This window comes from Hypanus sabinus, chromosome 7, assembly GCF_030144855.1.
Source record: "Hypanus sabinus isolate sHypSab1 chromosome 7, sHypSab1.hap1, whole genome shotgun sequence".
In the NCBI taxonomy this organism is placed as follows: Eukaryota; Metazoa; Chordata; class Chondrichthyes; order Myliobatiformes; family Dasyatidae; genus Hypanus; species Hypanus sabinus.
The window spans coordinates 67,138,054-67,282,232 of NC_082712.1; positions in this window are offsets into that span (position 1 = coordinate 67,138,054).

Sequence of the window (144,179 nt, forward strand, 5' to 3'; positions counted from 1 at the left end):
CCTTCTTCTCATCTTCAAAAGTTGAGTGCTCATTAAGGACCTGCCCTCTTCTCATTACTACCAACAGGGAGGAGATATAAGAGAGACACACTCTCAACATTTTAGGATCAGTTTCTTCCCTTTTTCCAAACTGTCCATGACCCCATTCACATTTCTCTTTCACACTATTTATTTATTCATTCATTTATTTATGATTGTAACTTGTAGTCATTTATTCTACCTGCACTCAAATGCTTCCACAAAACAATAAATTTCAAAGTTAATATCAGTGTGATTTTGATTCTGATTCTGATTTTGACTCTGATTCTGAAGGGTACAGATGAAACCCAGGTGCTTTTCAGGCGCAGGCCAAGAATGCATCATTTTAGTCATTCTCCAGAACTGGAAAGGTTGGCATTGACTGCCCTTCCATTATTACTGTTGAGATAGTTGAGTACACCACCTTCTTGAACATCTGAGCTGTAGGTGAAGGCCATCTTACAGTGTTGCTGGACACTATCAATATTCATGGCAGTAGTATTGACCATAACAATGGTGATGCATTCAATTATTCCTGTGTGGTCTCAGCAGGGTGAATGTGGAAAGGGCGTTTCCTCTTGTGGCATCATGAAAGTATATCTTTCTCTGTGGCTTGACACTTTGAAATTCTGTTTTGCAAAGAATGTAGGATGAAGAATCTGAATATCTTTGAGGTTGCTAAAACCTCATTTAAGGTTAATACTTGATAAACAAGAGAGGAAAAGACAAGAATGGCTAGTTCTTGTTGCAGCCTGAGAAGCAATCAACTTACTCAATATCAGAGCAAATTTGAGTGACCTGGTCATTAATCCTTGTCCTTAATTTGTATGTTTATGTGTATATTTCTATATCTTTTCATAAGGAAAACGCTACCCTTACCCGGACAAGAGAAAACATGATTCTGGACACAATGCAGATAGGTAATTCTCAACAGTTCTCTGAAATGGCTCAGCAAGTCACTCAGTTCTGCACCAATTAAAATGGCAACAGGCCTTGGGATTGTCAACAGATGTCTCCTCCCATGAACAAATAAAGCAATAGAATTCCAAAGATCTCTACTTTGGTTGCCCCTATTTCATACCTTTTTTTAATGAACTGAACTTCAGTTTGCTCAGTCTTTCCCAATGGGCATGTTCCCTTTGATGGTATCCTAAGGTACAACAGACTATGTGACTTCCTGTAGATCAACCCATTAATTCCATTATAATCATTCTGTTCTTTTAAATCTAAATTCTATGTCCCTAAGAAGTACAAATAATGTTTTTTATATCTTCTTACAGGTCTGCTGATCTTCTGACTTCCAAAAGCTGAACTACCCATGCACGCCACGGACACCTCGATGAAACCATCCAGTGAAGCCTAGGACCGGCCTATCCATGCCAGCAAACCTCACCTTCAAGACCTGATTCTCAGATGAAGAGATGAAGAGACCAAAGGATCTACAGAAGTGAAGACACGACCAGTAGAATATCCGATGCCGACCTCGATGAGTATGTCACATTCCAGCCTCGATGTGTATGTCACATTCATCACAGACTTTATCAGCAAAAGGTCTGGGGAATGCTGTGGTAGGGCTTGAGTGCTTTCACTTCCTACAAGTGAAACCAAGCGACAGAGGTGACAACATGGCTTCACTTTCAAATGAACTCAATGCTCGCTTTGACTGTCAAAACACAGAGGCACCATCACAAACTCCCACAGTTCCCGAAGACCCTGTGACTTCATTCTTTGAGGCTGACATGAGCGTATCCTACAAGGCAGTGGATCCATAGAAAGCATCTTTCTATGGATGAATACGAAGGACCTATACTGATTAACTGATTGGAGGATTCACCAATATCTTTATACTCTCACTTCAGCAATCTGAAGTACCCACCTGCTTCAAACAGGCTTCATTTATACAGGTGCATAAGAAGAATGTAGTAATCAGTCTAATGACTATTATCCATTACCCTTTCATCCACTGTGATGAAGTGTTTTATATTAACAGAAGATTTAAGAGCAGAGTTAGGTCATTTGGCCAATCAAGTCTGCTCCACCATTTCATCATGGCTGATCCATTTTCCCTCTCAGCTCCAGTCTCCTGTCTTCTCCCCATATCCCTTATGCCCTGACCAATCAAAAATCGATCAACCTCTGCCTTAAATATACCCAAGGATTTGTCCTCCACAGCTGCCTGTGGCAACAAGTTCCACAGATTCTCCACTCTCTGGCAAAAGTTATTCCTCCTAATCATTCTAAAAGGATGCCACTCTATTCTGAGACTGTGTACTTTGTCCTTAGACTATCCCACCATAGGAAGCATCTTCTCCGCATCCATTCTATTGAGGCCTTCCAACTTTTAATAGGTTTCAATGAGGTCATCCCTCATTCTTCTGGATTCCAGAGACTACAGGCCCAGAGCCTTTAAATGTTCTTCATATGACAAGTCTTTCAAACTTAGAATCATTTTCGTGAACCACCCTTGAGCCCTCTCCAGTGTAAGCACATCCTTTCTAGGATGAGGGGCCCAAACTTCTCACAATACCTCAAGTGAGGCCTCAGGAGTGCATTATAAAGCCTCAACATACATTCTTGCTTTTATATTCTAGTCATCTTGAAATGAATACTTACATCACATTTGCTGTCCTCACCACTGACTCAACCTGCAAATTAACTTTCAGGAAATCTGTACAAGGACTCCTAAGTCTCTTTGCACCTCAGGTTTTTGATTTTTCTCTCAATTTTGAAAATAGTCTACTCTTTTATTTCTTCTGTACCAGAACATGACCATCAGCTACTGCTTTGTCAATTCTCCTAATCTGTCTAAGTCCTTTTGTAGCATCTCAACTTCCTCAAAATTACCTGCCCCTCCCCCATCTTCATATTGTCCACAAACTTGACCACAAAGTCATCAATTCTGTCAACCAAGTCATTGTCATATAACGTAAAAATAAATGATCCTAACACAGAACCCTGAGGAACACCGCTAGTCACTGGAAGCCAACCAGGAAAGATTCCATTTACTCCCACTCTTTGCCTCCTGCCAATCAGTCATTGCTTTATGCATGCTAGTATCTTTCCTGTAACACCATGGGCTCTTAACTTGTTAAGCAATCTCACGTGTGTAACATGGCCAAAGGCCTTCTGAAAATCCTTGTACACAACCTTCACCAATTCTCCTTTGTCTATCCTGCTTATTATTTCTTCAAAGATTTCCCATAGATTTGTCAGGCAAGATTTTCCTTTGAGGACACTATGCTGGTTGCAGCCTATTTTATCATGTGCCTCCAAGTATTCTGAAATTACATCCTTAACAATCACTCCAAATTCTTCCCAACCACTGAGGTCAATTTAACCGGCCAATAATTTCCTTTCTTCTGAGTTCATCCTTTCTTTAAGAGTAGAGTGACATTTGCAACTTCCAGTCTTCCAGAACCATTCCAGAATCTAGTGATTCTTGAAAGATCATTACAAATGTCTCCACAATATCTTCAGCCACCTCTTTCAGAACCCTGGGGTGTACATCTGGTCCAGGTGACTTATCCACCTTCAGACATTTCAGTTTCTCAAGAACCTTCTCCCCAGTAATGCCAACGTCACACACATTCTTACAATCCTGAACGTCTGACATACTGCTAGTATCTTCTACAGTGAACACTAATATTAAATACTTAATCAGTTTTCACACTATTTCATTGTCCCCATTACTGCCTGCCCTGCATCATTTTCCAGCAATTTGATATCCATTCCCACCTCTCTTTTACACTTTATGTATCTGAATAAACTTTTGGTATCCTCTTTAATATTATTGGTTGGCTTATCTTTGTGTTTTATCTTTTCTTTCTTAATAGCTTTTTTAGTTGCCTTCTGTTGCTTTTTAAAAGCATCCCAATTAACTAACTTCCCACAAATTTTTGTTCTATTATATGTCCCTTCTTTGGCATTTATGTTTTTTTAACCTCTTGTTAGCCACAGTTGTGTCATTTTGCCTTTAGAATACCTCATCTCTGAGATGTATATATCCTGTGCCTTCCGAATTATTTCCAGAAATTCCAGATATTGCTGTTCTGCTATCATCCCTTCCAGTGTTCTTTTCCAATCAATTTTTGCCAGCTCCTCTCTCATACATCTGTAACTCATATTACCCCACTGTAATACTGAGACATCTGACATAAGCTTCTCCTTCTCAGATTGCAGGGTGAACTCTATCATGTTATGATCATTTGCCACTGATGGTTGCCTCATAGTCATTCCAGAAAACCCCCATCTTAGGATCCAGCTCCAACCTGATTTTCCCAATCTACCTGCATACTGAAATCTGCCAAGACTATCATAATATTGTCCTTTTTGCAAGCATTTTCTTTTTTTTTTGTAATTTATTTTTTTATTGAAGTTCATCAAACAAACATTTCCATAAGATGTATTTCAGACATTGTACATATACATCATATAATCATATATATCACAAAATCTCCACAAAGTATTTATCTGGGGTATATACTTATAGAAAAGAGTGGAAAGAAAAAACAAGCAAAAGGAAAGAACTATGTACAAGTAGGGAGTGATCTTTTTTTTACAACAGATTCATTGATTTGTGAGAATAAATTCGGGCCTATGAGGTGTTATCTAATTAAACCATTTTTCCCAGTATGAATCAAATTGTTCCAGCTTATGATTAACAGCTGCTGTTATCTTCTCCATTTTGCAAATGTCCATTATAATTTCCATCCATGTATTTAAAGTTGGGCTCTCCTGTGATAACCATTTCCTAGTAAGAGTCTTTTTACCAGCCACCAACAGTATATTCATTAAATATTTATCTCTTTTCAACCATTCTTGAGGTATATATCCAAAATATATGGTCTTACTCTCCAAAGGTATTTCACATTTAAAGATGTCCTGTAGGGCATTGTGTATCCCCCTCCAATAGTTTTTGATAACAGGGCAGTCCCAAAAAATATAATGATTTGCATTTTGATTTCCACAATTTCTCCACCAAACAGGGAGGTTACTATCATAATGGGATTTCTAAGAGGGTGTAATAAAATATCTTATCAAGTTTTTCCATCCAAGCTCCCTCCATTTCTGTGAACTGGTACACTTCCATTGATACCTCCATATTGTTGTCCATTCTTCCTCAGATATAATTATCCCTTCTTCCTTCTCCCATTTTGTTTTAATGTATGAAGTTGAATGTGTTTTAAGATTTGACAACCCCTTATACATGCTTGAAATGATTCTACTACCATTATTTGAATTATATGCTTTTCTAAAGAGCTCTATCAAGCATGTATTTGCCTTGGTTACATTTTTAAGCATCTTATTAACATATTGTCGCATCTGTAAATACCAATAAAAATCTTGTTTTTCTAATAAGTGTTTCTCTTTAAGTATTTCAAAACTGAACAGTGTTCCTTCTTTCATTATGTTTCATTCTCCCATTGTTATTTGTAGACCACATCCGTACTATTACTAGAGGTCTATATATAACTCTCATTAGGCTCTTTTTACCCTTGCAGTTCCTAAGCTCTACATAAAACAATTCAACACCTTCTGACCCAATGTTACCTGTTCCTAATAATTTGATTTCATTTTTTACCATCATCCCATGCCGCCCCTTCTGCCTTCCTGCCTCATCTTTCGATACATATCCTTGGACATTAAGCTCTCAGGAAAACATTCTTTCAGCTGTGATTCAGTGATGTCAACATCGTACATGCCTATCTGTAACTGTGCGACGTTCATCTCCCTTATTCTGTGTACTGTGCACATTCAATACAACACCTTCAGTCCTATATTCACCCTTTTTGATTTTGTCAGCCTCTCCTTGCTAGCAATCTCACCACACACTGCCTCTGTTTGTAAACCAACTACCTCTTCCTCAGCACTATCACTCCGGATCCCATCCCCCTGCAAAGTTAGTTTAAACACTCCTGAACAACTCCAACAAGCCTGCTCCTAATAGTATTGGTCTCTCTTTCTCACTAGGTGGGGACAAGGGTGCTGGGAGAGGACCCACAAGCAGGAGACAAACATGTCTTTCTCAGGTACAATAAAATAGCGTTTATTACTCGCTACACAGAAGATAGGGAAATCTAGGAGGACAAAGAGGAACACGAACCTCGGACTAGGAGACCGGGGAGCATGGACCGCCGCCGACCTTGGACTTGGACAGGGGGAACATGGACAGCTGCGGCCATGGCTGGGACCCTGGGGACTGGGACCGCCATGGCCCTTAGACTTGGAGACTGGGGCCTTGATTCACCACCGCCAGACACTTGGATGCCATGGATCGTTGCAGCCAGAAATGTGGACACCAAAACACAGGACAAGGAATCTTGAACCAGGACTCCGCCTCCAGATCAGGCACCGAGCCGGGACTCTTCTTCGGGGGTAGACACAGAGACTGGGCATGACATAGAGCTGGAACTCCACCTTCAACTTAGGCACTGAGCCAGGACTCTTCTTCAGGGGGTAGGCATGGACAAGGAGCATGAACGTCAAGTCAGGACTCCGCTTTCAACTCACCCCTGGTAGATTGACCTTGCCTGGACCCACTCTGGCGACGGAAGGAGAATTGATGGTACTCTGATGCGAGCCGGATCACTCTGGCTTGTCGTAGCAGTGGCGACGACTTCTGAAGGCTTCTTAACACTCTCGCCCTAAACAGCTAAAGCCAGGGGATTATAACCTGCCGGTTCAGGTCAAAGGTAGATTACCTTGATTGCTAAGCTCAAGGGACGCGTGAAATGGAATTAGAAGGGAACAAAGAGTCAATGGTCAGGATCGCAACCTAACTAAATTTAAAGGGGAAGCGATCCGGACCATGACACTCCTGGGTTCAGATGTAACCCATCCCTTTTGTGCAATTTGTACCTTCCCCAGAAGAGGTGCCAATGGTTCATAAATCTGAGCCCCTGCCCCTGCACCAGTTCCTCATCCATGCATTCACCTGCCAAATCATCCTGTTCATACACTCACTGGCACGTGACATGGACTGAAGATTCTGTTTTTCAGCTTTCTACCTAGCTGCCTAAAATGTCACTTTAGGACCTCTTCACCTTTTCCATCTATGTCATTGGTGCCAATATGTACCAAAGAATTCTGGATGCTCATCCCCCTCCTTTAGAATTCCATGCACTCAATCGAACCATCACTGCCCCTAGCACCTGGGAGAAAACATATCATCCAGATGTCACTATTGCACTTCGAGAGGTTGGTGGGGGGACATATCGACTCCTGCTTGAGAAGCGACTTGGATCAATTCCGACCTGCCTACTGTCAGAACAGGTCAACAGCAGATACCATTTCATTGACTCCTCATTCAACCCTGGAAAATTTGGATAGTGAAGGTGCAGAGGTCAGAATGTTCTACATTGAATACAGCTTGGCATTCGATACTCTCATTCCTTCAAAACTGATCAATAAGCTTAAGTCCTAGGCTTTAGTATCTCCTTGTGCAACTGTATTCTTGATTTTCTGATTTGCAAACCCGAGTTAGTTTGAATTGGTAACAACATCTCCTTCAAAATCATCCTCAGCACAGGTGTACCACTAGGCTGTTAGCACTCAGCTGTAATTGCTTTATACTTATGACTGCGAGGCTAAGCTCAGCTCCAACGTCATATGTAAGTTTGCTGGTGACACCACTGTTACTGGCCAAATCAAGGGTGGTGATGAATCAGCCTGTAAGAGAGAGATTGGGAATCTGGCTGAGTGGTGCCACAACAACAGCATCTTACTCAGTGTCAGCAAAACCAAGAAGTTTATTGAAGCAACACACACAAACTGCTGGTGGAGAAGTTTATTGACTTCAGGAGGAAGAAACCAGGGATCCATGAGCCTGTCCTCATCGGGAGATCAGAAGTGGAGAAAGTCGGCAAGTTTAAATCCCTTGTAATATAATTTCAGAGAATCTTGATATAATAATCGCTTCTTGTAATAATGATCAGGGAGGCACAGAGAGAATCTGTAATTACTAACAAAACCTTTATTGTCTCAATGGAAAAATACATGAATGGACACAAACAAATAGCTGTGTGCACACCTAATAAGTTTCTGATACCCTCCATGAACAGGCAAAGAACAGAAAATATCATGCCATTTAAAAAGGAGTTTCTGCTGCTGACCACATGCTCCTCATAGACCCATTTCAAATCTCCACCTTGGAGGGGCCCTTCTCATCTGCATTGGTTGTTCTCCTACAGTTACCACTGCCAGCACACTTGAAGCATTTGCTTTTATATTCATTCCTTACCAATTCAAATACTACATTCCAGTTTCATTGACTATAGGTCATGTATCTGAACTTTAATGCCTTTTTATTCGCTCTGCTCCAGGCCAGCATTCATTTATTGCCTTCTTCCCAGCAAGCGACAATTGGTGAATTATGGCTTTGTTCTCAATCAGCAACCAGCTTGAATCACTCAGCAAAGATACAGATCCCAACAATCAAAAACCTGCATATTATATCCAACCAAAGAACACCTCACAAATAATTTCCTATTTGGAAATGATCTCCGTTCCTGCAGATTACCTGGAGCATCATTCTGTCGATTGTAAAACTCTTTAACTCATAAAATAGAGAACACATTCCTTCATAAATGGCAGCCTCCATCTCCTCCATCATGGCAAGAACAAAGGTAATTGGTCTGTCTGCTTCCACTGTCCCTGAGTTTCAAATGCACTAATTTGTAGAGTGTAGTTCTTTCTGATGAACAATCTGTCCTGGGTCCAGGATGTACATATATGCCATTATTCAAGGTACATTTATTATCAAAGAATGCATAACTTACACAAACTTAAGATTTGTTTGCTTACAGGCAGTTGCAAAACAAAGAACAGGAAATGATCCAATAAAAATAAATAAAGACCAACCCCCAATGCACACAGAGGAAAGGAGAGAAAAAAACAAATTACGCAAACACTTGAAGTAAGCAACATCAGCATTCCAAAGCATATCGAGTTCTTGAATCCAAATCCTGGAGCAACCTGGAGTAGGCCCAAAGTCTTGGTGTTCAGTTCATCCTATTAGCAAAGCAAATCCCTGCACGGAGCACAGCAGCCAGTGGCAGTCTCGTGGCCTCAGCATTATGGAAAGAGGATCCCCCAGTGTATCTCCTCAGTGCAGACCTAGGCCACAACACGGCGAATTGCTCTGGCACTAGATTTTGCTGCCGAAGAAGCCATTCTAGACCAAATCCGCTCGGCGTCCAATGTGATCCACCCTCTCCTGACTCTTGACAGCCTGCCCTTCCAGTCTGTATGGGCCAGTGTTTAGATTACCCAATCAGAGGATTGTACCTCGCATTAGGACCCGAGCCTTGCTGTGGAGAATTGTTCCGGGTCTAGAACACGCCACCCAGCAATTTGCTTCGAACCTGGATTTGGCAACCAAAGAAGATGTTCTCAACCTCTCCAAATCAACTCAGTACTTGGAGCGATCCCCCCTCACACCTGGAACTCCTCTTCTCTTCATCTTCTCTCCTCCACTCCAACCAGCACAGCTCCAAGTCTAAGTGTTATTGTCACAAGTGCGGAGCAAGGGTGGACCCAAATGCAGGACCCAAAAACGCATTTTGTAGGGTTAACTAAATGGAGTTTATTAATCATTACAAGGAAAGCCATCACGCAAGGATAGAACAGAGAGAAATTAAGAAGAAAGCAAAGCAGAAACGGGAATAAACATAATAGACTAGGAACAGGACTAGGAGTGTCAAGAAAGCAAGGGAAGAGGGGAAGAAATGAAGCTGGACAAGATACAGGCCCTGGACGAGACCGCAATAAAGGGCCTGGGCAAGGACTAGACTAGGAAAGCAGGACCTGGACGAGGAACTAGGAACTTGGAACCTAGACTAGGACTCCAAGCCAGAGACTGGACAGGGACTCGGAACCTGGACTAGGACTCCGAGCCAGAGACTGGACAGGGACCCGGAACCTGGGTCTTGGAACCTGGACTAGGACTCCAAGCCAGAGACAGGATAGGGACCCGGAACCTAGGTCTTGGAACCTGGACTAGGACTCCGAGCCAGAGACTGGACAGGGAGCCGGAACCTGTGTCTTGGAACCTGGACTAGGACTCCGAGCCAGAGAGTGGACAGGGACCCGGAACCTGGGTCTTGGAACCTGGACTAGGACTCCGAGCCGGAACCTGCGTCTTGGAACCTGGACTAGGACTCCGAGCCAGAGACTGGACAGGGAGCCGGAACCTGGGTCTTGGAACCTGGACTAGGACTCCGAGCCAGAGAGTGGACAGGGACCCGGAACCTGGGTCTTGGAACCTGGACTAGGACTCCGAGCCAGAGACTGGACAGGGACCCGGAACCTGGGTCTTGGAACCTGGACTAGGACTCCGAGCCAGAGACTGGATAGGGAGCCGGAACCTGGGTCTTGGAACCTGGACAAGGACTCCGAGCCAGAGACTGGATAGGGACCCGGAACCTGGGTCTTGGAAGCTGGACTCGGACTCCGAGCCAGAGACTGGACAGGGAGCCGGAACCTGGGTCTTGGAACCTGGACTAGGACTCCGAGCCAGAGACTGGACAGGGAGCCGGAACCTCGGTCTTGGAACCTGGACTAGGACTCCGAGCCAGAGAGTGGACAGGGACCCGGAACCTGGGTCTTGGAACCTGGACAAGGACTCCGAGCCAGAGAATGGACAGGGAGCCGGAACCTGGGTCTTGGAAACTGGACTAGGACTCCGAGCCAGAGAGTGGACAGGGACCCGGAACCTGGGTCTTGGAACCTGGACTAGGACTCCGAGCCAGAGACTGGATAGGGACCCGGAACCTGGGTCTTGGAACCTGGACAGGGACTCCGAGCCAGAGACTGGACAGGGACCTGGAACCTGGGTCTTGGAACCTGGACTAGGACTCCAAGCCAGAGACTGGACAGGGACCCGGAACCTGGGTCTTGGAACCTGGACTAGGACTCCAAGCCAGAGACTGGACAGGGAGCCGGAACCTGGGTCTTGGAACCTGGACTCGGACTCCGAGCCAGAGACTGGACAGGGACCCGGAACCTGGGTCTTGGAACCTGGACTAGGACTCCGAGCCAGAGACTGGACAGGGAGCCGGAACCTGGGTCTTGGAACCTGGACTAGGACTCCGAGCCAGAGACTGGACAGGGAGCCGGAACCTGGGTCTTGGAACCTGGACTCGGACTCCGAGCCAGAGAGTGGACAGGGAGCCGGTACCTGGGTCTTGGAACCTGGACTAGGACTCCGAGCCAGAGAGTGGACAGGGACCCGGAACCTGGGTCTTGGAACCTGGACTAGGACTCCGAGCGAGAGAGTGGATAGGGACCCGGAACCTGGGTCTTGGAACCTGGACAAGGACTCCGAGCCAGAGACTGGACAGGGAGCCGGAACCTGGGTCTTGGAACCTGGACTAGGACTCCGAGCCAGAGAGTGGACAGGGAGCCGGAACCTGGGTTTTGGAACCTGGACTAGGACTCTGAGCCAGAGAGTGGACAGGGAGCCGGAACCTGGGTCTTGGAACCTGGACTAGGACTCCGAGCCAGAGACTGGACAGGGACCCGGAACCTGGGTCTTGGAACCTGGACTAGGACTCCGAGCCAGAGACTGGACAGGGACCCGGAACCTGGGTCTTGGAACCTGGACTCGGACTCCGAGCCAGAGACTGGACAGGGAGCTGGAACCTGGGTCTTGGAACCTGGACTAGGACTCTGAGCCAGAGACTGGACAGGGAGCCGGAACCTGGGTCTTGGAACCTGGACTAGGACTCCGGAACCTGGGTCTTGGAACCAGGACTAGGTCTCCGAGCCAGAGAGTGGACAGGGAGCCGGAACCTGGGTCTTGGAACCTGGACTAGGACTCCGAGCCAGAGACTGGACAGGGACCCGGAACCTGGGTCTTGGAACCTGGTCTAGGACTCCGAGCCAGAGACTGGACAGGGAGCCGGAACCTGGGTCTTGGAACCTGGACTAGGACTCCGAGCCAGAGAGTGGACAGGGACCCGGAACCTGGGTCTTGGAACCTGGACTAGGACTCCGAGCCAGAGAGTGGATAGGGACCCGGAACCTGGGTCTTGGAACCTGGACAAGGACTCCGAGCCAGAGAGTGGACAGGGAGCCGGAACCTGGGTCTTGGAACCTGGACTAGGACTCTGAGCCAGAGAGTGGACAGGGAGCCGGAACCTGGGTCTTGGAACCTGGACTAGGACTCCGAGCCAGAGACTGGACAGGGACCCGGAACCTGGGTCTTGGAACATGGACTAGGACTCCGAGCCAGAGACTGGACAGGGACCCGGAACCTGGGTCTTGGAACCTGGACTCGGACTCCGAGCCAGAGACTGGACAGGGAGCCGGAACCTGGGTCTTGGAACCTGGACTAGGTCTCCGAGCCAGAGAGTGGACAGGGAGCCGGAACCTGGGTCTTGGAACCTGGACTAGGTCTCCGAGCCAGAGAGTGGACAGGGAGCCGGAACCTGGGTCTTGGAAGCTGGACTAGGACTCCAAGCCAGAGAGTGGACAGGGAGCCGGAACCTGGGTCTTGGAACCTGGACTCGGACTCCGAGCCAGAGACTGGACAGGGAGCCGGAACCTGTGTCTTGGAACCTGGACTAGGACTCCGGAACCTGGGTCTTGGAACCAGGACTAGGACTCCGAGCCAGAGACTGGACAGGGAGCCGGAACCTGGGTCTTGGAACCTGGACTCGGACTCCGAGCCAGAGACTGGACAGGGAGCCGGAACCTGGGTCTTGGAACCTGGACTAGGACTCCGAGCCTGAGACTGGACAGGGACCCGGAACCTGGGTCTTGGAACCTGGACTCGGACTCCGAGCCAGAGACTGGACAGGGAGCCGGAACCTGGGTCTTGGAACCTGGACTCGGACTCCGAGCCAGAGAGTGGACAGGGAGCCGGAACCTGGGTCTTGGAACCTGGACTAGGACTCCGAGCCAGAGAGTGGATAGGGAGCCGGAACCTGGGTCTTGGAACCTGGACTAGGACTCCGAGCCAGAGAGTGGACAGGGAGCCGGAACCTGGGTCTTGGAACCTGGACTAGGACTCCGAGCCATAGAGTGGACTGGGAGCCGGAACCTGGGTCTTGGAACCTGGACTAGGACTCCGAGCCAGAGAGTGGACAGGGAGCCGGAACCTGGGTCTTGGAACCTGGACTAGGACTCCGAGCCAGAGAGTGGACAGGGACCCGGAACCTGGGTCTTGGAACCTGGACTAGGACTCCGAGCCAGAGACTGGACAGGGAGCCGGAACCTGGGTCTTGGAACCTGGACTAGGACTCCGAGCCAGAGACTGGACAGGGAGCCGGAACCTGGGTCTTGGAACCTGGACTAGGACTCCGAGCCAGAGACTGGACAGGGAGCCGGAACCTGGGTCTTGGAACCTGGACTAGGACTCCGAGCCAGAGACTGGACAGGGAGCCGGAACCTGGGTCTTGGAACCTGGACTCGGACTCCGAGCCAGAGACTGGACAGGGAGCCGGAACCTGGGTCTTGGAACCTGGACTCGGACTCCGAGCCAGAGAGTGGACAGGGAGCCGGAACCTGGGTCTTGGAACCTGGACTAGGACTCCGAGCCAGAGACTGGACAGGGACCCGGAATCTGCGTCTTGGAAGCTGGACTAGGACTCCGAGCCAGAGACTGGACAGGGACCCGGAACCTGGGTCTTGGAAGCTGGACTAGGACTCCGAGCCAGAGAGTGGACAGGGACCCGGAACCTGGGTCTTGGAACCTGGACTAGGACTCCGAGCCAGAGACTGGACAGGGAGCCGGAACCTGGGTCTTGGAACCTGGACTAGGACTCCGAGCCAGAGACTGGACAGGGAGCCGGAACCTGGGTCTTGGAACCTGGACTAGGACTCCGAGCCAGAGACTGGACAGGGAGCCGGAACCTGGGTCTTGGAACCTGGACTCGGACTCCGAGCCAGAGACTGGACAGGGAGCCGGAACCTGGGTCTTGGAACCTGGACTCGGACTCCGAGCCAGAGAGTGGACAGGGAGCCGGAACCTGGGTCTTGGAACCTGGACTAGGATTCCGAGCCAGAGAGTGGACAGGGACCCGAAACCTGGGTCTTGGAACCTGGACTAGGACTCCGAGCCAGAGAGTGGACAGGGACCCGGAACCTGGGTCTTGGAACCTGGACTAGGACTCCAAGCCAGAGACTGGACAGGGAGCCGGAACCTGGGTCTTGGAACCTGGACTAGGACTCCGAGCCAGAGACTGGACAGGGAGCCGGAACCTGGGTCTTGGAACCTGGACTCGGACTCCGAGCCAGAGACTGGACAGGGAGCCGGAACCTGGGTCTTGGAACCTGGACTCGGACTCCGAGCCAGAGAGTGGACAGGGAGCCGGAACCTGGGTCTTGGAACCTGGACTAGGACTCCGAGCCAGAGACTGGACAGGGACCCGGAATCTGCGTCTTGGAAGCTGGACTAGGACTCCGAGCCAGAGACTGGACAGGGACCCGGAACCTGGGTCTTGGAAGCTGGACTAGGACTCCGAGCCAGAGAGTGGACAGGGACCCGGAACCTGGGTCTTGGAACCTGGACTAGGACTCCGAGCCAGAGACTGGACAGGGAGCCGGAACCTGGGTCTTGGAACCTGGACTAGGACTCCGAGCCAGAGACTGGACAGGGAGCCGGAACCTGGGTCTTGGAACCTGGACTAGGACTCCGAGCCAGAGACTGGACAGGGAGCCGGAACCTGGGTCTTGGAACCTGGACTCGGACTCCGAGCCAGAGACTGGACAGGGAGCCGGAACCTGGGTCTTGGAACCTGGACTCGGACTCCGAGCCAGAGAGTGGACAGGGAGCCGGGACCTGGGTCTTGGAACCTGGACTAGGATTCCGAGCCAGAGAGTGGACAGGGACCCGAAACCTGGGTCTTGGAACCTGGACTAGGACTCCGAGCCAGAGAGTGGACAGGGACCCGGAACCTGGGTCTTGGAACCTGGACTAGGACTCCGAGCCAGAGACTGGACAGGGAGCCGGAACCTGGGTCTTGGAACCTGGACTAGGACTCCGAGCCAGAGACTGGACAGGGAGCCGGAACCTGGGTCTTGGAACCTGGACTCGGACTCCGAGCCAGAGAGTGGACAGGGACACGGAACCTGGGTCTTGGAACCTGGACTCGGACTCCGAGCCGGAGAGTGGACAGGGAGCCGGAACCTGGGTCTTGGAACCTGGACTAGGATTCCGAGCCAGAGAGTGGACAGGGACCCGAAACCTGGGTCTTGGAACCTGGACTAGGACTCCGAGCCAGAGAGTGGACAGGGACCCGGAACCTGGGTCTTGGAACCTGGACTAGGACTCCAAGCCAGAGACTGGACAGGGAGCCGGAACCTGGGTCTTGGAACCTGGACTCGGACTCCGAGCCAGAGACTGGACAGGGAGCCGGAACCTGGGTCTTGGAACCTGGACTCGGACTCCGAGCCAGAGAGTGGACAGGGAGCCGGAACCTGGGTCTTGGAACCTGGACTAGGACTCCGAGCCAGAGAGTGGACAGGGAGCCGGAACCTGGGTCTTGGAACCTGGACTAGGACTCCAAGCCAGAGACTGGACAGGGAGCCGGAACCTGGGTCTTGGAATCTGGACTAGGACTCCGAGCCAGAGACTGGACAGGGACCCGGAACCTGGGTCTTGGAACCTGGACAAGGACTCCGAGCCAGAGACTGGACAGGGACCCAGAACCTGGGTCTTGGAACCTGGACTAGGACTCCGAGCCAGAGAGTGGACAGGGACCCGGAACCTGGGTCTTGGAACCTGGACAAGGACTCCAAGCCAGAGACTGGACAGGGACCCGGAACCTGGGTCTTGGAACCTGGACAAGGACTCCGAGCCAGAGACTGGACAGGGACCCAGAACCTGGGTCTTGGAACCTGGACTAGGACTCCGAGCCAGAGAGTGGATAGGGACCCGGAACCTGGGTCTTGGAACCTGGACAAGGACTCCGAGCCAGAGACTGGACAGGGAGCCGGAACCTGGGTCTTGGAACCTGGACTAGGACTCTGAGCCAGAGAGTGGACAGGGAGCCGGAACCTGGGTCTTGGAACCTGGACTAGGACTCCGAGCCAGAGACTGGACAGGGACCCGGAACCTGGGTCTTGGAACCTGGACTAGGACTCCGAGCCAGAGACTGGACAGGGACCCGGAACCTGGGTCTTGGAACCTGGACTCGGACTCCGAGCCAGAGACTGGACAGGGAGCCGGAACCTGGGTCTTGGAACCTGGACTAGGACTCCGAGCCAGAGACTGGACAGGGAGCCGGAACCTGGGTCTTGGAACCTGGACTAGGACTCCGGAACCTGGGTCTTGGAACCAGGACTAGGTCTCCGAGCCAGAGAGTGGACAGGGAGCCGGAACCTGGGTCTTGGAACCTGGACTAGGACTCCGAGCCAGAGAGTGGACAGGGAGCCGGAACCTGGGTCTTGGAACCTGGACTAGGACTCCGAGCCAGAGAGTGGACAGGGAGCCGGAACCTGGGTCTTGGAACCTGGACTAGGACTCCGAGCCAGAGAGTGGACAGGGAGCCGGAACCTGGGTCTTGGAACCTGGACTAGGACTCCGAGCCAGAGAGTGGACAGGGAGCCGGAACCTGGGTCTTGGAACCTGGACTAGGACTCCGAGCCAGAGAGTGGACAGGGAGCCGGAACCTGGGTCTTGGAACCTGGACTAGGACTCCGAGCCAGAGACTGGACAGGGACCCGGAATCTGCGTCTTGGAAGCTGGACTAGGACTCCGAGCCAGAGACTGGACAGGGACCCGGAACCTGGGTCTTGGAAGCTGGACTAGGACTCCGAGCCAGAGACTGGATAGGGAGCCGGAACCTGGGTCTTGGAATCTGGACTAGGACTCCGAGCCAGAGAATGGACAGGGACCCGGAACCTGGGTCTTGGAACCTGGACTAGGACTCCGAGCCAGAGACTGGACAGGGAGCCGGAACCTGGGTCTTGGAACCTGGACTAGGACTCCGAGCCAGAGACTGGACAGGGAGCCGGAACCTGGGTCTTGGAACCTGGACTAGGACTCCGAGCCAGAGACTGGACAGGGAGCCGGAACCTGGGTCTTGGAACCTGGACTAGGACTCCGAGCCAGAGACTGGACAGGGAGCCGGAACCTGGGTCTTGGAACCTGGACTCGGACTCCGAGCCAGAGACTGGACAGGGAGCCGGAACCTGGGTCTTGGAACCTGGACTCGGACTCCGAGCCAGAGAGTGGACAGGGAGCCGGAACCTGGGTCTTGGAACCTGGACTAGGACTCCGAGCCAGAGACTGGACAGGGACCCGGAATCTGCGTCTTGGAAGCTGGACTAGGACTCCGAGCCAGAGACTGGACAGGGACCCGGAACCTGGGTCTTGGAAGCTGGACTAGGACTCCGAGCCAGAGAGTGGACAGGGACCCGGAACCTGGGTCTTGGAACCTGGACTAGGACTCCGAGCCAGAGACTGGACAGGGAGCCGGAACCTGGGTCTTGGAACCTGGACTAGGACTCCGAGCCAGAGACTGGACAGGGAGCCGGAACCTGGGTCTTGGAACCTGGACTAGGACTCCGAGCCAGAGACTGGACAGGGAGCCGGAACCTGGGTCTTGGAACCTGGACTCGGACTCCGAGCCAGAGACTGGACAGGGAGCCGGAACCTTGGTCTTGGAACCTGGACAAGGACTCCGAGCCAGAGACTGGACAGGGAGCCGGAACCTGGGTCTTGGAACCTGGACTAGGACTCCGAGCCAGAGAGTGGACAGGGAGCCGGAACCTGGGTTTTGGAACCTGGACTAGGACTCTGAGCCAGAGAGTGGACAGGGAGCCGGAACCTGGGTCTTGGAACCTGGACTAGGACTCCGAGCCAGAGACTGGACAGGGACCCGGAACCTGGGTCTTGGAACCTGGACTAGGACTCCGAGCCAGAGACTGGACAGGGACCCGGAACCTGGGTCTTGGAACCTGGACTCGGACTCCGAGCCAGAGACTGGACAGGGAGCTGGAACCTGGGTCTTGGAACCTGGACTAGGACTCCGAGCCAGAGACTGGACAGGGAGCCGGAACCTGGGTCTTGGAACCTGGACTAGGACTCCGGAACCTGGGTCTTGGAACCAGGACTAGGTCTCCGAGCCAGAGAGTGGACAGGGAGCCGGAACCTGGGTCTTGGAACCTGGACTAGGACTCCGAGCCAGAGACTGGACAGGGACCCGGAACCTGGGTCTTGGAACCTGGTCTAGGACTCCGAGCCAGAGACTGGACAGGGAGCCGGAACCTGGGTCTTGGAAGCTGGACTCGGACTCCGAGCCAGAGAGTGGACAGGGAGCCGGAACCTGGGTCTTGGAACCTGGACTAGGACTCCGAGCCAGAGAGTGGACAGGGACCCGGAACCTGGGTCTTGGAACCTGGACTAGGACTCCGAGCCAGAGAGTGGATAGGGACCCGGAACCTGGGTCTTGGAACCTGGACAAGGACTCCGAGCCAGAGAGTGGACAGGGAGCCGGAACCTGGGTCTTGGAACCTGGACTAGGACTCCGAGCCAGAGAGTGGACAGGGAGCCGGAACCTGGGTCTTGGAACCTGGACTAGGACTCTGAGCCAGAGAGTGGACAGGGAGCCGGAACCTGGGTCTTGGAACCTGGACTAGGACTCCGAGCCAGAGACTGGACAGGGACCCGGAACCTGGGTCTTGGAACATGGACTAGGACTCCGAGCCAGAGACTGGACAGGGACCCGGAACCTGGGTCTTGGAACCTGGACTCGGACTCCGAGCCAGAGACTGGACAGGGAGCCGGAACCTGGGTCTTGGAACCTGGACTAGGTCTCCGAGCCAGAGAGTGGACAGGGAGCCGGAACCTGGGTCTTGGAACCTGGACTAGGTCTCCGAGCCAGAGAGTGGACAGGGAGCCGGAACCTGGGTCTTGGAACCAGGACTAGGTCTCCGAGCCAGAGAGTGGACAGGGAGCCGGAACCTGGGTCTTGGAACCTGGACTAGGACTCCGAGCCAGAGACTGGACAGGGACCCGGAACCTGGGTCTTGGAACCTGGACTAGGACTCCGAGCCAGAGACAGGACAGGGAGCCGGAACCTGGGTCTTGGAACCTGGACTCGGACTCCGAGCCAGAGACTGGACAGGGACCCGGAACCTGGGTCTTGGAACCTGGACTAGGACTCCGAGCCAGAGACTGGACAGGGACCCGGAACCTGGGTCTTGGAACCTGGACTAGGACTCCGAGCCAGAGAGTGGACAGGGAGCCGGAACCTGGGTCTTGGAACCTGGACTAGGACTCCGAGCCAGAGAGTGGACAGGGAGCCGGAACCTGGGTCTTGGAAGCTGGACTAGGATTCCAAGCCAGAGAGTGGACAGGGAGCCGGAACCTGGGTCTTGGAAGCTGGACTAGGACTCCAAGCCAGAGAGTGGACAGGGAGCCGGAACCTGGGTCTTGGAACCTGGACTCGGACTCCGAGCCAGAGACTGGACAGGGAGCCGGAACCTGTGTCTTGGAACCTGGACTAGGACTCCGGAACCTGGGTCTTGGAACCAGGACTAGGACTCCGAGCCAGAGACTGGACAGGGAGCCGGAACCTGGGTCTTGGAACCTGGACTCGGACTCCGAGCCAGAGACTGGACAGGGAGCCGGAACCTGGGTCTTGGAACCTGGACTAGGACTCCGAGCCAGAGACTGGACAGGGACCCGGAACCTGGGTCTTGGAACCTGGACTCGGACTCCGAGCCAGAGACTGGACAGGGAGCCGGAACCTGGGTCTTGGAACCTGGACTCGGACTCCGAGCCAGAGAGTGGACAGGGAGCCGGAACCTGGGTCTTGGAACCTGGACTAGGACTCCGAGCCAGAGAGTGGATAGGGAGCCGGAACCTGGGTCTTGGAACCTGGACTAGGACTCCGAGCCAGAGAGTGGACAGGGAGCCGGAACCTGGGTCTTGGAACCTGGACTAGGACTCCGAGCCATAGAGTGGACTGGGAGCCGGAACCTGGGTCTTGGAACCTGGACTAGGACTCCGAGCCAGAGAGTGGACAGGGAGCCGGAACCTGGGTCTTGGAACCTGGACTAGGACTCCGAGCCAGAGAGTGGACAGGGACCCGGAACCTGGGTCTTGGAACCTGGACTAGGACTCCGAGCCAGAGACTGGACAGGGAGCCGGAACCTGGGTCTTGGAACCTGGACTAGGACTCCGAGCCAGAGACTGGACAGGGAGCCGGAACCTGGGTCTTGGAACCTGGACTAGGACTCCGAGCCAGAGACTGGACAGGGAGCCGGAACCTGGGTCTTGGAACCTGGACTAGGACTCCGAGCCAGAGAATGGACAGGGACCCGGAACCTGGGTCTTGGAACCTGGACTAGGACTCCGAGCCAGAGAGTGGATAGGGACCCGGAACCTGGGTCTTGGAACCTGGACAAGGACTCCGAGCCAGAGAGTGGACAGGGAGCCGGAACCTGGGTCTTGGAACCTGGACTAGGACTCCGAGCCAGAGAGTGGACAGGGAGCCGGAACCTGGGTCTTGGAACCTGGACTAGGACTCTGAGCCAGAGAGTGGACAGGGAGCCGGAACCTGGGTCTTGGAACCTGGACTAGGACTCCGAGCCAGAGACTGGACAGGGACCCGGAACCTGGGTCTTGGAACATGGACTAGGACTCCGAGCCAGAGACTGGACAGGGACCCGGAACCTGGGTCTTGGAACCTGGACTCGGACTCCGAGCCAGAGACTGGACAGGGAGCCGGAACCTGGGTCTTGGAACCTGGACTAGGTCTCCGAGCCAGAGAGTGGACAGGGAGCCGGAACCTGGGTCTTGGAACCTGGACTAGGTCTCCGAGCCAGAGAGTGGACAGGGAGCCGGAACCTGGGTCTTGGAACCAGGACTAGGTCTCCGAGCCAGAGAGTGGACAGGGAGCCGGAACCTGGGTCTTGGAACCTGGACTAGGACTCCGAGCCAGAGACTGGACAGGGACCCGGAACCTGGGTCTTGGAACCTGGACTAGGACTCCGAGCCAGAGACTGGACAGGGAGCCGGAACCTGGGTCTTGGAACCTGGACTCGGACTCCGAGCCAGAGACTGGACAGGGACCCGGAACCTGGGTCTTGGAACCTGGACTAGGACTCCGAGCCAGAGACTGGACAGGGACCCGGAACCTGGGTCTTGGAACCTGGACTAGGACTCCGAGCCAGAGAGTGGACAGGGAGCCGGAACCTGGGTCTTGGAACCTGGACTAGGACTCCGAGCCAGAGAGTGGACAGGGAGCCGGAACCTGGGTCTTGGAAGCTGGACTAGGATTCCAAGCCAGAGAGTGGACAGGGAGCCGGAACCTGGGTCTTGGAAGCTGGACTAGGACTCCAAGCCAGAGAGTGGACAGGGAGCCGGAACCTGGGTCTTGGAACCTGGACTCGGACTCCGAGCCAGAGACTGGACAGGGAGCCGGAACCTGTGTCTTGGAACCTGGACTAGGACTCCGGAACCTGGGTCTTGGAACCAGGACTAGGACTCCGAGCCAGAGACTGGACAGGGAGCCGGAACCTGGGTCTTGGAACCTGGACTCGGACTCCGAGCCAGAGACTGGACAGGGAGCCGGAACCTGGGTCTTGGAACCTGGACTAGGACTCCGAGCCAGAGACTGGACAGGGACCCGGAACCTGGGTCTTGGAACCTGGACTCGGACTCCGAGCCAGAGACTGGACAGGGAGCCGGAACCTGGGTCTTGGAACCTGGACTCGGACTCCGAGCCAGAGAGTGGACAGGGAGCCGGAACCTGGGTCTTGGAACCTGGACTAGGACTCCGAGCCAGAGAGTGGATAGGGAGCCGGAACCTGGGTCTTGGAACCTGGACTAGGACTCCGAGCCAGAGAGTGGACAGGGAGCCGGAACCTGGGTCTTGGAACCTGGACTAGGACTCCGAGCCATAGAGTGGACTGGGAGCCGGAACCTGGGTCTTGGAACCTGGACTAGGACTCCGAGCCAGAGAGTGGACAGGGAGCCGGAACCTGGGTCTTGGAACCTGGACTAGGACTCCGAGCCAGAGAGTGGACAGGGACCCGGAACCTGGGTCTTGGAACCTGGACTAGGACTCCGAGCCAGAGACTGGACAGGGAGCCGGAACCTGGGTCTTGGAACCTGGACTAGGACTCCGAGCCAGAGACTGGACAGGGAGCCGGAACCTGGGTCTTGGAACCTGGACTAGGACTCCGAGCCAGAGACTGGACAGGGAGCCGGAACCTGGGTCTTGGAACCTGGACTAGGACTCCGAGCCAGAGACTGGACAGGGAACCGGAACCTGGGTCTTGGAACCTGGACTCGGACTCCGAGCCAGAGACTGGACAGGGAGCCGGAACCTGGGTCTTGGAACCTGGACTCGGACTCCGAGCCAGAGACTGGACAGGGAGCCGGAACCTGGGTCTTGGAACCTGGACTAGGACTCCGAGCCAGAGACTGGACAGGGACCCGGAATCTGCGTCTTGGAAGCTGGACTAGGACTCCGAGCCAGAGACTGGACAGGGACCCGGAACCTGGGTCTTGGAAGCTGGACTAGGACTCCGAGCCAGAGAGTGGACAGGGACCCGGAACCTGGGTCTTGGAACCTGGACTAGGACTCCGAGCCAGAGACTGGACAGGGAGCCGGAACCTGGGTCTTGGAACCTGGACTAGGACTCCGAGCCAGAGACTGGACAGGGAGCCGGAACCTGGGTCTTGGAACCTGGACTAGGACTCCGAGCCAGAGACTGGACAGGGAGCCGGAACCTGGGTCTTGGAACCTGGACTCGGACTCCGAGCCAGAGACTGGACAGGGAGCCGGAACCTGGGTCTTGGAACCTGGACTCGGACTCCGAGCCAGAGAGTGGACAGGGAGCCGGAACCTGGGTCTTGGAACCTGGACTAGGATTCCGAGCCAGAGAGTGGACAGGGACCCGAAACCTGGGTCTTGGAACCTGGACTAGGACTCCGAGCCAGAGAGTGGACAGGGACCCGGAACCTGGGTCTTGGAACCTGGACTAGGACTCCAAGCCAGAGACTGGACAGGGAGCCGGAACCTGGGTCTTGGAACCTGGACTAGGACTCCGAGCCAGAGACTGGACAGGGAGCCGGAACCTGGGTCTTGGAACCTGGACTCGGACTCCGAGCCAGAGACTGGACAGGGAGCCGGAACCTGGGTCTTGGAACCTGGACTCGGACTCCGAGCCAGAGAGTGGACAGGGAGCCGGAACCTGGGTCTTGGAACCTGGACTAGGACTCCGAGCCAGAGACTGGACAGGGACCCGGAATCTGCGTCTTGGAAGCTGGACTAGGACTCCGAGCCAGAGACTGGACAGGGACCCGGAACCTGGGTCTTGGAAGCTGGACTAGGACTCCGAGCCAGAGAGTGGACAGGGACCCGGAACCTGGGTCTTGGAACCTGGACTAGGACTCCGAGCCAGAGACTGGACAGGGAGCCGGAACCTGGGTCTTGGAACCTGGACTAGGACTCCGAGCCAGAGACTGGACAGGGAGCCGGAACCTGGGTCTTGGAACCTGGACTAGGACTCCGAGCCAGAGACTGGACAGGGAGCCGGAACCTGGGTCTTGGAACCTGGACTCGGACTCCGAGCCAGAGACTGGACAGGGAGCCGGAACCTGGGTCTTGGAACCTGGACTCGGACTCCGAGCCAGAGAGTGGACAGGGAGCCGGGACCTGGGTCTTGGAACCTGGACTAGGATTCCGAGCCAGAGAGTGGACAGGGACCCGAAACCTGGGTCTTGGAACCTGGACTAGGACTCCGAGCCAGAGAGTGGACAGGGACCCGGAACCTGGGTCTTGGAACCTGGACTAGGACTCCGAGCCAGAGACTGGACAGGGAGCCGGAACCTGGGTCTTGGAACCTGGACTAGGACTCCGAGCCAGAGACTGGACAGGCAGCCGGAACCTGGGTCTTGGAACCTGGACTCGGACTCCGAGCCAGAGAGTGGACAGGGACCCGGAACCTGGGTCTTGGAACCTGGACTCGGACTCCGAGCCGGAGAGTGGACAGGGAGCCGGAACCTGGGTCTTGGAACCTGGACTAGGATTCCGAGCCAGAGAGTGGACAGGGACCCGAAACCTGGGTCTTGGAACCTGGACTAGGACTCCGAGCCAGAGAGTGGACAGTGACCCGGAACCTGGGTCTTGGAACCTGGACTAGGACTCCAAGCCAGAGACTGGACAGGGAGCCGGAACCTGGGTCTTGGAACCTGGACTCGGACTCCGAGCCAGAGACTGGACAGGGAGCCGGAACCTGGGTCTTGGAACCTGGACTCGGACTCCGAGCCAGAGAGTGGACAGGGAGCCGGAACCTGGGTCTTGGAACCTGGACTAGGACTCCGAGCCAGAGAGTGGACAGGGAGCCGGAACCTGGGTCTTGGAACCTGGACTAGGACTCCAAGCCAGAGACTGGACAGGGAGCCGGAACCTGGGTCTTGGAATCTGGACTAGGACTCCGAGCCAGAGACTGGACAGGGACCCGGAACCTGGGTCTTGGAACCTGGACAAGGACTCCGAGCCAGAGACTGGACAGGGACCCAGAACCTGGGTCTTGGAACCTGGACTAGGACTCCGAGCCAGAGAGTGGACAGGGACCCGGAACCTGGGTCTTGGAACCTGGACAAGGACTCCAAGCCAGAGACTGGACAGGGACCCGGAACCTGGGTCTTGGAACCTGGACAAGGACTCCGAGCCAGAGACTGGACAGGGACCCAGAACCTGGGTCTTGGGACCTGGACTAGGACTCCGAGCCAGAGAGTGGATAGGGACCCGGAACCTGGGTCTTGGAACCTGGACAAGGACTCCGAGCCAGAGACTGGACAGGGAGCCGGAACCTGGGTCTTGGAACCTGGACTAGGACTCTGAGCCAGAGAGTGGACAGGGAGCCGGAACCTGGGTCTTGGAACCTGGACTAGGACTCCGAGCCAGAGACTGGACAGGGACCCGGAACCTGGGTCTTGGAACCTGGACTAGGACTCCGAGCCAGAGACTGGACAGGGACCCGGAACCTGGGTCTTGGAACCTGGACTCGGACTCCGAGCCAGAGACTGGACAGGGAGCCGGAACCTGGGTCTTGGAACCTGGACTAGGACTCCGAGCCAGAGACTGGACAGGGAGCCGGAACCTGGGTCTTGGAACCTGGACTAGGACTCCGGAACCTGGGTCTTGGAACCAGGACTAGGTCTCCGAGCCAGAGAGTGGACAGGGAGCCGGAACCTGGGTCTTGGAACCTGGACTAGGACTCCGAGCCAGAGAGTGGACAGGGAGCCGGAACCTGGGTCTTGGAACCTGGACTAGGACTCCGAGCCAGAGAGTGGATAGGGAGCCGGAACCTGGGTCTTGGAACCTGGACTAGGACTCCGAGCCAGAGAGTGGACAGGGAGCCGGAACCTGGGTCTTGGAACCTGGACTAGGACTCCGAGCCAGAGAGTGGACAGGGAGCCGGAACCTGGGTCTTGGAACCTGGACTAGGACTCCGAGCCAGAGAGTGGACAGGGAGCCGGAACCTGGGTCTTGGAACCTGGACTAGGACTCCGAGCCAGAGACTGGACAGGGACCCGGAATCTGCGTCTTGGAAGCTGGACTAGGACTCCGAGCCAGAGACTGGACAGGGACCCGGAACCTGGGTCTTGGAAGCTGGACTAGGACTCCGAGCCAGAGACTGGATAGGGAGCCGGAACCTGGGTCTTGGAATCTGGACTAGGACTCCGAGCCAGAGAATGGACAGGGACCCGGAACCTGGGTCTTGGAACCTGGACTAGGACTCCGAACCAGAGACTGGACAGGGAGCCGGAACCTGGGTCTTGGAACCTGGACTAGGACTCCGAGCCAGAGACTGGACAGGGAGCCGGAACCTGGGTCTTGGAACCTGGACTAGGACTCCGAGCCAGAGACTGGACAGGGAGCCGGAACCTGGGTCTTGGAACCTGGACTAGGACTCCGAGCCAGAGACTGGACAGGGAGCCGGAACCTGGGTCTTGGAACCTGGACTCGGACTCCGAGCCAGAGACTGGACAGGGAGCCGGAACCTGGGTCTTGGAACCTGGACTCGGACTCCGAGCCAGAGAGTGGACAGGGAGCCGGAACCTGGGTCTTGGAACCTGGACTAGGACTCCGAGCCAGAGACTGGACAGGGACCCGGAATCTGCGTCTTGGAAGCTGGACTAGGACTCCGAGCCAGAGACTGGACAGGGACCCGGAACCTGGGTCTTGGAAGCTGGACTAGGACTCCGAGCCAGAGAGTGGACAGGGACCCGGAACCTGGGTCTTGGAACCTGGACTAGGACTCCGAGCCAGAGACTGGACAGGGAGCCGGAACCTGGGTCTTGGAACCTGGACTAGGACTCCGAGCCAGAGACTGGACAGGGAGCCGGAACCTGGGTCTTGGAACCTGGACTAGGACTCCGAGCCAGAGACTGGACAGGGAGCCGGAACCTGGGTCTTGGAACCTGGACTCGGACTCCGAGCCAGAGACTGGACAGGGAGCCGGAACCTGGGTCTTGGAACCTGGACTCGGACTCCGAGCCAGAGAGTGGACAGGGAGCCGGAACCTGGGTCTTGGAACCTGGACTAGGATTCCGAGCCAGAGAGTGGACAGGGACCCGAAACCTGGGTCTTGGAACCTGGACTAGGACTCCGAGCCAGAGAGTGGACAGGGACCCGGAACCTGGGTCTTGGAACCTGGACTAGGACTCCGAGCCAGAGACTGGACAGGGAGCCGGAACCTGGGTCTTGGAACCTGGACTAGGACTCCGAGCCAGAGACTGGACAGGGAGCCGGAACCTGGGTCTTGGAACCTGGACTCGGACTCCGAGCCAGAGACTGGACAGGGAGCCGGAACCTGGGTCTTGGAACCTGGACTCGGACTCCGAGCCAGAGAGTGGACAGGGACCCGAAACCTGGGTCTTGGAACCTGGACTAGGACTCCGAGCCAGAGAGTGGACAGGGACCCGGAACCTGGGTCTTGGAACCTGGACTAGGACTCCAAGCCAGAGACTGGACAGGGAGCCGGAACCTGGGTCTTGGAACCTGGACTCGGACTCCGAGCCAGAGACTGGACAGGGAGCCGGAACCTGGGTCTTGGAACCTGGACTCGGACTCCGAGCCAGAGAGTGGACAGGGAGCCGGAACCTGGGTCTTGGAACCTGGACTAGGACTCCGAGCCAGAGAGTGGACAGGGAGCCGGAACCTGGGTCTTGGAACCTGGACTAGGACTCCAAGCCAGAGACTGGACAGGGAGCCGGAACCTGGGTCTTGGAATCTGGACTAGGACTCCGAGCCAGAGACTGGACAGGGACCCGTTACCTGGGTCTTGGAACCTGGACTCGGACTCCGAGCCAGAGAGTGGACAGGGACCCAGAACCTGGGTCTTGGAACCTGGACTAGGACTCCGAGCCAGAGAGTGGACAGGGACCCGGAACCTGGGTCTTGGAACCTGGACAAGGACTCCAAGCCAGAGACTGGACAGGGACCCGGAACCTGGGTCTTGGAACCTGGACAAGGACTCCGAGCCAGAGACTGGACAGGGACCCAGAACCTGGGTCTTGGAACCTGGACTAGGACTCCGAGCCAGAGACTGGACAGGGACCCGGAACCTGGGTCTTGGAACCTGGACTAGGACTCCGAGCCAGAGACTGGACAGGGAGCCGGAACCTGGGTCTTGGAACCTGGACAAGGACTCCGAGCCAGAGACTGGACAGGGACCCGGAACCTGGGTCTTGGAACCTGGACTAGGACTCCGAGCCAGAGACTGGACAGGGACCCGGAACCTGGGTCTTGGAACCTGGACAAGGACTCCGAGCCAGAGACTGGACAGGGACCCGGAACCTGGGTCTTGGAACCTGGACTAGGACTCCGAGCCAGAGACTGGACAGGGACCCAGAACCTGGGTCTTGGAACCTGGACTAGGACTCCGAGCCAGAGACTGGACAGGGACCCGGAACCTGGGTCTTGGAACCTGGACAAGGACTCCGAGCCAGAGAGTGGACAGGGAGCCGGAACCTGGGTCTTGGAACCTGGACTCGGACTCCGAGCCAGAGAGTGGATAGGGACCCGGAACCTGGGTCTTGGAACCTGGACAAGGACTCCGAGCCAGAGACTGGACAGGGAGCCGGAACCTGGGTCTTGGAACCTGGACTAGGACTCCAGAACCTGGGTCTTGGAACCTGGACTAGGACTCCGAGCCAGAGACTGGACAGGGACCCGGAACCTGGGTCTTGACTCGGGCTCGGACTCTGGATTTAGGCACGGACAATGCAAAGCAAGGCAACAGGACTGGATGAGGAATTGTTGCGCAGGATGAGAGCACAAAACTTTGACTTGGACTTGGACTTGGAACTGGATCCTGGAACTCAGGACCCAGACATGGACTTGGTACTTGAACCACAAAGCCTGGACTGGATACTTGAGCTTGGATTTGGACTTGGACACGAAGAGACAGTTCCCAACTCAGTGTAGTGGCACACAGAACGGCCTACCCTGTGAAGGTGAGGACAAAAAACACTGAACCAAGGCTCCTCCTTGAACACAGTACGGAGTCGGGACTCTTTTTGACATAGGGTCAGGACCCTTCTAGGGCACCGAGCTGGGACCCCTTTTTCAACACAGGACATGGAGATGGAGACCACACAAAACAGACAGGTCTTTATCTGGGCACAAGTTTGCTCCAAGCAGCGGGGAGCTCTTGACTCACCCCGCATGTTAACTTTGACGGACCCACTCTGGCGAGGGAAGGTGGCTTGCTGGCACTTGCTTCTGAGAGGAGACTTGGCTTACTCTGGCAAGAAACTTAGTTGGCTCCAGCAAGATGACTTTGGCTTGCACTAGCTTTGGTGACTTTGTTAACGCTCTCGCACCAAATGGCTGAAAGCTGGAGACTTAAAAACTGCCAGTTCAGTCAATTGCCTTTAATCACTAAGCCCGAGGGACACAGGAAACCAGGAAATTAAAGGGAAACAAGGAGTCAACGGTCCCGATTGTAACACAAAGGAAATTTAAAGGAAACCCAATCTGGACAATGACATTATTAGTAATGCTTTTAATCAAACTCCTTTCTTTTGAACTACCAATAAACTGTTACATGCTTTTGGTAGTGCCATCTTAATCCGAAAGTTTGAAGAATGCACTACAGTGCCTCTATTTCCTTCAAAGTTCATGAAGATTTGGCATGACATCTAAAACTTCGATAAACTTCTATGGATGTGTGATGGAGAGTACATTTCTTGCTTGCATCACCGCCTGGTCTGGAAACACCAATGCTTTTGAAAGGAAAACCCTACAAAAAGTGGTGGATACAGCCCAGTCCAAGATGGGTAATTCCTTCCCCACCATTGAGCACATCTACACACAGCATCTGTCATCAAGGGCTTTCACCATCCAGTCCATGCTTTTGTCTCACTGCTAACATTAATAATGAGGTACAGGAGCCTCAGGAACTTCACCACCAGGTTCAGGAACAGTCATTACCCATCGATCATCGGTCTCTAGAACAGGAGGGGATAATTTCACTTAGTTTCACTCACCCAACACTGAACTGGACTCACTTTCAAGAACTCTTCATTTCATGTTCTCCATGCTTATTGCTTCTTTATTTAGGTATGTGTGCATTTATTTCTTTGATTATTTTCTCTTTCTTTTTGTAATTGCACAGTCTGTTGTTTTATTTTGACAATGCTGTTGTCTGTCCTGTTCTATACAGTCTTTCATGAACTCTGCCGTGTTTCTTGCATTTACGGTGATTGCTCATAAGAAAATGAATCTCAGGGCTGTATATGGTGACAGATATGTACTTTGATAATAAATTTACCTTGAAGTTTGATCTTTGAACTGTGACTGCATACCAGCGAGGACAATCCAGGTGTTTCCAAACTAGAAATCATGGATGAACCAGGAGATTCACTTTCTTCTCAATTCTGTTCCTGCATCATTCAAATCAGCTGGCCCTGACATATCAGAAGTGAAGATATGATCTCTTTAAAATGTTATGTACCCCTCAGGTTCATATTTTCTGTGGACAGTCACTTTAAAATGTCAGTAGAATGAGGCTGGCTTTTCGACGTTGACCCCCCCCCCCCCCCATGAACTGGTGCTGCTAAAGAGAGAGAGAGATGAAGAACAGAGGGCAAGGGAGAGTCATGCAACACAGGTCGGAGAGAGAGAGAGAAGGATTAAAATGGATGATTTAGTATTATGGCTTCTTCGGTAATTGTTGACTTTAATGCCAAGGACATTTGGCCTGTCTGTGTGGATCCCTGCTGACACAACAGAGTGATGCCAGGTGCCTGTTGAGGTGGGAGGGAGTGGCCAGTTTGATGGACATGGACATGATCAGTTGATGGATGGCTGATGCCCCGTCAGGGGAGATAAAAGACAGGTTTGCTGAGACACCGGCAGACATGCCATGAGACACTGCAAGAGTGTTGTGCACCCACAGGAAGGTGAGGGCTTGGAGGACCGAATCGGGAGATCGGTCGCAAAGCTCACAGTGTGAGGGCAGGACCGGTGGGGGCTTGTGTGTGTGTCCATTCATGCCAGGGTGACGAGTCCACCACAGAAGAATGGTCTAGCTGAGAACGGAGGGGTCATAACCGAATGACCACATCAGTACAACGGAACAAGAAGACAACGGGAGGTTTGCCTGCTGCAGCTGCTCATGTCTCGCTCACACTCTCTCTCTCTCTCTCTCTCTCCAACGTTACTCCAGCAACTACTTTGGCCTAAGCTAAACTGAACTGAACTGAACTGAAGTGAACTTTCATCATCTCTTAAGTATTCATTTACCCCTAGACTTTGGAAGAGCTTGTTTTTTGATTACTTTTACCACACTTCTGTGTATGTATAATTGCTAACCTGTAATATATACATATTTGCATTTTATTTTTGTACTGTATTACCTGGTTTGCTAATAAACTTTATTAGTTACTAGTAATTACAGACTCCAACATGTATTCCATTTCTGCTGGTTTGTTAACCCAGTTACGGCAACGTAACAAAAGCTATCAAAGATAGCAGGAGACAGTATCAGTCCAAAATTGGGTCTCAATCCAGCTACTGGGTTAGAAAATGAAACCAGGCAGCATCATTGCCAACCCCATATCCCCTCCTAATGAGCAGAACATATTCTATACATGTTTTAAACCGAATGGAATGGCTAAGTCATCACATACCCTGACAGACTCCAAGTGCATCTGAATCTACAGTCACCATCCCAGACATAAGATCCATCTTCTGGAGGGTGAACCACAAAACAGATTGGGTCTAAATGTGAGCCTGATGATGTCCTTAGATCCTTTGCAGATCAATTAGCAGAGGTACTGGCAGACATTTTTAACCCCTCCCTGCTTCAGGCTCCCTCCTGCTTTGAGAAGACCACTACCATCCCAGTACCCAAGAAAAGCAAGACAACTTGCTTTAACAATTACCACCCATGGCTTTAACATCTACGATCATCAAACGCTTCAAGAGGCTGGTCACATGGCATGTATCAACACCAGCTTTCCCAACAACTGCAACTCACTGCAATTTTCCTACACCCAAAACAGAACGATGCACCCGTTCTGACCCTACTCTCATCTTTGGAGCACGTGAATAGTATCGACACCTATGTCAGACTATTGCTTATTGACTACAGTTCTGCCTTCTATACTATTATTGAACATTGCCATACTCTAGACTCTGGAAGTTAATGCCTCCTTCTGCAACTTTCTTAATGGACAAACCACAATCAGTAAGACTAGGCAGCAACACCTCTGCCACGATTATTCTGAACACTGGTACCTCAACAAGTTGCAGACTCAGTCCCCTGCTGTACTCTGTACACTTATGACTGCGTGGCAGGATTCTGCTCCAACTCATCTACAAGTTTCCAGATAATACCACTGAATGAGCCGCATCTCAAATAATGATGAATCAGAGTACAGGAAGCAGAGACAGAGAGAGAGCTGAGTGACATGGTGTTGTTCCCTCAATGTCAATACAACAAAAGAATTGGTTATTGACCTCAGAAAGGTGGGGGAGGGGTGCAGTATAAGCTCCTATCTACATAAACAGTCCTGAGGCTGAAAGTTTGCGAGCTTCAAGTTCCTAGATGTGAACATCACCAATAGTCTGGTCCAACCACTTAGAGACTATGGCCAAAAAAGTACACCAATGTCTCTGCTTTCTCAGAAAGCTAAATAAATTTGATACTGTACGTCCCCTTTTAAAAATTTTATCAATGGTTCATAGAAAGTATTCTATTTGGATGCATAACAGCTTGGGAGAGTAACTGCATTGAAAAGACCAGAAGGAATTATAGAGATTTGGAGTCATATTTCAGCACAACACAGGAAGCAGCCTCCTTTCTCTGGACTCCAGATTCACAGGCATTTTCTTTTAAACTGCAAAGGTTCTTTTCCATCCATTTCTCAGTGATGTACCCACTGAAATGTGTTGATTCGGTAAATTATCTGCAAAATCCAGTCAGCAGTACACATTTTATTCTCATTGAAATGTGTGTCTTTTATTAATTTCTGCCAAGCACTATTGCTACAGACTTGTCATGCACTCCTAACTTATCAAACTGTACCGCAGAACTGTTCTGTAATGATGTGCTTATAGTTTAAGCTGCAAATGTGGTGTTGAGGAGACACAAAGTTGCTGATGTAGAATAAAGAACTTCTGTTAGACTATGAACACATAAAATGCCTTTGCATTAAATCTATTCGTTTCAGAATTTAAAAAAAAAGAAAATCAAGATAAATTGATATTTTCTAGCTTAATTCAACACAAATAATTTGCTGCAGTATTGATTAATAAAACACCCAAGGAAGTGCAACTAACTTGGAAGGCTCTGATTTCATTAGCTGCTTGGTTTAATTTATTTTTCTCAACATGGGTGCTCTCCAGGGTTTCCAGTTCAAAATGAAATAATCTTTTTTAAAAAATTCATCACAGTTGTGCTGAGAGGAAGAATAAAATGAATTATTTGATGATGGAAAACAAGGGAAGCAGTATGGATGTAAGGGTCTGCTTCTGTCTCTGAACCAGAGCTTATGTCCTTGTAGGAGGAACATCATTCTTGTACTTACTTCACAATATTTCCTTCCATGTAGGGGGTTACCATGCAAAGGTTGGGGTGAGCAATGATAATCACAAGCAATCAGCAGTGAAATTCTATTCTTCATGAAAAAGAAACCTCTTTTGAAGCTTGGCTAGTAGAGTGGGATTCTCATCTGCTTTCGACAGATTATTTGAAGATTTGATGAGAGCTATATTTTTAAGGGTCTTTGTCCTGTCTCTGCACAAAAACATAACCATAGCATTACAAAAATGCAGAACACATTCAACTTAACTAGATACACTGAACTGAAATAAGTATATGTAAAATGATGTGAAGTTTTAAAGCATTAATATGATTTCATCTCCAAGTAAAATTTTTAAGTGAAAGGCTTTATGGCAAAGGCTAATGCAATAACATTCTACCCAGAGTTTGGTTTTAAAAATATCTGTGAGCTAAATGACCATCTGAGTATCAATCATCTTGCTTTCCTCTAAATCAGGAGTTCCCAACCTGAGTGTCCATGGACCCTTTGCTTAATAGTATTGGTCCATGGCATAAAAAGGGTTGGGAACCTCTGCTCTAGATGATGCAATGGCATCCTATACCTCAATAGGCAGGTAAGAATACAAAAGTGTTATCAAAGTAAATTTGATACCGCCAAGTCACATAATATGCCAAACATGTCAGGACCTTTTATTTTAAGGAGTTTTGTAAAGGAAAATTAGAAGAGTGGAAAAGTTAAGGAAGAAATTTTCAGAGATTAGAGCCCATGTAATTGAAGCCATGGCCACCACAAATGCTGCAATGAAAAATGGAAATGGAAATCAGCAGTAGATGTGTCAAGAGACAGTGCTTGAGGTGGTTTCTGAGGTAAACATTTGAAGTTGTTTGTTTTTCTTCTGGCTTTCTATGATGCACATGTTCACCTTATTATTTATTACTTCTCACTTTTTTTAGAGGTACAGAGCTGAACAGGCCCTTCCGGCCCAACAAGTCACCCCGATCAGCAGCCCAGCTATTTAACTCCACCCTAATCACAGGGCAATTGACAATGACCAATTTAACTACTAACCAGTGTGTGTTTATGGACTGTGGGAGGAAACCAGAGCACCTGGAGGAAACTCACATCCTCATGGGAAGGACATACAAACTCTTTACAGAGGACACTGGAATTGAACTCCAAACACAGATGCCCCTGTTTGTAATAGCATGGTGCTAACTGCTACACTACCATGGCACCCCATGGTCTTTTGCTAAATCACCTTAAATTTATGAAGATTCAACTGGAATTCATATTTTAAAAATTAGACTCTATTAATGGTTTTCTTAACATGGCTCTTTAATATTGTTAACTTAAAGCTTAAAAGATCTTCAGCTAACATATGTCATTGTGAGGTGCATATTTGTGACGCATGCAATTTGGGATCATAAGTTTACACAAAAGCTTCCTGCATCATGAGAATCTATTCAATCTACAGGTCTCTGCCAGCACCCAGCAGAATAATCCTATTATCCTGTTAGGCTGCACTTTGGCTTGAGATCCTTCATTAGAACTGCAAAGAAAGAGGGCAGATGTCCAGTATAAAAGGGTGGGGCTGGTGAGGTAGCGCTTGAGTTGGCAGGTTCTAGAGTATCCAGGTGAGTGGGTTCATAGGAAATTGAGGCAGAGAGGACAGTGGGAACAATGTAAGAAGCTAGGAGGCGATAGATAGAAATTATAAAGGGATAAGGAAGATGGAATCTGATCAGAGAAGATGGTGGAACATGGAATGAAAAGAGGGAGGGGCTAGACAGAACTGGTGAGAGGTATGTGGGTGAGGGGCAGATGGAAAGGCTGGGGAAGAAGAAAGAGATAAGGTGATGGGACAGAGCAAACAGGGGAGAAAAAGGGAAGGGAAGATGAAGGTGTTTGATGATGGGACCCCCTATCAGCGTCGGGTCTCACTGAGGTAGAAGAAGCTGTTTAGGGAGCAGCAGGTGTAATAAATGACCCCAAAGGATATCCATATGAAGGACTACCTCACCTGGAAGGACTGCTTTGGGCACTGAGTGGTGGGGAGTGAGGAGATGTAGCAGCAGGTATAGCACATCACAGTTACTAGGATAAGTGCCTGGACAAGGTTGGTGCAAAGAGATGAATGGACTTGGGATTCACAGACAGAGTAATCCATCTGGAAGGCTGAGAGGAAGAGGAAGATGTGGCTGGTGGTAGAATCCCATTGGAGCTGGTGGAATTGGAAGAAAATGATATCTTGGATAGAGAGGCTTATGGGGTGGTAAGTAAGGTAAGAATTTTATCCCTGTTTTGTCTGGGGGGCATGGGGTGAGGGTAGAAATGCCGGAAATAGAAGAGAAGCAGGTTAGGGCTCTATTAATAGCAATTGATGGAGCCATTGGATGTCCTGGAATGGAAAGCATATTCAAGAGCAGGTGCAATGGAGACAGAGGAACTGAGAGAAAGGAAAGGTATCCTCACAAGTAGCAGGATAGGACAAGGTGTAGTGGATGGAACTGAGAGAATCAGTGGACTTGCAAAAGATGTTGGTAGATAATCTGTCTCCAGAGAAGAAGAATAGAAGATCAAGAAAGGGGCTAAAGGTGTCGGAACTAGATCAAGTGAATTTGAGATGAGGTGAAGTTAATAAAATTGACAAGCTCCATAAGGGTGCTCATTGTAATGGAGAAAAGAATTGTAGAGCACTACTCAAGCAGATTTGGAACTGGCATCACTCCCCAACAGAGAGCACTGCACCATCATGATAATCAACGGGCTGGATTACACTTGACTGTAATTAGCATTTGTATTGAGAATCACTGGCCAAATCCTCTCACTGATCAACTCATCTCAGAGCCTTGTGCAATGAAACTCGACAGTTGGCTTTGAGTTGGAAAAGAAGCATTAAATCACCCGATCCTCTGCTACACCTCAGCAGCCATGATTAGTCCAGTGGTGGAGGAATAGTGTACAGGGTAGGGAGGGGCAACTATCCAGGAATGGCTAACCTAAAAGCTATAACTCCTAGAGGGTCACCAATCCAGTGTGAAAATGTGAATGCAATTTTTATTTTCTATTATCATAATGTTTCTTCATTCATCTTTCAAACTTTAAGGTGATCTCATAATACTTGTTTTACTTTTTATATGCTTTTTGAATTTAGTTTTGGCAGAACTATGTACAGTTTGTAGCTTCACAGTAACAGAGATCCATTCTTTAAGGAGTTTGCGTGTTCTTCCTGTGAATGCCTCAATGTCCTCCAAGTGCTCTGGCTTCCTCAAACGTTCCAAATATGTGCTGCTTGGGAAGTTGACTGGCTACTATAATTTGCCCTTCAGATGTAGATGGGCAGTAGAATTTGGAAGGTGTTATTGGGCATTTGCAGAACATAAAAGATGGGATTACTTCTGGGTTAGTGTAAATGTTCAGTGTTAACAGGTGGGACAAAGGGTCAGTCTCTCTCTGTGACTCCTTAACAATTAAATTTTTAAAAACATTTCCTTAAATGAATTAAGTTTATTTGAACCATTTTTAGAACCTGCTAGTAAATTAAATTTGACAGAATAAGTTTAAGGTGTAATATATTGATATGGATTGAGGAGAGGTTAATGAATAGAAGGCAGAGAGCAGGAATAAATAGGTAATTTTTGGGATGGGAGATGGTGACTTGCAGCTTATTGCAGAGATTAATGCTGGATCTCCAGTTGTTCACGTAGGTTTTAGTTAGATGCAAGGCAGTGCAGTTTGAGAGTGGAACACTTTAGCTGCAATTTTAAAAGAATACGTTAGTTGACTGGAGAAATAGATTGAGAAATATGCAAGAAACCATTAATACATTCAATTCACAGTCATTAAAACACACGGTAGTGTAGTGGCTAGTACAATGTTTCACAGCACAGGTGACTGGGGTTCAATTCCCACTGCTGCATGTAAGGAGTGTATACATTCTTCCTATGACCATCTGGATTTCCTTCAGATGCTCCGGTTTCCTCCCACAGTCTGAAGACATACCTATTGGTCCGCAAGGGTATCCAGAAAGCAAGGCAGAGGTAGAGGGAACAGCGTAAACTCCAGACAGAGTTGCAGCAACTCTTCCTTCTGCAGTTGAGGGGGGTGGACGTCAGGGAGGTATTACAGGAAGTGAAGGGTTACTAAGCCCTGCACATTGCCGCCGAATCCTCCAAGATTAAGGGTCCAAACCGTGGAGCAGGATGAGCCGTGCTCTCATTTCTTCTTCCAAAAGGTGCACAGGGGGAGCTCTGTGATCCACAATTTTAAGAAAGAGAATGGCTTAGTCGCATCCTCGCAGACAGACATACTGAGGATCTGCAGGTCCTTCTATGCCAGACTTTACGGTGAAAAGGCCACAGACTCCACAGCCTCCCACAACTTCCTGTCGTCTATCATGCAGGTCTTAAATGATGGCAAGCGGGAGAGTCTGGAGCAGCCACTGACCCTGGATGAGCTGACTGGCTCCGTCCGTTCCTTTGAGTCGGGTAAGACTCCCGGAAGCGACAGCTTACCGGTCGAGTTGTATTGGGCTCTGTGGAACCGGATGGGCCCAGACCTGCTGGAAGTGTACAATGCCATGCTTCTGGCCGGCGGCATTTCAGAATCCATGAGGAAGGGCATCATCATCCTCATCTACAAGCAGAAGGGGGAGAGGGAAGACATTAGAAATTGGAGGCCCATTTCACTCCTGAATGTGGACTATGAGATCCTGTCCAAGGCTATCGCCAAAAGGGTCAAGTCTGCTCTGGAACAGGTGATCCACCCAAACCAAACCTGTGCTGTACTGGGCAGGTAGGTCTCAGACAGCCTCACGCTGCTGAGGGACACCATCACCTACGTGCAGGACAGGGGGGTGGACACCTGCCTGGTCAGCTTGGACCAGGAAAAAGCCTTTGACAGGATATCGCACACATACATGGCGGATGTACTCTCCAAAATGGGATTTGGGGAGGAAATCCGGAACTGGATCAAACTGCTCTACACGGACATCTGTAGTGCAGTCCAGGTCAACGGGTGGGAAACAGACGGCTTCCTCATCAGGTCTGGAGTCAGGCAGGGCTGCCCTCTCCCCCCTGTCTTGTTCGTGTGCTGTATAGAAAGCTTTGCTGAAGCAATCAGGAGGGATGAGAGCATAAGAGGGGTGACGCTGCCAGGCAGTGGAGGGACCCAAGTCAAAACCTCCCTGTACATGGACAACGTCACTGTCTTCTGCTCTGACCCGAGGTTGGTTCGCAGGCTGATCAGCATCTGCGAACAGTCCAAGCTGGTGTAGGGGGCTAGGATCAACTTCACGAAGAGCAAAGCCATGCACTTTGGCAACTGGCCCAACCGCTCCAGTGTCCCCTTCACCATCAGGTCTGAGCACCTGAAGGTGTCAGGGATCTGGTTTGGAGGGACCAAGGTGTGCAACAAGAACTGGCAGGAGAGGACTGCCAAGGTGAAACAGAAACTGGGACTGTGGGGAGGGTGCTCCCTATCGATAGCGGGCAAGAACCAGGTATGAGGTGCTCTCAGGGCTGCTGTACTTGGCACAGGTGTGGTGTGGCCCATCCCTCACTCCTGCAGCTCGGAAATCACCTGAACCATCTTCAGATTCGTCTGGGGATCCAAGATGGAGCGGGTCAGATGGGCATTGCACAGGTCCCTGGACAATGGGGGCAAAAACATTCCCAATGTCACCCTCACCCAGATGGCCAGCTTCGTGTGTGGCTGTATCAGGTTGTGTGTGGAACCCAGGCACGTGGGCACCAAGTACCACTATATTCTCAGGTTCTACCTGCCACCCTGGCTACGAAGGATGGGTCTGGCCCCTTTGTTGCGCAACGCCCCAGTCAGCTGGTCATGCCGCCATTCCTGTCCTGCGTAGAAAAGTTCTTCCAGGTCAACGCCTTTGACCACAGGGCCATTAGACAGTGGTCAGCATGTAATGTCCTGCAGGCACTGCAGGAGAAGGATGTGATGGACACAGTGGCATAGTACCTTAAGCAGACTGTCCGGTTCATCTGGCAAAATGCCTCATCGCCAGACCTCACCTACAGGCACAAAAACCTCTCCTGGCTGGCGGTGAGGGGACCCTCCCAGTCCAGTCCCTCCTGTACGCCTGGGACATCATCTCCACACCCCACTGCCCACAGAAGGACTGCAGTGAGGAGGAGTCGGTGACTCACCTCTTTGCATACTGTGCGATTATGGAGAAGGTGTGGAGGAGGATGGAAGGGCTAGTGTCGCCCTTCATCCTCAGCAGCTGTGTAACAGAGGACTCTCTGATCTACGGGCTGTTCCTGGGGACGCACATGGAGACCAACATCCGGTGCTGCTGGCAGATCATCAACTTGGTGAAAGGTACTCTTTGGTCAGCCCAAAACTTGATGGTCTACCAGCACATGGAGATGTCCATGGGAGAATGCTACCGACTGGTACATTCTCGGCTGCAGGAGTAGGTGCTGAGGGACACACTGACACTTGGTACAGCCACCGCAAGAGTCCGGAAGGGAAGAACCACAGTTTAGGGTTCTTCTCCTGCAGGAGTGGGAGGGGTCAGGTCGCGGGGAGTTTACCCCTCGACAATGGTGTGTAAAGATGAACCAACAGAGTGGCTGAAAGTGTGGAAGTGTATAGAATGTAGAGGTAATGTCTGTAAAGGATTGAAAGTCATTGAATGGTTCATTGTAAATAATTTTATTTTTGAAAAAAATATATTTTGTTAAAAAAAATTGGTGATTGTAAATTGCTCCATGATTAGGCTGGTATTAAATTGAGGGATTACTGGGTGGTGTGTCTCTAAGGGCTGAAAGGACCTATTTCGTACTATATCTCAATAAATAAAAATAGGATTAAAGCTAAAAGAAAAGACTGACATCAAAAAGATCAGAAATGCTTGCAATGAAGCTATTGATTGGATATCCTTTTCTTTTTAATTATGCATAATCCAAAGAGATAAAGCATATTGTAATCTAATCTTTACCCCTGTTGACATGAATTCTTTTTGCTCAACTTAGTTAAGCAGGCAGGATAAATGGTATCATAAGAATGATGATGTATAAGGTTAGCTTTGTTGGGATGTTTGCTTGGTTGTGTAATAAATTTTCATTGATTTCATGACAGTAACCGTGATTGTCTGTCATCAGAACCATCATCAATGTCAATAAAATTACAGTTATACTGGTCAGGTAATATTTTGTAAAGCAACAACTCTACCAGATCATAAAGAGGACAGTTATTCTGCATTCATTCTTGAATTTGTAAACCTGTGCAGGTAATGCTTTTCCCTGAGAAATTAATGCAGCCCTTTGGTTGCAGTATGCTGTGACATCCTGCACCAGCTGGTTGTACAGACATTTAAACTTGCCATTTTTGACAGCTTTGGAAAAATAATTGCAATTCATGCCACTTATTATTTTAGCAATTTCAAATAGTCTGCAGGTTTCTCATCAGACGGTTCAATCTTTTTTCTTTGGTTAAGAAGATAAAATTCAATTTAGTTTTAGAAAATAGACAACTCGATTTGCTTGCCCTGCTACTCAACATACTGAATGCCTTTTCTCTCCAGAGGCAAATTTATATGAGTCTGTGTATGCCTAACATGTCAGGAATATAAGATGGAATTTTAGGTGGAATATTAGTGTTTTTCATCTTTCAAGCTCTTTCTAAAATTCAGTCTGAGCAAAATTGACCTTATCTTGTCTGCACCAAATTGCACAATTCCAAAATTCTTAATATACTTGCCTAAGAAAATATCAAGCAGATGGTGGATACTTGCAATGCGGTTGACTCTTACGCTGCAAATCACTGTGCAGTTGGCATTAGCTGTACCTACTGTTCTTCTTTCTATTCAGTTTATTGTGAAGCACCACATCACACCTGAGAACTCTAAACATCTAATTACTGCATTTTTATTCCCCATCCCAGTGATCAGTTTTGTTGATTTTCTGCAAAAAGGCACTGTGGTGGTCAGAATATCCATGACCTCAGGTTACAAACCATTAAGTCAGCATTGGCTAGCTAATGTGATGCAGTTATCTAAATAGGGTCACCAATCTTCATTAAAATAGTCAGTGAAAGTAGGTGTGTCTTCTTACAGCAATTGACCTTAGGAGTTACATAGCCTCAAAAATTATGTTAGCTGAGGAATTAGAATGGGGGATGAGCAGGTGGGGTGACAACAGTGAGGATCAAGTCATGCCTCAGTAATCCAATCCCTCGTATCATGATGAAAAACTCACTTGCATTTGTGACCGAATATTTATTATTAAGACACAACACTAAAGCTTTTGTAGGAGTTTGAATGAACACTTTGTTAATATCATTCTGCTCATAAAACGTGGCCATAACATATATCATCAATTATCTGCCCGGGCTTTATAAAGCAATTGCTTGCTTTATAAAGCAATTGCTTGCTTTATAGTAATGCCTTCAGACAGTCACCTCATAACCCATGAGTCACACGCCTCTGACCCAAGGGTTGTGAGGTGTCTGTTTACAGGCACTCTCTTTTATAACACCTGAGGACAGTCACCTCAAGTATCATGGATTCAATGATACTTCTGCTAAACTTCACAAAAACTGGGCAGGAACACTCCTGAGAAAATTTTGCTCCTGGCTATCTGGAGGTCTTAATAGGCGATCTTATTAATTCAAACCAGATAGCCAGGGGCAACAAAGATGCTTTGCTCTTGAGATAACAAGTGGGTACAAAATTTAATATTCATATCTCAGCACCATCCATGAAAACAAAACATAGCCCGCTATAATATAAGGATGCAGAAATTCAACATCTCAATCTCTGGTGCATGAATTGCTTCAGTTGTTAAAACTGATATGATAAGTATTGTAGCTATGTATCTTCAGCTCTCTCGGTGTTTAAGTGATAAATTACTACTCTTGGTAATTACCTGTGAAAAGTTGCTCTCTTCAGTTACCTGGATGCTGGGCACTGAAATAGCCTCTCTCAATAACCTTGTCTCGTTATCTTTCTTTTTTCCTTTTATGAAGTTGCTTTATGCAAGAACTTATGATCATTTATCTTGCTATCTCTGTGTGATCAAATTTAGGCCATTAATTCTGTGAGAAGCTTTGGATTATTTGACTGCATTAATAGTGCTATGTAAATGCAAATTGTTGCTGACATAGTTGTGCCCAGAGATATGAAACTTGTAATGAATATCTTTTGTGTGTGAAGTTAAATCACATGCAATATAAGTGCATATGATAGCGGGAAATCAAAGATTAGGCCTATTCTGTAAGTGGGATATAGTTTAGCAGCCTTCAGAATGATGGTAGTATTGAAGCAGTAAAAAAGGACAAACTGATAGACTAAAGACAAAAAAAAAATCTCTTGATATTGGAATGCTAAAATACAATACTTGGAAATAATCAACAGGTCAAACAACAATCATGCAGAGTAAAAGAGAATTAATATTTGACACTGGGGTTAGCATTGGCTTGAGTTAGAAACATAGCAAGGCTTTCGTCAAGCACTGAGGGAGGCCAAAGACTAAAGTGAAAGACTGTGATAGATTGGTAGGCAGGAGAGATAAATGGTAATGGTGCAAGGCAGGGAGGCTGGGAGGCAGTAATGATGCCAAAAAATGAGACAGCAGAAGATGTGTGATGACAACTAGAGAATGATCATTAGAATCTACTGCCTGAAAATGAAAGCTGTGATTACAATCTAAAATTGCAAATACAGTGTTGAGTGCGGTAAGTTGTAACATGCCAAAATGGAAGATATAATTTTCCTCAAGCTTTCATTGACCTCTGCAAGGACACCACTAGGAATCATAGATTGCGAGAGCAGTACAGGAAATTGAAAGAAATTTAAAATAAAGTGGAAGACAGGGAATTGTTGTATAAAGCTTTAGCATTAAAATAATGAAATCAGTTATTCATTTTTACCACTTCCATTTGTCTGTCTCCCCTCTCATTAGTTCTTCTTTCTGAACTTTGCTTACTCCTGTTCTCTTTGTTTATCTCCCAGTGGTTATGACGTTAGACTGTTGGTTACGCAGATTGTCAATATCTCATCTATGCTCTCTATGCACAGGCCACATTTGCAGTACCTTATAAGACCAAACCTTGAAGGCCATGGGGAGGTTTTGCCAACACGCACTAAGAGGAGACTCCAGTTCTCCAATTCCTAACACCAAATTCCAGACCAATGCTTTATGCAATGAATATAATTATAGTAATGAAATAGTTACTTATTTCGTCTGATTTTACTTTTTTGCAAACCGAATTATGCACAGAAGCACTGATCACAACAATGGGTTTAAAAATATAATTCAGCTAAAAATTTGGATGACAATGTTATTAATGTTTTACCTGTTACTGAATGAATACCTTGAAAGATTTATTACCTATTATTAATAAATGAAAAGTTTCATTTGAATGCTATAATAATGTTTACATTGTGTTTTTGATTTAAAAAATGGAGGTAAGAGCCTTTCTCAATCTACATGAAATTCTGACCATATTCCACCATGTATCTGGTCACTGTGAACTTATTCTCTCATAAGCATCAGGGTTTTAGACAAGGGGTGAGGTCCAAAGAGAAAGAACCACCTATGTGGTCCACTAATGTTATGGTTAAAAAAGGAAGATGAAAATAAGTGAAAGGAATACGGGGATGGTCTTGTGATGATAGTTTGAAGAATAGAAGAGAAAATCAAGGTTTAGACGGTGCAGAAGAGACCTCTGACTTCATAACCAAAAGAAAGGGAACATTCAACAAAAAAAATGGTCTCCAGTTTTTGAGCATGTTACTGGAGTTGCAGGTGAAGAAGACAAAAAGAATTTGAGAAGATAGGTATTAAAGTATACAAGATGTCAGGGGCATTTGTACACCTAATATTGACTGCAGGGTAATTTGATATCTGAGAATGCTAGATACAATGCCACGAGATCTGATGATGAATGGTGTAGCCACTGGATTGTTGCTGAGTTCTGCACCACAACTAAATATGTAAGCAAAATTGCAGGCCTTACTATAATGACCTATCAAGGTGGAAATGGGTGAATGTCTTACTTGGGGTGAAAGTATTTCAGACGGAGAAAGATGCAGTAATGTGATGACAAATTCTCATTGTCTTTGTCATTTTACAATATTTAATTGCAATGAGTTGAATTATTTATTAAACACACTGTTATGGTCAAATTGCATTAATATTTGTGCTGCAATCAAATAGAATTACATTGGAAAACTCTTTGTTTTAGTTCAGTCTCAAATTGAATGACGTTAGAAGATTATCAGCATGATGAACGATGCAAATAATTAGAGCAGAACCTGGCTGTGCTTGTGACTGTGAAACTAGGAGGATGAATTGCATTGGAGATAAGCTCAGCTCGATGGCCAAAGGAGATTAGGTGGATGACAATAAATCTGAAAGAGAATAGCGTTCAAATAGATTGTTTATTTAAATATCAATAACAGCAGAGAACAAAAAAAGTTCAAGCTTTAATGAATGAAATAAGTTAATCAGATTAGAACATATTTTTTATTCATTCTTGTGTAGAAATGCAGAAGATATTTGTTATTTACACACGTTAGTCGTTAATGATGAAGAATGTTCTGAGTAATTCTATTTGTTGAAGACAAATGTTTTACAACTGGGGTCCGGAGCATCAGGTGTGTAAAATATGAACAGAAGTACACAGTGATGACAAACATGACAGCATAATGTCATTAAATGCAATGTCACAGGAGCTGTGTGAACGTATTAAAGAGCTATTCTTTTAGGAAGCATTAAACATTGCTTGTTTTTACAGGATCACTGAGATTTTTCTTTGTCTTGTAATGAATTTGTCACTTTGACCTCAGAATTCTATAACATGTCCCAAACATGGATATTGTTAAACTCCCTTTCTCTATAATTGAATTCTAAAACTGATGCACCATCAATAACTCTCGGAGACGTGAGTCAAGGTAGGCTTTTATTCGCTGGAAGAAAGCACAGTCAGCAGCAAGAGACCATCGCACAACATCCTGGAGACTGAGGGAGGAGCAGTGCCTCCAATCGCCTTTATACAGGGGTCTGTGGGAGGAGCCACAGGAGCAGTCAGCGGGGGGGGGGGGGGGGGGGCTGTCCAGCAGGTATATGTACTTCACCACAAAAATCTATGAAGGCATAGGCTTAACCAATAGGAGGCTTGGTCACGGATAGTTAAGAAACATTTAAGGAACTCTCCTCAAAAGATAATTGTCCTCAAAGTAGGAGGTGATTATCTTGGAGTCAGGGCTGATGTGTTTAAAAGGTGAAGCTCAAGATTAGGAATTCAGTCATTACAAAGTTGACTACACAGAATAAATTGTGTTGTTTTGGTTTTGTGGAGTACAGGTTAAAACATATTTCAGGATTAATCTAATCAAGAAGGGCAAAAGAAGGCAATCTTTTAAAGATTTTAAGTCCTTTTAATGTTTGATAATAATTTTCTACAGGATCAAACCTTGTGTGTTGCTTACACCATTGTGAACATAACAATGTCTGCAATGTGATCCTGGTTACTGTGGAGGCTATTGAGAACCTTTGATTGACATGTATGATGGAGAGAATACAGGGCAGCACAAAAGCAAGCAAATAGAACTATTCCCTCACACACCCAGTGATCTGCAGTCAATCATCACCTCCAGTGTTGACTATTTGAAGTTTGCATGTCTCTTATTCTTATACATAGATCCTATTCCCTAAGGATTTTATTCACACAGGAAAAGGCATGTTGTTTGATAGTTTAATTGGACATTGTAAATTGCCCCTGGTTTGTAGGTGTACAGCAGAATCTGCAAGGAAACTGGGGAGAATAAAATGTGGTTAGGGTTTAATGGTAGCTTTAGTGAACTAAAGGACCTGTTTGCCTGCAGTATGATATGTCTAATATTGTTCTGAGAGTAATTGTGATCTTCTAAGTAGAGTTGACATGAACCAGTTATGACTCAGATCATTAATTAATCTTGGGACTTTCAGCAGAGCTTGAGATCATGTGAACTGTTGCTTGTGGTGGGAAGGTGCAAGGCTTTAAAAGGGAGAGGGGCCTGTTGGAGGTTGAGATCATTGGGTAATTACACATACGGCAAGAGCCAAAATAAAGAAGCCATTATGTCATCACTACCTCCTCCCATAGATGCTGTCTGGCCTGCTGAGTTCTGCCAGCATTTTGTGTTTTTATTTATTTCCAGCATCTGCAGATTCACTCGTGTAGCCATTACGGGAGTCGCCATAGTATAGGTTGGCCAAGATTAGAATGGGGAGCTGAGGCTTTGGCTCAGGAGGCTTCAACAGAAAAGGTGAAGGCTAAGGTAAGCTTCTGGTGGATTTCATTCTTTCTTTCACATTGCACAGTTAGAGCAGGGAGAATGGTGGTCAGGACAGTGGAGTGCTGCTCCTGTGGGATGTGGAAGACAATGAGATCTCCAGTATCAATGATGACTACACCTACAAGTACATCCAGCCCCAGCTTCTTACAGATGGTGTTAGGGAACTGAAGATGGAGCCAGATGAACTCTGGATTATTCATGAAGCTGAGGGATTGATCGCAGGAGATACAGGGAATTATTACATTTAAGATGCAGGACACAGGTAACTGGGTGACCATCAGGAAATGGGAAGGGCAACAAGTGGCTGGTTTACTCAGTAACAGGCATTCCATTTAGGATACTGCTTGGGGGATGATCTCGCAGGGAAAAGCCACATTGGTCATGTTCGTAGGACTGAGTCTGCCTCTGTGGCTCAGAAGGAAAGGGGGAGAAGAGCTAAGCAGTAGTAAGATGGAGTCATTGGTTAGAGGAAGGACAGGAGATTCTATGGATGAGAACAAGATTCACGGGTGGTATGTTACCTCTGAGGTGCCAGGGTTAGTGGCATCTCAGCTCAAGTACACAGCATTCTTAAGGGCGGGGGGTGGGTAATTATCCAGAGGTCATGGGCCATGTCAGTACCAATTACATAGCTACAAAGGATGATGAGGCCTGAAAAGTGAGTTCAAGGACTCAAGTTAAAGGACAGGACCTCCATGGTTGTGATATCAGGATTGCTATCTGTGCCATGTGCTGGTCAGTCTAGAAATAGAAAGCATATCATAGGTTAATAAATAAATTCATATAAAACATATTATACAACACATTTTAACATATGGCTAAGGAGATGGTGCAGGAGGGAGGGCTTCATATTTCTGAATCACTTGACTCTCTCTCAGGAAAGTGTTACCTATACAAATGGGATTGTTTGCGCTAGAACTGGAAGGGAACCCATGTTCCTGGGGGAGGATTTGATAGTACTGCCCCCAGGGGTTTTAAACTAGAATTACAGGGGAGTGAGAATCAGATTGCTAAAGAGGCCAGTGACATGATTGTGGGGAAAGTAGATGTAAAGCCTACATACAAAGACAGGAAACAAAAGGTTCAGTATGGAGGGGCTAATGCCCTGAGTTGCATTAATTTTAATGCAAGGAATGTTGTAGGTGAGGCAGATGAGCTTAGAGCATGGATCAGCATGTAGAATTATGATATTGTAGCCATTGGTGATACTTGGTTGCAGGAGGGGCAACGTTGACAGCTCAGTATTCTGTGGGTCAATTAATTTAGACATGATAGAGGGGTACTTCCATATTGTAAACAGACTGGGTGGGATACAGTTTCTTAGACTTCCCAGTTTGTTCAGGAAAGTTTACTTAATCAATATATAGAGATCCTAATTAGAAAAAGTACAAGACTGGAACTCCCATTAAGAAATGTGACAGGGCAGGTGAAAGAATTGCAGGAAAATATTTCGGATCTAGTGATCATAATTCCATTAGCTTCAAGATAATTATGGACAAGGATAGGACAGGTCCTTGGGTTGAGATTCTAAATTGGAGAAATCCAATTTTGAAAGCATCAGAAACGATGCAACAGTTGTGGATTGGGATGGGTTGTTTTCTGGCAAAGGAATGCTTGGTAAATGGGGTACCTACAAAAGTGAAATTTTCTATGTTCAAGTTAAAATAAGTGGCAAGGCTAACAGGTTTAGGGAACTTGATTTTTGAGGGGAGTTGAGGCCCTGGTTAAGAAGGATGTGCATAAAAACTTCCAGCAGCAAGGAATAAAGGAGGTGCTTGAGGAGTATAAGAAATACAAGCAAACACTTAAGAGGGAAATAAGGATGGTTAAGAAGGCTTGAATTTGCTCTGGTAGACAAGGTGAAGGAAAATCCCAAGTGCTTCCACAGCTATATTAAGAGCAAAAGTATAGCAAGGGACCAAATTAGTCCACTTGAAAAGCAGTGCACTCAGCTATGCATGCAACTAAAAGTAGTGGAGATCTAAAATGGAATATTTGCATCTGTATTTACTCAGGAGATGGACACAGAGTCTGTAGAACTGAGGAAAACACTAGTGAGGTCATAGATCATATCAAGGTTACAGAAGAGAAGGAATGCTGTCCAAGTTGCATGCCATCTTGGACAATGACTCCCGTCCACTCCATAATGTACTGGTTAGACACAGGAGTATAAGACTCATTCCACCGAGATGTAACACTAAGCATCATAGGAAGTCATTGCTACCTGTGGCCATCAAACTTTACAACTCCTCCCTCAGAGTGTCAGACACCCTGAGCCAATAGGCTGGTCCTGGACTTATTTCCACTTGGCATGATTAACTTATTATTATTTAATTATTTATGGTTTTATATTGCTATATTTCTTCACTATTCTTGGTTGGTGTGGCTGTAACAAAACCCAATTTCCCCTTGGGATCAGTAAAGTATGTCTATCTGTCCATTTACTGTTTTGAGACAAATTAGGGAGATCAAGTCCTTAGGGTCAGACAAGGTGTTCCCTCAGATTTTGTGGGGGATAGTGCAGAAATTACATCAGCCCCAGCAAATACTTAGAATGGTCTTAACCATGACTGACATGCTGGAGAGCTGAATGATAGTTAATGTTGCTCCTTAGTTAAAGAATAAGCCAGGAAGTTATAGACTGATGAGTATGACATAATAGTGGGTAAATTATTAGAATATATTCCAAGGGATGTTTCGTAATATACATGTACTTGCAGTATGATGAATATTCACTTTCCAGGGCCCGAGAGGCTTATTGCTAACCACAGCTTTCTACTACTACAACATGACCTTTTGTAAGGATCAGAGAAGTCCCTGATAGACTTAAATTCCAACAAATATTCCTTACTCAATTTTTTTGTTGTAAATTAAAATTGAAAAGCAGTGAGAGATCTGTTGAAGTCAGAAGGAAACCTGGGATGGCTACTGAGAAATGTGGTTTGCCAAGTGAAGTGACTATGAAACTTCTTATTTGTATTAGCAAGACAATGGGGCTATGTTTAATTGACCTACATTAAACCAGAGAGCTGCAACAAATTTGCACCATTGTCCTCAGAAGCTTATAGACCAACTGTGTAGATTACTTTGTCCCAGCAAAGATACTTAGAAAACATCACATGCAGATGATATCATCTAGTAGCAAGACAATATAAATATTAGGAAGCATTGGGGATTGTTAGGAATGACAAGGAAAATGACAGAAAGACAGGATGACAGACAGAAGAACCACTAGAATTAATTGTTCAGCCTTTGATTTCTGTCTTGAACGACATGTTCTGCTGCAACTCATTGGTATGTCTTTTAGATCATAATAATTGTACCTGTGATTGGAAATCCTTTGTACTTTGTAAATCTTAAACATGAGAAAATCTACATATGCTGGAGATCCAAAGCAACACACACAAAATGCTGGACAAACCCAGCAGGTCAGCCAGCATCTGTAAATAGATAGTCAACATTTTGAGCCGAGACACTTCTTTAAAACTGAGAAGGAAAGGGAAAGAAGCCGGAATAAAAAGATGGGGGTGGGGAAGGAGGCTATCTGGAAGGTGATGTGAAATCAGTTGGGGGAGAAAGTTCAAGGTCTGGAGAAGAGGAATCTAATGAGTGGAGAGAACACCATAGAAGAAAAGGAAAGTGTATGGACCCAAGAGGAAGTAATAGGCAGAAGAGGAAAAAGGTCAGAGTGGGGAATAGAGGAAATGGGGAAGAAGTTTGTTTATTTTAAGGAGAAAAGAATATTAATACCATCAGATTGGTGGCTACCCAGTCTACCTCTATTCAGGGCCCCAGGCATTCCTTCCATATGAGACAACATTTCATCTGCCCAGTGCTCCTGATACAGCCTCCTCTACATTGGTGAAATCCATTTTAAACTGGGCACCACTTTGTTGAGCACCTCCACACCAACTGCCACAAGTGGAATTTCCTTGTGGTCAAACATTTTAATTCCCATTCCAATTCCCACATGTTAGTCCATGGCCTCCTCTTGTGCCCAGATGAGGTCACCCTCAGGTTGGAGGAGCAGCATTTTATAATCCAGCTGGTTAGCCTCCAAATTGATGGCATGAATATTGATTTCTCCTTCCAGTAAGCAATTTTTGCTCCCACCCACTTCCTCTATTCACCACTCTGACCTTTTACCTCTTCTCCTGCTTATTACTTCACCTTGGGTGCCCTCCTCCTTCCCATTCCCTTCCTCTTCTCTGCTATCAGATTTCCAAAGTCCTAGCTCCCTTAATCATATTGCATACTCTCTAAACCAGGCAGCAGCCCAGTAAATCTCCTCTGTATCCTTTCCGATGCTTCCACATCCTTCCTATAGTGAGGTGTCCAGAATTGGACACAGTACTCCCAGTGTAGCCTAACCAGAGTTTTATAGAGCAGCATCATTACCTCGCAACTCTTAAACTCTATCCCTCAACTTATGAAAGCTAACACCCCATAAGCTTTCTTAACTACCCTATCTACCTGTGAGGCAACTTGCAGGGATCTGTGGACATGTACACCCAGAACCCACTGCTCCTCCACACTACCAGGTATCCTGCCATTTACTTTGTACTCTGCCTTGAAGTTTGTCCTTTCAAAGTGTACCACCTCACACTTCTCTGGGTTGAACTCCATCTGCCACTTCTCAGCCCACTTCTGCATCCTATCAATGTCTCTCTGCAATCTTTGACAATCCTCTATACTATCGACAACATCACCGACCTTTGTGTCATCTGCAAACTTGCCAACCCACCCTTCCACCACCACTTCCAGGTGGTTAATAAAAATCACGAAAAGTAGGGGTCCCAGAACAGATCCTTGTGGAATACCACTAGTCACAACCCTCCAATCCCAATGTACTCCCTCCACCACGACTCTCTGCTTTCTGCAGGCAAGCCAATTTTGAATCCCCCGGCCAAACTTCCCTAGATCCCATGCCTTCTGACTTTCTGAATAAGTCTACTGTGTGGATCCTCGTCAAATGCCTTACTAAAATCCATGGAGATCACATTAACTGCAATACCCTCATCTATATGCCTGGTCACCTCCTGAAACTATTCTAAGAGGCTTGTTAGACATGATCTGCCTTTCACAAAGCCATGCTGACTGTCCTTGATCAGACCATGATTCTCTAAATGCCCATAGATTCTATCTCCAAGAATCTTTTCCAACAGCTTTCCCACCACAGACGTAAGGCTCATTGGTCTTTAATTACCTGGACTATCCCTACTACATTTTTTGAACAAGGGGACAGCATTCACCTCCCTCCAATCCACTGGTACCATTCCTGTGGACAACAAGGACATAAAGATCCTAGCCAGAGGCTCAGCAATCTCTTCCCTCGCCTTGTGGAGCAGCCTGGGGAATATTCTGGCAGGCCCCAGGGACTAATCCATCCTAATGTATTTTAACAACTCCAACACCTCCTCTCCCTTAATATCAACATGCTCCAGAACTTCAAACTCACTCATATTCTCCTCACTGTCATCAAGTTCCCTCTCATTGGTGAATACTGAAGAGAAGTATTCATTGAGGACCTTGCTCACTTCCACAGCCTCCAGAGACATCTTCCCACCTTTATCTGTCCTACCTTCACTCCTGTCATCTTTTTGTTCTTCACATAATTGAAGAATGCCTTGGGGTTTTCCTTTACCCTACTCGTCAAGGCCTTCTCATGCCCCCTTTTTGCTCTCCTCAGCCCCTTCTTAAGCTCCTTTCTTCTTTCTTGCTACCCTATATTCCTCAATAGATCCATTTGATACTTGTTTCTCTTGTATGCTGCCTTCTTCCACCTGACTAGATTTTCCACCTCACTTGTTACCCATGGTTCCTTCATCCTACCATTCTTTATCCTCCTCGCCAGGACAAATTTATCCTTAACATTCTGCAAGAGATCCCTAAACATCAACCACATGTCCATTGGACCTTTCCCTGCAAAAACATCATCCAAATTCACACCCGCAAGTTCTAGCCTTATACCCTCATAATTTGCCCTTCCCCTATTAAAAATTTTCCTGTCCTCTGATTCTATCCTTTCCATGAGAGTGCTAAAGGCATTTCTTCTTCTCCAGCCCTTGACTTTTCCTTCCCAATCGTTTCCCACCTTTATATTCAAGCACCTTCTCCCTTCCTTCTGAGTCCTGAAGAAAGATCTCAGCCCAAAACATTGATTAAACAATTCCACAGATGTTGCCTGACCTGCTGAGTTCCTCCAACATTTTGTGTGTGTTAGACTGTAAATCTTTAAAATTCAGAAACCTGTTGAAAATCAGAAATCCAATGCAAGTAGATGTATGATAAGAAACTTCTGACTAAATTTAAACATGTATCATTAAAAATAAAATAAGCTGTGTTTAAATTTCTCCATTAGTTGGAATTGTTTCCTCCTTGGTAGGGAGGGTGGAACCCAACACTTTGTTTATTACAGTGATTATTAGCAACCAGACCTCACTGCAGAGTCTAGACAGGGAAGTAAGCTAGTCCTTGAGAAGTAAATGTACACAGGATAACCCTCCTATATTGAAAGTACCTATAGTTATCTATATAGGTTAGGGCTTAAAATCTTCTTTTGAGTTAAGGACTTTGCCGAGAAGGAACCTAATATTAATCGCAGGATAAACAGGGTTTGATTATGGGTGGTCAACAAGGGATTGTGTGTGGTAGGTTATGTCTAAGCAATCTGATAGATTTTTTCAAGAAGTTATGTTATTTTTAGTTAATGAAGGAAACGCAATGGACATGGTCTACCTAGACTTTGGCAAGATTTGACGAAGTCCTGCATGGAAGGCTGACCTAAAAGGTTCCATCACTTGGCATTCAGAATGCAGCAAATTGGATTCAGCATTGGCATAGTGGGAGAAGCTAAAGAGTGGTAGTAGATGGTTCCCTCTCTGACAGGAGGCCCATGATTTATGTTGTGTCACAGAGGTTGGTCTGTTGTTTTTATCATCTGTATTAATGATTTTGATGCTAACGCAGCAAACTGGATCAGCAAATTTGGGGATGATATTTAGGGTGCAGTGGACAGTGAGGAAGGCTATCAAAGCCTGCTGTGGCATCTGGACCAGCTGGAAAATTGGTCTGAAGGTGGCAGATGGAATTCAATGCCGAGAAGTATCTGGTGTTGCACATTAGGAGTTCAAACCAGCATAGACATACACAGAGAATAGCTAGGCAGAAATACAGAAGAACAAAGGGATCTGGAAATACAGATCCATAATTTGTTAGAAGTGGCATCACAGGTAGATAGGGTTATAAAGAGAGCTTTTGGCATATTGGCCTTCATAAATTAGATTATTGAGTATAGGAGTTGGGAAGTTATGTTGAAGTTATACAATATGTTGGTAAGGCCAAATTTGAAGTGGTCTGTGCAGTCTGTTCACTGACCTACAGGGAATATAGCAATAAGATTGAAAGGCAGTAGAAAAAATAGCCAAGGATGTTGACAGGACTTGTGGAATTGAGTACAAGAAAAGGTTGGATATGTTAGGACGATACTCCCAAGAGCTTAGAAAAATGGGGGGAGATTTAATCACGGTATTCAAAATTATGGGGGTACAGATAGTATAAATGTGTCATAAGGTGGACTTTGAGAGCAGACCCAAATGCAAAACACAGACACTGAAGTACTAGGAACAGAACTAGGTGTGTCAAGAAAGCAAGAAAACTGGGGAAGAAACGACGCTGGACAAGACTCAGGCCCTGGACGAGATTAGGATACGGGGCCTGGACTAGTTCTAGACTAGGAAAGCGAGACCTGGATGATGAACTTGGAACTTGGAACCTGGACAAGGACTCTGAGCCAGAGACTGGACAGGGACCTGGAACATGGGTCTTGACTCAGACTCGGACTGCAGATCTAGGCAAGGACAAGATGTGGTAAGGCAACAGGACTGGACGTGGGGGCAGGACGCGGGACTCCTGGACTAGATGAGGACGTGAAACTCAGACTTGTTCTTGGGAGACAGGAACACAGAACATAGAGCCAGGACCCCTCCTTGGGAACAGTATGTAGGGCCGGGACTCTTACACAGTAAGCTGAACACAATGAGACAGTTCCCAACACAAGGTAGCAGCAAACAGCCAGATCTACCTAGCAAAGGCAAGGACACAAAGAGACTGTTCCAAACAAAAAAAGACAGTTTCTTATCCAGTCACAGCAAGGCTCTGATCTAGCTCCAGTGGTAGAACTTGACAGCAAGAATAGGCAAGGACACAGGTGAGGCTTCAGGCAAAAGATTGCAGGAGGATTGTAAAGGGAAGGGGAAGGGAAGGGAACAGTCCAACCTCAGGGTAACAGCAAAGACAGGCTGGCTTACCCAACAGAGGCAAGGACAGGAAGGGACAGATCCAACCAAAGGATAACAGCAAGTCAGTCTGACTTACCCCACAGAAGCAAGAACAGGATACTGACAAATCAAACCAGCACCTACACTCAAACCCAGAGCCACTTATATTGCGAGCCCCAAGACGAGCATCAGGTGCCTATGATTAAGCCCAACTGAAACAAGGGACAGCCGGAAGACCTGGAGTCAAGTTTAAGGTCTTCTCACTCAAACAGCCGGCAAGATGTACTTCATGAAGTCCTTCAGTCAGTCACGAGTTGCAAATCAGGGAGGTCAGGTTAAATTTCTATGGGTTCCAGCTCATGTAGGGGTGAAGGGGAATGAAAGGGTGGATGAGTTAGCAAAGAGGGCATTAAAGAAAGAAAATATAGAAATGCACATGAGTATCAGTAAAGCAGAGGTTAAGTGTGTGATCTGGGAAAAAAATCAATCAAACGTGGCCAGAAAGATGGGACAGGGAGGGGAAAGGGAGGCATTTATATCAAATACAAAAAAGTGTTGCAGGTACTAGGGTAGGAAGTAGATACAGAAGAGAGGAAATTGTGTGGACTAGGTTAAGGCTGGGGCACTGTGCACTAAACCAAACTGATAGGGAAACACCAGACAGGATTGTGTGCGGAATGTCAGGAAGAGGAGTCAGTGAAACATGTAATTCTGAGTTGCAGGAAGTATGGGATACAGAGAGAGATGATTATGATTAACCTAAGGGAATTGGGGGTGCAGGAATTCACATTAAAAGGGTTGCTGGGCATGAGTGAGAGAGCACAGGTTAGGGTATTTTTAGCTTTCTTAAGGGGTACAGGGGCTTTTTTATAGGATATGATGGATAAACCGGAATAGGGTACTAGGATGGTCAAAGATGGGAGGATAAAGTGTAGGTTAGGGTATGTGTGTGTGTGTGATTGGGTGAAGGGATTTAGAATGTGAGTCTATCACATACTCCAGAGCAGAAGGTGGCTGTAATGCACCATTAAGCTGGGTGCCAACCACCATAAAACAAGACGGACAGAGAAAGAGAGAAGACCTGGAGGACTAGACCATGAACGGGAACGGGAATGGGAACGCGGAATTCACAGACCGGACCATGACAAAATGTAAGCAGGCTTTTTCCACTGAGGTTGGGTGAGACTAGAACTAGAAGCCTTGGGTTAAGGATAAGGGTGACATATTTAAAGGGAGACTGTAGGGAGCCTCAGAGAGTGTGGTGAGTGTGTCAGCAGAACTGGTAGATGTGGGTTTGTTTGCAACATTTAAGAGAACTTTGGATAAATACATGGATGGGAGGGGTATAGAGAGCTATGGTCCAAGTGTGAGTTGAAAAGAATAAACAGAATAACATTTTGGCACATAGTAGATGGGTGGAAGGGCCTGTTCCTGTTCTACTGTGCTCTATGACTTATAACCATACATTTTGTACTTAGTGCAGGCTTAAACTGAATACCAAGCAATAACAAACAATTTAACAAGATATGCCAATATGTCACAGACTCTTCCTTTCCTTTTTGTTAGATAAACCATAAGCCTCAAAAATGACTTGCTTCCACTCTGGTTTTGCAGGGCTCTTAATGGTCTGATGTGGCCACCATAGGATCTGCTAATTCTTGCACATAATTGGCACAAGATATCTGATGAGATGTGTGAATGGATAGTTTAGGAAATGATGCACACATTCCAACGTTTACTGTATGTTAGGCTTTTCTATACTCTCTTGCTCCTGAGGTGTCTTCATGACTGTGCTGTTAGTTGATTTAGATTGGTTGCTGATATTGAGTAGTCAACATGGAGTAGAACTTCGTCCTTCCTCGTATCCACAAAAGGTGTAGCATAGTACTGTGGGTTGGGGGGAGGGGTTTAGAATCTACATCTGAAATTCAGTCACCTTAAAATCATTGGAACTGAATTTGAAAAGGAGATTTCAAAGTGCATGCGTTATTACATTTGTACATATTGTGCACACAACAGAGGATAAAATTATTCTCATCTGAAATTTAAACATCTAGGAATTCATTTGCATTTGGCAATGTGAAGCCATCCAGACAATGGCAGCTCTGAAATCACTTCTAAAAGCAGTTTTCATTAAAATCGATGTATCTGAATCTTGGACATAGAACAACATGCACAGCCATTCCTTACACTGCCATCATAGATGAAGATAAATATCTAGTCATGGACTCTAAAGCAGGACTTGATTCCAAAGCCATTCACTCTGGACCCACAGAGAAATAGATTACTCATTAACATGGAGCATAACTTTCAGAACTGCCTGTCTCATCGCCAGCCAAGCTGTTGGAAATGTTTTGTATTTTGCAGCTGAGCTTATCTGTATGCAGCTGCCGTTCTTTGTCAGAGACAATGCAGACAGTGTTGATTAGCAATTGATGCATCAAAATGAAATAGGGTCGAAATTCCACTAAATTCCTTGTTGATTGATCATTTGACTGCTCTGGATATGTTGTTTACTAAAATTTCTCTAATAATTTGAAGAAGAAATTCTTTAATGTCTTCATGATGTTTCTCTATAATTAGATTGTGTATTTTGTTCCAGGTATTCTCAAAAGATCGGCAATCAAATGAAATACTGCCTCAGAAATTCCTTGGCAGGACACCTCAGAAAACGGTGCAAAGCGGTTGAAAATGGGGTGCAACAAAACTGTGTTTATTTCTAAACCCCTTAACATCTGGCTGGAAATTTGACTTCTGACTTTCAGGTGAACTACTTTTTAGTAGCAGAAATGTTTCTTTTTTCTCTGACTTAAAAATCTAAATTACTTCAATCGCACTACCCTGAAAAACAACAATTCTTACTATCACATAGAATAACCAGTGTCTTGCTAATTATGTTTGCCCTGAATTTAATTTAAGGCCACAATTAAAACGCATCATCTTCACTGAAATCTGTGTCAGAGAATAAAACACAAGCTCACATATTTGCCTGATTACTTTGCCTGTAAGATAGCTATCTAGCCATGGAATTATTCATACAACACAGAAATGGCCCCTTTGGTGAACAATGTCTGGGCTAAACTCAATGTCAAATTAAAATAAGTCTCTTCTACTTGTACATGATTCATATATCTCCATTCCCTGCATATTCATGTGTCTGACAGACTCATATCATTTCTGTTCCCACCACCACAGGCATCCACTGCTCTTTGTAAATGACTTGTCCTTTGCATCTCCTTTAAACTTTCCCATATTCACCTTAAAATCAGGACCTTTGGTATTTGATATTTCTATCATAGGAAAATTATTCTAACTATCTACCTTATCTATATCTCTTATAATTTTAGGAACTTCTATCAGGTCACTCTTCATGCTTTAATTCTCCAGAGAAAGAAACAGTCCAAGTTTATTCAGTTGGTCTCTGTCACAACCCACATATGGATGCTCACTGTTGCATATGTGGTCGATAGCTAAGAAAAGTAAACTTAACTTACTTTAGCTTCAGCCTGTTAGACCATGCAGAGTATAGCATGGGGACTTGCCTCCATTGTGGGTAAGCTCAGAGTACAGCCATTCACAGACTGTCCTCGTATACCTCTCTTTTGTTCTGGCAATTTCCCTGCTAACTCCCACTATGTGCATCTAGTTTCAGCCTTAAAAGTGCTCTATGATCCCCTTGCACTAAATTTTCATAGTTCACAGGCACAGCTCTTCATGAGTCTTTCTGCATCCTTTTAAGTCCCAGCCTTCTTACTCCCAGCAGCGACAGCAGCAGCATTCTTCAGGAATTGGAAGGATGCTGGCTGTATTAGGCTTGTATCTTATTAAGGGCTGGTCCTTACAGAAGGTGCCAGCAGCAACGGTAAATACTGGTATCTGTGCCATCTCACAATTGATCAAAACAGTCCTGTTCCAAAACTGATGCAAATAAAGAACACAGAGCAAGATTTTAGAACATGGAAGTGTACAGCACGGGAACAGGCCTGTCGGCCTACAATGGTATGCCTAACCAGATTAAATGTAGATCAAAAAACCCCAAAACTAATCCCTCCTACCTACGCAATGGCCAAGTCCCTCCATCTTCCTCATCGTCATGTGCCTATCAAAATGTCCCTTAAAAATATATCTGCCTCTATCACCATACCAGACAATGTATTCCAGGCATCCACCAATCTCTGAGTAAAAACCCATCACATCCCCCTCTTAACTTCAATGCATACCCTCTGGTATTAGTCATTTTTACCCTGGAAGAAAATACTCCCTGCCTACGCTATCTATTCCTCTCATAATCTTATATACTTCTATCAGATCTCCCCCTATCACTATAGATCTCCTACTCCTTTTCCTTCCCTCCTGTGCTGCAGAGCCACCCATGGTGCAATGAACTTGGCTGCTGCTGCCTTCCCCTGATGAGACATCTCCCCCAACAGTATCCAAAACAGTCTATCTGTTTAGGAGGGAGATGACCTCAGGGGACTCCTGCACTACCCGCCTACTGCTACGCTGTCTAGTGGCCACCCCTTCCCTTTCTGCCTGTGTAGCCTTTACCTGCAGTGTGGCCAACTCACTGAACGTGCTATTCACAACTTTCTCAGCATCGCGGATGCTCCAGTATGAATCCAATCGCAGCTCCAGATGCTCAATGCGGTCTGCCAGAAGTTGCAGTTGGACACACTTCCTGCATACGTAGACGTCAGGAACACTGGAAGTATCCCTGGTTTCCCACATGCTGAAGGATGAACAAACCACGGGGCCGATCTCAGCTGCCACGACCTACCCAATACTTGCCTCAACTTTTGAAACTTTCTCCTTTGAAAGGAACTTACCCGGCCTTAGCTCACTTGTAGTGAAGCTCGTCCTCAGCATCTTCTCGTCAAAGCCTCTCGAGTCAAAGCCTCAAATCTCCACTCCTTCACTAGCCCTCCATATCCCTTTCATCCATGTATTATCGATGGTGCATCTAAAAAAATAATGTTGGGAGTCAGAGATGGGAATGCTGAATGTCTTTGTTTCAAGAGGAAGTAAAGATGAAGCTCTAATGCAGCAAAGAAAAAATACAGAAAGCTTTCCTCTTAAAGCCCACCACTGTCAAAGAAGTAAGTCAGTGACTCATTACTCATTGGGCAAGATAGTAATTGAGGAAGATCTGGAGTAGAGGGTCATGGGCAGATGTGGCATTGGTGGGAGTGGGTGGCAGTGCGGTAAGGAATAGGATTCTACCTTAGAAATGATGGGGAATTCAGCTGTGGAGACCATTACAATGAGCTGTCTAGATAAGAGGCAGAGAGGTGGCTCAGCCTTCCAGCTCAGGTGGTTTCAGTGTTAGAGATGCACACAGGATGTGGGCTGCAAAAGTCAAATTTTCTGCTTGTGACATTAAAATGAGTCCTGCTTATTTTATGAGATCACTGCTCCTACATGACAGCTTCCTTGAGTGTGTGTATCATTTGTATTATGAACTGAATCTGATATCTCAAACTGGAAGATTATCATGATAAATACTTGTCAGCTAAATGCGTAAAAATACTAAAACTGTAGAAAAGGATTGGGAATTCTGTGAACAAAGATACAAAAATCATAACTGAGCAAATTGACTGGGCAGGGCTAATATTTATTACAAGGAACTTGCAGGAGAACTCCATGTTCTGGGAGTCATTTTTGAGCCTGGATGAGCATGCCACAGTTGTCACCGACTTCATTAAAATCTGTGCAGATGACAATGAAAACTTTCTGTATATTCCCAAATCAAACGCCGTGAATGAACCAGAGCATTTGCAATCTGCTGATGAGAAGATCTGTGGCATTTAAGTCTGGTGATCCTGGTCTATACAAGAAAATCAGATATGACTTGTGGAGGGCTATCTCAAGAGCCAAAAAACAATTCTGGGAGAGGCTGGCGGTGATATTGGATGCACAACAACTCTGGTAGGGTTTGCAGGCCATTATTTCATACAAAGCAAAATCTAACATTACCAATGGCAGCGATGCTTCACTACCAGACGAGTTCAATGCCTTTTTATGTTTGCATTGAAAGGGAAACCACAGCTATGAGGATCCCTGCAGTATCTGATGACCCTGTGGTCTTTGTCTTCGAGGCCAAAGTCAAGTTGACTTTCAGGAGGGTAAACCCTTGCAAGGCAACAGGGCCCAAAGGAGCACCTGGTAAGGCTCTGAAAACTGTGTCAACCAACTGGTGCAAGTTCAAAGACATTTTCAATTTCTCACTGCTACTGTCACAAGTTCCTACCTCCTTCAAATTACACCAGTGCCCAAGAGGACAGTGTGAACTGCCACAACAACTATCATCCAGTAGTGCTCACATCCAGGGTGATGAAATGCTTTGAGAGTTTGGACGTGGCTAGAATCATCACCTGTCTCTTGAAAGACATGGACCCCTGCAATTTTCCTATCACCACAATATATCTACAGCAGACACAATTTTAATGGCTCTCCACTCAGCCTTGGATCACCTGGACAATACAAACTCCTATCTCAGGATGTTGTTTACTGACTACAGCTCAGCATTTAACACCATACCATTCTTGCAGTGCTGATGGAAAAGCTGCAGAACCCAGGCCTCTGTATCTCCCTTCCCAACTGGATCCTCAGCTTCCTAACTGGAAAGCCACAACTTGTGCAGATTGGAAATAACATCTCCACCTCGCTGACAACAAACTTTGGTGCTCCACAGGGATGTGTGCTTAGCCCACTGCTCTACTCTCCACACCCATGACTGTGTGGCTAGGCATAACTCAATGAGCATCTATAAATTTGCTGATGATACAACCATTGCTGGCAGAATTACAGATGGTGACGAAAGGGCTTACAGGAGCAAGATTTACCAACTAGTTGAGTGGTGTCACAGCAACAGCCTTGCACTCAAACTTGTCAAAACCAAAAAGCTGATTGTGGACTTCAGGAAGGGTAAGACAAGGGAACACAAACCAATCCTCAGAGAGGGATCAGAAGTGGATAGGGTGAGCAATTTCAAGTTCAATGTCAATACCTCTGAGGACCTAACCTAGATACAACATATTGATGTAGCTATAAAGAAGGCAATACAGTGGTTATATTTCATTTTGAGCAGTTTGAGGAGATTTGGTTTGCCAAATAAAACACTCAAAAGCTTCTATAAGTGCACCATGGAGAGTATTCTAACTTGCTGCGTCACCATCTGATACTTGCACTACTGCACAAGTTTGAAATAAGTTGCAGAAACGTGCATACTTAGTCAGCTCTATCATGGGTTCCAGCCTCTGTAGTATCCAAGATATTTTCAAGAAGTGGTGGCTTCGGCAGTCAGCGTCCTTTATTAAAGATCCTTACCACCCAGGAACTGCCCTCTTCACATTGTTACCATCAGGAAGGAGGTACATGAGTGTCTCAGAAGGGAAGTGAGGAGAAGAGTAGAACAGGGGATTCCATAGTTAGAGAGGCAGACAGGAGGTTCTGTGGATGTGAAAGAGATACCCAGATGGTATGCTGCCTCCCATATGCCAGGGTCAGAGATGATCAATCAGGTCTACAACATTCTAAAGATTGAGTGTGAGCAGTCACATGTTGAGATCCATATGGGTACCAATAACATATTGTCTTTAAGAAAAGGGAGGAGATCCTGGAGAATATAGGGATTCAGGTAGAAAGCTGAAAGGCAGTACTACAGGGGTAGTATTCTCCAGACTGCTGCCTGTGCCATGTATGGGTGAGACTAAGAAGAGAATGATTTGGAAGATAAATATATAGCTGAGCAACTGGTGCAGGAGCAGGGTTTCAGATTTCTGGATCTTTGGGATCTCATTTGGAGAAGTTATGACCTGTACAAAAAAAGGATCTGTTGGGGAGGTTTTAAACTAATTTGGCTGTGGGATAGGAATCGGAATGATAAGGCAGAGGATGGGGCATTTGGTATACAAGTAGATACAAGGGTAGTTTAGAAAGGGATAAAATAATAACTTCTAGTAACATTGTGCAAAATTGAAAAGGGTGATGAGTATAGGACAGAAGATGTTATATTTGAATGCAGTCAGCATACGGAATAAGGTAAATGAACATGTAGTGTAGATAGTGATTAGCAAATATCACACGTGGGCATCACTGAGTCATAACCAAAAGAAAATTAAATTTGGAAGCTTAACATCAAAGGTACAAATTATATCAAAATGGCAAGCAAGTAGGCAGAATGGCTGGGTTGCTTTGTAGGTAAAAATAAAATCAAGTCCTTAGAAAGAGGTGACATGGGATTGGAAGATGTAAAATCTTTGTGGGTAGAGTTAAGAAACTGCAAAGGTAAAAATGACGCTGATGTGAGTTACTTACAGGCCTCTGAACAATAACCAGAATATGGGGTAAAAATTATAAGGGGAGGTAGAAAAGGCATGTAAAAAGAGCTTTGTTATGATAGTCATGACAGTCTTCAATATGCAGTTAGATTGGGAAAATCAGGTTGGTAATGAATCCCAAGAGAAGAAAGATTATAGAATCCCTACAAGATGTTTTTTTAGAGCACTTGTGGCTGAGTCCACAAGGGAAAGGTAATTCTGGATTGGGCATTGTGTAATGAACCAGATCTGTTTAGAGAGCTTAGATAAAGAAATCTTTAGCAGATGGTAATCATAATATGATAGAACTCATGCTGCAGTTTGAGCGGGAGTAGCTAACATCAGATGCAATGGTCATACGGTGGAGTAAAAGGAACTACAGAAGCAGGAGCTGCCCAAAGTTAATTGGAAGGGAATACTAGCAGGGATGAAGGCAGAACTGCAATGGCTGGAGTTTCTGGGGCAATGTGGAAAAGCACAAGATAGATACATCCCAAAGAATAAGAAGTATTATAAAGGGAGGATAAGGCAACTTTTGCTCACAATTGAAGTCAAAGATAGCATAAAGGCAGAAAAGATGGCATATAATAGAGCATAAATTAGTGGGTGAGCTAAAGAATTGTGAAGCTTATAAAAAAGCAACAGAAGGCAAATATAAAATCAATAAGGAGAGAAATGATGAAAATGAGGATAAGCTAGTCAATAATGTAAAAGAGGATACCAAAAGTCTTTTCAGAAATATAAGAGCGTTTGTAGTATAAAGATTAAAAGAGGAGTGAGAGTGATTATCGGACCACAGGAAAAGTTCACTGGGGACAAAGAAATGACGGATGAACTCTGTACATAATTTGCATTAACCTTCACTGTAGAAGACATCAGCAGTAAGCAAGAAATTTAAGAATATCGGGGGAAAAAGTGAGTGTTGTTATTACTAAGAAGTGGTCGGGAAGCTAAAAGATCTGAAGGTAGATAAGTCACCCAGGATCAGATAGACTACACCCCACAGTTCTGAAAGTTGGTAGCTGATGAGATTACAGAGGCATTAATAAAGATATTTCAATAATCAGCAGGTTCTGAAATGGTTCCAGAGGACTGGAAAATTGCAAATGTCATTCCACTCTTCAAGAAGGACAGAGGCAGAACAAAGGAAATTACTATCCATTTAGCCTCCCTTTGATGGTTGGGAAGATGTGGAGTCCATTATTAAGGATGAGTTTTTAAGGAACGTGGAGGCACACAATAAAGTAGGCCAAAATCAGCGTGGTTTCCTTAAGGGAAAGACTTGCCTGACAAACCTGTTGGAATTCTCTGAGGAAATAACAGACAAGACAGACAAAGGTGCATGTTGTGTACCTGGATTTTCCAAGGGCCTTTGACAAGGTGCTGCACACGAGACTGCTTTGCAGCATAAGCTGAAGAAATTGTGGAGGCATTAAATGTTATGTTTTGCAACTCTAGAAACTAATTGAAGGAAAAACCCAGGAGCTGGATTACTTATCTACTTTGTTTTTCATAGTGGGCGCTCACATATGATGTGATGGTGTAATTACATATGCCATTCACATACTTCTTACATATAACCTCTGAACAATTATTTAAACAAAGAATGCTTAATCAAACAATATACTTCTAATATTACTGAAGTGCTAAATACTCTACCTTCCTCCCTGCTTAGCTACAAACTCCACCTCAATATATAATGTCTCTCAACTAAAATACGTAACATACTGCCTCTAGTCATCATATATAATACAGCTGCTATATAGACAAGCACGGCATAATAAAATTTAAATTGTTCTACTCAGGTCTAGAGATTTAATCATTGTGAATCAGACACAACCCCCACTGTGTAGGAGAGATTCATTTCTGTCCTTAATCTTTTCAAGTACCTACTTTTGATCACCTCTGCAGTCCCTCACCATGACTGCTTGTCCAGGAGTGAAACATCAAAAATCATTGTTTGGGGAGCCTTCAATTTGGCTCAGCTGTAGTCTCCAGCCCCTTGGTATGAACATCGAATTCTCCAACTTCCGGTAATTCCCTCCCTCTCCCTTCCCCATCCCACTTTCACTCTGCCTCCTCTTCTAGCTGCCTATCACCTCGCTCATGATTCTGCCTTCTTCTACTACCCATAGTGCTTTCCCCTTACATTTCTTCTTCACCTGTCCGGCATATCCCCTTCCTGCTTCCCCTCCCCCACCCCTTGATCTTTCCTCTGATTGGTTTTCCACCTGCACCTTCCCCCCCCCCCCACACCTTCTTCATGTGACCACTGCCCCCTCCTTCTTCAGTCCTGACGAAGGGTCTCAGCCTGAAACGTTGACTGCTCCTTTCAACAGATGCTGCCCAACCTGCTGAGTTCATCCAGCTTGTTTGTACGTGTTGATTTGACCGCAGCATCTGCAGTGTACTTTGTGTTTAGCATCTATAGGGAGAAGCACTGTCAACATTTCGGGCTGAGACCCTTTGTCAGGGTCCTGCCGAAGGGTCTCGGCCCGAAACTTTGACAGACTAAGTGTGGTCCACTGGTTCTGTAGCTTCAGGGGTTCATCTCAGCTAACAAATCTGTTACGCAAACAGCAATGAAGGATCCTTATTTATCTATGTGCAAAGCATTTCTGAGTCTCCAGCGAGACTTGTATGGCTGATAGTAGTGTAGTAATGAGTGGAAGCTACGGGCAAAATGAAGGAAACACTGAACACCGCCAGACCAAGAACAAAATTGGCCAAGGACAGCCAAAAATGGAGGATCTTTACTGGTGTCTTAAATGTCAGTGGCATAATGGGCAGTAAGTGTAAATGGATAATTGCTGCCAGACTCAGTGGACCAAAAGGCATGGTACTGTGCTATATCTCTTTATATCGGTATAGCATTAATTACACAAATGAGTGATGTTCTACTGAGGGACTTGGGGTTAACATAAGACTGATTTTAGTAATGGATTGTTTGATGCCCTGAATGGCTTTAATGAAGAAGATTAGCAATACTTTCAGTCACTCCAAGGGCATCATTAACAAAAGTGGTTGGTATTTTTTAAATTCCACATTAATATCTGAATTTAATTACCTTGACAGTCATGGTGGGATTTGAGTTTGCAACTCAAACTAGTTAATCCAGCCTTCTGGGTTAATAACCCATTCTGGTAACTTAACCATTGCACAGCCCTGCACTCTTTTGTTTGGGAATGGCTAGCAGTTTCCCATGTTTCCAAAAGTGACCATGCTTTCAAAAACTACCTTGTTGTCTTTAAAGTAGTCAGGAATCTGGAATATGTTTACAACAATAGTTATTATCCAAGGGTCAATTTATTTTGGTGTTAACTTTAATGGGTAACAATTTATTCTGCATGTTATGGCAGAATAATTTTATTCATTTTTTATTGCTATTGTGAATAAAATCAGTGGTGCTTAAAAATAAATAATGGAAAGTAAAGTAGGTTGTATTTGATTCCACAGGACCCTCTACTCTTTAGAAAACCCAATTGAGAAAATACAAGGCTAGGTCAATGTGTGGGAAAATGACCTCTTTGCAGCTGTGAAAATGTTATTCAATACTTTAGTAATTAAAGTCTCCACAACACTGAACCTGCCATAAATACAGATTGAATAGGTTGCTATTTTAATGGCCAAGATTTTGAAATACCTTTCCACTGATGCAGAAATCAAACTATTCAGATTAAACCAGAAAGGTAGTGATTTTAATCCTGAGATGCAGTAAGTCAGGCACTCTGACGATTCCAGTACTACACCAGAAGATGCATTGTAGTTCACAATCAATGCAGCCTGTAAGAAATACAATGGAGGAATGCAAATGAAACTACCTCATTCTCTGTGAATTTGTTTGAAAGTAAAATGAATGGACAAATTGATTATCCTTTCACTGCCTTAGGCCATCTCTTGAAGCATTAGCATTACTTTTATGTAATAAATATTGTATCTCATTTTGACCTTAGTAAAGTTCCAGAGTTAGCAGGTAAGGAAATTAACCAGTTAATGTCACACACACTAAGTGCTGAAGGAACTCGGCAGGCCAGGCAGCATCTATGGAAAAGAGTAAACAGTTGACGGCTGAGATGGGTCAAATCTGCAGATTTTTGCATGATTGTAACCAGCTGATGCATTTTATGGTCCAATATAACATTTTGGAGAATTGGTATGTGTATGGATTTGGATTCACCTGATCTTCTGAGACATGCTCTATAATAAATATGGATTTGTTTATGCAAATCAAAGAAAACCATAGATGTTCGACATCTGAAATTGAACTAGAAATTGCTGAAAACACTTGGTAGATCAGGCAGCATAGGGAAAGAGAACTAGAGTTAACATTTCAGATCAGAAATTTTTGTCAAATTAATTTATGACTTGTTTTAAATCAGAGTGCAAATATTATGAAGGGGGATTTTTTTCGCCAGCAGCATTGTTAACAATGTGGAATGACCTCTCAAAGAAAGAAGTGAAATCAGATTCAACAGTCACTTTTGATAAGGAATTTTGAAAAGGAGATCTTACAGGGATGCGGGGAAAGAATAGGTCAGTTAAACTAAGTAGTATTTCTAGGAGTCGGTCTGAACATATTGAATTTATCTCTTCCGATGTTTATCACCAAAATAAAATGTCTTCCTCTGGTTCTTTTGTCTACTAGAGTGCATTATTTTATTGCAGTTATTGGAAAATGCCTCAATGTGCTTGATGCACCATCAATAACTCTCTGAGACGTGAGGCTATATATAGGCTTTTATTGGCTGGAAGAAAGAACAAGCAGCAATTGACCATACTACATCCTGGAGACTGAGGACAGGGCTCAGGCCCCAATTGCCTTTATATCAGGGTCAGTGGGAGGAGTCACAGGAGCAGTCAGCAGGGGGTGTATGTAGTTCGCCACAGTGCAGGCATCAAATAAAATATTCTACACCAGACACAAAGAGGGATAACAGGACAGGTAACCACAAGCTTAATCAAGAAATTTTAATGAACATCTTTGAAAGGAGATGAAATTATTGTGAGGCAGTTTGCAAAATTTGATGCCACAGCAGCTGAGAATAATCAGTTTTACAAAAAAAAACCTTTATTAGGCTTATAGAGTCTATAAAGCAAAGACAGAGGGAAGCCATGGAGGAATTCAGCAAGGATGTTGAAGATTTTTTTTAAGAATGGGAGCTGGAGTGCCTAAAGGAAGTGGTAGATGAATGGAGTATTTTGAGGTGTGGGCAAATTAAGGTTGGGTAAGGTTGTATGTGCTTTATCAAAGAAGAACCGTGGATATCATTAGCCTGCATAGTATATAATGCCTGTTCTGAGTGCCCAAATGCAAATGATAAGCAGCCTTCTTGATCTGCTATAAACTGATGAAGGTGCCCCCAGAGAGCTGCCAAGGAGGAAGTTTCAGGATTTAAATTTGCTGATGATAAAGAAGCAGCAACTTATTTCCATGTGCTGCAAGGATATGGGCAACTGGGATGAGCAGAAATGGTACTGTGGTTAGCATAGACCACTAAAGCCGAATGGCCTGTATTACTCCATGATCCTATTAAACATTCAGAGTGGAAGGGGTGCCAGTCACATAAAGAGCTCTGTTCCAGTTGGTGTCAAGCTTCCTAAATTTCTAAACTATTTCTTCAGATTCTCAGGTTATACCTTATAGATTTGACTGCCTTTGGCATGAATGTTTAGTCAGGCATCCAGCCTTTAATCTAATGTTGTGGCCACAGCAGGTACATTTAGGCTACTGGTCAATAATGACTACTGGGACCATTCAGAAATTGACATAACAACCAATGGATGGAACAGTTGTACATTAGATAGGGCTGCTGCCCCTAATCCTGACCTTGGGTGCTTTATGGAATTTGCATACTCTGCCAATAGCCATGTGGATTTCCTCCTGGTGCTCCAATTTCTTCCCACCTCCCATTCCCAAAGACAGTGATTGGTAGGTTAATAGTCCATCGTAAATTAGGATATAGGTGGGAGATGAGAAAATTAGTGTGTAGAGGACATTATATGAGAGAGAGTGGGTTACTGAAAAATAAGAGTTGAATGAGATTAGTCAGATTGCTCCAAGAGCTGCATAGACTTGATAGACTTAATGGCCTCCTTTTTTGTTGCAAGGAAATATGTGAAATTTAAGTAGAAGAAAGGTATCAAGATAAGCTAAAATAATGATATTTAGGTGAAGGTGAAGGATCCGATGTCAGGATCAAGCAGCACATTGGTTCAGATTACTAACAGCACAATTTTATGCCTGATGTTAAACAGAGTATACAAGAGAGAGAAATAACAGTCTATGGAGCAAGAAGCCACCAATCAATATGTTTGCATGTGAAACAAGAGATTAGATTTTAATATTAAGATAATTGTTTGGTGTACTTAAAGCAAGGGAATTCAGATTGAAACTTTGGTCTCTCTCATTGCAAAAGTGCAGCCATTTTATTTGGATGCAATGAATTACACACCTTCAGACCAGACATGACTATCTAGACTATCATGACTATCTGTTGATTTACTTTGTGTTTGTTGGTAATAGCATAATTCAGAGTATGTTGTGTGGTATCTGGTATGTTGTGTTGTGTGGTATCTGGAAGGGGCAAAATCTCAACTTTGGTCACTTGAACTGAATATAGAGAAGTGATATCAACTGAGCTCACACACAAAATGCTGGTGGAACACAGCAGGCCAGGCAGCATTTATAAGGAGAAGCACTGTTGACATTTCAGGCCGGGACCCTTCGTCAGGACAGACGAAGGTGTCACGAGCGGACATGGAATGGACTCAAATGCAGGATGCAGGCACTGACGTACTAGTGGCAGGACAGGATGGGGATGCCATAGCATGCAAGGGGTAACGCAGGCAGGACTGGATCCTGGAGGTCAGGCAGGCAGAGCAGGATCCCAGAGTTCAAGCGGGGCAGGAGGATCCCAGAGTTCGTGGCAGGGCAGGAGGATCCCAGGGTTCAGGCAGGCAGAAGAGCCCACTGGGGCAGGCCCATAATTCCTGGGCAGGGCCACCTCCCAGGCAGGAACACAGAGGCCCGGGCAAGATGCAGGACTCTGGGCAGGCGCAGGCACAACCCATGGGGAGCAATGGGTGAAAAGGGTCAGAGTCCTCAGGGCAGGCCACGTGGATCCCGGGCAGGGCTACCTCCCAGGAAGAATCACAGACACCCGGGCGTGTGTGGGCACAACCCATGGGGAGCAATGGGTGAAAAGGGTCAGAGTCTTCAGGGCAGGCCACGTGGATCCCGGGCAGGCCCACCTCCCAGGAAGAATCACAGACACCTGGGCAGGTATGGGGCACAACCCATCGGAAACAAGGGGAGGAAAGGGTAGGAGTCCTCAGGGAGGGCCGCATCATGGGCAGGACCTCCTCTCAGGCAGAGACACAGAGGCCTGGGCAAGGCGCAGACACCTGTGCAGGTGCAGAGCACAACCCACCTGAGGTGAGGGGTAGGAAGGGGACCAAGTCCCCCCACCAGGCAACAGCAGATGGCCTGGCTTCCCCGACGGAGGCAAGGGACAGAAGAGAGCTGGGTCCAGGGTGAGCAGCAGGACAACCAGGATACACCAGTAAATAGGGAGAAGCAAGCAGACAGCATGACAGCACAGACAAGGCAAATATGGCAGAACAGCAGGACCAGCACACACAAGAGAAGCAGGAAAACAAGACAAACGTGGACAGAACCAATACAGGTCGGAACCCAGGCAGAACAGGATACAGAGCAGACAAACCCAGTACAGAGCCAGTTAAACCTGGGGCGGGGCGGGGCAGGGCAGGGCACCCTCCCTCCAGCTAGGCTCCCAAGCCCCTTAGAAACACCTGAATGTTCCACCAGCATTTTGTGTGGGTTGCTTGAATTTCCAGCATCTGCAGATTTCCTCGTGTTTGCCATCAACTGAGCTCATTCAGTTCTGCGTCCTATGTAGCATAGATTTGACTGGATCTAAATATCAGCAGGTGAATTTGACCTGTGTGTGTACCGAGGAGAAATCAAACAATTTGAAGTTGGTTTCAGTCAATTAGGACATATTTTGATACCTGGTATTAGTTCTATTGTAAGGGTATTTTCCTCAGCATAGAGTTGTCATGTTAACTGACTGGTCAATGTTGTTGGTGGGAGAATTTGTCTTTAAGCAAACTCTACCTTTACTGAAGACCATTGGATGGAAACTCATGGTATGCAAATAGGAAACCCTTGGAAAATGAGGTCAAGATGTATCTTCTGCATATGATTAAATATAATGCAATAAAGCCTACAATTTGAATACCATTTCAAAAATTCAATTCCTATGACTTCACTGACAAATAAGATCGTACTTTCCACTCAAAGGATAACATATAATGCAAAAGTTCTTATTCTAACAGGGTTGCAGATCCAATCTTGGAAGGTGTAGCTTTCTGACATCATTCATTGATGGAATAGCTTTATAATGAAAATTAGGATATTACACACAATGGAGTTTCATTTCACAAATGGACTTTCCTCCCTTTACCAGACTTTCTTATCTTTGCAATACAGTATATTTCTTACATTTGTCACTGGTTGCGTACCTTGGATTTTTTTTATTTCCTAAATTTCATAGCCTGGAGTTATTTGACTTACACCATCTGATTATGTTCAACAATACAAATGTTGAATACCCTTTTCACCTGCAGATGCTGCCTGATCTGCAATATTCCTCCAGCAGTTTCTTTTTCTCTGTTTTTGTTTTTGCAAGTGACTTCCTTGGAAGCTAAGGTCCAGTGAAAGATTAAATGAAATACTGAACTCTATCTGCTTGCTTCATAATTGTCTTGTTTAATTATCTTGAAGCACCGTAACTTGACTTAACTTACAATATAATTCAAATGCCTTGCTAACTGGGAATCAGTTTACATGACAGGAAAGTGCACCAAGCTTAGATTAGAGAGCAAAGTCTGAACTTTTGGAGAAAGCCATAACTTCACCTTTAACCTCTTGAGGTTAAATACCCTGCTTCCAATCTCCATAACGATGTAAATGTTCAATGAGTTGTGACTGTAGGGCAGCATTGTAATTGTACTAAAATAGCTACTAGCTTTTCGTGACCTATCTGTGATCTGATTCAACTAGAATTCTCAATAATCAACTTCGGTCATACTAAGGGTTCTAAATTCAGATAACTTATCAAGAATGGGCTTACATACATGTGATACCAAAACAAGCTGCAATTGCTGCTTCATATCTTTCATGAAGGTTGAGATAAGGTCAATAACTTTGGTGCAAAGTGTATCTATCATCTGCTTAATATAGGTATGCTGAGTATATTGATTAAAGTCCATAATAGCTGTGATAACAATAAGGAGAAAATTCCAGATATCATTGCCTTTAAAGTCATTGGTGAATGTGACCTGACCTGATTCTAGGTACTAATTGGTGCCAGAGTTCTGCATTAGCATCACATATATGACCTATTGACATGCACAATTGTTGCAAAAGAAATATAGTTGAAGCTGGTGGCTCACCATCACCTTCTCAGGAGTAATTAGCAATGGGCAATATGTGTTTCTCTTTTATTGGAGTAGAAAGCTGAGAATGAGAGTGGGGACTTGTATAAAGACAAGTCTCATTGATTGGTTAATTGGTGGGCTTGTTAAGCAATAAAAGGAAAGCAAAATTAAAGTGGAGGACTATATGAGAGCAGGCTTGTGTAAGAGTAACAACTGGAGGCTTTAGCAAGAAAGATTTCTAAATATCTTGCACATTCTTGGCACTTAGCACTCTGTGTAGGAATGCTCCTCTTCAAGCTGTGGGTAGTCAGATCTCCCTGGTGACCAGGTTCCAGCTGCTGTTCATGTTCATGGGAGACCAGGATGAAGAACTAGAGCTGTAGATGAATATACTTAAGATTATCCTGGATTCTGAGAACATCACAGATGAGATTTTTACTGATGTTGTTTTACTTAAGGTACAGGCTTCAGATAGAAGAGTAGCACACTAGAAAAACTGAGGAGAATATGCAGACAGACAATACAGGGTTTCCCTGTGGCAACTCACCTCACAAAAAGGTGTACCTTTTGGATATTGTTGGGAGAGATTGGTGGTCAGGGACTAGCTGCAGTTGTCAAGTCTTTGGCACTGTGCCCAGGTCAGAGAGAAAAGGAGCAGGCAGGCAAGGTAATAGTTAGAGGAGTCTCCATTGTGAAGGGAGGAGCTTGGAGATCCTGCGACTACAGAAGAGATGCCATCCAGGTGTCTGGGTCAAAAATGTTTCTGAGTGGGTACAGAATATTCTCTGGGTGGGGGTGTGTGGGTGGTGAACAGCAAACGGTGGTTGTATGGGTTAGTACAAGAGATGAGGTCCTATAAGATGAGTATAGAGAGCCAGGCAAGGAGTTAAGAAACAAGACCTTGAGGGTAATGATCCCTAGATTATTCTTGGTGCCATGTGCAATCAAGGTCAGAAATAGGAAGATAAGCCAGGTGAATCCAAATGGCTGAAGAGCTGGTGCATGGAGCAGAGATTTGTGTTGTTTGACCATTGGGACCTCTTTTGGGCTAAGGATGACCTGTACAAGAGGGATGGGTTGCATTTGAACCTAAGAAGGAGCAATATCCTCACAGGGAAGTTTACTAGTGTTACACCAGAGGGTTTGTACTAGATTGGTAGGGGGTAAAAGACTCTAAGTAAAAGAATATTGTGCTGTCTTTACGACAGTTATTTAGTTTATAATATTTCCGCTTAGTAATTCATTCGATAGTATTTTCTAGTTAGAATTAGAAGTGTTTAAAGTATATTCATTGCATGTAAAATATATTGGCATGCAATGACGTTACATCCGGTTTCGCCGCGTCTTGTGGGAAAATACCGGTTTGAAATTAGCGCGAGGGTGGGGGCTCACCACGAGGCACACCTGAGCAGAAGTTGTTTTGCAGGCATGAGAAATCACAGTGAGAGCAACGCTGTAAGTTAATAGATAATCGATATATTGAACTAAGATGTTAATGCCGATCCTGTTAGAAGTAACGACGGTAGATAATGTTTATGTTTTCGTTAGTTAAAGAGTCGCGGATAGTTTGCATGGAAGTGTATTTAAAGTAGTCAATGGAGCAGGTAAACTCTCCCTGTACACTGCACCTTAGTGTAATGTAGTTATAATCACCTTTGCAAGTATTTACACTTGAAATGTGATATTAAGGAAGGAACAAATACTGTATCAATCTTCTATTGTTTTATCAACAGTTTTCACCATATGTTAATGTGAAGAGTGAACAGTAAATGGTTAATCTTACTGTGATCTGGTTCTTATTAACTGTGGTTTATCTCGATGTTAAATTCGGCGTTCGTTACACGCGAAGGAGAACGTTACAGTGAAAAAGCGGCATTATCAGGTGTTCCAAGTGCTGCAATGTCAGCTCGATCCGGGATCAAGTCGATGGCGCCCAGCGACAAGGGCAGTAGAACGACATCAAGTAAGTCCACACAGGCAAGAGCCAAGGCAGAAGCCGCCAAGGTGCAACTGCGTTACGCCAGACAAGAAGCAGTTTTGAAAATGAAACAGGCCACCAGAGAAGTCGAAATCCAGAAAGAAAGGGCTGCCAGACAAAGAGAAGAGGCTGCCAGAGAAGCCGAAATCCAGAAAGGAAGGGCCGCCAGACAAAGAGAAGAGGCTGCCAGAGAAGTCGAAATCCAGAAAGAAAGGGCCGCCAGACAAAGAGGAGGCTGCCAGAGAAGCCGAAATCCAGAAAGAAAGGGCCGCCAGACAAAGAGAAGAGGCTGCCAGAGAAGCCGAAATCCAGAAAGAAAGGGCCGCCAGACAAGGAGAAGAGGCTGCCAGAGAAGCCGAAATCCAGAGAGAAGGGGCTGCCAGAGAAGCCGAAAAGGCCGCCAGAGAAGCCGAAACCCAGTTGGAAATGGCAAAAATATCGACAGAGTTGCAAGTGCTGCAGCTAGAAAGAGAAGAAGAAGCTGCCATGACGGAAGCAGAGTACATAGAAGAACCTGAAGGGTCGCGTGATCTGACCGAAGTAAGATCTACTTTAGAAAGGACCAGACTGGAACGCACAAGCGACTATGTACAATATCAAACAGACTGGCAGGCTCGTCTCCCCTCTCCATACGTATTTGATAACTTCCCCAGCTACGAGGAACCTCAGAGAGTCACGATTGCATCACATCCATACAAGGAAGAAAATTTACCCTCGCGGCTCCGTGATGAAGTCAAGAATGAAAGAGCTGACAACCGATTTTCTTTTACACCAAACTTACAAAGTTCGATGCGAAGAGACGCGGAGGTCGAATCCAGGATGGCAAATTCCATGAGAAACGTGCGCTCTCAATCATATAGGCGTCAACGTACTTCTCCAGCCCGCATGCCGCTTACAGCCGATCCCACGCTGCAGTATTTAGCACGACGGGATCTCGTCACTTCGGGACTGTACCAGTTTGACGATAAACCCGAAAATTACCGTGCATGGTACTCCACATTCACCAACGTGATCGACGGAGTCCAGCTCAGTGCAACCCAAAGGTTGGACTTTATGGCGAAATGGCTGGGGAAAGAATCACGCGACCAGGTGAGATGCATACGTTCAGTGTACATCAACAAACCCGAGCTAGCCTTAAGCGAAGCGTGGGAGAGACTTTGGGAGAGATATGGGGCCCCCGACATTATTGAAGCGGCGCTATATCGACGTCTGGAAAACTTTCCTAAGGTGTCAGCCAAAGATCACTTTAAGTTAAGAGAATTCGGAGATTTACTCATGGAGATCCAAAGCGCCAAAGAAGATGGCTACTCAGCTGGTCTAGTATACCTAGATACTCCATCCGGGATTAGACAAATCGTGGACAAACTTCCATTTGGGCTGCAGGACAGGTGGCTGACTGTTGCCTCAGAGTACAAGGAAGACCATGGTGGTCGATTTCCTCCCTTTAAGCACCTCACTGAGTTTGTGCGCAAGGAGGCGAAGAGGCGAAACGACCCTAGCCTCGTGGGTCCAGGAAGCAGTTCGATTTACACCAAGCCAGGTAGATCCTCTTCGAATGTTTTCAACATTGATAAACCCGTGTCAGTGCTCAAGACTGAAGCCCTTACAACTAACTACGACCCTGGCAAGTATTGTCCATTGCATAACAAACCTCACCCCCTGAAAGCATGCAGAATGTTTAGGGAAAAACCCCTTGAAGAGAGGACGGCTCTTCTCAAGGAGAAAAGAATATGTTTTAGACGCTGTTCCTCAACCTCTCACCTTGCCAGAGAGTGTATGATCGCCGTGAAGTGTTCGGAATGTGATAGCCCAGATCACGTCGGGGCCATGCATCCCGACCTGTCACCGCAAACCGACAGCGCTCCTTCACCCCCACAACAGGACGGCGGGGAGGGAGAGGCTCACTCTAGGTCAACAGCTGTCAGCACGAACTGTACAGAAGTTTGCGGTCAAGCTCAGTCAAGTCGTTCTTGTTCCAAGATCTGCCTCACTAAGGTGTACCCTAAAGGAGCCAAAGACAAGGCCATCAAAGCCTATGTGATTCTGGACGATCAGAGCAATCGTTCACTAGTCAGTCCAGAGTTCTTTAAATTGTTCAACATTGAGAGTGAGCGGTTCCCATACTACCTCAAAACTTACTCAGGCAACATGGAAACCCAAGGAAGGAAGGCAGAAGGCATCCAGATCGAGTCCCTGGATGGTAAAGTCGTCATTTGTCTCCCTCCGCTCTTAGAGTGCAATGAAATCATGAATAACCGCGCTGAGATCCCGACACCAAGTGCGGTGCTACACCAGCCGCATCTCCACCACATCGCCAAACACATCCCAGAACTGGATCCGAAAGCGGAAATACTCCTGCTATTAGGAAGAGATGTTATCCAGGTACAAAAGGTTAGGCAGCAGGTCAATGGACCGCTCGACGCCCCCTTCGCGCAACGTCTGGATCTGGGCTGGGTGGTGATAGGAGAGGTGTGTCTCAGTGACGTACACAAACCGACGGTCGACACACTCAAGACCAATGTGCTAGAGAGTGGCCGCCATTCGATTTTTCAACCCTGCACAAGTTCCATGTATATCAAGGAAGCACAACAAGGCGTTAACAAGCGCGAGGCAAGCGACGAGTCGCTGGGCCAGTCAGTCTTCGCTCAAACGAAGTATGACATCAAACTTGCACAATCAGCTCAAGATACCATTTCTTTAAAAACCAAAGACACCAAGGTCTTCAGAGATGAAGCAAATAATGGGGTTGCCCCATTGCCTATCAGAGAACCACGCCAGCGCTCACCAGATAACAAAGAGCAGGCAGTCAAACGGTTCACGTCCTTACGGAAAACCCGGAAAAGGAAACCTGAGATGCAGCAACGCACCCGATTGGCCCACGAGGTACTGTGCACCCTAATGGCAGAGGTCACAGCCATTATAAACGCACAATCATTCCTACCTGTGTCTTCTGACCCAGAAAACCCCTTTATACTTTCGCCATCAACGCTCCTTACACAGAAGGCAGGAGCACCTCCTCCACCAGGAGACTTTTCAGACAAGGATTTGTACACAAAGCAATGGAGACAAGTCCAGGCTCTGGCAAATCAGTTCTGGTCCCGCTGGAGACAAAAATATCTTCCTTTGTTGCAACAGAGACAAAAGTGGACAGAACCCCACAGGAATCTTCAAGTTGGAGACTTAGTCCTGCTCAGGGACAAGCAAGCCACCCGCAACAGCTGGCCAATGGCCAGAATCACTGCTACATTCCCTAGCGAGGATGGACATGTCAGGAAGATCGAATTGAAGACTACCGACCAAGGCGATGTGAAAATTTACCAAGGGCCAGTTACAGAAGTTATTCTACTTCTACCCAATGACTGATTAAGAGACTAAGTTTTGTACTCTGCTCATTGTGACCTTACGAAGGTCAAGCGGGGAGTGTGCTGTCTTTACGACAGTTATTTAGTTTATAATATTTCCGCTTAGTAATTCATTCGATAGTATTTTCTAGTTAGAATTAGAAGTGTTTAAAGTATATTCGTTGCATGTAAAATATATCGGCATGCGATGACGTCACATCCGGTTTCGCCGCGTCTTGTGGGAAAATACCGGTTTGAAATTAGCGCGAGGGTGGGGGCTCACCACGAGACACACCTGAGCAGAAGTTGTTTTGCAGGCATGAGAAATCACAGTGAGAGCAACGCTGTAAGTTAATAGATAATCGATATATTGAACTAAGATGTTAATGCCGATCCTGTTAGAAGTAACGACGGTAGATAATGTTTATGCTTTCGTTAGTTAAAGAGTCGCGGATAGTTTGCATGGAAGTGTATTTAAAGTAGTCAATGGAGCAGGTAAACTCTCCCTGTATACTGCACCTTAGTGTAATGTAGTTATAGTCACCTTTGCAAGTATTTACACTTGAAATGTGATATTAAGGAAGGAACAAATACTGTATCAATCTTGTATTGTTTTATCAACAGTTTTCACCATATGTTAATGTGAAGAGTGAACAGTAAATGGTTAATCTTACTGCGATCTGGTTCTTATTAACTGTGGTTTATCTCGACGTTAAATTCGGCGTTCGTTACACGCGAAGGAGAACGTTACAAATATCATGGCTTAAAGAGAAGTCTGTGTGAGCACATTTAGTAGTTATAATAGCCTGGAACACAATTAAGGCTGGGAAAGGTATACTCAGTGCACTACATACATTGCAATGCTCAAGGTATAACAGATAAGGGCAGATGAACTCAGAGTGTGGATGGCCCTAGACATGGTAATGCTATAGACATAACAGAAATATCACAGAGAGTACGGCAGGACTTGCAGCTCAATGTTCCAAGAAGCAGATACTACAGAGGTACAGGTGAGTGAGGAGGGTTTATGGATTTTTGATACAGGAGGATATTGCAACAGTATTCAGAAACATCATCTCAATCAGGCCACATAGGGAGAAATTAGAACCAAGGGCAACATCACCTAGTGCGGGGGTCGGCAACCTGCGGCTCCCGAGCCATTTGTGGCTCTTTCACCTCTGTGCTGCGGCTCCCTGTGGCTTTGGGAAATAATTGGTCAGTATTTAATTAAAATGTATTTTATGTTAGTTTGTTAGCTTTTGAAATGTAATTCTAAATTTGAAGATTATGGTGATCTTGTACAATCTAAGTGTGGCGACACATTTCCTGGCACATCCGAAACGGCTCACAATTAGCCAGCATTCCGGCTACGGGGGTTTGTGAGTACGCGTCTTTTGCAGCATCTGCGTCCATGGGGGCTGGGTTGAGGGAGGCTTAAAAGCAAGGCTGTTTAGTTCGAATAAAGCTATCTTTGACTGCAGTTTACTGACACCGCTACAACGTGTTTTTATCGCTGGCTGTCCAGACGGAAGGTGCTGAAACGCTTTGTCGCGTGTCTGGAAGAAGTGAAAACTTTCCTGGGCAGCAAAGGGCTCACCTTTCCTGAGCTGGAACAGCCAGAGTGGCTGGAAAAGCTACACTTCATGGTAGACATGACAGCGCACCTGAACACGCTGAACACAGCTCTTCAGGGGTAAGGACGTACAGCCCTGCACATGTTGGAGGATGTTTTGGCATTCGAGCGCAAGTTGACAGTGCTTGCCAGAGATTTACAGAAAGGCACTTTGTCTCACTTCCCCAATTTGAGAGAGTTCAAACAAGGTCACGACATGATAATTTCGGAGTATTTACATTCTGCAATCATCGCAATGCAAACATCGTTTGGGAAACGCTTCTGTGAGTTCAGAGAGGAAAAAAACACATTATCCTTCCCGGTCACTCCCTTAAGCATCGATCCTTCCCTACTGAATACGACTGCATTGGCAGGTGTGAGTCAACCTGATCTTGAGATGGAACTGGCCGACATAGCCGACAAAGACATATGGGTGTCCAAGTTTAGACGCTTGACAGCAGACCTTGAAGCTGTTGCCCGTCAGAAGGCCGTTCTTGCTCAGAAACACAAATGGAGTGATATTGAAAACCTTCCAAAACCGGACAAACTTGTGTTCGAAACATGGAATGCTATGCCCGACATTTATGTAAACATTAAAAAGTATGCGCTTTGAGTCCTGTCGATCTTTGGATCCACATATGTAAGTGAGCAGGTGTTCTCCAACATGAACTTTATTAAAAACAAACATCGCGCACGCCTCACAGATGACAGCTTGCGATCCTGTGTAAAGATGAAGGTGACGTCATACAGCCCTGATGTGCAGACGCTGTGCGCTGAGGTCCAGGAGCAGAAATCCCATTAACCAAGTATGATAAATATTTTAATTGCCTATTATTTTATGTATATTCATATTTTTTCATTGTTCAGTGAAATAGTCCTTTTATTTTTCAGGCTGACAGCTGGCTGATGTTATTTTTGGTTTGCTGCTGGCGGAAAATTTAAGTTCGGCGTTTTTCATAAATACAAGAAGGACTCAAATAGACATTGAGTATTTTACTTAAAAGTAACTTTCAACCCAACGTCTTTTTTTCGGAGTTCAAAATGTTTTTGTTGCATGCAGAAATGTAATTTCGTTTTCTCTGCAGGAGTTCATCAATTTCATAAATGCAACACATTATAGTTTGTTTATACATAGCATAAAGGCAAAAAAAAACGTTGTATGCAGTGTTATTTCATTTTAAATGTCAAACGGGTTTTGCGGCTCCCAGTGTTTTCTTTTCTGTGGGAAACGGGTCCAAGTGGCTCTTTCAGTGGTAAAGGTTGCTGACCCCTGACCTAGTGCAACTGTATTACAGACCTCTCTCCCCAATACTAAGCAGTAAATTGAGTAGCAGGTGTGTAGAGAAATTGTTCATAGTTGTAAGAATAACAGGTTTATATAAACGGGGGAATTTAATTTCTATGATACTGATTGGGCCACCGATGTGAAGTGCCTCACCAGGTTGGAATTTGTAAAATGATGTCCAGGAAGTTTCCTGGGTTAATATATAGAAGGGCAAACACAGGAGGGTACAATACCAGTGCTCCTCTTGGCAAACGAAACAAGGTAAGTAACTAGGTGAATGACTTTAGTTCTAATAATAAGAATTCTATTGGTTTTAAGATAGTGATGGGAAAAAGATAGGACAGGTCCAGAGACCAGGGCTAATTTTAAGGGAATTAGGCAGGTTGAAGTAAATGTCAATTTTTGAGAGCTTTTTTCAAAGTTAAAAGTAAATTTTATTATCAAAATACATATTTGTAACCATATACAACTCTGAGATTCAATTTCTTGCAGGCATACTCTACACATCTATAAAATAATAACCAGAATAGAATCAATGAAAGACCATGCAGCTAGGGTGTTCATCCAAAGTGCAGTAAGTCACAAACCGTGGAAATACAAAAGGAAAAATAAGTAAATAAGCAATAAATATTGAAAACGTGAGATGAAGAGTCCTTGAAAACGAGTCCATATGTTGTGGGAACATTTCAATGATGGAGTAAGTAAAGCTGAGTGAAGTTACCTGCTTTGCTTCAAGTGCCTGATGGTTGAGAGGTAGTAACTGTTACAGAAGCCGGTGCAGTGAGTCCTGAGGCTCCTGTACTACTTTCTGATGGCAACAGTGAGAAGAGAGCCTGGGTGGTAGGGGTCCTTGATATTGGATGCTTCTAACCTGTGTCAGCATTTCATGTAGATGTGTTCAATGATTGAGAGGGCTTTACCCAAGATGGACTAGGCTGTATCCCATATTTTTGTAGGATTTTCTACTTAAAGGCATTGGTGTTTCCATACCAGGCTGTGATGCAGCCAGTCAATATACTCTCCACTACAAATCTATATAGAAGCTTGTTAAAGTTTTAATTGTCATGCCAAATCTCTACAAATTCCTAAGGAAGTGGAATTCCTAAGGAAGTGTTGTGCTTTCTTCATAATTGTACTTACATGGTGGACCCAGGATAAGTCCTCTGAAATGATAACACCAAGGAAATTAAAGTTGCTGACTGTCGCTGATCCTCTGAGGATTGGCTCACAGACCCCTGGTTTCCTTATCCTGAAGTCTATCATCATTACTTGGTCTTGCTGACATTGAGTAGGAGGTTGTTGCTATGACACTAGTCAACCAGATTTTCAGTCTCCCTCCTATATGATGATTCATCACCACTTTTAATTGGACCTAATACAATGTAGTCATCAGCAAATTTGAATATCTCATTGAAGCTGTGCTTAGCCTTACAGTTCTAAGTGTAAAGTGAGTGGAGCAGGGGTCTGATCACACAGCCTGTGCTGATGGATTTCATGAAAGAGATATTGCCAATCCAAACTGACTGGGGTCTGCAAATGAGGATTGAGGACCCAATTGCGCAATCAGATATTGAGGCCAAGGTCTTGAAGCTCACTGATTAGTTTTCAGGAGACGTTAATACTTCTGAAGTGCAAGGAACAACTAGCATGTGAGAGACTTTAAAGAATGTGGTATGGAGAATCCAGGAGCAGCATCTTCCTTTAAGGTGGAAGGATAAACCTGGCAAGTTTAGGGAATCTGTCTGACAAGTGATATTGATATTGTGGTCAAGAAAAAGAAGGAAGAATGCATTGAGTTTAGGAGGTTAGGGACCAGTGAATATTTTAAATACTCTCAAAAGATTAAAGATATACACTTTAATATGAAATCAGGAGGTCACATAGAAGGTATGCAATGGATCTAGCAGGTAAGATTAAGGAAAATGCCAGAATTGATATTACAGATATGCAAAAAGTAGTATAGAAATATTAAAAGATAGAGCCACTAGGAAGAGAGTAGAACTCTTCAAATACCAGCAGTGCTGCTTATGTCTCAAGCTGCAGGGGATAGGTGGGAGTTTTAATCAATATTTCCCTTTGGAGATTACTGAGGAGAAAATAATTGTTGCTACAGAGATAAGGGAAGAGGTCTGCAAGATTAATTCCCATGGAAACCAGGGGGAACTAGTAAGGTGAATTTAAAATTGGATCAAAGTTAGGAAGCAGCTGATGGTGGTTGAAGTTTGTTTCTTGGAATGTAGACTTCTGACTAGTGGTGTGTTGCAGGGTTGTTTTTGGGCTTCTTGTTGCTCATTAGTCATAGCAATAATTTGGATATGGGTGTGCAAGTCTAGTTCAACAAATTTGTATATGGCATAGAATTAGTAGGTGTTGTTGCCAGTGGCATGTTACTGGGGAGGATGTAGAAATACAAGTGCATGGTTCATTGAGAGTGGTGTAACAGGCAGATAAGGTGCAGTGAAAGATGCCTAGCATGCTGGCCTTCATTCAGGACATTGACTATAGGAGCTGGGACTTTTTGTTGCAGTTGAAAATCATTGTTGAGGCTTGGAATAGTGTATACAGTTTTGGTCACCCTGTTATAGAAAATATGTAGTTAAACTGGAAAGAGTGCAGATAAGATCTAACAATGTTGTCAGGTCTTGGAGAGCTTGAACTATAGGGAGATGTTGGTCAGACTATATCTTTAGGGAATGGGGGAAGGAGGGGCAGCTTGTAGAAATGTTTAAAATTAGGAGAGGCTTTGAGAAGGTGGTCAGTAAAGCAGTTCAAAACAGGGGACATAGATTTAGGATGAAAGGGGAAATTAAGAAGTATATGTTGGAGTAATTTTTTCACAGTTAATAATGATTATATGGAATGAGATGCTGGGGGAAGTGGTTGAGTCAGATAAAATAGCATTACTTAAGACAGACATGGATAGGTACCTGATGGCGATGGCCATGTGCAGTAAATCAGGACTAGTGGCTGTCATGACTCATTGATTTGAGGGGCTTGTAACTGAAGTGTATTTCTCTGATTATACTGTAAGTGCTAACCTTTTCAAAGATCCTATATATTAAATAAAAGCTGCTACTGTTGCTTGACAATAACAGCTGATTGATAGAAGGGAACATCAGGGTGTGTACTTGGATGTTCTGAAGGCCTTTGTTTAAATGCCACAAAAAGGCTAGTTCACAAGGTACAGCTGAAAGTGAGTTGGCGTGGATTTAAGGTTAGTTGTTGCACATAAGGTAGAGGGTTGTAATAAACTGGATTTTATTTTAGGTTGGAAATGTTACGAGTCAAGTGTTTTGATGATCATTTCCTGGCCCACAATAATTCACAATTTATTTGAACGACAGAGTGCAAGGTGTCCAAGTTTGCCTATGTGGAAGAGTACTTTGTAATGAGGTTATTTGGATGCTGCAATCAGAAAAGACAGATTGAATGAGTGGATGAAAACTTGGCAAATGGATTTTACTGTGCGAAGGTACAATATTTTACACTGTGGTAAGAGGAATCTAAAGTCAATCTATCAAAATGGCAAAAATATAGACATGAAGTGAAGAGGGATTAAAAAAATAGTGAAGTATTGCTACTGATGTAGAGTGTTCACGTTATAGTCTCTGTATTTGATAAAGGATATTCTGGGACTGCTAGCAATCCAAAGGAGATGTACCAGGCTAACTCCCAGGGTGAAACATTGCCTTATCATAAGCAGATAAAAAAAAAATTAGGTCTACATTTTCTAATGTTTGGCAGCTGATCTTTTTGAACATGTAAGAGGGCATAACCGGTAGCTGCTGATATTTCTACTTGTAGAAGAATCTCCCACAAAAGGATACATTTCAAACAGAATTGTAAATTCACTACCCTTTACCTCATACACTTCTGGAAATGTTTGCTAGATTGTTGTGCAGGGCAATTAACTAGGGCTATTTAAATAAAAGCAGATTCCTTTTTGAAAGATCAAGGAGGAAAGCAATAGAGAATGAAAGAGAAGATGAACAAGAGAAAATCTGCAGATGCCGGAAATTCAAGAACACACATAGAAAGATGAAGGAAATTGAGCTTACAATGAAAATAAGTAAACAGTCGGCGTTTCAGCCTGAGACCCTTCTCCAGGGCTGGTAAAATGATTGAATTGAATCAATATGTCTGTACTTCTTACATCCTTCATATACATGAGGAGTAAAAATCTTTACATTATGTCTCTATCTAAATGTGCAATGATGTGTAATTTATAGTAATGTATAATAAATCGTATATACAACAGGATAGTCAATATAACACAGAAATACAGTTGTGTCAGCATGAGTTAAGCAGTCTGATGGCCTGGTGGAAGAAGCTGTCCTGGAGCCTGTTGGTTCTGGCTTTTATGGTGTGGTACAGTTTCTTGGATAGTAGCAACAGGGGAGGAAGGGAGGAAGAAGTACAAGGTAGTAGGTGATAGGTGAGCTGGGAGAGGGGGAGTGATAAAGTAAAGAGCTGGGAAGTTGATTGGTGAAAAAGATAAAAGGCTGGAGAAGAGGGAATCTGATAGAAGAGGACAGAATACCAGGAAGAAAAGGGGAGGAGTCGTAGAGGGAAATGTTGGGCAAGCAAGGAGATAAAGTGAGAGAGGGAAATGAGAATGGTGAAGGTGGGGGGCAATTACCAGAAATTCAAGAAGTCGATGTTCATGCCATCAGGTTGGAGGCTACCCAGACGGAATACGAAGTGCTGTTCTTCCATCTCGAGTGTGGCCTCTTTGTGACAGTAATGGAGGACACTAACTGACATGGCCCAATGGGAATGGTAAGTAGAATTGAAATGGGTGCACAGGAAGATCATACTTTTTCTTGCAGACAAGAGCGTAAGTGCTTGGCAAAGTAGTTTGCTAATCTACATTGGATTTCACTGATATACAGGAGGCTACTGGATACAGTAAATGACTCACATGTGAAGTACCGCCTCACCTGGAAGGACTATTTGGAGGCCTGAATAGGAATGAAGGAGGTGGTGTAGGAGCAGGTGTGGCACTTGTTCGGCTTGCAAGGATAAGTACCAGAAGGGAGATCAGTGGGGAGGGACGAATGGATGAGGGAAGTGATCCCTGTGGGAAGGGGGAAAGTGGTGGGGTGGGGGAGGGAAAGATGTGCTTGCAGTTGGAATCCTGTTGGAGGGTGGGAATTATTGAGATTTATGTGTGGGATGCAGAGGCTGATGAACCTGTAGGTGAAAATGAGAGGAACCCTATCTCTGGTGGAGTGGCAGGAGGGTGGAGAGAGGGAACACGAATAAAGGCAGTGTTGATGGTGCAGGAGGAAAGACGAGACATGTGACAAATTGGCCAATCTTGCAACATGTTTGAGGGCTAAGTGGGCTCCTCTGATTTTTATTTTCCCTGGGCTTATTTTTAAAAATCATTACAAAGCATTGCCAATATTCACAAAGATCATGATATATTAAATGTGTAACCCCCTGGGTCACCTCAGGCTCGCTCAGCTCATTTCGTCTAGGGGGAGCAGCCTTCGGCCCCACCAAACTGGGTAATCAGCTGGTGTGGATGCTGTGTGATGTCCCCGCCTCGCCCAAAAACAGACAGTACACTATAAGCGATTAAATGAGTACAATTTATAAAGGTTACTATAACTAAGTGATTAATAACGATACAGTATATATGAAGAGAAAAAAAATAAAGAAAAGGCGCCAAACTTATCAAAGTCCAAACCACGTTGTGCATAACCGTTGGAGCTCAATTTCTGAAGTCTTCTGGCCACCATTCAATCCCGTCCGAACTCCTCGACTCGCAGCTCAGGACCCTCCGAACTCCTCGACTCTCCAAACAGCTCAGGACCCTCCGAGTGGTCAACCAAGCACATCTAGCTTCATCCCCCCCCCCTCAGAGAATCTCCCGGCCTCGGACCCCCCTTTGGGGTCCGATCCTCGCCCGGCTTAGAGCATTGCGTCCTCTCTCTCGACCCCCTCGCGCCGATCTGCCCAAAAGCCCGTCAACAAAAGCTCACAGTCTCAGAAGAAAGAACATTAATCCCCATTTGGTTTACAAAGGAATACCATTCTCGTTATCAGTAAATTAGCATTCCTGCTAGTTAACAAAAGGAAACCCTTTCCCAACAGTAACAAAGAAAAAAAAGAAACCCCCTTTACACACTTCCTCCACCAAATAAAAGTCATGTCCTCATGACTACTAAATAACTCGCCACCTTTCCTGCCAACACACCGTAACCCAAGCACAAACAGTGACATCTCCTCCCCACACAGTAACCCTCAGTAATCCTCAGGCGCTACTTAGGCCAACTATCTGGGAGTTCCCTAACCCTTCTGAGGCCTCCGTACCTCCTCACCTAAACCCTTCAGGCTCGGACACAACTGGGGATACCTTGGGCCCACTACCAACTCCTCTCTCAACCTCTCACTCATGCCCCACACTGCACACAGCTAACCCTCCCCGCTACACCTGACTCAATGGGAGAAGGGCCAAAGGTTTCTTCCTCAATCGAGGGAAAGTCAGCAAAAGGCAGCATGTACCACACATCCAGCACATCATCCATCGAATCTGTATTCTTCCTCATTCCTGTGATCGGTAGCTGCTGTTTGATCTTCTCCAAACGGAAACACGTGGCCTGCACTGCTCCCGCAGTCTCTTCAGCCTCCTGTTCAGTATTCACTGCACTTCTCTCCAGCTTTTTCTCCCTCATGACTTCTTCCAGATCAACTTTCAGGTTTTGCACTTCATTTGAACTGTCGATGGTCACCTTCAGGTTCCCTTCAAGCCTCCGCTTCTCTCTTCTGAGATTCGTCTGTAATTTCTTCACCTCCACAAACTCCCCTCTCCGGGTTCTCAGTTTGCTATTACCCTCAGTCAGACAACTTTCTTCATTCTCTCCAACTTGTAAGTCTTCCGACTGGTTCCAGATCACTTTCTCCAGTCTCTCCGTCTTCATTTCAAACTTGATTCCGTAGAGACAGTCACTCACGAGCTACGACCTTCGCCAGCCCTGGCACGTGTTCCGAAAACACTTTAACTCGGTAGTTCTCAGCTACTCCTGCAACGACCTCACTTCATATTCTCCTGAGGCAAATCCAAACACCAAGAGATCATCCACATACACCAAAACTCCAAACGCCTCCACATCCCCTATGGTCTTCCACTTGCCCAGCAGGAAGGTTGCAAGGGCTCCAGATATGCCCTGTGGCATCTTTTTGGACCCGAAGACTCCTAGGGAATTTATAACGGCCGTCTTCTCCTTGTCGGCCCCACTCATCGGGATCTGGCAACATCCACTCCTCAGATCCAGCACCTTAAACCATTTCGCACCACTCAGACAGGCCATCGCCTCTCCGGCCCTCAGGGCCATATTCTGGTCACTGACAGTGCGCCTCTTCAACGCAATACAATCCACACACACGCTGCCTACGTCTTCCACAGCTTCAGGGGCCAGTCGCCGCAACCTCTTTCTCTCCGAGGTGTCTTCAGCAGTCAACTCCGCTCCCTCGTGGTATTTCGCAGCGTCCACTAAGAGGGTCTCACCCTCAGATACTTCCCCCAGGCCGTACCGCCACTGGCTCTTGTTTGAATTCGGTATCAGCCCAATGCTGCTACACACGTCCACACAAGCAGCTCGAAACTCTGGGTGCATCGACAATGCCTCCAAACAACACTCACCCGCCTCTTCCGGGCAGGCCCCCAAGCACACCAGCAGGATATTGGTTCTCTCTAGAACAGAAACGCTGCCCGTCTCAACAGGGTCCGGACACATCAGCATTAACGATTCCTGAACCTCAGTCTCCTCCACATTTGCCTCCAAGAACTCCATTTTAACTGACCAACAACCGTCGTCTGAATAATCACCGGCACTGGTACCCCGAATCTCCAGTGTCCTCAATGTCATCAAGGGTAAATGCTTCCAATAACGGTTATGAAACAAACTGTACAGCAACTTAACCGGCGCCCCGGTGCCGAGGATGGCTTTAACTTGACTTCCATCCATCCGTAACAACACCTGTGCACGTGGCTCCTCTAAGCCTTCAGGAATAGAGTCTGTTCCTTTCGGGAGTTCCTTGGTACATTGCTGGGAACGTGCTCCCCCAGAGACCCCAAGCCGTTCCCCCACTGGGCCTCCTCTAAGTTTCCCGACACCTCTCGAATCAACGGAACAACTGATCCCCTTGGCACCACAAGCAATTTATCTGACCCCCTAGGCAAAAAGGGATACCCTAAAAACTTCCCACCAATCTCCTGCCACGGATATGATAAGCCCCCCAGCTGCGGCATTTGACTTCCAGTCGAACCACACGTATTTTCCCACACTTTCCCAGAACTGGCAGCGGTCACTTCGAAGTAATTGCGCCTGACAGTTCTAACAAAGTCACCAGCCCGCCTACTCAAACTTTCAACCCGTCCCTGTCGCTTTTCCTCAGCCAAGCACTGCCACTCACCCAATAACTGAGGGGTCTGCTCCGCCCATGCCTCCGTCCCTTTAGGGCTGGACGTTATTCCAACAACCGGGCGGAGCTCACCACTGCTGAAACATCCCAACCTGTCACTCCTCACTCTCCAAACAGTACGGACAGCCCATGGTCCCACCACCATTTCGTCAGCACTAGTCGGAACTCGAACAACGACCTCCAGGCTAGCAACAGCAGCCACCCCACCCAACACACACGTAGCGATAACCAGCAATCACACACCCACAAAGGCACACCAGCTCTTCGCCGCAGACACAATTTAAAGAGGGTGATCACACAGCTTCCCCAGAAATCAATCCCGGACGAGCACCCCACAATGTAACCCCCTGGGTTGCCTCAGGCTCGCTCAGCTCATTTTGTCTAGGGGGAGCAGCCTTCGGCCCCGCCAAACTGGGTAATCAGCTGGTGTGGATGCTGTGTGATGTCCCCGCCTCGCCCAAAAACAGACAGTACACTATAAGCGATTAAATGAGTACAATTTATAAAGGTTACTATAACTAAGTGATTAATAACGATACAGTATATATGAAGAGAAAAAAAATAAAGAAAAGGCGCCAAACTTATCAAAGTCCAAACCACTTCGTGCATAACCGTTGGAGCTCAATTTCTGAAGTCTTCTGGCCACCATTCAATCCCCTCCGAACTCCTCGACTCGCAGCTCAGGACCCTCCGAACTCCTCGACTCTCCAAACAGCTCAGGACCCTCCGAGTGGTCAACCAAGCACATCTAGCTTCATCCCCCCCCCCTCAGAGAATCTCCCGGCCTCGGACCCCCCTTTGGGGTCCGATCCTCGCCCAGCTTAGAGCATTGCGTCCTCTCTCTCGACCCCCTCGCGCCGATCTGCTCAAAAGCCCGTCAACAAAAGCCTACAGACTCAGAAGAAAGAACATTAATCCCCATTTGGTTTACAAAGGAATACCATTCTCGTTATCAGTAAATTAGCATTCCTGCTAGTTAACAAAAGGAAACCCTTTCCCAACAGTAACAAAGAAAAAAAAGAAACCCCCTTTACAAATGTGTATTATAAAGATTTTTAGTGTTATCTTAATACAGATTGAGCAAGTATAGTTACTCTGAAATGCAAAGGTTTTGAACCTACCTACAAAAAGAAAACACTTTATCCCTACCAGTACATATCTTTTCTAATAATCTACAGAAGGATTTTTATTATGTTTCTTAAGCCTTAAGATTCTGTCTGATTGTTGTAGAACTGTTTACAGCAGTGTTATGAGTTTGTTTATTTCTCAGCAGCATGTTTCTGCAATATTGCCGATGAACATTCATCCTCCACTGAGGAATTATTTCCCTTGCAGTTTGAGCACCAGTAGTGGAACAGGAACATTGAATAGTGGAACATCACCATTGCGCTTCAAAACTACAGTAAACAAGATTATTAACAATTCTGATTTAATGACAGATTTGCTATTGGAAACAGTGTAAAGAGACACATTATTGCAGGTAATATGTGTTGAGTTACATAATTTTCCTTGTGCTTGGATGTACTTTTTAAAACAAGACGAATATAATCCAGCCTGATCTGACTTAAACAGCAACAGTGATTGAAGATATTGTTCACAATACAGTCATTAAGTCATAGCTATATAACACAAAAATAAGCACCTCAATCTAACAAGTACATGCCACTCACCAACACATTTGTATTAATTTTACATGAATCCTATTTATTTTTCCCACAACATCAACAACACCCACATTCCACTACTCACTGACATATTTGAGACAGCTTACCAACCAATTCAAGTCAAGTCATGTTTATTGTCATTTAACTATATACATGTATACCACCAAACGAAATAACATTTCTCCAGACTGGGGTGTAAACCACAGTAGTACATGACACACAATAACTTATGAAGGTAAGAATTACATGCACAAGTGAATTATGCATAGATAAACAAAGTAAAATGCAAAAATTAAATATTTCAGGGTACAGTACAAATCGTCTGGACACTTTGAATGCGATGCGGCAGGGATTTCAGAAGCCTAATGGCCTGACTGTCCTTGTCTTTATGCATCGGTCTCAAAAGTCAGCAGACTCATCACTTCTGATAAATGTTCCCAGTGAATGATGGGGAGACACCCATGATTCTCCCAGCCATCCTCACAATCCTTGCAAGGACTTTGGTTCAATGCTCTCCTGCACCCATACCATACAGAGATGCAACTTGTCAGGATGCTCTCAATAGTGCTCTCGTAAAGTTCAGTTAAGATGGGTGTCTGGGGGAGCCTTGCTTCCCTCAGTCTCCTGAGGTGAAGTCATCTGTGACGTGGGCTCCCAGGAGCTGGGTGCACTTAACTCTCTATGGAGGAGTCATGTATGTACAGAGGTGGGTGGTTCATCAACTCCTTTATGACTCTGCAGTGTAACTAGAGAAAATCCACACAGTCAACATCAGAGTGCACAGGCCCTGCACAGACAGCACTACAGGCATGCACTGAGTGGTAATCTTGGAGGTGTAAGGCAGCAGCTCTTTTGGCTCTCCTGCTGTACTGTCATTCCCATAGAATTTTCTCAAACATTCAGCAGTTTTCATGCCTGTCAGCATTAAACAGCTGCAGACCTTTTAGTCTAAGTATAGATGAAAGATGTGAGTTTCAGAGATGAGATTGGTGTAACCATTCTTGACATCAAGGAAGTGTTTGACTGAACATTAAACAAATAATCCCTGACCAGAATAGTCAATGGTGTTTGGGAGGAGACATCTCTCTACTTGCAGAATTTCCCAGGGGTCTTCAGCTCAATTTTGGTATGTTCTTCAGTCCTCTGCTATCCTTCATGCAGTAAGCAGTGATGATTTTTACTGACATTTTAAGTGTTCAGTCCTTTTTGGAGTTCCTCAGATAATGAAGCACTCTGTGCCCATTTGCACCAAGACCTGGACAACATTTAGTTACAAATAATCATCAACCATAACAATGCTGGACAAGGACAATCTTAAGTGCAGGAACTTCCAACCATCCCCATAAGATATTGGACAAACTGTAGTCATTACATCCTCCAGGTAGCCCCTGGGGATTAAGACTGCCCTGAAATTTAACCATGCTTGTTTTAACATTTTGAAGAGCAGATTACAAATGACGCAGCTCCTGACATCAGTCTTTCCACAAGCTAAAAGAGACAAGTCAAGAATCTGCTGGACTGCTCTCCTCTTGCCAGAATTGGTGCTTCTCCAATGACACTCAAGTGATTCTATATAATTCATGCCCAAGCAGTCACAATCCATAACATTTGCTCCCCGATCATATCTGTCATAAGTGTGTACGCCCTATAAGACACAGCAGCAGATTTAGGCCATTTGGCCTGTCAAGTATGCTCCACCATTAAACCATGGATTTATTATATTTTGCAACCCCATTCATGAATACTTCCGCTAGTTGGTTGGCACAGGTTTTCAGAGCCTTACCAGGTACTCCATCGTGACCTTCCGCCTTGTGAGAGTTCACTTTCTTTAAAGAAATCCTAACATCAGCCTCTGAGACAAAGATCACAGGGTCATCAAGTGCAACAGGGATCTTCACAACTTTAGTTGTAATCTCCCTTTCAAAGCAGGCATAGAAGGTGTTGAGTTCATCTGGTAATGAAACACCTTTCATGCTACTGGGTTTCGCTTTGTAGGAAGTAATGTATTGCAGACCCTGCCAGAGTTGTCGTGCATCTGATATTGCCTCCATTCAAAATTCTCTTTGCCCTGGGAATAGCCCTCCGCAGATTATACCTGGTTTTCTGGTACAGACCTGGATCACCAGACTTGAATGCCACAGATCTAGCCTTCAGCAGTCAATGAACCTTCAGGTCCATCCATGGCTTTTGGTTTGGGAATGTGTAGTAAGTCTTTGTAGGTACACATTCATCCACATAGGTTTAAATGAAGCTGGTAACAACTGCAGCATACTCATCCAGGTTTGAAAATAAATCACTTTACTAATCAAAAACATTTTAAGATTTAATACCTTTTTGTTGCAATCTTGGACTGAGATTGCAACGCCTTAAGGACAACTTCAAAGAGGTTAAGAAGACCCTACGAGACAGGGGCATTGATTATTCCCTGCACTATCCAGCTAAACTTCAGATTATGCATAAGGGTTTGTTACTCCTGATGCAGTAATGGAGTTCTTAAAAGTTATCGATAATAATGACTGATAGTCCTCTTGCTCCATGCACAACAGACGGGTTACTGTAATGCTTAAGTACTCTATACAATGAGTGACCTTTACTTAAGTGATTATTGGATGTACTGCTGTGATTGATATGAGGAGACAAGTAAGTTTCACAACATGGACACTTTCCCACCTGGCTATTGTGGAAAGTGTGTCTCCATAATTTTTGACATTTCATCTCACACTTGTGCCTTGATGTTTTCGATTTCTGGTGTTCCTTTTACTAAACATTTTTATATGTTGTAGACTGAGTTCTGTTCAAGTTGCTTTGCCAGGTTTTGTGTGCATGCTCCTAGGCCTCGATTGTACTCGTTTAGAGGCTGTAGAACCTAGAACTTTTAATTAATGTGGTTTAATGCTCACTATATTTTTCTGTAACTGTTGAGAACCCTTGCATATTTAGAGAGAGTAGCCTACCCACCGGGGACCTTTAGTCTAGGGGGCATCAATGGGTGGGTCTCATATGGGGATATGGTATGGTTTTGTTTCTTAATTACTCTTATTCTTACAGTTCTCACATTATCTTTATGCTCTGAGGTATCTATTATTTTTTTTTTCTTTAAGGTATGACTAGTCAACTTATAATAATCTCCTTGAATGTAAGGTGGATTAATTCTCCAATTAAGAGGAAAAAAAATTCTTGCATGTTTAAAGAGACATTCCACTGATACAGTGTTTATACAAGAGACTCACTTTTCTGACACAGAACATATGAAGTTAAAAACGGGGGATTGGGTTGGACATGTTTACTATTCATTTACCACAAAAGCAAGGGGAGTAGCAATACTCGTCAATAAAAACGTGAGGTTTAAATTAATATCAACAGAAAAAGACAAGAATGGTAGACTTCTTTAAGATAATTGTGAACTAAATATGAATAGGGTCACGCTGATTAATGTATACGGCCCCAACCATGATGATCCTGTGTTTTTTTTTGGTTTTTTTTTAATGATTTGGTGTTAAAACTTACGACAGCTTTGGACCACTGTCTGGTTGGTGGTGACTTCAATTTGGTCTTAGACCCAGCAATGGTTCGATCCACACCAAAATCTTTTAATCGTTCAAGGGCAGTGTCAGTCCTGGATCAGGGCATGAAGGATCTGGGGTTTTATGATATTTGGCGTCAACCTAATCCAAATGTAAAGTTCTTTTCCTTTTCAAATGTCCATGGCTCCTATTCTAGAGTTGATGTTTTTAATATCCCAAAGTATGGTATCCAGGGTTATTGAATGCTCCTATCTACTAGCTATACTCTCCAACCATAATCCAATAAAGTTGACTTGGAGGATGGATATTACAGTCATCATCTTGTAGTTGGAGATTTAAAATATATATGCTTAATGATCCCAAATTTCTCAGATTTATGAACACCCACATTGATTTATTTATGGAAACTAATTCAAATTCTTCTTCCTATGCTAACATATGGGAGGCTTTAAAAGTATATATGAAAAGACAAGTCCTTTCATATAGGATACATAAGATAAGAGAAAAAAGGAGAACTCTTGTATCTTTTGTTACATACCTCGTGGGTATCTTGTGATTGTCTCATGACCATGATGTAATTGCATACCTGGTGAACATGATGTAATGGTCTTGTGATGGTGGGGTGATGTATTTTCCTGTCAGTATGAGGTCACATGAAGTAATTTTCCTGCCATTGTGAGGTCATGTGATGGCCTGTTCACAAAAGGTGTAAAACGGGGAAAGCCTGCTGTGATGCAGGAGTTTTTGTAGGGATGTCGTTTAAGTCATCCGCTACTCTGTTATGCTGTGTATTTGGCTTCATGACGCAGTTTTGTTTTAAAGTGGAGTTTTGATTCTTACTGTAAGGTACATTGTCATTGTGCAGGTAGTTTTGAAAATCACTGCCAGTTATGTTTGATGTATCTTTGATTTAATTTTAAAGTCTAATTATTGGAGAGTGAAAGTTCACCGGAATACAGAAACCTGAAGGATCAAGTAAAGTTGGTGTTGTCGGTGGTAATACAGGATCGACCCTATTGGATCTTCATTCCAGAATTAGTAACCTGCATCTGAGGTAACCCCTGCTGTAAAAGCAGGAAGGGTTGGATGCAATGCTATTCATCAAGGAAATGGTCAGTTCCTTCAAGCTGTTTTTATTTTCTTCATCGTGAATCCTTCGAGCAAGGCATATTTCGGCTGGGATCAGCAGTAACGTCATGTCATCGAGGAATTCATTACTTCAGGAAAGTCTCTCCTAGTTGACTGTATAAATCATTTGGACTTTCACATTTATCATTTTAAGAACTGTGTTTGCATTTATTGCTTTAAGAACTGTTCGAGTTACGATATAGCAGTTAACTTCCGGTTAAGTTAGTAGTTTGTTTACTTTTCATTTTTATTGAGCAGAGTTTAAATAATTATTTATTTGTTCAAAAAAATCTGTCTGTATTCTATATTCATTGTTGCCGTATTGTAACACTTTAGAGGAAGAGATTCGAAATCTTGAACGTGAACATGCTTTTACTAAAAGTGAAGAAATACTTAATATATTGACTCACTACAATGGATTCACTACAATAATTTATATACAAGTAAAGCTGAGGCAGATATGACCAGAACTAACTACCATTATTTCGAATTCAGAAACAAAACTAGTAAGTTACTTGCCTGGCAAATAAAAAAAAAAGGAAGAGACCGATAGATTTATCCAATCTGTTGTTACAGCTGACGGCAGACCCTCATTAACCCACAGGATATAAATCAAGGATTCTGAAAATTTTATGAAATGCTATACAAATCTGCCTAAGTTAGATCCTAAGGATAAAGATAGTCTGTGTCGTAATTTTAGTGCTGCGTGTAGCACACCGCTACAGGCTATCCACAAATTCCAATAGAATCCCTGTTTGAAAAGTGCTTACTTAGTGAAGCCCTGTACACTGCAAAGGATCTTACATCATCTATTTATATTATTTTAAACAGTAGCTTGCCAATCTATACTAAGAGTGATATTAAAAATAAGTGGGAATCAGATCTTGAAAGCAATTACAATGATGCTGATTGGTGTAATATCCTTCAAATGTCTCAAACTGTATTAATTTCAACTAAACATAGACAAATACAGTTTAATATCTTTAACAGGACCTACTACACCCCACATAGACTGCGCAAAATATATCATAATGCCTCTCCTAATTGTCGGAGATGTAAATCTTGTGACGGAGACTTGATATGCTTTGGAATTGCTCTTATCTGGAAGACTTTTGAAAATACATTGTTAGAATAACCTCAGATATTATAAAAAATGAAATTTCATTTGATCATAGGGTCTGAATGTGAATTACAATTAAAAAATACTTCATATTGCTTGTGGTTACAGCCGGGAAAAAGTGTATCCTACAAAACTGGAAATCTGAATTTCCTCCCTCACACAGGCAATGGTTAAACGAGTTAGTATCCTGTAGTAAACCTGAAAAGATCTTGTATAGTGTGAGGAGGAATCCAGCAACATATGAAAATATATGGGGCTCCTTTTTGGCCTTATTACCATCATTACAACTCCTCGGCTACTAAATTAGTAGGGATACCTGTCTTCCCGTGCTCCTGCTTTCTGCTTAGTGTAGTAATATACACTTTATTAATGCACATTAGGACCTCATACCTTACTTGATCAAATTATATTTTTGCTATTTTTCAATTGTGAACGAGGAAGAAATTTTTACCATACCAGGGTTGTGGGTGGGGGTGAGAGGTGTATTTTGTCTGTTTTTTTGCTTGCTTGTTCTTTTTTATGTGTATCTGTATATAAAAGGTTGTTTTGCTTCAATAAGAATATATTTAAAAAAAAGATTTACTACCTTTACTAATCAAAAACATATCAACCTCTGCTTGAAATATACCCGATGATTAGGCTTCCACAGCCATGTGTGGCAATGAATTTCACAGATTCACCAGCTTCTGCTGAAAGAAATTCCTTCTCATCTATGTTCTAAAGGTTAACCCTTGTATTCTGAGGCTAGTATCCTTGATCCTAGACTCCCTCAACATTGGAAACCTGTCTAGGCTTTTCAATATTTGATTGGTTGCAGTGAGAACCCTCTCATTCTTTTAAGCTCATATGTTAACCCATTCATTAATGGAATCATTCTTGTGTATCTCCTCTGGGCCCTCTCCTAAGCCCATACTCCTTTTCTTAGATAATGGGAGCAAAACTGTACACGATGCTCCAAATGCTATCTAACCAATACCTTTTAAAGCCTCAGCATGTGAGTGTGTTTATATTCTAGTCCTCTCAGAATGAATGCTGACATTTCATTTGCTTTCTTTACTAACGACTCAACCTGCAAGTTAACCTTTCGGGAATCCTGCACTAGGACTTCCAAGTACCTTTGCACCTCCAATTTCTGAATTTGATTTCCACTTAGAAAAGCGTACACCTTTACTCCTTGTACAAAAGAGCACGACCGTACACTTCACTGCACAGTATTCTAAGTGCCCCTTCGATATCTATTCTCCTAATCTGTCCAGATCCATGCATGCTCAAGTCTTCCTGCCCATCCAACACACACAAACTGCTGGTGGAACACAGCAGGCCAGGCAGCATCTATAAGGAGAAGCACTGTCGACGTCTCGGTCCTGACGAAAGGTCTCGGCCCAAAATGTCAACAATGCTTCTCCTTATAGATGCTGTCTGGCCTGCTGTGTTCCACCAGCACTTTGTGTGTGTTGTTTGAATTTCCAGCATCTGCAGATTTCCTCGTATTCGTTCCTGCCCATCCACCTATCTTTTTACCATACACATACTTCCATCATCCAGATCACTGACATATAACATGAAAAGAGGTTGTCCCTAAAACTGACCCCTGTGGAACACCACTAGTCACTGGCAGCTAAGCAGAATTTTCTGTACCTGCAGGTACCTTTCCTGTAATACCACGGGCTTATGTGTATCACCTTTTCAAGTGCCTTTTGAAAATCCAAGTATACAGACGCTCCTTTGTCTCTCCAACCTGTTAGTTACTCAAAGTTTTGATGACAGAAAACATTCAACATATGTTCTTCCAGCACAAGATGCAGTAACTTGTCAAGCACTTGTCAATGTTATGTATACCCACGCAATCTACCATCGAACTGAACAAGTGCAGCAGGTGCATGGAAGTTCATTACAGGCAACTTGCCCTCCACACACTGTTCCCTTTGAGTTGCGTAGGTGCGCAGCCACACAGTAACTGAAATGCCCCTGCACATATAGCCTTTGTTGCTGCAGAAGCTGGAACTTTCTTTTATGTAATGTTAATATAATCTTTAAGCGATGATGATATAATTTTGAAATCTATGCAAATCTGATTAGGTAATAAACATACCACAGCCTTTACTTTGAAACCGTTTAGAGCTTCGATGTACTTACAAGTTAAAACACTGTTGCTAATTCCAACAATAAGCACAGAATGGAAGTCGGTAGCTTGTGGTTAATAAACCACTGGCATGCTGAATGCTGTTGTAATTTCTGAGAAAGTTAAGGCTGGTTCAATTACGCTGCTCACTGATATGTGGATCTATGGGTTTAGAAATGAAGAATTTGCAGAACCGTCAATTCTTGTTGACATCATTGGAACATTTAGGGGGTTGGGGGTCAGACAAGTGATTTTGTGGACACAGGAAAGAAACTCAGATGACAGATTGCCTCCCAGGTCCCAGGGTCGGCGATATTTCAGATTGCGTCCAAGATACCCTGCAGTGGGAGAGAGAACAGCCAGAGGTCGTGACATATTGGTTCCAATGACATAGGCAGGAAAAAGGAAGAGGTACTGAAAACAGACTACAGGGAGTTAGGAAGGAAGTTGAGAAGCATGATTGTAAAGGTAGTAATCTCAGGATTACTGCCTGTGCCACGTGACAGTGAGTATAGGAATAGAATGAGGTGGAGGATATATGTGTGGCTCAGGGATTGGAGTAGGGGGCAGGGATTCAGATTTCTAGATCATTGGGACCTCTTTTGGAGCAGGTGTGACCTGTACAAAAAGGAAGAGTTGTACTTGAATCCCAGGGGGTAAAATATCCTGGCGGGGAGTTTTGCTAGGGCTATTGGGGAGAGTTTAAACTAGAATTGCTGGGGGGGTGGGAACCAAACTGAAGAGACTGGGGAAGAGACGGTTGGCTCACTAACACAGAAACCTTGGAGACAGTGCGAGAAGAAGGATAGGACGGTGATGGAGAAGGGACGGGCTCAGACCAATGGTTTGAGATGTGTCTACGCAAGGGGTATTGTGAACAAAGTGGATGAGCTTAGAGAGTGGATCAGTACTTGGAGCTATGATGTGGTGGTAATTATAGAGACTTGGATGGCTCAGGGACAGGAATAGTTACTTCAAGTGCCAGGTTTTAGATGTTTTAGAAAGGACAGCGAGGGAGACAAGAGAGGTGGGGGCATGGCACTGTTGATCAGAGATAGTGACACGGCTGCTGAAAAGGTGGACGTTATGGAGGAATTGTCCATGGAGTCTCTGTGGGTGAAGATTAGGGGCAGGAAGGTGCCAATAACTCCACAGGGTGTTTTTTATAGGCTGCCCAGAAATAACAAAGATATCGAGGAGCAGATAGGGAAACAGATCCTGGAAAGGTGTAATAATAACAGAATTGTGATGGGAGATTTACTTTACCAAATATCGATTGTCATCTCCCTAGAGCAAGGGGTTTAGATGGGATGGAGTTTGTTAGGTGTGTTCAGGAAGGTTTCTTGACACAGTATGTAGATAAGCCTACAAGAGGAGAGGCTGTACTTGATTTGGTATTGGGAAATGAACCTGGTCAGGTGTCAGATCTCTCAGTGGGAGAGCATTTTTCAGATAGTGCTCATAATTCTGTCTCCTTTACAATAGCATTGGAGAGAAATAGGAGCAGACAAGTTAGAAAAGTGTTTAATTGGAGTAAGGGGATTATGAGGCTATCAGGCAGGAACGTGGAAGCTTAAATTGGGAACAGATGTTCTCAAGGAAAGGTACAGTAGAAATGTGGCAAATGTTCAAGGGATACTTATGTGGAGTTCTGTTTAGGTATGTTCCAATGAGACAGGGAAGTTATGGTAGGGTATAGGAACTGTGGCGTACAAAGGCTGCAGTAAATCTAGTCAAGAAGAAAAGAAAACCTTAAGAAAGGTTCAGAGATCTGGGTAATGTTAGATATCTAGAAGATTATAAGGCTAACAGGAAGGAGCTTAAGAAGGAAATGAGTAGAGCCAGAAGGGGCCATGAGAAGGCCTTGATGAGCAGGACCAAGGAAAACCCCAAGGAATTCTACAAGTATGTGAAGAGCAAGAAGATAAGATGTGAGAGAATAGGACCTCTCAAGTGTGACAGTGGGAAAGTGTGTATGGAACCAAAGGAAATAGCGGAGGTACTTAATGAGTACTTTACTTCAGTATTCACTATGGAAAAGGGTCTTAGTGATTGTAGTGATGACTTGCAGTAGACTGAAAAGCTTGAGCATGTAGATTTTAAGAAAAAGGATGTGCTGGAGCTTTTGGAAAGCATCAAGTTGGATAAGTCGCGGGACCGGATGAGATGTACTCTGGTCTACTGCGGAAGGTGAGGATGGAGATTGCTGAGCCTCTGGTGATGATCTTTGCATCATTAATGGAGTTGGGAGAGGTTCCAGAGGATTGGAGGGTTGTGGATGTTGTTCTCTTATTCAATAAAGGGAGTAGAGATAGCCCAGGAAATTATAGACCAGTGAGTCATACTTCAGTGGTTGGTAAGTTGATGGACAAAATCCTGAGAGGCAAGATTTATGAACATTTGAAGAGGTATAATATGATTAGGAATAGTCAGCATGGCTTTGTCAAAGGCAAGTCATGCCTTATGAGTCTGATTGAATTTTTTGAGATGTGACTAAACACATTGATGAAGGTAGAGCAGTAGGTGTAGTGTATATGGATTTCAGTAAGGCATCTGATAAGGTACCCCATGCAAGGCTTATTGAGAAAGCAAGGAGGCATGGGATCCAAGGGGACATTGCTTTGTGGATCCAGAACTGGCTTGCCCACAGAAGGCAAATAGTGGTTTTAGACGGGTCATATTCTGCATGGAGGCCTATGACCAGTGGAGTGCATCAGGGATCTGTACTGGGAGTCTTACTCTTCGTGATTTTTATAAATAACCTGAATGAGGAAGTTGAGGGATGGGTTAGTAAGTTTGTTGATGACACAAAGGTTGGAGTTGTTGTGGATAGTGTGGAGGGCTGTCAGAGTTTTCAGCAGGACATTGATAGGATGCAAAACTGGGCTGAGAAGTGACAGATGGAGTTCAACCCAGATAAGTGTGAGGTAATTCATTTTGGTAGGACAAACATGATGGTAGAATATAGTATAAATGGTAAGACTCTTGGCAGTGTGGAAGATCAGTGGGATCTTGTGGTCCAAGTCCATAGGATACTCAACGCAGCTGCACAGGTTGACTCTGTGGTTAAGACAGCGTATGGTGTATTAGCCTTCATCAATCATGGAATTGAATTTAGGAGCCGAGAGGTAATGTTGCAGCTATATAGGGGCTTATTCAGACCCCACTTAGAGTACTGTGCTCAGTAGTGGTCACCTCACTACAGGAAGGATGTGGAAACCATAGAAAGGGTGCAGAGGAGATTTACAAGGATGTTGCCTGGATTGGGGAGCATGCCTTATGAGAATATGTTGAGTGAACTAGGCCTTTTCTCCTTGGAGTGACAGAGAATGAGAGGGTGACCTAATAGAGGTGTATAAGATGATGAGAGGCATTGATCATGTGGATAATCAGAGGCTTTTTCCCAGAGCTGAAATGGCTGCTACAAGAAGGCACAGGTTTAAGGTGCTTGGGAGTAGGTACAGAGGAGATGTCAGCGGTAAGTTTTTACGCAGAGAGTGGTGAGTGCATGGAATGGGCTGCCGGCAATGGTGGTGGAGGCGGATATGATAGGGTCTTTAAGAGACTTTTGGATAAGTACACAGAGCTTAGAAAAATTGAGGGCTATGGGGTAACCCTAGTAATTTCCCAGGTAGGGACATGTTCAGCACTACTTTGTGAGCCGAAGGGCCTGTATTATGCTGTTGCTTTTCTATGTTTCCATTTCAAGCTCTGAGTGCTGACTGGAACATGGATTCAGTCTTATGAATTTAATCAAATGTATCTGACTTTATCAGGCCAAAATGTCGACTGTACTTTTTTCCATAGATGCTGCCTGGCCTGCTGAGTTCCTCCAGCATTTTGTGTGTGTTGAGTGTGCTAGGCATGCATCCTTGAGTTGTGCCAGTGTTTACTATTAACAATAAGGAGATGTTATTTCCAATCCACAGTGACTATGATCTCCCAGTGAGGAAGTCAACAATCTAGTTGCACAGGGAAGTACAGAGACCCAGGATTTGGAGCTTGTTGATTTGTACTAAGGGTATGATGGTGTTGAAAGCTGAGCTGTAATCAATAAACAGCAGCCTGATGTAATTTATTGCTATTGTCCAAGACCGATTAGGCAGCCAGTGAGATTGTTTCTGCTGTAGAACTATGGTGGTGATAGGCAGATTACAGCTGTTCCAGATCCTAACTTGGGCAGAAGTATACTCTGGCAATGACAAACCTCTCAAAGCACTTCATCACAGTGGATATGAGTGCAACTGGTGATTGCTGGTGATGCAGATCACTGTGCTCTTGTGCGCTGGTATGATATCACTCTTTTGAAGCAAGTGGAAACTTCCAATTGCAGCAGTGAGAGTTTGAAGATGCCCTTGAACACTCCAGCCAGTTAGTTTGCACATGGTTTCAATGCCCTACCAGGTACACCATCAGGCCTGACACCTTTCTAGAGCTCTGCCTTTTGAAAGTTGTTCTGATGTCAGCCTCCAAGACAGAGGGTGTTCTGTGGGAACATGCCTTATTCTGATTGTCAAACATTGCTTCCATTGCGATTGGCTACTTTAGAAACTACAGTTGCTGTTCCCGTTGTGATGCACCATCAACAACTCTCGGAGACGTGAGTCGAGATAGGCTTTTATAGCTGGAAGAAAGCAGCGTCAGCAGCAAGAGCCCACCACACAACATCCTGGAGACTGAGGGAGGAGCAGTGCCTCCAATCGCCTTTATACAGGGGTCTGTGGGAGGAGCCACAGGAGCAGTCAGCGGGGGGGGGGGGGGGGGGGAGTGGGGGGTGTGTCCAGATAGGTATATGTAGTTCACCACATATTGCTTAGCTGTCTAGTGTCCGGTTTCAAATATCCTGGATATATAAAATAGCACGTGAAAGGGCTTGCTCTCTTCTTCCTTTGTTTAAGGCAAGATGTTTGGGAAGGCAAGCTCTGTGCACATTTCTAACTAAGTATGTTTGTTGAATATTCTGATTTGTGCTGTTTGTAACTTGAGAAACATGAAAGTTTTGGTTGTATTTTTACTGCTTGTAAATAAATGATTAATATACCTATTCAAAGTCAGTACTCTTCCTGTCTCACTTGCTGGACCCACGAACCTGATTCAACATTACATAGAGTCACCAGATGCTTCAGGGATTCACACAGAGATAGTTTTATTCTCCCTTTCAAAACATGTATAAAAGGTGTTGAACTCCTCTGGGAGTGATGCATCACAGCCATTCATGATGTTGGGATTCAGCTTGCAAGAATTAATGGCCAACATATCCTGGCAGAGCTGAAGTGCATTTGACTCAGTCTTTATTATAATCAGAATTCTTTTTTTCACTCTTAAGATAGCTGTCCATAGATCGCACCTGAATTTACGGTATAGTTGTGGATCACCGGTCTTGATTGCCAAAGATATTTCCCTCAGCAGACTGTGAACCCCTGGTTCATCTGTAGCTGTTGGTTCAGCTATGTCCACTATGTTCTCAAATGCACTCATCCACGCTGCGCTTAATGAAGTTGGTAACAACTGTGACATACTCATTTAGATTTGAATATTGTTCCATCCTATTCAATATATATATAATATATAATATAATAAAATATATATATAATATACTATAATATCCATTCAAAGCAATCCTTAAGCACTCCTTCACCTCCCCTTACCATATATTTGTGGCCCTCAGTCTATGCCTGTACGCCAGAAGCAGAAGTTTACCAGGTGGTCAGATTTTCCAAAGTTTCTGTGTAGGATTGCACGCTAAGCATTATTGATGTTGATGTAACACTGGATAAGAATAGGTTTTAGTAAATCATTCAAACCCTTGTGCTTGTCCTATCATTAAATTGCATCATGGCTGATCTATTTTTAATACCAGGTAACTGCAACTGTTCCATAATATTTGACACTTTTCCTCATACAGATCTACCACCCTCAGCTTTGACATAATTGAATTTGCCCAGACCTTTCAGGGAAAGCTGTCACAGATTGACTGCATTTTATGAAAAAGAGCTTCGTGCCTTTTCGTTTTGATTGTTTGTCTCTACATTAATGTTTGCAATTCCTTGTCTTAAACACACTCATCAACACCAGAGGAAACAGGCTAACATTAGGAAACTTCTCATCAACGCAAAGACACAGTTTCAACCATTGCGTCATTCATTGGGTACAAGATCAAAGGGTGCACTGTGGCCTCATTAATTAATCCTTTCAATTCAGATGTTATTAACCTTCTATTCAACATGCTCATGTTGCCCTTTCAGACACTGCTATATCACCTATTTAATGACTGCACTATATTGAAGTGATCAGAAATTTGATAGCTTTAGTGAGACAAGCCTCCTTTTGAATGACTACATAGTACATTGATACTCTGGTATGGATCTCGAGAATAGCTGTTGTGAATAGTGTTCTTTGATACAGAGAGATTAAAACATGGGGTCTAAATGAATGCAGCACACACTCAATGCTGAAGGAACTCAGCAGGCCAGGCAGCATCTATGGAAAAGAGCAAACAGTTGACATTTTGGGCCCAGACCTTTAGTCAGAGCTGGAAAAAAAAGATGGGGAGTCAAAGCGAGGAGGTGGGGGAGAGGAGGAATAAGTACAGGGTGGAAGGTGACAGGTCAAACCAAGAGAGGGGAGGGGTAAAGTAAAGAGATTGAAGTTGTTTGGAGAAATAGATAAAGGGCTGGCGAAGGGGGAATCTGATAGGATTCATCCATGACACTTCACAGGCTCTGGATCTTTTCAATGACTTCAAGTTCCCTGCTCCGATCATCTAATTTTCACCATGAAGGTCCAGTCCCCATACAACTCCACCTTCATCAGGACGGCCTTAAATCTCAGCTTCTTTATAGACAACAGACCCAACCTGTTCCCCTCCACCACCACTCTCCTCACTCTCAATTATTTGCCCTTCAGTTCCTCCCACTTCCTTCAAAACAAAAGCGTAGCCATGGGCACTCACATGGATCCCAGCTATGCCTGCCTTTTTGTCGACTATGTGGAACAGTCTACATTCTAAACCTTACACCAGTATCACTCTCCAATTTTTCCTATGTTACATCGATGACTGCATTGGTGCAGCTTCCTGCACCCGTGACTTTATCAACTTAAAAATCCAACTTCCACCCTGCCTTCAAATTTACCCGGTCCATTTCTGACACCTCCCTCCCCTTTCTCGATCTCACTCTGGAGACAGTTCATCTTTTATAAACCCACTGATTTTCACAACTATCTGGACTAAACCTTTTTCACCCTTTCACTTGTAAAATGCCATCCCTTTCTCTCAATTCCTCTGTCTTCTCTGTTTCTGCTCTCAAGATGAGGCTTTTCATACCACAACTAATGAGATGTCCTCCTTCAAAGAAAAGGTCTTTCCTTACTTCACCATCAAAGTTGCCCTCACACCCACTTCTTCTATTTTGCACATGTCTGTTCTCACCCTGTCATTCTGCCATCCCACCAGGAATAGGGTTCCTCTTATCCTGATCTACCACCCCACTAACCTTTGTGTCCAGCGCATAATTCTCTACAACTTGTCCATTTATCCCTCCTTACTGATCTCCCTCCAGGTACTTATCCTTGCAAGTGAAACAAGTGCCATACCACCACTACCATTCAAGTCCTTCCAAATGAGAGGACATTTCAACGGGACCTCCAATTGGCCACCTATTTTAATTGCACTTCCCATTCCCATTTTGATATGTCAGTCCATGGCCCCCACTACTGCCACAATAAGATAAAACAGAGTAGGGAGTAGGGATAAAACACAGATATCAGTTCATTGGGGCAGGAACAAGCAAAAACAATGGGCCTACCAGGACAGGTAGTTTTGTGGATATTGGGTAGGAGGTAGAACCAGGAGGAACGGGGTAAGGGGACTGAGGTTTTTAGCAGTGAAGTCTAAATGAATGACAGGTGATTGTAATGACACAGACAAGAATTATCAGGGTAGATTGTCATTCTTTTTTGATCAGGTTCCAGCATTTGTTGTGTTATAGGGTAATGGATTAAAAGATTTTTACAGCCCAAAGTCATGTCCTTCAGCTTTGCTTTAGATCAGTGATTCCCATCCTTTTTTTTTATGCATTGGATCCTTACCATTAACTGATGGGGCCCCTGGACCCCAGGTTTGGAACCCCTGCTTCAGATATTGAAGATGTAGCCTAGTTTGAGATCCCCGACCTAGGGAGCATTTCTTAGGATCAATTCATTGTCACTTAGGACTGAGATGAAGAGAAACTTGTTACCAATGGTAAGACATTTCTTGTGGGATTCTTTACGTGGAGAACTGCTAAAAGCTAACATCAATAGATTTTTGAGTACATAGAGGTTGCTTGGGATAGCATTCCTTAGCCACAAAAGAAGGCATGATTGTCTCAAGAGCTGTGGGGGCAAGTTATGAGTTTCCTCTATCACGTATCATTTTTGTATTGTGACTAGGTTCCGACATGTGTACTTTGACAAGTATTGGGAATAAGGAGAAAAATACAAGTTCCATGCAAATGTGTTATTCAGTCTCTTAATTTAAAATAAAACCCATTGGAATGAAATCTTGCTGAGAATGAATAAACATAGGCACTGATTAAACAGTGTGGGAGATGTTGGGATATAGGCTGAATCAGGGGATATGAATATAGCACAAGAAATAACTCGAGCCATGAATGGGGTAGCAGGGCCTTCTTCTACTTCTGCTTCCAACATTACATTGTTATGTTCTTGCATAACACTTGTCTTGCCAGTGGCATAGTTTTTGGAGAATGAGCCATTACTCAGTCTGGTAATAGCCACCACTTGGGGAAATCTAGTCTCTTGTACAGCCGATGTCAATTAAACTGAAAATTATACTCTTTAATTGGAAAAACAATGTATGCCAATAAATTTTAAATCTGTAAAAGACACTTCTAACAAATTTGAAAACAATAGCATGCTATTTGTCAGATGCATTTAATATTATTGTCTGACAGAATTGTATGGAAGGGATTTGTTAATCCATGTAATATAGCGTTCTGGGCTTGAAGTCTAGAAATTACTGTTGGCAATATGCAACGAAAAAATGCTTAATCTTTTGCATGACATTTCTATCTTATTTCCCAATGAAAGGATTAATGGATTTAACTGGGTTAATATCAGCACCGAAAACAAAGCACAAATGAGTGTAATGTGAATGAGTTAACCATATTATCAGCAATTGTATTAGTCAATAAATTATGAAGTTAGATGTGCTTTTAGAAGGTGTTTCTCACAACCTTGAGGTATCTTAAAGCTTTTTCATTCAATGACTTACTTTAAAGCGCAGTTTTCATGTGAAACCTGATAGCTATTTGCACACAGAAATCTCACTCAGCCATCAATGATAACCATCAAGTATGAATTCATTGCTATTGCTGGATATACTTTGGTTAGAGCTGCAGAGAAAAAAACACTCTTCTTTGACAGACAAATTGATTGTTGAAATTCTACATGCAATATATACATAAATCATGGAGAAAATATATCAATTTGACAAGAGATAGACAGTCTGCATAATATAGTGATAATCAACAAGATAAAAGAAACATATAAAATGTTTGTCCAGTCTGCACTTGACCTTTGAGCACCTCTGCTATTGTAGTGAGCGCATCATGTTTTGGCTGTTTTCAGTTGCCTTCCAACACTTTTCTGCTTCTCTGTCTCTGATAGCGATGCACCATCAATAACTCTAGGGGACTGGAAGTGAACGATAAGCTTTTATTAACAGTGAAAAGGGAGCACGACCATGTCGAAGACTGAGGGAGGAGCAGTGCCCCAATCGCCTTTATACAGGGGTCTGTGGGAGGAGCCACAGGACCAGTCAGCAGAGGGGTGTGTCCAGACAGGTATACATAGTTTACCACAGATAGCCTCTCTTTTGTTGGGATTAAAGTGAAAGTACATTCAACCAAGACCCTATCCAGGACTGCACATCATCCCTAAGATGAGGTATTTTGAATATTGAGATAAGGGTCTGATTTTGACAGCCTGCCTATTTTCAATAGTTACCTGGTGTCCTTCACAGTGTCTTTCCTTCACTCTGTGGAAAGTGAGATAGTTATAAACGGAGATCAAACCACCAGTCCTCATAAGTTACATGCTCTGAACTATGGATGATTATTTGTAAAGAGTACCACAGGAATGGTAGATTGAGAAAACTAAACTTGTGAATTGTAGCCTTAGAGTAATTTATTCTCCACAAATTTGCAAAGTACTCCACTTATTAGCAGATAGATTCACCACTCTAGGTGAAAAAGATCTGTGTCATCTTTGAGATTCCTACTTGCATTTTTTCTCTATTGTCCCATCTCTCACCTGCTTGGAGTTTTCAGAACATAAATTCTGTTATATAGGCTCAACCTCTTCTCCTTACAGATTGTGTCATTTTGTTTTCCCTGTCTGAATTGTTTCACGTCCACTTCCGTTTCTAAGTGGTGTTGGGCAAGACTCAGCCACATTCTAAGTCTACTATTCACCAACATTTCAGCAGGATTAATTCAGGTGTACACTAATCCCAAAGCTAAAGTAGTGACAAATGGTCAAATTTCAACATCATTTCAGTTAACAAGATCAACTAGGCAAGGTTGTCCATTATCACCTGCTTTGTTTGTGTTGACAATAGAGCCATTAGCTGAATAAATTAGAATGGACCCAGATATTAAGGGTTTCAGAGTTAATCAGGAAGAATACAAGATTAACTTATTTGCTGATGATGTTCTACTTTATTTAACAGATCCATTACATTCATTACACAAATTATCTTATAGATTAGAAGAATATGGGAAAATATCAGGTTATAAAATAAATTGGGATAAAAGTGAAATTTTACCTCTTACTAATGGAGACTATAGTCAATGTCGATTAATAACTCAATTTAGATGGCCGGCAAATGGTATATAATATTTAGGTATAAGAGTTGATAATGACATAAAAAACTTATACAAATTAAATTATTCACCACTTTTGAAAAAAATTCAGGAAGATCTTGATAAATGGATGGCATTACCAATAACATTAGTAGGTAGAGTAAATACTATAAAAATGAATATATTCCTTAGACTACAATATTTATTTCAATCATTACCAATACAATTACCACAGAAGTTTTTTCAAGAGTTAAACAAATATGTGAGGAAGTTTCTCTGGAAAGGTAAGATGTCAAGAATATCGTTGGTAAAATTGACATGGAAATTTGATCTAGGAGGGTTACAAATTCCAAATTTTAAGAATTACTATAAAGCAAATCAACTTAGATTTATTGAATCTTTTTTCGAGAAAGATAAACCGGCATGGATTAGAATAGAACTAGATAAAATAGGAGAAAACGTACCAGAAGATTTTATATATAAGTGGAAATCTAAATGGATACAGGAAAAGAAAGAATCTCCTATATTAAAACATCTGATTGACTTATGGAATAAGATAAACATTGATGATGAGACAAAAAAATCTTTATTAGCAAAGAGATCTTTAATTCAAAATAGACTTATTCCTTTTACAATGGACAATCAACTTTTATATAATTGGTTTCAAAAAGGGATTAGATATATAGGAGATTGTTTTGAAGGAGGTATATTAATGTCATTTGATCAATTAAAGAATAAATATAAAGTATCAAATAACACTTTATTTTGTTACTTTCAACTAAGGGCTTATTTAAGAGAAAAACTAGGTCAAACAATGTTATTGCCGAAATCTAATGAAATAGAAATTTTAATTCAAAAAGGAAATATTAAAAAAATTATATCTTGTATGTATAATTTGATTCAAAAACAGGCAATTAAACAAGGAGTCCATAAGTCAAGACAAAAATGGGAAAGTGATTTGAATATTAAAATTGAAGAAGCAAATTGATCAAGACTATGTCTTGATAGTATGACAAATACAATAAATGTTCAGTTAAGATTAGTGCAATATAATTTTCTACATCAATTATATATTACACCACAAAAAATAAATAAATTAAATCCAAATTTATCTGATCAGTGTTTCCGATGTCACCAAGAAACTGGTACTTTTTTACATTCTACATGGTCTTGTTCTAAAATTCAACCTTTTTGGACAAATTTAAGACTTTTACTGGAACAAATTACAGGAACACAACTTCCTCATAATCCAATATTACTCTTACTAGGTGATATTGAAGGGATAAAACCGAAACTCAAACTAAATAAATATCAGAAAGAATTCATAAAAATTGCACTGGTAGTAGCCAAAAAGGCTATTGCAGTTACTTGGAAATCGGATACATATTTAAGTATAGATTGTTGGAAGAAAGAAATTTATGGCTATATTCCATTAGAAAAAAATACTTATAATTTAAGAGATAAATATGAAACATTTCTGAAAATTTGGTGCCCTTATTTACAAAAGACAGGACTAAATATATAGGTGCTCTGAAGATGAAACAATTGGTTACTTGGGGAAAGAAAGAAATATATATACTAAAGTTATTACAAACTCCATGGAGCATGTGGAGACCTTCCAACAACCAGGCACTCTTTCTTTCTTTCTTACTTTCTTTTTCTTCTTTCTTTCTTTCTCTTTTTTTTCTATAGGGAAGTTAGGGGGGAGGGGTTAAGGGGAGGGGGGAAGGGTTATATACATTTTTTTTCATACTTTACTCTGTAATCACTTAAAAACGCAATAAAAGTTTTCAAAAAAAATTGTTGCGTTCTTACTTCAAAATATGTTTTTTTTTACTTCCTGTTCTTTTAGCAAGAAACAGTGTTCAGTTAAGCACAATTCTATTGAAAGAAATCTTTCTGGATTAATGGGACTCTAGGTATGAGTTTCAAATAATATCCACCTCCATCTTTTTTCCACAATGATGGAATAAAACTAGTTTGTATAAAGATGCAAGGACCCCTGCTGTGTGAGATTGCAGGTTCTTTGGCCCATTGCTTCCAGCATATTATTGCAATCTAGAGACCAGGATGCATAAGTCCACTGATGAAATAAAATGCATCTCAGAAAATGCTTTGAATAATCAAAATAAAATGTAGTTGTTGAATTTGATATGCAACAAAAGAGCCAATATTCAATTAAAGTAAAGGAAAGTGTAGCCTGGAGCAGGATTACAAATTGTCTTAATGACTGAGGTACAAGTTGCCCTTGGTGGGTTGTATGTACTCAACTTCTGAATTCCTGTCTCAATGAAATCAGATGAATTTCTTTGGTAGCTGCATACTGCACAATAATATTAGAGCCAAAACTATGCTTTCTCTCACTATTACAAATGCACCCAACTACACAATGAGGTTAATCCAGAGTGGCTGGCAGTGCCAAGACCTGAAGTACTCCTTAGATTTCTCCATCCTCCTTTGTCTTTTTTTTTCATTAAGTGTTTCAATGGGTGGGATGATAAATTTAATGGTAATGTTCCCCTGACCTTCTATAACTATAAAGTTCAACTTAATGATGACCTACAGAACAGCACAAAAATCAAAGCTGGTTTCACTTTCACCTTCCTTCTCCTGAAGGTGAGTGGCTTCATCTGTTGCTATTATTAGACATTAAATCAAGTGACAAATATAAATACTTAAATAATTGATTTGTTTATTTCATTGGATGAAGCAAAACAAAGTGACTAAAAATGCATCACTACTGTGATTGATTAACCAGCTTAAGCTTTGTCTTGCAATTTTGAGAGAATATTACATTGACTTTTGAAAATAATTTCCACTGAGGCAGTTTCAGTGTTCTTTATTCAGGTTTGTTTTATTTTATTGCTAATTTAGTAAGTGCTGAAGTTATTCTGATCTCTCAAAAACAAGAGAAAATCTGCAGGTGCTGGAAATCCAAGCAATATGCACAAAATGCTGGAGGAACTCTGCAGGCCAGGCAGCATCTATGGAAAAGAGCTCATTCGACGTTTTGGGCTGAGATTCTTTGGCAGGACTGGAGAAAACAAGCTGAGGAGTAGATTTAAAAGGTGGTGGAAAGGGCTGTTGAAGTGTCAGAGGGCCAAAGAGGTTGTCAAAGAGTCAGAGAGGCCAGTCCCCCGACCTTTTAAATCTGTTCCTCTTGCTTTTTTTCTCCAGCCCTGCTGAGGGGTATCAGCCTGAACCGACGACTGTACTCTTTTCCGTAGATGCTGCCTGGCCTGCTGAGTTCATCCAGCATTCTGTGTGTGTTATTCTGATCTCTGGTTGCTAATGAGGATGCTTTTATATTTTTTAAAACACTTAACCTGCTCAAACTGGGAAGCAATTAATAATTAATCAGTACGTAGGTTCCCAAAATAGATTACAAAGTAATTTTAATAGGGTTGCATAGGATTGTAAGCTGTAAACTGCAGCGATGAAAATTGTGCATATTTTTATGAATAATCAGAATTGCAATTATCCGAATATACCATATATTTGTAAAAATATCTTGAACGTAGCAAAAGGACTATGGCCTTTCCCAAGAGCATTGTTAAATAAAAAATATAGTAATCTACACAAGTAAAGTAGTCAGAGATAGATTTCAAGGAGAAATCCTGAGAGCATATAGGCCAGATAGTTTCTATTGAAGCTTGCAGCAGTCAGTGGGTTTTTAAATATAAATGAAATCAAGGGAGTTGAGGTGAGGGCAAAATAGTTGCACTTAACTAATTGATCAACAAAGACCTTATTGAGTGACAGAATAGGGCAAGGGGCATGAGGCTCTATAACCCAGTCCCGCTTCTATTCCTTTTGAGGGAACCTGGTTGGTGCAGTTTTCTAGGTAACTGGAAAAATACTATGAAAGATAAGGAAGTTGTGCTCTTGGAGTTTGATGAAACAGCCCTGTGATCCTTGAACACCAAGTTCCAATCCTGCACCACCATTGCCAAGCTATAAACCAATGTAATAGTTTAACGCCCCTAATAAGAGGTGTTGATGTCTTTGGTGGATTGGGGTTTCTGCCAGGTCCTCTCAAACTCATTCTATGAGTACATCTGGCTATTTAAACTGGGAGACGCCTCGTGTCACACATTACTGGGCCATACCAATCAGTTAGGAATAGTCTCCCAATTAGAACTGCACCTGTTGTGCATTAAATATTTCAATAATATTTGAATAATCTTGCATAAATATTGGTTAATTAAGCATTCTTTTTCATTTAAGTAATTCAGTATGAGTTAAGTGTATAACTATGCAAATTGTATACATCATCACAATACCACACCATATGCATGCACCTCATTTAAAGTATATTAGAACTTACACTCATATTTTGACTTTTGTATCTCCCTTTGCATTAGTTTAATGTTTCAAAGTTATAAAACGTAACAGTGGAGATGAGGAGTTTTAGGAACAAATTTGAGAGAAATATTGACCTGTTAGTCCATAAGACCATAAGACATAGGAGCAGAATTATGCCATTCAGCCCATGTCCACTCTGCCATTTCATCATGGCTGATCCTGGATCACATTCATCGCCAGATACCTGCCCCCTTACCCTTGGTGCCCTGACCAATCAGGGATCAATCAACTTCCGCTTAAAATATAACCAATCAACTCGACCTCAACCACAGTCAGTGGCAAAGTATTCCATGGATTCCCCACTCACCAGCTAAAAAATTTCCTCCTTACTTCTATTCTAAAAGGTCACCCCTCAAATTTGTGGCTGTGCCCTCTGGTTCTGGATACTCCAACCAGAGGAAACATCGTCTCCACATCCACCGTATCTAATCCTTTCAGCATTCAGTAGGTTTCAATGAAATTCTCCTTGCATTCTTTTAAATTCCAGTGAGTACAAGCCCAAAGCTGCCAACATTCCTCATATGTTAACTGCCTCATTCTTGGAATCATCCTCGTGAACCTCCTCTGGACTCGCTTCAATGACAATGCATCCTTTCAGAAATAGGGGATCAAAACTGTTGACAATACTCCAAGTGTGGTCTGAGTAGTGCCTTAATAAAGCCTTAGCATTATCTGCTTGCTTTCATATTCTATTCCCCCTGAAATAAATGTCAACATAGCATTTGCCTTTTTTACCACGGACACAACATTGAAATTAACCTTCTGGCGGTCCCAATATTGACACCTGAGGAACACCATGAGTCACTGGCAGCCAACTGGCAGCTGTCCAAGCTGTCCAAGTTGCATGTCATCTTGGACAATGACTCCCATTCACTCCATAATGTACTGGTTAGACACAGGAGTACATTCAGCCAGAGACTCATTCCACCGAGATGTAACACTGAGTGTCATAGGAAGTCATTCCTACCTGTGGCCATCAAACTTTACAACTCCTCCCTAGGAGTGTCAGACACCCTGAGCCAATAGGCTGGTCCTGGACTTATTTCCACTGGGAATGATTAACTTATTACTTAATTATTTATGGTTTTATGTTACTATATTACTTCACTATTCTTGGTTGGTGTGGCTGTAATGAAACCCAATTTCCCTCGGGAACACTAAAGTATGTCTGTCTGTCTGCTTGTCTGTCTGTCAAGCAGATAATGCCCACTCGCTGCCTTCTGCCTGTTAGCCATTCCTTTATCCATGCCAGTGAAGTTCCTGTAATACCATAGGATTTTACCTTGTTAAGAAGCCTCATGTGAGGCACCTTATCAAATGCCTTCTGAACATCTAAGTAAATAACATCCACTGCTTCTCCCTTATCCACCCTGCTTGTTACTTCCTTGAAGAATTCTAACAAGTTTGTCAGGCAAGTTTTCCCTTTACAGTAACCGTGCTGACTTTGAATTATTAGTCTCTAAGTACCGGAAGCGTCATACTTAGTAATGGACTCCAACACTTTCTCAACCAGTGAGGTTAGGCTAACTAGCCTATAGTTTCCTCTCTTTTGTGTTCCTGCCTTCTTAAAGAGTGGACTGACATTTGCGATTTTCCTGTCCTTTGGGACCATGTCTGAATCAAGTTATTCTTGAAAGATCATGACCAATGCATCCATTATCTCTTCAGCAACCTCACTCAGGACACTGGGATGTATTCCATCTTGTCTAGGTGACTTATCCACCTTAACAACTTTGAATCTGCCCAGCACTTTTTGCAATGGCACTCACACCTGCTCCCTGGCACTCACAGATCTCTGGCACACTGCTTGTGTCTTCCACAGTGAAGACTGAAGCAAAGTAATTGTTAAGTTCATCTGACATTTCTTTCTCCCCCATCACTACCTCAGCATTATCATTTTCCAGTGGTCCAATATCATTGCCCACCTCCCATTTATTCTTTATTTAACTGAAAAAAACTTTTGATATCCTGCTTTATATTATTCACTAGTTTGCCCTCAAATTTCATCTTTTCCCGTCTTATAGCTTTTTTAGTTGTCTTTTATTGGATTTTAAAAACTTCCCAATCATCCAACTTTCCATTCACTTTTGTATCTTATATATCCTTTCCTTGGCTTTTATGCAGTCCTTAATTTCCCTTGTCAGCCAGGGTTGTCTAGCCCTGCTGTTTGAGAACAACTCCTTCTGAAGGACGTATCTATCCTTAGCTTTTTGGACTATTCCCAAAACTTCAGCAATCTCTGCTCCACTGTCATCCCCAACAATACCCTCCTTCAATCTACCTGGGAAAGCTCCTTTCTCATGTCTCTGTAATTCCCTTTATTCCACTGCAACATGTTGAAGTGCAACAAGATGTTCAAACTAAAAAATATGCAGTGAGGAACGGTGAGTAATAAACTCAGCCCAGCACATGAGAAACAGCTAAGGTAAAAAAAAAGTGGAACATGTGTTCTTTGGAAGAGAAGGAACTATTGAAATGTTTTAAAAAGTTCAAAAGTGAAAGGATTCATAGGTTCATAAGAGTGAGTACTGGATGATAATCATTTAAAAAACAGCAAAAACTGCTGGCTACATCAGAGAGTTTGATGTGTTTGTTTCCATAACTGACTCATGTATACTGAGCTAATTGAACAGTATGTTGCAGCAAATGAAATAGCCAGTGAGAAACAAGTACCAATTTTGATGAGTGCATTAAGTTTAAAGGGTCTAACCAAGCCATTTGAGCTGAAATCAAAGAAGTTTAGCTGCTCCAATCAAACCAGTCAAAATGAGCTTTGCCGATATCGTGAAAGCAATGCAGATACACTTAGAACCAAATACATTGTGGACTGCAAACATTTTAGGTTTCATAAGCAGAGGGAAGGATGTCCATTTCTTAATGGCTTAATTGAAGAGATTGTCAAAGCATTTTCATTCAGTGATGGGCTTCATGATGCACTGACAGTCCATTTAGTTTGTGGTATCTTACAAAGAAGATTCAAAAATGGCTCCTAACTGAAAAACAGCTCATGATTAAAAGGGCAGTTGAAATCACTGCTTCAGTGGAAACTGCAAAGGGTGACATGATTGATTTGCAGTCTGAAATGAGAGTGTGCAGGAGCAAAATTGCAATGTCTAAACAAAAGCTTGCCAGGCTGAAAAAAAATGTGCAACCATTGTGGCATGGGCTCACATACACCAGACCAATGCAAGTTTAAAGTTCAACATGCAGAAAATGAAACAAAGCTAGAATCATACAAAGAGCATGTCATGCAGTCAAAAATAAAAGGATTGCATAGGAAAGAAAAAAACATAAAAAGCAAGTTGCAGCTTGAAAAAGAGCACGAACCTGCATGGTGTTGATGAAAGATCTGATATTGAAGTGAATGACCAGAACGGGGTACTTTTGATTTTTGTTGTGAATGTGAAAGCTAACAATAGATAAACAGTATGGCTTACAGCAGAAGTGAATGGCAAATTAATTGAAATGGAATTGGACCCTGGCTCAGCTGTTTCAGCCACTCTACAAAATGAGTTTGAATGGCATTTCAAAGAGACCAGACTGAAGCCTGCAGATATCCAACTAAGAACTTATACGGAGAAAAGATAACTCATATGCGAATAATATTTGTAACAGTGAAATACAGCAACCAACAAGCCACATTAATTTTCTATGTAGTAAAAACAGGAGGACCAACTTTATGGAGGCATGATTAGCTAAGACAACTATATCTTGTCCGGAGGTCCATGCTACATTCCCTGTAACAACGTCATCTGAAAGCAAATTAAGAAAGGTGCTGGATGAGGCTACAACAGTGTTTAAAGATGGCATTGGAAAACAAGCATATCAAGGGCAAACTGGTGTCAGTGCCAACTTCTTTGCCTCTGGTTGGGAAGCATATTGGTCTAAGGCAGAGGTCGGCAACCTGTGGCTCCAGAGCCACATGCGGCTCTTTGATCTCTGTGATGCGGCTCCCCGTGGTTTGTTAGCTTTTGAAATGTAATTCGAAATTTGAAGATTATGGTGATCTTGTACTTTGCGGAGACACCGTTTCCTGGCACATCCGAACAATTAGCCACCGTTCCGACTAAGGGAGATAGCCTACGGGGGTTTGTGAGTACGTGTCTTTTGGAGCATCCGCGCCCATGGGGACGGGTTGAGGGAGGCTTTAAAGCAAGGCTGTTCAAATAAAGTTACCTTTGACTGCAGTCTTTATTTTAGCGCTGCATGTAGCGCTACATCGCTACAACGTGTTTTTTATCGCTATTAATATACATCACAACTGCCAATGCCTGACACCCGCCAGTGCGCGCTTTCTTTTAATTCTTCGATCCAAGGTAGGCTACCTATGTAGTAACCTTCAACCCAACGTCTTTTTTTCGGAGTTCAAAATGTTTTTGTTGCATGCAGAAATGTAATTTCGTTTTCTCTGCAGGAGTTCATCAATTTCAAAAATGCAACACATTATAGTTTGTTTATACATAGCATAAAGGCAAAAAAAACCCGTTGTATGCAGTGTTATTTCGTTTTGTGGCTCCCAGTGTTTTCTTTTCTGTGGGAAATGGGTCCATATTGGCTCTTTTAGTGGTAAACGTTGCCGACCCCTGGTCTAAGGAAAGACCATGTTGCTTCAAGGAGCCATGAAAGTGACAAAAGCAGTAGTCAGATGACAATGGTTTTTGTAGGCAATATATCTGAAAAAGCTTCTCATATGCTAATCAGGCAGCTACTTACAAAATGGTTTTAAGCTGGAAGAGAGTTCAAAGAGCTTCAGAAAAATTGCAAGCATTTGGCTTTTCTGAGTACAAAATACCAGAATCTACTCTGCGTGCACAAATTTTATTGTATTAACTTCAAGTGGAAGACAAAAAGCTGTTTGTAAAAGTAGATGCAAAGACCAAAGCCTTGCTTGATGAATGGAAGACCAAAGAGAATGGAGTCAATGGGGATACGGAAACAGGATTTGTCAGATAATATTGTTGATGAGGAAACAAAGAGGAGAGATCGGATTGCAAAGGAAGTGGTAAAAAGATAAATAAGAGAATACTCCAGTTAACAAAATGCACTTTCCCAAGATAAAAGATGCACAAGCTCGAAGAAGAAAAAGGAACGAGAAAGGTGTCCATCCAGAAATTTCAGAACCACTTCTTTCAGCCTCAGAATCAACTCCCAAAACCATCATGGAGGAGGCCCCAGTACCTGAGATTGTTTCACAGTCACTAATCTCACCTGCCAAGCTAAGTGAATACTCCCACCCCCATTAGGAAACATGTTAGCCTATAAAAGTAAGAAAGCCTCCACAGTAATTCAATCTTTAGCCCTGAATGGTACAATTTATAATTTACTATACTATTGATATCTGTATATACTAGTTGTGTTACTGTATATAGTTGAGATACATTTTATTGAGTTGGAATTTCTAACCACCAGTAAGCAGGGAGGAGTATCATGCATTTAATATTTCAGTAATACTCGAGTAACCTATTACATATATTGGTTGATTAAGCATTCTTGTTCATTTAAACAGTTCATTTAGAATTATATGTATAAATATGTGAATTGTATACATCACTACTTTGCCGTGTGATTTTTGCACTTTCAGTAAACTCGAAGTTAGACTCACGTTTCAGACTCCCATGTCTTCCTTTGAATTAGGTAAATGTTTTGAAGTTACAAAATATAACAGAGCCGAAAACCTCATTAAAAGCTGCAGCACAGTTCAAAGGCAGACAGCCGGAGATCTTGGCTTAAGCACAGAATCTATTTCATTTTCCTTTATCTTCTACACCCACAAGATATTTGCAGTTCATTAATGATAGGCAGTGTTGGGAAGCTCCTTGCAATTCTTCACAAAGAATTCAACCAAAAGCAATGTGTTTCCCACCAGATATATACTGATGGAGGTTGAGGGGTAATAATATTCAGCAGACCTATGCTGAAATAACATGAAAGGTAGATGAGACTTTATCAAGTCTCATCCTGGAGAATCATGTTCAAGATTTCTGAGGGAGATTTGATTCCACAAACTTTTGATTCAAGAGACATGAGGACTGCCCACTAAACCAGAGCTAGCAAAGTGAGTGTGTAGCCGGTGTCATTGACATTATTTGAGTGACGAGTATTAGCAGGGATTGATATGTGAACTCCCCTGCTATTCAGGGATCCTGAGCCATTTGGGAGAGATAGGAGTGTGATTGGTCTGAATAAATGAAAATGCAGGAAAGCCAAAATCTAAGAACTCGGCAAAGCTCACAAACAAGAGAAATGGAAGGAACATGTAAGGTTGCTGAAAACAAGCTTAAGGTCAGTTTGGCTAAAATAAACATGGAGGAAGAGTGAGTGTGTGTGTGTGTGTGTGTGTGTGTGTGTGTGTGTGTGTGCGCGTGCGCACACATATTCGAACTGCCATTCTCTACATATGCCACTGCTGCATTATACCATACTTCCTTCCGTTGAACATCTATGATGTGCCAAATTTTTCCACTTTATCATCTCCACTGAAATGTGATTCAAAAGATTTTGATTGAATCACCAAAGCCAAACCTCCTCAGAGGAAATATTCCTTGAGTGATTTTGCAGCAATATTGTGGATCTTTGTTCATTATTTCCAGCTATATCATAATTTCATTCTTAGAGAAAATGTTTATTATTTTCTAATATTAAAGAGATAATTGCAGGGTATTTATAGACTTAACGACTAACTCATCAAGTGATGCCTTATCAAAAACTACTTTTGTAAAATTGCTCAACATTTGAGTTCTAAGCAAAGTTCTACAATAATTCTTGATCAGCTTCCTGAAATGTATCATATGTGACCTAAATGTCAAAAATGTAATTTAGAAGTTGGCTGTTGATAGGATAATGTATAAATATTGTTCGGGTGTATATTTTGAAATATAGCTCTGTCGGCTTATATTCTGATTGCACTGCCTACTTTAACTCTGATGGTGCTGCAGCCTTTAAATTTAAAATTGATTTGGACCACATGAGGAGGGCAGCCATTTTGTTTTGGCGGAACTTTTAAGTCAGACTGAAGCACATTTACTCAATATTGTATTGTCTTTTCTTTGTTTGTGCCATCAAAATCATCATCAGTAAATGCTGCTTTAGTTCATAAAGGAGAACAATATTTTGTTTTAATATTACATAAACATTTATTCCTGATTATTGGTATAACATTCAACTAGCTTTGGTGATTTAATGAATACGTAAATGAGATTAACCATCTCTCAATCTTTAAAACTTTGGTTACCTATGAATAATTCTGGATACTTTACATGCAATTCCAGCTTCATATATTCCAAATTTCTCATGAATGTGTGACAGAATCATCTTACGTTTACTGCATTAATTACTTACGGTATTTTTCTGCTTTTCTCTCTGTTTTACTCTTAACCAATTGTACAATATGTGTGTGTGCTACACAAGTAAAGCACCCAGAGCTTGGGTACTATATCCTGACTCCTGTATTCAGTTGAGTGAAGTTTGGCTGGCTGCAGAATTGTGTACTTTGTCCTTCACAGACAAGGAGAGCTATACAAATGTATAATGTTTAAAATAAATACTAAAATATAAATGTTCAACAAAAACAATTACAACCATAAACTAGTTGCACCATACTTTAGAAAAACCCTTACATTTTTGCGTGCTTGGGCTTCGAATTAATTTCAGTTTTCACCTGTATTAGTTCTATACAGCCAGCACTTCTGAACATACGGTCATCAAAGTAATGTTCACTTTGCCATATGGCTTTGAAGTTTGTGCATATAAATTAAGTCTCATTCTTTGTATATGGTAAATCAGTTAATTGTTCATCCAAACATTTCAATTTAACAGCTCATTATTTATAAATTACTGCAGTCGGCAATGTAAAATACTTTTAAACAATAATGAACCTGCCTAGTAATGGAATCCTTGACTTTATCAAAAGGTACAGGATGAAAAGCAATATATAACAAGTCTATTTGGTATTTGGTCCAAAGTTGAGCTTTCAGAGCATTTCCACTTCCATGTCGTGCAACGTTTCACATCAGTTGGAGGGTTGCCTCCATCTCAATGTCCAACAAACCTTGGACTTCAATCCCTTCCTTCTATTCTTCATTAAATTGAACTCATTCAAAATTCAGGTAGCAGTCTCCCAAGTCTCAGCAGGTCTCATTAATCCAACAGACAGGCCCAGTAATATGTGCTATCTCAAATATTGGCCATACTTCAGCCTGCAAATGCTCGATATGTGGCTGGATCCATGGTGTGGGCTGGATGCTTGGCTTCATTTACTTTGCTTTGATGTTTGCTGAGGAAAAACATGGCAAAGCAGTGACAGGACATTGTTCCTGTGAATTTAAAACTTTTAATGGTCCATGAACCCATGACCGTGTTGTTTGTCTTTTGCACTATATTTTGTAGCTTATTGTAATTTTTATGTCTTGCACTGTACCACAGCCACAAAACAACAAATTTCACATCGTATGACTCAGAATTGCAATTTCTTGCTGGTGTGCCATGATGCAGGTGGGCAGTCTGAACTATTGGAATTGGGTGGTGGTGCAGTGTTGAACTTGTCCAAGCAGCAGCCATAAAGGTAAATCACATAAGTCACACAATGCTCAGTATATTCGTCTAGAATATTCAGAGCTTTTACTCCGAATATTCTGATCCTTATTGTCCAATCCATCCAAGATCCTATCACTGTTTTCCCATAATCACCCCCAGAAGTATGAACTCAAATCACTCCAAGTCATCCAATTCATCCCTTTTAAGCATCACCAACTTTCAACTCTCCACCATTGGCAGGCATACTTTCTGCTACCTGGGCACTCAGCTCCAAGATTCCCTCCTTCTCTGAGCAAGAATTTAATCACAAATTCGTATCAACAAGGTTATGAATTAAAAGTCAGTCACTAATTAGTAAACCCCCTGGAATTGTATTCTGCACAATTTTGGTGTTGAATATTGTGTGATAATATTTCTGTAGGCATCTTGGGATGTTTTTATTCTATTAGTAGTGTTGTTTTTGTTGTTGGACATCTCTCAACTGGAATAAACAGAAATTCATTGATGCTGAAAATTCAAAACAACACACAGAAATTGCTGCAGGAACTCAGCAGGTCAGGCAGCATCTTCAGAAATTAATAAACAGTCAATGTTTTGGACCAAGACCCTTCCTCCAGACTGGAAAGGACGGCAGAAGACACCAGAATAAAAAGGTGTGGGAGAGGGAAAGGAGGATAGCTAGTCAGTGATGGGTGAAGCTAGGTGGGTTGTAATGAGCAAGAGAAGAAGGGATCTGATAGAAGAGCTTTGAGGAAGAGAAGATTGAAGAGACCTAGTGATGCACCATCAATAACTCACACTGAAACGTAAGGCGAGATATCGGCTTTTATTGACTGGAAGAAGGAACCAGGAGTGAGTGTCTATCATACTATGTCCTGGAGACTGAGGCCGAGCGTCAGGCCTCAGATCGCCTTTATACAGGGGCCTGTGGGAGGAGCCACAGGAGCAGTCAGCAGGGGGCTTGTCCAGACAGGCACATAGTTCACCACACCTAGGGAGAAGGAATAGGCAGATAAAAAGAGTTAAGTGCCCTTGGTGGGGAATGGAAGAACTACTTTTACTGGAAAGAGAAATCGATATTCATACTATTAGGTTGGAGGCCACCCAGATGGAAACTAAGATGGTACTCCCCCATCCCGAAGGTGGCTTCATAGTGGCACAAAAGGAAACCATGGACTGATGTGTCAGAACGGGCATAGGAATCAGAATGTTGTGGAATGTTGTGTTAAGGTTTAATCTTTCTATTTTAGGTCCTGCGAAGGTCGAAAAATATATTTACCATATTATGGCAAGGAATGATGGACTGTAGTTTGTATGGAAAAACTGAAGATTCTAGGATGATTCCCTTGTTGGCCTGAAGAAATTACAAATCTGAGGAACAAGTCGAGGACAGTGGACAAGTAGACCAAACATGTTATCACCAAGTCATGGAAGAAGTGGAGGCTGCTCATTCCTGAGTTAATTCTTTTTGCATTGAAGCTCTTGGAAGTGGAGATAAGAAGGCCTCTACTGATTATCTACTAATCTGATGACCTGTCAGAGCAGCAATGGCATGTGCTTCTGGGAAAAATGAGGAAGGTGCAGGACATGTGTATTCCAAAAATGAAGAAATACTCAAATGGTAAAATAGTACAACCGTGGCTGACGAGGGAAGTCAAAGCTATTGTAAAAGCAAAAGGAAGGATATACAACAAAGCAAAAATGAATTGGAAGACAGAGGAGTGGGAAATTTTTAAAGCCCTACAGAGAGCAACTAAAAAAAAATTATTAGAAGGGAAAAGATGAAATATGAAAGCAAGCTAGCAAATAATATCAAAGTGGATAGTAAAAGTTTTTCAAGCATGTTAAAAATAAAAGATAAATGAGAATGGATATAGAATCACTAGAAAATGAGGCAGGAGAAATAATAACAGGGGACAAGGAGATGGCTGATGAACTAAATGTGTATTTTGCATCAGTCTGACTGTGGAAAGCAGTAGCGGTATGCATGATGTTGTAGTTTGTGAAGGAAGAGAAGTGGGTGCAGTTACTGTTACAAGAGAGAAGGTGCTCAAAAAGCTGAAAGGCCTAAAGGTGCATAAGTCATCTGAACCAGAAGAATTGCACCCTAGGGTTCTGAAAGGGGTATCATTAGAGATTGTTGGAAAATATAATGTTGGAAAATGCATGGTCATTAGCTTTGGTAGTAGAAATAAATATCCAGACTATTTTCTAAACGGGGAGAAAATCCAGGAATTTGAAATGCAAAGTGACTTGGGTGTCCTTGTACAGAATACCCTGAAGGTTAACTTGCAGGTTGAATTGGTAGCAAGGAAGGCAAATGCCATGTTATCATTCATTTCAAGAGGTCTAGGTTGTAAGAGCAAAGATGTGATGCTGAGGCTTTATAAGGCATTGGGGAGGCCTCACCTTGAGTATTGTGAACAGTTTTGGGCCCCTCATCTTGGAAAAGATGTGCTGGTATTGGAGAGGGTCCAGAGGAGATTCACAAGGATGACTCCAGAAATGAAAGGGTTATCATACGAGGAACGTTTGATAGTTCTGGGTCTGTCCTCGCTAGAACTCAAAAGGATTGGAGGGACCTCATTGAAAACTTTTGAACGTTGAAAGGCCTGGACAGAGTAGATGTGGAAAGGATGTTTCCCATGGTGGGAGAATCTAGTATAAGAGGGCATAGCCTCAGAATAGAGGGATGCTCTTTCAATACAGAGATGTGGAGGAACTTCTTCAGCCAAAGGGTGGTGAATTTGTGGAATTTGTTACCACTTACAGCTGCGGAGGCCAGATTGTTGGGCACATTTAAAGCAGAAATTGATAGGTTCTTGATTGGACATGGCATCAAAGGTTATGGGGAGAAGGCCAGGAACTGGGGTTGAGTTGGAGATAGAAAAAAAGATCAGCCATGACTGAATGGCAGAGCAGCCTCGATGGGCCAGGTGCCTAATTCTGCTCCTATGTCCTATGTCTATTTCTCCTTATACTTATGGGAATATTTAACAGAGGTATATTAATAGAGTAACCTGAGAGCTACTAACTAAAATGTACAAAGGTAAGATTACTGGCTAAAGAACATTGGTTTGCATCTCTAAGAAAACTTGAGTGCCGATCCTTATAATGACTTGTAAGTGTTTGGAGCTAATCTGTGCTACAACCCTGTACAAAGTACTTCCATCAATTGATTTATGTCACAGAACCAACAGCTTAAGATATATGAAAATAAATTTTGGTGGCTTTTTCATCACATGAATAAATATTGCTTTTTAAAAACTCTCCCCAAAAAAGCAAGAATTTTCAAGTATGTGATCACTTTGAAGAAGCAATTTTGCACAATGAAACACATTACACCATCTCCAAGCATGCTGAAATATTTGTTCACCTGAGCAGGGCAGCAGATGTGCTTTTGAGATAAAAGAAGCTTCTATTTAATTAGAACCCATTGCAACCATGGTGCCCAGATATCTCTGAATGTGCTGCACTTACTTTGCTATGCTCCAACCTATCCACATTTGATAATGATACCTGACTGGGTCACCACTAAAATTTGCTATATTGATCAAAAACCAGTCTGAAATTGCATTATAGTAGCTTAACTCCAGAAACAAGCAAAAAGCTTGATCCCTGATGTGACTTCACCTAGTCTGACAGACCTGGGCACTTTGCTATGTACCAGTCAGAGAAGGGCTTCAGCCACTTAAGGTAATCTCCTTTAACCAACAGTACACACACTTGTTGAAGCAAGAAGACATGTACAGATCTCACTTTCTTTCAAAGGGTCCTTCAGATCCTGGTCAATAGTATGCATACCAGAAGAAAGGTCTTTTACCCTGAATATGTGTTCTTTTTTAGGAGTGGCTGTTTCAGGCCAGGGGAGTTAGGAAATTAAAACAAAAATGTTCAAAGGTTCATGTTATTATTAAAGTATGTATGCAGAATACAATTCTGAAATTTGTCTTCACCAGTTTGCCGCACAATACAGACAGCCATATAAGTAGTTGGAAAAAAGACATCAATCCTCACTTCACACAAAAAGAAAAGAAACAAGAACTCACATACCCCAAAAATCCCCAAAGGATTTCCTTGCACAAAGTCTAACAGACCACCCAAAGCCCCAGCCCACCAATCTGCAGCAAGAAAGTATGGGCAAAAGCATGAAGAAAACCATAGGACTAAAAGAGGTCAATTTGAACGACAATTAGTTTCAACTACAGTCCAATTCATATATCTTAGAATTCCAAGAACATCAGTACTCAGCAGCCCCTCCGAAGGCAGCAACTCGCACCAGTGGTCCCTCCAATGGTAACAACTCGAAACAGTGGCCCCTAAAAGGGCAGCAACATGAACCAATGACCTCTTTAATGGCAGTGACTCAAACCAACAACCCCTCCAACAGCTGTGACTCAAAGCAGCAGCCTCTTCCAGGGAGGCAAATCAAACCAGCAGGAATCACTCAGAAATCAGGTAGAATCCAAAAAACAGAGATGCAGAGCTGATGTTTCATGTTGAAGATCCTTCATCAGAATGAAAAAGAGAAACAAATTGTTTTACATAGAAGAGAGAGTGGTGAAGAAATATAGAAGACAAAATTAATATCCAATAATGTAAAACCAGGGATCTTTCCCAAAGAGCCTAGCAGAAGATGGTTGCAGGAATCTCCACCAGGTCTGAGATTCCTTGCAAAATGGAACAATGTGGAAAGTCGTTTTATGCCCTCACAATATCCAACAGCATGGTGCTGTTTATGTCTGTGTGGTGGAGAACCTCACAGAAAATGTACTTAATGCAGATGTCTGAGTTCTTTAAGTGAAGTCCCAGAAATTCAGCGTCTTGAAGGAACTAGAGCAGGTTTCAATCAATCACTTGTTGTACTTATTGGAGGTGGACAAGCACAGCAAGATGTGAGAGGATTTTATCCATCACTTGATCATTGATGAACTATGCTGTTATTCAGAATTGACTTGAGGAAAGAGGTACTTTAATTCCACTAAGGACTTTCATTGTTCAGGCTTTCTGAGAAAGCTGTCTTTCTATATCCCTTATAACTTTCTTCCTCCAACACAGCAACTGTCTTCACTTGGCAAGTCACGTAACATGGTATAGACATATAGTGTAGAAAGTAGAGTAAAACAGGAATCGGCCCTTTGGCTCACAATAACTGTGTCGATCGCAATTCCAACTTAAACTAATCTGATCTACCTACACATGATTGCTATTCCACTATTCCCTGTATATTCATGTGTCTATCCTGAAAATTCAGTGATTATAATGAAGAAAGTCTTCTTGTCATCCACAAAGACCTTCACAGAGCTGAGGCAATGGCCTGGATTATGAAGGGGAACGACTACAAGCACATGAATGCAGTCAATAATCATCTCCTCCTGTAGGGATGCAACAATGCTGCCAATCACTGGAGTCTGAGTTGCCACATTATTCACTGAAATCTAGGTAGATCAAAGTATTGATTTGTCTGAGAAACATTTCAGATATTGCAATGGGATCTGCTGCAGTGATTAGTTCTGTAGTGAGCAAGTTGAAAGGCAGGATGACATTGATGTCTACAGGGATGTTCAAATATAAGAGGTCTTTTCATATATGTTTCATGTACCTCATTAATGCTGGACTGTGTACCTTGATTTAGAGGTAGAATGGTCATCAAAATCCTCACTGATGCCTGTGGATTTGCCTCCTTCCTAAAGGTCCCCAGACCAGCTTGGATAGCTAGGCATTGACATAACATGTTCAGTAGTGGAGGACCATCAGTCATGTAACTAGTGAGGCATTCACTGAAAAGCTATCTTAGCAGCAAAATGCTGGAGAGAGAATGAATATGCCCAGTCAGCTTTTGCAATGTGAACCCTTTATAGAACAAAAAAAGGAATTTGCTGGTGCAAAGTGTCCAAGTTTCACTGAGACCGAAACACACCAGATGTGACATGCAATTTTCTGCTGCGGCATAAGGGAATGAAAGTGCATTATGCGGAAATTGATGTCTTTTTGTATGTACCTGACGCCTAAAAATGTCAAGCATGTTAATAACGATACCTCTAAGAAAGTGTAGTTTCACATATGATAGTTTCATCTGAAAATAGTTCAAAGTTCAAAGTAAATTTATTATCAAAGCACATATATGTCACCCTAAACAACCCTGAGATTCACTTCTTGTAGGCAACCACAGTAAATTCAAAAAGCACAATGGAAATGACGAAAGACCACACACAACAGGACAGAGAAAACAACCAATGTGCAAAACTAAAAAGAAAGAAAAGATATATAATAATTAAATAAGTAATAAACATTGAAAACATTACATAAAGGGTTCTTGAAAGTGAGTCCATAGATTGTGGGTACAGTTCAGTGATGGAGTGAGTGAAGTTATCTCCTCTGGTTCAAGAGCCTGACTGTTAAGGTATAATAACTATGCTTGAAGCAGGTGGTGGGGGTCCTGGATAATAGATGCTGCTTCCCTGTGACACATTCCAAGAAGATGTGCTCAGTGGTGATCAGGGTGATGCACTGCACATATCCATTACTTTTTGTAGGATTTTCCATTCGAGCACATTGGTGTTTCCATACCTGGCTGTGATACAACCAGTGAATATACTCTCCACCATGCATTTATAGAAGTTTGCTGAAGTTTTAGAGGACATGTTGAATTTTTGCATACTTCTAAATTCTGTGCCTTGTTTGCAATGGATGCATTCACACCGGCCTTAGAATCTGAAATCACATGGTCATCAGGGCTGTGGGAGTTTGTGAAGATGCCTCCATGTTCTGATGATAAAAACAAACATAAAAGGCATTGATCACATCTGGGAGCAAAGCTTGGTAGTCATCTATGTTGTTTCATTTCACTTTGTAGGAGGTGATAGTATTCAATCCTTGCCATAGCTGTCAAGCAACCTTCAGTGATTCAAGATCAGTCCGGAATTGCCAATTTGTATGTGAGATGGTTTTCTGGAGATCCTACCCATTCCCCTTGTACTTAACTTGCTCTCCAGACCTGAATACCACCTGACTAGCTCTCAGCAGATTGTAGTTCTCATGGTTCATCCTGGGTCTCTGGTTAGGGAAGATTCTGAAAGAATTTGTCGTGACACACTTGTAGACAACTGATTTTATAGAGTCCATGGAAACCATAGTGTATTTATTCAGATCCTCTGATGAGCTCTTGAACACAACACAGTCCATTGACTCAAAGTAATGCTATTGCAGTCTCCAGTGAGAGTGCTTGGTACTTGAAAATCGGCATTACATAATAGAATCTGCTTTTAGACTAATATGCTTTTTAGTCAATGAAGGAGTATATTTGTACTTAATGTTGTAAGAAATGTTGCAGTAAACTCTCAGATAGCTGAACCACTCAACCAGTGTGCTGTTGATTGAAATACATACAGGTACATCTTTATCAGGACTCTGATGATAACACTTAGGTCTGGACAATAGGGTCTTTCACAGGTACTTAAGATGCCAAGTAAAGTTTTGGGTTAACTTCTCATCTGAAGTTCATTCAATGCTGAACCTATGTGTTCCATTCTCTGAATTAGATTTAAAATACCCAACTCCGTGACTCAATATTGCCAATATAATTCAAAGTTGAGTTAATCGTCATATAAACAAGTGCATGTATGCACAGGGCAATTAAGAACTTAACTGCAACAGGATCACAGGCGCATAACACCAGTTTAGACAGCAGGTTCATAAGAAAGATGTTCCTTCATCAACCTATTGTCCTGTAACAAGACTGCCCTGAAGGAATCCTGAGGCATGAGTTGTTACTGCGTCAACTGGAAAGGAAAATGGAGATTAAGTTGGATGCATAGCACAACTCACAAGATTGACCATTTCTTTCCTGTGATAGATACTGCTCAACCTGCTGAGTTCCTCCAACAGGTTCCAGCATCTGCAATCTCTCAGGTGTCCAGGCATACCAAAAATGTTCATTACCCTTGTGGATTCCATTTATTTTGTAGGTGATGCATAACCCAATTTGCTAACTACTCAAAATCCATCAAGATGCAAACTATGGCTGACTAAGCACCAGAAATGTTCTATGATGTTAAATATTAGCAGTTGTTTACAATCTTTAATTGTGTTGTCAAGAGCATTCAGGTGTAACAAAGAAAGAACATTTCAATGAAGTCAGAGGAAATAATTTATCATTTAATTAAATATGATACGTTCATGATAGCATGTAAAAAATTAAATGCATCCAAATCTTCAAAACTTAGTTTAATTCCTATGATATTTCTATAAGTCAACAAGACATCCTTGCTTCTGATTTTCTCCCTAAAAATGGAGTTGTTCAAAAGGTCTATTGACAGCCCTAAATCCTGAGTCAAGGAAGTATTGGTTTAAAAAATGCTGCCATGGGACTCAATCGCAGAAGCATTTCCCAAGTTAAATGCAGCATCCAAAAATGATGAGTAGTTGGGGTATGAAATAGAAATCTTCCTCATTGGAGTACTTGAAATAGTTCAGGAGCTCTGGTATGATGATCCATGACGATCAGTCTTTTGATCATCCATCGGCACTGAAGAAGCAATGTTTAGCTTCATGAAAGACAAAGTCCTGAAGTAAGGTTGTAGGCAGCTTGGTTAAATTTCATGCCATTGGTATCCTGCAGTGATACAGAGAACTATTGTTCCTTGTCAGTAAGTTGAATACATATATAGCTGTGCATCATTTAAATCATGGTTCTAAAGTATGGCTGTCCAGTGTGTAGCGTAACCTACCACTGACAGTTTTAGATGGCTAAATTGTACCAACAGTGGGGAAATTGATTTACACTGTAAGATTTTATATTGCTCTTCTAAATTTTAAATTTGGTGCTTTTTATGATCAGACACATCATTACTGTAAGTAACTGATATCTGCATTTTGGCTAAGAAATTTGTCAGTGCAACACCAGAGAAACGGGCAAAAATTGCTTTGCTGCAGTATTAATCAATAGTGCACATATTTCTGAGAGAGTTAGCACCAGTGATTAATAGCCCTTTTTAGAGTGAGGTTTTTGAGTAATCTAGCATCGATTCTCCAATTGCCTACTCATTCAATAAAGTCAACAGTGGTGTTGCAACTAAAGTTGCTCTCCAACGTGATATTTGAGCAGATCGGCCTCAACCATGCATTCTTCATTCAAAATAAAAATAAAACCACAAGTTCTAAGGCTAAAAGTTTAAACTGGAATATGACATTTAGAGTCCAGGCACACTTCTCTATCAGTCATGGGCAGACAGCTCCACAGCTCTTTGCCAAACAACGCTCAATAGACCTGTGATCCCAGTCACTGCTCCTGCAGGTGATTTCAGCTGGTGTCCTTCAACTGACAAAAAAAAATCTGCAAGAAGAATTTTCCAAGTTCATCAGGTCAGGAATAAGAACAAAAACTGAAAAAAAAAAGATATTTGACAAAGAGATTGCACAGATGTCAATAAGTGGTGGGGCCAAGATGTTAAAGTTGCCTGTAATGACTTGACTATCCTCTGTTAATGCCTGTCTTTTAGGAGCATTTCGGGAGTGAATGGAAAAATCACATTGACCCCCAGCATGCCGATTGAGCTTTCATTGTTTTCTGCAATGTGGTAGTAAACAGCAAATTGTACGTAGCCTTGGAATAGTGTGTACAGATCTGGACACCTGACTTGAGGAACAATAAGAGAAACACAGAGACTGATTACTGGAATGGGGTGTTTGTCTTAAGCAGACTGTGTCTATACTTTGTTGAGGTCAGAAGAATGAGGAATGACCTGATCTACACATATAAAATTCTTAGAGGGCTTATTAAGTTAAAGGCAGCAATAATATTTCCCTGCCTTGGGTGCTGAGAACTCTCAGGGTCATATACTCAAATAAGCAATCCTCATTCAGATTGAGTTGAGAAATAAATGTTAACACGTAAAAGATTCTAAATCTTTGGAATTCTCTGCCCTGAATATTGTGCAGGTTCAATCACTGAAAATATTCATGACAGAAATTCTACAATTTTGGGATATTAAGTCAATCAAAGAAGTACAGGTTTAGTGCAGGAAAATAATGCTGTATATGAGGATAACTATGAACTTATCCAATGATGGAACAAGGGTATAAGGCTAAATGATCTCTTCCTGTTTTTTTTATCTTCTTTTGTGTTTCGATATTATTTTCCAACAGCTGTGTTTTTGGAGAATAAATTTAGTTTAGCAATAGCTGATGAAGGTTCTTGGCCCGAAACTTTGACTGTTTGCGTTTTTCCATAGATGCTGCCTGGCCTGCTGAGTTCCTCCAGCATTTTGTGTGTGTTGCTTGGATTTCCAGCAACTGCAGATTTTCCTGTATTTTAGTATTAGCTGTCTTTTTGTGATAGATCTGATATCCTTTTATTAACAATTCCAATTCAATTATAAGCTACTGTAATTATTGACAAATACAATAAATGACTAATAAATTAAAATAAATATTAAAAATATAAACCAGGAGTAGGCCTCTGAGAACTATAATCCTATTCTACCATTTAATACAATCATGCCTGTCTAAGTAAAATACCATTTTCTTGCTCTAACTCCATAACATTCGATTCCATTCATGTCAAGAAATCTATCTATTTCTGTCTTGCAGATAATCAATAACATAGCCTCCACACCCCTTTGGGTAGAGATTTATGAAGATTTAGTTCCCTGTGCATGAAGAAATTTCTCCCCTTCTCTCTCCAAGTTGGTCTACTCCTTACTTTGTGATCAGTCCCCTAGTTCTGGACATTTCTGCTAGTGCTGTTTCTTACTATGAGAATATGGTACATATCAATGAGATTACTCATTATTCTAAGCTCAAGAGACTAAAGGTTTGAACTGTTCAACATCTGTTCATGTACCCAAGGGCCAGGCTGGTATATTGTTACTGCACTCCTTCTATAGCAGACATAGTCTTTTATGGTTAAGAAGACAAAGATTGCATTCAGCATTCTAGGGCTGATCTTACTAAGGCTCCATATAATTATAGTAAGATTATTTCAATACTTAAAACCTTATGTAATAATGGTCATTTCCCTTCTCATTTGCCTGCTGTGACTGCATATTATTTTTCAGTGTATTGGGTACTAAGACACGGAATGTCTCACCAATTAAAAAATAATCAAACATTTCTTCTTCTACAAATTAGATAAAAATTATTGCCTACTTACTCAAATTGTCTGTATCCTCTGAAGCCTCTTCTCATCTTCATCATTACTCACATTTCAAATTAGCTTTGTTCCTTCAGCCAACTTAGCAACCGTGCATTTGGTTGCCTGTGGAAAATTGTTGATATTAATTATTAATAGCTGGGGTTCAAGCAACAGTCCCTGCAGTTTCCCATTAGTCATGGCCTACCAACCCAAGCAACATCCATTTATTTTGTCTGCTAGCCAAGTCTCAATTCAAACTAGTATAAGATTGCCAATTCTAACCTCCTGTGTGAAATTGTATGTAGTCTTGAAAAGACATGAAAATAACTATAACCAATTGTATTTCTATAGTTGCCTGGTTCCAGCTTACTTTTCCCTTCATTATGAATGATAACATGCTTCCTGTGCTTTTCCTACATTTTAATTGAGTACGTAATCTGAATGGACAAACTGCATTTGCTACTCTGCTTCCAATATTACAGTCTTTTGAACCACATTTCAGAGAAATAATAGATTACAGACATGCTTAATTCAGAGCAAGAGACAGAACATGGCATTCTCCTGGGCTGCATGTGATTCTAATGGTCTCACGTCTTAACATCTGTTTCCTTTACTTTATGTTCGATTCTTTTTTTGTCAATGCTCATTGGCTCCTCACATTAATATTTGTGGTCAGCCCCTTTCCTAGTCCTGCACATAAAAGTTAGCAGACACCAACATTCAATTATTTCTGAAAGTGGTTTGAAAGATAAAATCAAGATTATTATCATATGCACAGTTGAATACACAGTTGTAATGTAAAACTGACTTACAGCAGCATCACAGACATATCGATAAAACATAAATGAAATATAAATTTTACATGTTTAATAAGCAAGAACGCAATTAGAACAAAAAATATACAAAGTCCAATTTTGCAATCTTTGTCCAAAGTGGTTTTAGTACTGCTAAATTATATTGAGTGCAACTTTGAAACCCAGAGTATTTTCCATGATCTTTGCAGGCCCATGGTTAACTGATATTTGCAACTTAATTTTGCAGAAGCCCATATTATGATCTTTTGTGCAGAATATAATTGAATATATTCCATTGACAGCATTTTGCTGTTGTGACAGAATACAGATTCAGGTAAAAAAAAATTGTTTCTATGTGGCCTTGAATCAATTTGTTTGGATATATTCCAGGTCAACAATTGTGCCTTAAAATTCATATTCACTTGAAATTTAGTTTGACTGGAATAAATTATTGAGGAATTAGATTTTTTTTTAAAACTGAAAGAATATCTAAATAATACAATGTGAAGAAAAAATAGTACTCAAGCAATGCTGCATTGCAGTCCATTCATAATCACAAACATTGGGCTAGAATGTACTCACAATCCCCCATTGTACGAATCCACAACCAGATTTTCTTTCTCCATCACCACTGCTGTTATTGCCCTTTAGGCCTTGCTGCCATCCTACAAGCTTAATTGGGCTATGAGCAGCAGCTAGGCCTCAGGTGGCAGATGCCAAGATCTATCTCAGAAAACACCCTGAAGGCCTTTAAGCAATTCCTGCTGTTGAATTTGGCATGAATCTGCTTTTAGGTGACATTGGATTTACAGTTCTGAAATAATATATATGCAATTAAAATATACATTATCTCAAAAATTATACAAGTACATTTATTTTAAAATGCTTTTATCTGCTGGAAATTAATTAAATTATTAAGGATAGACAAACAGTTCAGTTAAAGATTAACCCCGTGAGATTGACTCAGATCATGTTACATATACCAGCAGTCTCTAGCATAAAGCTGAGGAGCTGAAAGCAAAATGTATTGAACCTTTCAGCTTATTCTAGTGGCAGAGCAACTAACTGAAGGTTCAAAAAGGTTCACAGATTCAAAATTTCATATATTATCGAAGTTTGTATGCAGCATGCGACTCTGAGATCTGTCTTCTCCAGCTAGCCATGAAACAAGGAAAAACCACTGAAGTCATTCAAATACCCCTCTCCCATGCAAAGTGCAACAAGACCAGCACAAAATACAACAAGAATATCAACCCCCAGAAACACCCTGCCCACACAAAAAAATTGAGAAAGAACAGGCAGGAACACAAAATATAAAAAAGCATAAGACTGAAAAAGTTCACAGTCCATAAATTCAAAAATCCAATCCATAAACGCAGAACCTCGGTAACATCCTCTGAGCTCATCGAAAGAGAATCACCACTCGAACATGGCTACCTTCCAGACACAGCAGCTGCTACACATTCCTTCTCTGGCAGCAGATCAAAACTGGTCGAAATTGTCACTTTTCCAGACTTCTGTGTTGCAATAAGCAGGAATGAATGAAATGACCCACCCAGTGCAGTTAGCTACTGGTTCTCTACGAAACACCAACAACAGCAAGTATTCATGGTTGGTTTTTGGGAGATGCAATTAAAGATGCCATGATAAGTAAAAAAAAAAGTGCATTTTGTAGAAGTCCTAGAATCGATGGAATATTGGAAGATAACAACCAGTCCCTCTATTAGATCTGCTGCCACTTCTTTCACAATGGTTAGTTGCACATGGTCAGGTTTTGGTATTCATTGGCTTTCATTCTCATTAGTTTAATTACTTTACTTTAGTCAGAAGATGGTAAATCTGTGGAATTTGTTGCCACGAGTGGCTGTGGAGGCTGAGTCATTGGGTGTATTTCAGGCAGAGATAGATAAGTTCTTGATTAGCCAGGGCATCAAAGGGTATGGGGTGAAAGCAGGGGAGTGGGGATGACTGGAAGAATTGGATCAGCTCATGATTGAATGGCGCAGCAGACTCGATAGGCCGAATGGCCTACTTCTGCTCCTATATCTTATGGTCTTATAGACTTAAGATCGGGGAGATTCTGAAACAGACTGGCTAACTGGGAGATTATCTTTGTTCCTAACTTGGAAATGTTTATAGAGATGGCCTTTATTGTAGGAAACTCATAACCCAGATATTTAGCTCTTGCTTTTAAAAAAGGGAAAACATACTCAGGATATGCTAAGGCAATAATTAGCCTTGACAAAGATTTGGTCATCTTCCTACATAAACTTCTGATTTTTTTGGAGGAACATTGGAAAGATGGTAAATTGACCCAATGAAGTCATTTTTGCTATTCTGTTGTATAGTGAAGTTCAGGATTATGTCCTGATATTAATATATAGGTCTTTCTAAAAAAGTGGTTTACCCAGAGGAGAAGAAATTTTTTGAGGCTTTTGTTTCCCTTATATAAAAGATATAGTTCAGAAGCAGCTGCCAAAAATAGCCATTGACAGCATCACCTCAGTGTTAACCAGGTTATTGAGGGTTGTACATAGGCTGCTTGATGTTCATAAATGCTCAAAAAAAAGAAGAAAACAGCAGCCAGTTTGTTGCAGGGGTTGATGACAGGAACATCATGGTGTTTAGGAGTGAAAAATGTCTGTCAGTTCACAAAATTACTGTTCACATTCAGTGTTTTCTGTGGATCATTCACCAATTAGGAAGTTAATCTAATTATTATCACATTTGTATATACGTAACTGGCATATCCTGATGTCTCAGTTATAATAAAACATGGGTTTGAAATAGTCAAAGGTAAGACTTTACCTATCTCAGCAGCCTGAGTGGAGAGAAAAGTCTCATTTCTGAATAATTCACTTCCCTTTGAATAGGCCATTGGCATGAGAAACAGTTGACAACACATCCAGAAAGCTGAGCTAAATGGCAGCTTTTAAAGAAGTGCAGTTTGACATAAAAGGAGAATTTGTCATAGTGGTGTAAGATGAATTTATCTCTGCCACTTAGTCAGTTTTAGATGTAGATGGATAGAAGAACAGCAAAATAATGCATTCTTCAGACTAAAACACAGAGATAATTCAGTCAACCAATTGTCTCCACAAACAGAAGACCTTTCGGTAAAGATCTGCTCCTCACTCTAACTAGACTCTTACATGAGCTATTGCACAACTCTGAACTGGAAACTAGTTAACTATCTGGGTGAAATTGATTGAATTGCAGTTGTTTGACATAGAAAGAATTGACAATGGATGTGTAAGTCAGAAACAACATTTAGTTATGTTTAAAGTCTGACATTTTGGAGCACTGATTAGAGTTCAGATATGCAGGAAATTGCAAGCCATGTCATTTTAATCCTTTGTAATGTGTTGCATCCTTCCAGCATTTTGTAGTTTCCAAGGATGATTTAGTAAAGAAAGATCAGGCAGCATGTGATAAAATAAACAATAAAATTTGAACTTTTCAAGCTTACACAAGAATTATCTCTCTGAGTACAATATTTTTCCTTCAATTTCAAATATTGAATTAGGAGCAGATAAAATTAATATTGTGGAGTGGTACTGAAAGATTGACATGGAAAGCTCATCAGGAAGTGACTTTACTGATTAGGGTTTAGGAGGGCTGAAGATATTTTTCTCACTTTGGTCCCTGTGAACTGCTCTGAATTTCTAATCAAACTCTGTAGTCAATCTCAGTAATAGATGGTGTGTCTGTTTGACAATGCTTCATTTCCTGCAGCCTGAACAGCTGATTGGTTTGTCTTGTCTGTAAACAAAATCTGCAGTCAATTCTTCTGAGGATTTTTTTTTTTAACCATGTCCTTACAGTTTTTGACTCAAATAGAATTTGTCAAAAGGAAATCCAGAGAGAGAAGCAGTGATTTGGGGTGGAGCAGGTGAGATGGGAGAAACCACAACAAAAATGATGGTGCTAGTTAAGGTATGGTTAGATTGTGACTGCTCTCATGGGGATATTTTATGTATTCCAATAATGCATCAAATATGTTTTAACTGAGTCATATGAGCTTTTCTACCTCAGGTGACTGAAGGAGTTTAGTATGGGGCCCAAAACCCTCAAGACCTTCTAGAGGGAGCACCATTGAGAGAATACTGACTGGCTGTATCACTGTGGTACGGGAACTTCACCAACCTTGATCACTGGGCTCTGCAAAGAGTTGTACAGGCAGCCCAGAGGAACTGTGAATGTGAACTTCCCTCCATTGAGGACATTTATAACAACAGAAAGAAGGCCTGGATGATTATCAGGGACACCAGTCATAAACTGTTTCAGCTGCTTCCATCAGGCAAACACCACCACAGCATTAAAGCCAGGACCAACAGCCTATGGTACAGTTTCTTTCTACAGGTCATTAGACTTTTAAATTCACATGTCATTACATTGCGCCAGAGTCATAACACAAGTAATTTTACTCCCTTACGTTTTAGGATGGATATAAGACATAAATAAATTCTAATGCTAATTCTAATTCTAATTAATTCTTAAAATAACTCATTGGGTTAATCCTAGTGAAGTGTGGAGTCTGAAGCTGAGTCCATTGGACCACTACATCAAACAGTGAGGTGGGACACAGCCAAACAATGTATTTTATCGTATACAGTATGTAAGAAGATAAACCACAAACAGAAACTCTCAAATGTAAAATCGAACCCATTCACTTACACCTGTGAATTAAGTAGGAATTCTGCAATCATCACTATTCTGCCCAGGAATATTGGTATCATTATAATCACCAACTGGAGTACTCAGAAATGTGTTATAATAACAAGCAGTTGAATAGACAATCAACACAGAAGTAGCAATTCTGATAAGTGCATTTGATTTTCTAGCCTGTGCCCTTCTCCTGACCTCGTCCTTTTGTTCATTTAATTAAAACCAACTAAATGATTTTTTTTAATATTGTTCTGCAGAGGCAGTAACAGTGTAACTGAATGTGCTGGGAGACAATAGAAATTATTCAAAACGGTCCTCACTTTGAAAGGGTCCTCGGGGTGTTCTATGAAAAGCAAAAGTTGCAAATAGAGAAATTCCAGTTCAGGTAAATCTGCAGAGAAGGCAAGAGGAATGAAAGGAGATAGGGAGGATGAAGTGGGTGAGCGGGTGAATATTTATTTATTTACTTATTCATTGAGATACAGCTCTCCTACAAGCCTCACTGCCCAGCAACCCCTGTCTTAGCTGTAGCCTATTCACAGGGCAATTTGCAATGATCAATTAATCTACCAACTGGTACATCCGGGAACTGTGCGATGGTTGAAACATTAAGGGAAGTGCAGAGGTTTGGAGATTGTTTGGGGGTTCCAAAACTCCACAGTCTCTGAGAGGATTCCAAGAGGCAGAAGGAGTGTGTACGACCTCGTAGTGGGCAGGCTGCAGGATGGGGTGCAAAATGGTGTGTAGCTCCATTTCTCTGATCCCATAGTTCACCAATTAAAGCAATGAGGGAGACGGAAACATCAAGCTGAGTGCAGAGGGTAAGCCTGCCACTGCAGAGAGTGTCATCCAGGTTTTTAATACACTTAGGATTTGGACTTTAGCATATGGACTCTTTTTTTCAGTTTTATAGTTTTTATATTCTATGCTTTTTCACCTAATCTTGGTTATTTTTTGTGCGGGGAGGGGGATTTCAGGGTTGTTGATCATGCTGCCTTTTTTTCCTTCTTGGTTTTTTAGCTATCCAGAAAATTGAAGAATTTCAGAATTGTATACTTCCATAATAAATGAACATTTCAGCACATGGAATAAACCCACGCAGTCACAGGGAAAATGTTCAAACTCATTACAGACTTCAGCAGGAATTCTGAGGTTAATAAAACCAGACATCTATACTGGAACTGCAGAGTAAATCAATCTGATGGCAAAACTGTGTCGCAAAGCTCTAGGAGAAACAAAGCAAGTTATCAAACAAATGTGGAATGTGCTGGTCAAAAAACTTAGCAAACAAGCAGCATCTGTAGTAAGACAAACACTTTATGCTTCAAACTACTGAACTTTCTCTACAATTGGAAGAAATTAGAGGTAGAAGTTTTTATGCTCAGGGAACAGGGAAGGAAGAAGCAAACAAAATAGGGTCTGTGTATTGGAAAAGGAAGGTTTAGAAGTTGTATAACAAAAGTTATAGAAATGCAATATGTAAATGAAGGCTGTAGAGTTGTGCAGATAACAGAGCTGCTGCAACCTGGGTTCAACGCTGAGCTCTGGTGCTGCTTGTGTGGAGTTTTCACACTCTCGCTGTGAGTTTCCTTGTAGAGCTTTAATTTCCTCTCATACCCTAAAGATGTACGGGTTGATGGATTAGTGGGCTACTGAATTTTTTGAAATATTAATTGTTGGGAATATTAGTGAGGGAATGGTATTGCTCTGCAATTTGGCATAAACCTGGTGGCCAAATCCTTATTCTATGCTATCAGGAGATTTGGAAAATATGCTATGCAGAAGGGGGAAAGGGACACAAAGGAACAAGGAGCAAATACTGAGCTGAGTTGCAAACAGGTGTAAGTAAATCGATGAATAGCCAAATCAATGACTCATTTCAATGAATCCAGAATGTTGTAAAGTACAGTACCTATATTGAGCTGACTCCTGAATTCATGTTGAATTAATGCAGGAGGCTGAGGACAGAGCTAAGATCTGCTGACGAAGCTCAGTGGGTAGAGCATCACTTGTGGGAGGTGATTCTTATTCTTTATAGGATCTAATCTGAATTACAATTTTTACCCTTAAAACTAAAGAAAAGCAAAAGCTGTGTTGAATATTTTGTTCTGAATTGAGTTTCAAACTCCGGTCCCAGAAGCTGTTAGCTCTCTGTTCATTCCAGTGTATAGTCCAATCTCTCTATTACTTATTACCCAAGTGCATTGCAATTATACTTTATTTTTCCATTTCATTCTGGCAATTGATAACAGGTAGTGGATATGAAGATGAGTACAAAAAATAGTAAACACTTGTGATCCCTACCACCTCACAAATAACAAGATATTGTCTGTTTTTCTTAGATTTGGAATAATAATTCTAATTATTGATTATAGCAAACTTTGTGCATTGCTTGGAAGAACTATTTTTATCATTACTGTTTAGAAACAGAAAGTCCTTTGCTTGGATTCCTTGCAACCAATCTGTTCAACTGTTTCCATTATTTATTCCATGACTTTGACCCTCTGGCATCTTACTGCAAGGCTGAATAAAAGAAATTCATAGTATTGCTTTTCTTGACTGTTAGGCTATCACTACTGTCTTTTGTCCAACAAATGAAAAATGTAATTCACTTGTTAGAAAGCACTTTGAGATGTTACCATATCTCTCTACAGAAGAAAAGTAATCTTCAAAGCCTAAAATTACCTCTCAACAAACAAAATAAATGAAAGATTAGTATTTGGACTTTATTCCCAATAGAAAATCATTTCCAATAACTTTATGGAAAATGAATAACCTTCTGCACCCTTAATGATGGAAACACAAAAACCATATTAGCTTCTGCACCTTGGAGGCACATGTGGTAATCTCTTCAGTAAGCCAACAGGGTGCCTGACACCTGTTTTGAGCCTCAGACTCAATGCCGGTTTCTTCATACCTCCTTCTAGTTCTTTCACTGACTACCTTTTCTCTCTTCCTTAGATCACCACCCTCCAGCTAGGGAAAAGTATTTCTCCATATTTAATCAATCGACACCCTGAAATTTGACTATCTAGTAAATATTCTCTCTTCCTTGGATCCCAGTTCTTTGGAGTTTCCAGAGTTCTGACAACATTCTCTGTGACAGCTTAGGGTCTTGATTTTCTTCCCTATTCTCAGGACAGCAGCAGAACACATCATGTATTTTTATGATGTTTGCCAGTTCATTGATAAATATATGGATCAATTTACTATAACCCTTTGCCATCTTGCTTAGGTGGGTTCAGAGTGCACCTTGACAGAGGTCAAATCCAATTACCAGACCATTATGTCAGTTAGGCCACCAATTGAGATGGTATTGAGGTTGCTGACCACAAAGTTCTAAACTCAGACAAAGACCTTAAGCCCTATTTGATAAAAATAGCCACTAGTATCCTCACTAAAGGCAGATTGTACTGTAACTACCCAACCTTCAAAGACTAATTCACTTCCCTGTTTTTCCTCCACAGTGATTTTAGGGGCCAAATACCACTATGTGAGCAATGGGTCTCCCTTCCATACCAAGAAGAAGATATTTCTAACTAACAAAATAGTTTAAAAGCATTTCAGTAAGGCATGTTTAAATCCAAGTAACATTCTTAAAACATATTTACAACACAGATTTCTATCTCATAAAATACATCCAAATTATACAAACATTTTTAACATTCATAGAATTTCCAAAACACAAGTACAATTCCTATAAGCTAAAAAGACCTACTAACGATTCAGACAAACAAGGCATCTATCACAAAAATCAAAGACAGAGGAATGGACTCTAGTTCACCTCATGTTTCTTTCATGCTTCTTGATGTTCCTTATCCTATTCCTAAAGAGCCTGAACTTCTCTATTACATTTATACTGTTTCTTTGTCACTTGGGTGACTTCACATACATATGTGATATTCTTTTAGGTACCTTTTAACATAAATGGTCAAAAAGCTCCTTGGAGACATGGTTCCCAAGTACCCTCAATTAATGAAGCTAACTTCCCTGAGTACATAAACTTTTCATCTTACTAGTTGATGTGCTAAGTAATTGCCTCCATCTGTTCTAACAGTTTCCTTGTACTAAACAACTCAGCCAGTGTTGTAAGTTTGAAACATCATATTAAATAACCCATTGTCTTATTTTGAAATCTTTTGAGCAGCAAGTGCAAATACTGTACCCAATATCCAGCTTTCTATAGATAGGGCACTTGTTGGCAAAGCTATGATTTGTTTTCAATTTCAAGCTGATTACTGCTTGCCATTATAATTAAAAACTGAAGACTGGCTCTCATTTATGACCAGAAGCTAATAAAAAAAATATTAGCTGGAAGCTTAACTTATAGCTACAACTGTCTGATCTTTACAAGTAGTAGCTGCTGTGTTTAGAAAACTAAGCTTAGAAAAAAAAACAAGAGGCCCCCGACTCAAGAAGTGAATATCCATCACACACTCACCTGGCTATCAGTAATGCATACCTTTAAATGTATACTTGTTTATTAGCCAATGTTTAATAAGGCTCTATGTAGTTAAATTAAACACTCTGTACATTGATTTTTGGTCTGGTTTAATTCAATTCAACCTTTGGAATACAATAGATTGCTGTATTCCCCTGCCAAAATGCTGCCTATTCATGGCAGAATTTCCCAGCTTGCACCCTATTTTATAGAAGATGGAAATAGCAGACTTAATTATTTCCACTATAGCTACCTTTATTAAAATCATGATATCTTCTGACAAAGGCTGACAAGGGAAGTCAAAGCTATTGTAAAAGCAAAGGAAAGGACATATGAAAAAGCAAAAATTAGTGAGAAGATAGAGGATTGGGGAATTTTTAAAAACCTACAGAGAGCAACTAAAAATAACATTAGAATGAAAAAGATGAAAAGCTAGCAAATATTATCAAAGTGGAAAGTAAAAGTTTTTTTTCAAGTATGTTAAAAATGAAAGAGAAATGAGAGTGGATATAAGACCATTAGTAAATGAGGCAAGAGAAATAATAACAAGGGACAAGGAGATGGCTGATGAACTAAAGGAGTAATTTGCATCAGTCTTCACTGTAGATGACAGTAGCAGTATGCCTGATGTTGTATGAAGGAAGAGAAGTGGGTGCACTTACTGTTACAAGAGAGAAGGTGTTCAAAAAGCTGAAAAACCTAAAGGTACATAAGTCACCCAGACCAGAGGAATTGCACCCCAGGGTTCTGAAAGAGATGGCATTAGAAATGATCTTTCAAACATCATTCGTCTCTAGCATG